The 144,179-nt window shown below is 41.9% G+C and overlaps 1 protein-coding gene across 1 annotated transcript; it reads left to right on the top strand.

The window, feature by feature from the left end:
• The first annotated feature begins 34,948 nt into the window (after positions 1–34,948).
• On the top strand, positions 34,949–117,597 carry LOC126159434 (uncharacterized). Its single transcript, XM_049916545.1, has 4 exons — positions 34,949–35,007; positions 90,211–90,283; positions 107,241–107,817; positions 117,111–117,597. The coding sequence occupies exons 2-4, from the start codon at positions 90,229–90,231 to the stop codon at positions 117,595–117,597; spliced, it is 1,119 nt and encodes a 372-aa protein (XP_049772502.1). The 5' UTR covers positions 34,949–35,007; positions 90,211–90,228.
• The last annotated feature ends 26,582 nt before the right edge of the window (positions 117,598–144,179 follow it).

Below are 144,179 nucleotides of genomic sequence, written 5' to 3'. Positions count from 1 at the left end.
GTCGCCTGGTCGTAGATATTGCTAATTGCTATAATCGCACTATTTCACTCCCATTTACGGAGCTTGTTAGCACTTGATGTTAGGTTGGCGCCATTAAAATGCATTGTGTTGTGGTAATCGCTGCTATTTGCTGGATCGCTGCTGTGTCTCGATGCTGATGCTGGCTCTAAATCTGGTTGTCTAGGGTTAAAAAGATGAGGTCCCGTGTTTTTTATGTGCTTTTGATGATAAAGAACGAGCGAAACCAACAAATATGTAAACTTCAAATATTTATTACTCTGGTGGCCATCTTAATTCCACTTTCCACCAAAGACCATGACTCATCACAAAGTAGTACTTCCGTTACATGTTCTTTGCATTGTTTATCCACCTCAAACAATAACACACAAACACACTTTACCAAAGTGACATTCCGACTGCCTCTCGACCCTTCTTGCTGCTCGTATTTATAACATTGTCAAAGAACTACTAAAAAGAGATATAGTTTATAAGTCACATGTACATCTGTTATCATAATTTGTGCAGAAAAGTTATTAATTTGCATCGAGTGACATAATTTAACATGTTATTAAAATGACAGACAGATTTTTTGACTTGACAGAATAATTCTTTGTTACATACACAATACCTTTTCTATAATCATAAATACTCGTTAAACTGGTTGAATTTGGAGGGTATCGCATACTTCAGTACAGTAAAGCCTTTAATATGTTCCGTTACAAGTGGTTCCCGTAGAGCTGAAGTGAGCCTGCTAGAGAGCGCTGTCGTCGTTGTCTGTCGTAGTGCCAATTTAACAGGAAGCTACGCCGTGGCATCCTAGCTATCGATACCACAAAATATATGAACAGAAAAGGTATATTTAAACGTAAGGGTGATACGCTTAACGCAAAAAATGAAGTAAATATGTAATGCACTGCATACTAGGTAAACATAAAGGCAAGATGTATATAATAGAAGTACAACGACTAAAGTAGGACATTGTCAAACAAAGAAAAGTAGGCATTGGGTACAAAATACTGTGGCCATTGAGTACCACTGCTGGCTCTCGTTTTCTCGCTTCATAAATTTCAAGTTCTTCTATCAAGTCTCAATAGTCCCTACTGTACGATCAGTTTCTGGTCAGTTCAGTTCCAAAGCCGTTTTGTTACATGACTGTGAATGCTCCTTAAACCTCAAATTAAAAGTGTGTCCGGTTTCGCCGACATAATATTTACCGTAATTGAAAAGCCACGATAGCTTCAATCGTTTATTAGATGACCGGTTCCAGCACTCTGAAGGTGCCATCATCAGATCTGTGAAGGTATAACATAACAGGTTTGAGGGAGGGCTTACATGAGTTAGCTATATACATTACAGTTATTACAGAACCACGTACCTGAAACCTGTCTGGTGGCCGGTTGTGAACCGCTGGAGTCACAGCAGGTGAGCCTGCGCGGAATGGGGCGGTGACAATGCCGACCGGTGTTAGGCGAGCAGTGGTAGTCTTATCTGGTGACTTCAGTTTTATATTTTATGGAAAGAACGACCGTGAGAGTAATTTTTTATTATTTTTTATTGGTTGTGACAATTATTTTATCAGATGGTCTGCCTCGTATGCCGTGATGTGCATATGGTTTTACAAGTGTTAATCCACGTTTCAGGTATGTGGTTCTGTAATAATTGTAATGTATATAGCTAACTCATGTAAGCCCTCCCTCAAACCTGTTATGTTATACCTTCACAGATCTGATGATGGTACCTTCAGAGTGCTGGAACCGGTCATCTAATAAACGATTGAAGCGATCGTGGCTTTTCAATTACGATAAATATTATGTCGGCGAAACCGGACACACCTTTAATTTGAGGTTTAAGGAGCATTCACAGTCATGTAACAAAACGGCTTTGGAATTGAACTGACCAGAAACTGATCATACAGTAGGGACTATTGAGACTTGATAGACGAACTTGAAATTTATGAAGCGAGAAAACGAGAGCCAGCAATGGTACTCAATGGGCACAGTATTTTGTACGCAATGCCTACTTTGCTTTGTTTGACAATGATGGCACCTTCAGAGTGCTGAAACCGGTCGGTCATCTAATAAACGATTGAATCGATCGTGGCTTTTCAATTATTTTAAAAACAGAGTAATCGCCCCACGACACACGATGTGTTCACTGCAAATATATATATATATATATATATATATATATATATATGTTTCACGTTAATTATTTGAGATGTTGCTAATTTGAAAGCCACATCCAGCATTAGATTTCCAAACATTTCTCCATTTGCTGGGACATATTTTCACTGGAATGGGATTCATTATTTCTTTATTAGTTCTATTTTGTGAGTGAGTAAGCGTTTGCCTGATGTTTATTTTTTTTGTTTTTTCAGCCCATTGTAAGAGCATATGACATTATTTACAGAAAAGCCATTAGCTATTGGAATTTCGGTTAAAATTCTTAGTTCTTTACATATTTCACTCTTGGTAAAGATAGGCGATAGAGCCAGTGAATCACTCATGTAAAGAAGGCATTTTTATATCGAGAAGGATGGCGTAAACTGGTGTTAATGATACTATCTGTTATGTAGGTTTCCTGAAACTCAAAAATTTGTGTTTGTTGTCCACTTTCTTATCAGGAAGTCAATAAAGTTTCCTTTTTTGGTGCATGTTTCCTATTATTTGGAAAAATGCGTGAATCTCATGGGTGCCGCTCTCTATTAGTAGTGAAATCTTATCAAAATACTGTTTATAATAAGAGATTTTTTCCTTTAGCTGTAGCAACTTTACAAAATTTGTTGTTGTTGAGAACTGAATCGCGTTGTACAGAACGTACACAGTATATGTACTGCCATTAAATTTAGTGCATTGAGTTGCGGCAGTGTCTGGTCAGGAAGTACCAAAGGGCTAGTACATTCTGTGAATGAAACATCAGGCGTTGTTGTCATTAATTATAGAGGCGCAGAAGTACCTTGAGTGTAAACATTGTCAGGCATTGTCAAGGCATATTGTGTGTTCTGGTGTTATCTACATTATTCATAGAATTCGAAAATACTATTTTGTCAACCAACTTGAGTAAAAATTAAAATAATTTTTTGCCTTACATAAAACCAGCAATGACGAGTTGAGTCGCTCACTGACCATACTGCCACAGAAACAGAAGATGACAGACCGGGTCACTGACACAGAAACGGAAGACGACAGACAGAAGGCGAAATATAGGGCAACCATAAATGAACCATTCATTTCCAGAATTCTAAGTTTTCGGAAATATTACATGTACCAATATGATTGGATGGCATTTCGAATTTAGCGCCTTGCCAAAATGCCGACAAGGCAAGGGAAGACTTTTCGTGTGTTGGAACATGCGAGGTATTTGACCAAATGTGGTAGCTGCAACCGTGGAGGAGGGTGAGCGAGAGTCCAAAGATGTCAACAGGCGCGAACTGTAAACATGGCAGCAAAGTGTGTGGAAGACCACGCGTCGGCAGTTACGCTTCGAACCATACTACAGTTAAAAGCGGAAGGTTACGGCTTTCGCCTGCAGATTCGCGCCCCAATGGAGGGACTAGTTGAGGATGGACATTTCGCCTCCATGCGGATATTCAGCGACGAAGCAACTAAGACTTATCTGAAAAAGTTTATCTCCGCAATGTGAGAGTGTGGTGTACTGAAAATCCGCATGAAATGGCCTCATAAACGACATCCGCCGAGGGTTAATGTTTTCTGTGCAATGTCACAGACAAAGCTGAATAGGCCGTTTTCTATTCTGTGAGGGAAGTATGGCAGGTACAGTCGTGGACAAAACGAGCGAGACCCCTCGCCTTTTCGTTATGCTGACCCGCACGGCTTTAAAGTCTGCTACACAGCATAACAGGCAAGGCGACGAAGTGCTACCAACATACTATGCAAGGGCGTGAAATTGACAAACTATCTGAACTTTTTTAGGCTGTTTTCAATAATTTGTAAGACTATATTAATGCTGATTAGTGTGTTGAATACAACACGTAAATATAAGACAGAACTGAAACAAGAAACGCTAATTGGTATGAACCGTATCAATAAAAATGAATTGCAACTTATCGACATAACATAACTGTTTTAGTAAGACAAAGAACCCCAGATTGTTACGAATTAGCAAAATATTATCCGCATTCGACCGCGAAACGGTCTGTGTCAACGTTCAGAGTAGTCATACTGGATTACCGTTGCTGACCTACCATGAAAGTGTGCAAATTTAGCAATTCGTGAAGAGTCATAACGAAATTCAGTTAAAAATCATTCAGTGCCAAACTTAAGTCAATTCCATTATTGACAGAAGCGAAAAAAGTAGGCAGTAACATGTATGAAATTCTACAAGAGTGTCATATTGACATCCACAGGGCGCCAGTACAGAATAAAGGCAGCGATAAAACGTATTGGGGGCGCGAGAATTTCTTAAAATTGCTTTACTGAGATTCTACCTGCCTCCATCAAGATTTAAGCTGAAAACTAACCAGACCTTCCTTTCACTACGCCAGCAGACAACCCAGGCAAACAGCCCTCTATTATTACCCCAGACATGACTAAGCCGGCAATTTCGCAATGAAAATGGCAAAATGATCTGCAGTTTCTGTTGCATAGAGCTTTCTGGACTCAAAAACATGAATTCTCTTCCTTTATGTCACCGCTTATGTGACAATCATTCGGGATGTTTATCGAAATAACAAAATACTGTTAAGAGAGAGTAAATTTAGTAGGATAATTCTGCACAACCCCAGGAAATCAACGGCTATATAGCTGCCAAACGTATTCTACACTGTTTCGAATTCTCCTCTAGACTCGCCACAGCCAGAAAACGTTCATTAGCCGAAGCGTTTCTTAAGCTAGCTAGCAATGGGAATGTTCGCACTTCTAAAACGCGGCGGCATTAATACTGGGATGTGAATTACCACGTGTATAGGCAAATGGATTCTATTTGCATTCCTGTAAACGTGATTTAGATCGAAAGCGTACTACGATTAATATGGTGATGTATCGACTGCAACTAGAACATTTCGAATAAAGAGAAGGGGGTGTTATTTATGCGGCCCTCATCTTCAGTAGCTGTCGTAGCTGTTTTCGTTATTAGGATTTCGTCACCTAAACCGGTAAAAACGGAACCCTACTAGTCTCACTTTCTTGACCGTCTATCGGTCTACCAAACCCTTAAAACCCGTTTACCTCCAGAACGGGTAGACATAATAAGCGGAAATGTATCGCACTTCTTGCGGTAACCCGTCCCTTGGTGGTATAAAAAAGTGAGCTTCTATGTCAACGCAATCTAAAGATACGGCCGTTTATGTAAAGAAAATTTACGCGGAAGGTCAAAAAATGGGTTCAAGAACTATGCGACCAAACCGCTTATGTCATCAGCCCCTAGAACTAGAACTACTTAAACCTAGCTAGCCTAAGGATATCAGAGACATCTATGCCCGAGGTAGGATTCCAACCTGCGACTGAAGCAGCCGTGGGTTCGTGACTGAAGTGCCTGGAACCCCTCGGCCACCGCACCCGGCGAAACCCTATTCAGCTCATGTATAATGATAAAATATACTGTCTAGTGAGGATAAACTGTATTCGCCAGCAACTCAGATCGTTTGATCACGGAAGTTTTACGAAGCTACATTCAAACTTTGTTCGAAGTCGTCTGCAATATCCATTTATAAACACCCTAGGAACGTCGTATGCGATATCCACTTCTGAAGGGGGTGGCAGACACTGCAGTACCATAACAAGTAGGTAAGAATTTATTGTTATTGGTCCATGCTTGACACTTTATTTCAATATCAATTTAACGCGCCTAGGTGTTCGTATATGGCTGAAGCTAATGAACAAAAAGTAAATAAACAGCAAGCAACTTCGATGTTCAAATCAAATGAAAGTCACATGTTGCAATTACAACATAATTTCGTTGTTACATCTACATGACTACATCAACACGATTTCTTTGCAATCCAGACTTACGTGCCTGGCAGAAGGTTCGGACTATTTCTCTACCGTCCCACTCATTAACAGTGCGCGGGAAAAAGGACCACTTAAATCTTTTCTTGCGAGCCTTGTATTAGATTATTACTATGGTTTCTTCCTGTGTAAGTTCCCGAGGAAATAATGTTTTGGCATTCAGGACAGATGTTGGTGATTTAAATTTCGTGAAAAGATCTCGCGACAACGAAAAACGCTTTTGTTTTCATGAACGTTAGCCGATCTCGATTATCAAATCTGGGACCCTCGCTCCCCTATTTCGTGACATTACAAATCGTGCTACCGTTCCTTGGACGTTTTTGCGTGCACAGTAAATCACGTCTGTCAAGGATATTCTAGCAGTGGACGGACAAACGTAGTGTAGGCAGTGTTTTTAGTGGGCCTGTTGCGTATTCTTAGTGTGCGGCCAATAAAACGCAGTCATTCGTTTGCCTTCCCCACAAAAGTGTGTTTTCGATCGTTCCAGTTTAAGTTTTACTGGGTACTGAGATGAACTGACAGTGCTTCGACTTGTGTTTTGTCATGTAACCGAAAGTTAATTACTGTTATTGGACGTAGCTTTCGTGTTTACTGTATTCCTCATTCAACAGAGTACACTCCTCGTACACCATACATAACTGTTTCAAAGTATTAAATTGTTACTGATGTTACCAAGTTGCAGTAGTCATCTTAACTTGCCGTTTTGAAACAAATGAAAATATTATAGCGAAATGTAGCAACTAAGAAGCGGAGTATCCAAATAAACAAACATTTCCGGTTTAAGTAGTTGCAGTAGGTCTACTACACAGTAACGTAAATTAGGAGCAAAGCCCATTAGTAGATGGTTATCAGGAAAACCAGCCCCCATAATGCAAAGTGCCACTACAAGAAAGAAAATTTCCAAACATGTCAATGAGTAGTCGAGGAAAGTGGACGCATTCTATCTACTGAATTCCAACGCACGCCACTTACGAGGGGACACGCCAAATGTCATACCCCGATCTTGCTGAAACTTCGCTCAGTGAAAGAGGGGACAAAATAAGCGAACACGTGTCTCGGCTTATCTGCTTACACTCTACCGCTTCTGAGAAAACGACGGTCAAAGTTTTCAATGCGCTGTTGCTATAGTGTAGATACCTCTTAGCGGATAAGGATTCAACTGAAGCGGTGGCTCTGCGGCTACCATAGCGACTTCGGAACTTTGCGCTGCGAGTTCGAAACCCGGTTTTTCCTTTTTCCCACCTCACTCTCTGAATTATCTACGAATGTTTATTCCAATTGATGTTGAAACACTGTTGTCGTTATTCGTCAGTTAATTTACTGTGTAAAGAAATAAGTTAAAAAGGGAACACACAGTGCGTAGTGGGGCGATCACTCTGTTGTAGAAATAATTCAGAAGCCAAGATCGCTTAAATACTGTTTACCGGATAACCGGTTTCAACACACTAAAGGTGCCATCATCTGATCTGAATGTAGATTAACATTTATAAACCATTTGGATATAACGATACATGAGGCAGACCAGATGATTTTAGATCAGCTTGTCTCATTCGTTTATTATTTTTTAAATTCATTAATTACACATAAGTTAATTGGCGAATAATTACAACATTATTTCAACATAAATTAGAAACAAACCTTCGGAGATAATTCTGATAGAGAGGCAGGAAAAAAGTAATAATAAAAAAAGACCAATATGGTCTCGAACACGGGAATCAAAGTTAAGAAGAAAGGACAGTAGCCACTGAGCCACCGCTTCAATTGCGTTCTCGGCTGCAGAAGGTATCTGCACTATAGCAACAGCGCGTTGATAACTTTGACCGTCGGTTTCTCGGAAACGGTCGAGTGTCTGCAGATAAGCCGAAACACACGTTCGCTTATTTTGTCCTCTCCTTCACTGAGCAAAGTTTCCGGACAATCAGCCTATGACACCTGGTGACTTCCCCTCGTTAGTCGAGTCGCTTCTTACGTCCGGCGAGAGTTATGTATTCCTCTGAGTAAACTGCGCCATTTGGAAACACGGTGAGCGGGGATAAACACGTTTTCCTTCTAATAAGGCAACCTTCTACAGCTAAAATTCACGAAGTGTTCTTCAGGTTGCCTCAGATATTTCAGAAATGTTTCTTGCGTTAGGCTTGCCGCATATACAAAACTTAAACATTTCATTTCATGTAATATTTATTAGGATAAGACATGACAAGAGTGGACCAGTCCCTTCTGAGAAAAATTACAGATTCTAAGTTGCTCCACTACGTAATGACACGGGTACGGGCTTGCGATCTCTCGTTTATGCCATCGATTTCCGTGTTACACATACTTGGCCACTGCGTTGTGGCTGCCATCGTGGAGGAGGCAGTCTATTTCCTGCTAGCGCTGTTTCCGCAGCAGATATTAACCGCGACGAATCATTCAGTCAACGCTAAATGGTCCATCTAGCTGAGGCAGACAAGGGCGCTATAATAGCACTCCATGCAGAGGGATCTGCAAATGGCTATATAGCAAGAACTATGGGTCTTCACAAGTCGACGGTAGCCAGGTGGATCAGACGAAAGGAAGAGAGTGGTATCCTGAATGGGAGGCCTCATGGCCGTCGTCGCAAAACAACAGCAGCTCAGGATCAGCAGATACGCCGTTTCAGTGAGAACCACCCATTTGTCAACGCACGACAAATTCAGCAAACTTTGGGTCTCAATGTTAGCAGTAAGACCGACACTCGTCGTCTAAGGGAAGGTGGACTGAGAGCAAGAAGCGCTGCTGTGAAAGGGACATTGACTGTTTCCCACAGAGAAGCTCGCCTTGCTTTTGCTGCTGAAAATGTCGACAAACCACTCCAGTTTTGGAGGCGAGTGAGTTTCACGGACGAAAAAGTTTTCTCTTCGGCATCAACCGGAAAAGTACTTGTTTACCGGCCTAAAGGTGCTAGGTGTAATCGAAAATATATTTACAGTTGCCGAAGGAGTGGCAGGGAGTCGGTAACGGTATGGGCATGGATATCGGCCGAAGAGTGTGGGCTCCTGTGAGAAGTGGAAGGAAGATTCGATGCGCGCAATTACATATCAATTCTGGAGAACGTGATGTTGCCTTCTGTGACAGCAAGATTTGGCGATGATCAGATCATCTTCCAACAAGATCGCTCGCCTATTCATATGGCACGTGTGGTTAAGAGGAGGTTCGACGATCATACTAATATTACTCTAATGGAATGGCCACCTAAAGGAGCTGACATGAATCCCATAGAGAATATTTGGGCAGAAATGGTCAGAGTAATACGAGAAAAGGGGCAGTCACCGTCGACTCGCCGACAGCTTTCTGATGTGATTCACGACGCTTGGAATGAGTTACTTGAATCTCCTAGTTATGGGGCTCGAGTTGTGGGCTCAATGCCCAACAGACTTCGAGCTGTTGTGGAACCCGAATGAGGCTATAAGCGATACTAAGCAGCATCAGCAGAGGTGTTTTTTTTTCAGCCCTTCACCAATCAGCTGCAACAGCTCTTTCAACCTTTTTTTTTTACGCAGTAAGTGGAATGTGGACAAACAAATTACAAGATATGTAATATTTAATTTGATAAGAGAAGAAATACTCACCTTATATATTCATGCAGTCTCTAAAAAATACATGACACACGTGTATGTGCAAGAAGGGTACAAAACAATTCAGCACAAATGAAAAATATTGAGGAGAAGCTCGCCGATGAAGGCGTAATTGGAGAACAAAGATTGGGCTAGAAGGAGAGGTAAGGAGGCCCGAGAAAGCAGAGGGCGGTTGGTTAATGCAGTTCGGTGCAACAGTAGAAGAATAGTTTTATTTACTGATTTTTGAGGCTTTATTTTGTGACGGCTAAACAGTGGTGCATCATGAGACCCACAATTTGTCCACATGTGGCTAAACATCAGAGGCGTAGAAAATTTTGAGAGGTTGCGAAGTTCTCTGGAAGAGTAACGTGTTTGAGAAAAGAAGATGATTGTTAGTTCATTCCATTTTAACCATTCACACTATGCTTTGACATTCTAATCTTTGATTTCATTTTATTATTATGTATCTCTTCTTCAGTGAAAGTCAACGGTAGTAAGTTGCAAGATATGGAGAATAACTGGAAGTTTTTAATTTGTAGAATAGCGTATTTAACAGTTAATATTTTCAACAAATCTGTAGTTACAGGACATATTAAGAAGCAAGTCAAAAATGGCATTGTGGAAAGATCAGGTTGGTCTCTAAAGGGTAACGACGGTAAAATAGCAAATACGAAACTATGGGTAACAACTATTGTTAATGGTGACGAGCCATAATCGATATGCCACTACTCTGTAATTGTATTTCTGAAGTTTATCTACAATCCTAGGACTGAATCCGATACTCTATTTTACGTAAAGAATATAACCTTCAAAATTTATTTAGCAACGCAGAATATTAAATCATAGTTTATAGATCAGGAACCTAATCCAACTGCCTTTAATTTTATTCTCACGGATGACATTGAGACAGTAAATAACAAGAGAAATAACAAAAGTCTCAGAATCAATATAGAGAATTCAAGTGTTCAGTGGATTCAAAAGTTTACTGTAATAGCGAATAATTGCTTTTACTGACTCCTTCATGCCTACGTTTTCTGTCAGACAATGTCTGAAACTAGGACTAGCAAGGTAAACAATTTTTCCACAAATTGCCAAATTGGAAGTCGGAGAGCCAGTTACATAAATTACGATGACAACAAACGTTTTTCAAGTAAACTGATCACAGGAGCCATCCAACGCATTTATTGTGTGTTACATGCACAGTATGTAAACTGGCAACGCCACCAACACACAATACCACTAACAAGGGAACATACCCATCGCACGCCCCTCAGATTTAGTTATAAGTTGGCACAGTGGATAGGCATTGAAAAACTGAACACAGATAAATCGAGAAAACAGGAAGAAGTTGGGTGGAACTATGATAAAAATAAGCAAATTATACAAACTGAGTAGTCCATGCACAAGATAGGAAACAACAAGGATAGGGTGAGCTCAGAAGCGCCCTAATCCCGTGGTTAGCGTGAGCAGCTGCGGAACGAAAGGTCCTTGGTTCAAGTCTTCCCTCGAGTGAAAAGTTTAATTTTTTATTTTCAGACAACTATTATCTGTCCGTCCGTCCGTCCGATACGAGGTAACTGAGCCTTAGTATGATGACGCTACACCTAAACAAACATCGAAACACATGACGTCAGTCGACTACAGCGCGCGGAAGAGAGAGTATTCCTGCTAACGAGGCTCCCTGGCTGGCTGTTGACTGTTCGCTACTTTGGACGAGAGTGCATTAAATACGTGAGATGCATTCCGTGGGCAATATGAATCCAGCAAATACAGCTCGCGACTTCAATAACAAAGTCAATGAATATTTTCCGAACTGTAAGGCATCGGAGTGTTCCTTAAGAGATCGGACGGTTGTCGAACATTTGTATGATTATTTCCTACATTTGTTGTTAAACAGTACGTGTGGTGATGATTGTCTGAAAATAAAAAATTAAACTCTCCACTCGATGGAAGACTTGAACCAAGGACCCCTCGTTCCGCAGCTGCTCACGCTAACCACGCGACAACGGCGCTACCGAACTCACACTCTCCTTGATGTTGATTATCTTGCACATGGACTACTCCGTTTGTATAGTTTGCCTATTTTTTTTCATAGTTCCACAACCCTGCTTCCTGTTTTCTCGATTGATCTTTCTTCAGTTTTTCAAGCCTATCGACTGTGCCAACTTATAACTCAATCTGAGCAGGGTGCGATGAGGAGGTTCCCTTGTTAGCTATGGACCAACTGTAGCAAAACGGAGCATCCTCGTTATCCATGTAATGGATAAGACGACTAATTCTCAACATAAATGTCAATGTAAGCATCAATTTCTGTTGGAACGTGCTTACTGGACAAATATCATACATTTCCTACGTCTTCAATGCGAATCATGTAGCAAATGTAATTTAAAGGACATAAAAATATCGAGTGAATTTACTAACATAATTATGAACCACTCACGAACATAAATCGATGGTCACATAGTTGTCAAAAGTATTCTACAGTATTGCCATTGTCCATTAGACTAGTAGCAGGAAGAAAACGTTCGCTCAGCTGTGCTGAGATATCTTGCACTGACCGAGCGGGGTGTCGCAGTGGTTAGACACTGGAATCGCATTCGGGACGACGGTTCAATCCCGCGTCCGGCCATCCTGATTTAGGTTTTCCGTGATTTCCCTAAATCACTCCAGGCAAATGCCGGGATGGTTCCTCTGAAAAGCCACGGCCGACTACCTTCCCAATCCTTCCCTAATCCGATGAGACCGATGACCACACTGTCTTGTCTCCTTTCCCAAACCAACCAACCAACCAATCTTGCACTGACGAAGCTCGAGTTTCGAAGACGCTACAGCATCGTCTGCCACCATTTCATGGGAAACGAAATATCTCAAGTAGACAGTCTTAGACATAAAAACTCACCGCCGGCCGCCACAGAGACTAAGTCCGAGTCGTTCACTTAACGTAGTCAATAAAACACAATCTGGCAACACTGTTAGATGCGGAAGTGTTAGGAGGAAGTGTTGTCTACTTCCGAGATGTTCTCGGATTGTGTGAGCCCGTGGTCTAGTGGTGCCGGCACGGTAGCTCAGTGTGTTCGGTCAGAGGGCTAGCTGCCCTCTGTAATTAAAAAAAAAAAATTGAGTTAATGGATCAACAACGAACTGAATCGGGTGTCTTTCGACGTCCGCCTCGAGCAGATACAACGAACGAAAACGAACAAAATGATATAAACTTCTTGCATTCAAAACTTATGGTCGCCTGTTCGCGTCCAACAGTTTTTTTTCTTTTTTTTTTTTTCCACATTTCGATCTAAAGTTATGAGTCTGATTGAGCATCGAAGATAATTCACTTAACATTCTACCTACCAGCAATAGCAAGTATTCCAGAAACAACTCCGCAGGACAGCTCGTGGCTGCGCCGCGATCATAACAGCTCACGCTCGAGCGTTTCCTCGCGCTGCAGCGGCTACCGGCCACCGGCCAGACGCCACCCGCCGCCTGAAATCCGGCGCCGCCCATGCGAACGCGGCGCCACGCTCTCAGTGTATGTATCAACTGTCATTTTCGAATTTGAAGTTCTAGTTATCATCTTGCAGCTAAGCATTGGATTTTGCATACTTGAAAATCATGAACTACAGTTAAGCATTGTAAAATTAAGTCGCAAGTGGAAAAAGGTGTAACATCTGCAACACAACGTTTACTTTTGGTATAACAGAGGGGTGAATGCAGAGGAGGCAGCTAGAAAGATGTGAACTGTGTTTGGAGAAAGTGCTTTTGGGAAAAATACGCCAGAAAAAGATATTCGTGTTTCAACAAAGATCGTTCTGGCATGAATGATTTTCCACATTAAGGAAGTCTCGACTACTGATAAATGTGATAGATTACCATTTTACCATCATGCTACATTTGCATTCAACAGGCAAAGTTCAGAAGTCTGGTGTAGGAGTACTGCATGTTCTAATTCGAAACAACAAAAATCAACGGAGTGACTATTATTAAACGTCATCAGGTCACTCATCGAGCATTCCTATGCAGTACTGTTACTGGTGACGTGTTATGATGCCTTTATCGTTAACTTCCTAAGAAGAAATGAAAGGCTGAGCCCCACCAAAAGACGTAAACTCCAGGAAAGAGTAGTGTTAACATAATATTTAACATCTGATAAATCCAAAAGTGTGTTTTGGGCTACGAATTCTGCCCCCAGGGTGTGTGCAACACAGCTGGAATTTGTTGCCAACATCTGAGACACCTTTCGGTCGCAGTGTAGGAAAATCGAGCAACAAACCTACATCACCTGTGCTACTGCATGATAACGCACTATGTTGATTTGAGAAACAAAACTATCCAGGAGACCGATAGGAAAGTCGTCTCTCAGGCACTTGTATTGATAGGGAAGTCCTCTCTCAAGCACTTGTCCCTCTCGTCATATATTTGTAAAATTTTACCTTTCCCGCTCTTGATCGATCAACCGTCAAGGCAATTCATTTCTAGACGAAAATACTCTTAAAACTACTCTGGTTTAATGACATCGTTAGAACCAGTAGGTTTCTACAGGCGTAGAATTTGTAAACAGCTTCAGCATTGTCAGATAGTTTTAGATATCGTGAAAGAAAATTCTGCTGCTGATTAATTTCACTTTGATAATTACTGTTGCGTTTAGTAAACTAATGGAAAATGCAATTAAAATATTCACTGTACTAATACAAATTAAATTCAGCTTACTACAGAAACACCACGAAGGCAGTCTATCTTAATAATAAAGCATTAGGTGTCTGTGAGACGATTGAGCCTATTTTAACGCGAATTAGTAGGATATTACCGACTTTTGACTTCGAAAAGATCTGTATTTATTTCATTTCCTGTACCATTTGTAAGTATTATGGAAATGTGACATTTCATAGATAAAATTATGTATACACTACAACAAAAAATATGCCGGCAGAAAACAAAAGTGGCATTATTAATTTGGCAGTACAGTAAGGTTTTCGCTCTGACACTAAGGGTTACTGAAAGTAGCAAGACGAATTTTGCTCTAGCGTTGTCTTACGATTCCCTTTACAAAAGAATTAAAAATCTGGCTTTCAGCGAGTCTCGAAAGGCGAACGAAAGCAGCTTGCACCTGGTAGCTAAGCATGTTACCTGGGAACCGGTTTTTTCCTAAAGTGGGAAGACTTCCTTTTGTGGTTGAACTGTTGGCAAATTGTCAGTCAGACGTGTGCCGTTGGTCTAAGCGTTTCGGTGTGTTGAATTTGTACCAATGATTTTTCTACAGGTTTTTTCTGTTCCAAATAGAGAGTTGAAGTCTCCCATTAGTATTTTTACGTCATCTTGGTGAATTTTGCTCATAGTATTTTCGAGTGTGCTCCAGAATTTTTCGACATTTTCGGTGTTTTTCTTATTTTCGATGTTGGTGGGGACACGTGCATAAAGCATAGTCATAAGTCGCTTGTTGATTGGCCGGCCGAGCGGTTCTAGGCGCTTCAGTCCGGAACCGCGCGACTGCTACGGTCGCAGGTCCGAATCCAGCCTCGGGCATGGATGTGTGTGATGTCCTTAGGTTAGTTAGGTTTAAGTAGTTCTAAGTTCTAGGGGACTGATGACCCCCGCTGTTAAGTCCCATAGTGCTCAGACCCATTTGAACCTTTTGATTGTTGATGGGTGTGATTTCTTTGACAGAGTTGATGATAGATCTGTGTTCGAGAAATGCAATGCCGAAGATTGGTATGCCTTTCGCTAGCTTTTGTTGTATTTTGCTGTTGAAGATGCAATGGTTTCCCTAATGCAAGGTTTCATTGTCAGTTAGTCGTGGTTGTTGAAGAGCAAGGATGAGAATTTTTTGTCGGTCGATTTCTTTTGTGAGATTATTTAGTTTTCGTGTTTGGATCAATGTATCGAAGTTTACTTTTAAATGCTTGTTTTTTGCTTGTAGGGTAATTTACCAGAGATCTTTGATATTCTCTGCCGTGCTATCCTGGACTCCCCAGAATCCGAAAATCCAACTGCCGCGTGTCGACAGCCGGGTTGTGTACCACCTGGGGTAAAGTTGACTTTGCTTGCATAGGTCATGTTTGCTTGTGTTTCATTGGTTTGGCTTGGATGATTACAGGACCGGACAGGACCGGAGGGTGTTGAAGCCTTTGAAAGCAAATATTTTCAGCCAAGCTCATTGAGCTAGCAGGCGGTGACCAAAGTAGCGGTGATTTTCACTCAGACGTGTCTGGATTTTGGGTTCAACGGATTGAGTAGCCGTTCAGGATTGTGTTAGTATTTGGTTCACCCCTAGTATTTGTTTCCTCAGTACCACCCATATGGGGGAGGGTTTCACTTATCCACCACACGCGATTGTTATTATTATTATCATTATTGTCATTATGTCATCAGCAAATCCGATATGGTGTATCTTCCCACCACTGAAATAGATGTGTATTGTTCGATTCAGTATTTCCATCACATAAATGTGGGTTATAATTACGTTACATTACTGCTAGTAGACGGATATTTCTCACTTTTTCTTAGACAGTTGCTATCTGTTACTCCATCATAGGAATTTATGTGCACAGCATTGTTGCAATACAGACGTTCAAATTATCCGATTTCTGTAATTTCATTTCGTTACCAGATCGTTCTAATCGGATTCAGCCAGGCAGTCTTAATGTGGATATCCGACTACGACTCTCATCATATGATAGACTGGGTAAACCACATTATTAATCGGACTGTTGAATATAGATCACTTATCTATGCCAGGGCCTGAATTCTTAAACACTGTAGAAAATAGTAATCCAATGTGCTTATTACAAATACGTTATTTAAATATAAATATATGAACTAACTAGATAACAGTTTATTTACAGGAGCAGAGCCCCATCCATCATAGCAGAGCAGTGCGAGATTGGTTTCAGGGCCAAGAGAGGATAAAGTTGTTGCCGTTTGTTCCACGATCACCAAACATTAACCAGATAGACAATATGTGGGCAGAGGTAACAAGGCCATTGCCACGTGGATCTACAAAAGGAAGTTACCTTTGGACTAATATAGAAAACATATGTTGGGAAGTAAACCATCACGCTACACTGTCGACGACTTAATGAAATCAATTCCCCTACGCCTTCGAGAAATCTTACGTAATGGTCGTGGGTGGGTTGGTTACTAAAAGTATAAAAAAGTGTTCAAATGTGTGTGAAATCTTATGGGACTTAACTGCTAAGGTCATCAGTACCTAAGTTTGCACACTACTTAACGTAAATTATCCTAAGGACAAACACACACACCCATGCCCGAGGGGGACTCGAACCTCCGCTGGGGTCAGCCACGCAGCCCATGACTGCAGCGCCCAGACCGCTCGGCTAATCCCGCGCGGCTACTAAACGTACACTCGTCCACAAAACCCATGTGGACAATTATCTGATAATCGGTCAAGCTTTGCTTTGTCGCAGGTCTTTAGCATACAAGTCCATTTGCTTTCAGTCTCCTACTTACACTCCTTGCAATGCAAGGTAATTAAAAAATCTCATCCACTCGACGCCAACTGAGGAATTGACTGGTGCATGTGTTGTTCAACACACAGTAGTTGTCACCCTCACTGGAATCAATGACTGTGTGTGTGTGTGTGTGTGTGTGTGTGTGTGTGTGTGTGTGTTTTCGTGTTCACGCACAATCTGAATCAATACTATTAACATTAGAGAGACAACCAACCATAAATATTGCATCAAATTTGACTGTAAAGTATTTTAATGCGATGGGAAGTTACAAACTGAATTTTTATCCAACCCACGTCTTGCATATTACGTTAAGTAAGATGTATTAACTCCATAGTATCGTTAGCAGAGACAGTGCGCTCTTGTTGTCGAGGCTCGCGACAAGTGCAGCGATCAGCAGTGCCCAATGCCTCCGCGATGTGTTTATGTTGGCTGAGCGTGGACACTGCAGCAGACGCTTCGCCATAAACAGAAAGAAATCACCTTGTCTCTGACTGCAGTGAGCGGATATCACTGCCTGCGTGTTCTTATAGTAACCAACGTGAGACTCTATTCACAGGTGCCATGGAGCAATTGCAACGGGTACCATGTCGTTATCATCAGAATATTAACCAGTGATGAAATGTCCACTCTATTTGAATCCCAAGAAGATAGGGACCTTCTCACAAAGGAATGTGAGGTGATATCAAAATTTATCCAACATACAAAAATTAACTGCAAGGTTTTCATGTATGCAGTAGTAGCACACAAGGAAATATTATGTCTTGGAAGCGTATATTTCATTTCCTCTTCTCATATTAACGCCCTTGTTTTAGAATGAAGGGAGAAAATAAACTCGAAAAACTTAAGTTCCATAGAAGCATATAAGTCATATCCTCTTCTCATATTATAACTTTTGTTTTAGTATGAGGTAAAAAGATAAACAGTTTAGGGTTCTGAAACATAATATGACACCAGATTCTTATCGTAGGCGCTATCAGAAACGCAAAATGCAGGGAGCTGTTCATTCTTTTGTCCAAAAGTCTGTTTCCTTTCATGCATTACTCACGCTAGGAGATTCTTATTTAAGGTCTTGTGGGCATCAAGTTCTTCAACAGAACAAGCCTTATGTTATTGTGCTAATTACGGTATGGAAAAAATGCAACAAAGACGAATTCCCCTAGAGCAGTAAGGATATTTGCACATATCTGTATTCAGCAATGAGTGCCAGCTGCCACAGCACTTCACAGAATCCTTGCGGCAGGCAACACAACTGTGGGTGCACTTCAGACTTCATTCAGTAAGACGTCAGCAGATGGATGGAAACGTCAAATTGACGTTGCTTTCCGAGTCGTATTCAATCCATGATGAGGTGTTATTAAGGTAGTTGAACGTTCTAGCAATTACACTTCTGTAATTCCCATATGAGTATTCCGATAGCCAAAAGAACCCGTTAGTGTGAAACCATCTGGAACTGCATTAACATCAAACTGCAAGAACTTGAGACAATACGTGGACTCTTCTCTTCGCTAGGTAACCTATTACTGATATTTAGGATTCTCTCCGTCCTAGGCGTAATGGAAATGGAACTTCAGAGGCGCTTTCCGCTATTCTTGACCAACATGAGAAACTTGTAATCACTGCGAGTTACAACTCCGTGATGATAATGGTTCAGGTTGTCAGTAGTTGTGGTGGTGTTATGCTGTCAAACTGCTTACAGCAACGTTAATGGTGGCGCACATAATTTAGCGCTGACTACCTACTTAAGTAAAGATAGTGTTGTGGCGTCGTCGCTTGTCTTTATTTGGCCTCAGCTTGAGTAATCCGATTTAACGAACATAGTACTACATTCCGGGGCTGCTAATGATACAGTATGACTACAGAGATCATCGTGCTGGTATTACATTAATTCTGCAATGAATTGCTTAAAAAATAATACCCTCAGCTATGCAGCTGGAATGACTCATTACACAGGTACTCTATGTTGCACTTCGTTAAGTGATCAGTTCGCTGCAATCATGCTTCTACTGTTTGTAAATACTTGAATACTTCAAAAATGGTTCAAATGGTTCTGAGCGATGTGGGACTTAACGTCTGAGGTTGTCAGTCCGCTAGAACTTAGAACTACTTAAACCTAACTAACCTAGGACATCAGACACATCCATGTCGGACTCTGGAGTCGAACCTGAGACCGTAGCTCTCGCGCGGTTCCAGACTGTAGCGCCTAGAACCGCTCGGCCACCCTGGCCGGCATACTTGTATACTGACCATTCGTTATTTGACTAAATATGAACTACAGTCTAATTCGCATGTATATGACATGGGTTAGTTCCGGCACGAAGGTATGACTAAGCATTGGATGCCGTTGGAGTCCCGTTATTTTGATGGCAAGACTAATGTTCGCAAATCACCTCTATTGCCTCAAGAAACAATTGCATCGTTAATATCGAAGGACGGTCGTCCACACTGTCACAGCGCGTTGAAATACAGCAACGACGGCAGATGAAAATTTGTGACCGACTGAGCTTCGAAACTAGACAGACGTGCTGACCACTGCACTATTATTTTTTTAAAAAGTTTGAGAAGACTTTCAGCACCAGGTAGGCGGAGGCAAAGAGGGCAGGGGTCGAAAATCCGAGGCCTGGCCACAATGCCTCCCCCATACCTTTCACTGAGCAGCAGCATTATTCACATGTATTCAATGTTTGCACTCATATATTCCTTTAAATTGTTGAACAAAATTGAAGTAGTAATTAAGGTAAAATAAATTACAGATTGTCGCCTCCAATGGCGTGCGTTCCTTGTGGAACATAACTTATAAAAGTGAACAGGGTGACGGAAAAATAAATAACAACCATTCATTCAGAAATATATTCACAATTTAAGTTATTATGCACTGGATGCATATGAGGTCATATATTTTTCAACAAATGGAAGAAGTTTCGGAGCCGGAGGGGTTTTGCCAAATTAGAACAGTTCTGATTTTAGAACCAACGTAAAAGAATACTCCACGAGTAAAAAAAAGTGAAAGAATAGTATTCTGCTTCTAATCAATAAAACTGTCCACCTCTTTATAGCCCACATAAAGCAATAGAAAAATAAATTTAAACCATTCCTTATATTTGTTATTCTTCTTCAGCTTAAAATGTTCTTCTGCAATATAAAACATGCACTCTTCTAAGTTATAAGTTTTGTTTATTACGACGTAAAACACAAACTGTCCCAGAAACCACGAATAACTGTTATTCTATGCGGACGGGTAACATTTCCAGTCGGGTTGTAAAGCTCCAGTTATCGTTATATGACTTTCTGCGGTTCTGCTGATAGTGATAATTTCTTCCTAGTCCAGTTTCAAATTCTATTTTCACATAAGAAGGTGTGCGCTACAGTTTCTACAAGCCCACATTTGTCGCAGTATGGAGATTGTCTCAATTTGATTTTTCAAAATTGTTCCGCTGAGGGTATGGTTTCGTTTACAACGTCGCACCATACGGCACTGACTCTAGTTGGTATAATTTTATTGTTGATATTTTTCCAGACGCTCCCCAGTTTTTTGTAGGTTAATTTACCGGAATTGGTTTGTGCAGACGATGTCTGGTAATATAATCATAGACGGTTCTAGTGTTGGTTTGTGCTGGTGGAAGTCTTATACAGCTCCAGTCGCCATAGTACTTTCGGACGTAATCTAGGCTGTCGTGCTACATTAACAGGAGCGTTCCTATCCCCAGGATCTAATCAGAGGAACAGAAGTTTCGTGATGCCTGTCTTAGTGGCGTGTATTAGTTTAAAAGTACGTCTTTAATTCCAAGTCCTCTGTTTTGCCTCTGGAAAGTCGCCGTGTGGAAGGATACTTTGAAGATATTTTGTTTCCACACATACCAAGAGGCTACAGCTAATATTTTATGTGCAGTGACATGCAATATCGGTAATACTGCTGCGACATGATAAGTTTTGCTAAGTATGTATTTATAAACTGAACTTTCTGAAGTCAGTCTAACGATCGCAAGTCGTGGTCCTTCAACAAGGTTCCGATGACATTAAGTTTCCGCTCCCAATTGTTCGTGGCCATGCGCCTGGGATTCGGCCTTAATCACAATCCGAGATGGAGACTCTCTTCAGTTACATCTAACCAGTGCGCACCTATTGCACTATTGTAGGAACCGAGATGCAGTATTTTGGATTTCAAATGTTGTAAATTTGTGGTAAGAACTTATGGGACCAAGTTGGTTAGGTCATCGGTCCCTAAGCTTACACACTACTTAATCTAACTTAAACTATGGACAACACACACATCCATGCCGGAGGGAGGACTCGAAGCTCGGACGGTGGGCACTGTCGGGACACAGCAACCAACCTCTCTGCACCACTTATCTACACACGCTCCTCGTCAGACGCGAATTCCCATCTTTGCCGCATACCACATAGGCGGTACCCCCGCTCCCCCCCCCCCCCCCCTTCGGCCATTATTCCACTCGCTCGCCCCCACACTGTATTCCCGCGTGGGTTCGGACGATGTCGTGCGTCTAGCACTGAAAACTTTAGATAAGCCGCCGAGACCCAAATAATTATACAGAATGTTTCAGGAGAAATAGTTAATATTCTAGGAGATGGTAGTATAGACAAATTGCAGAAACAATGACATATAACATGTGTCCCATTTTTATTGAACATACATATAGCTGGGTTGTAGTGTATCTAGAGGTAGCCCTGGATGGAAAAATATTAAGAACAGATCACATAAAGAATGTGTTCCACTGCGAAAGACAATCTTATAAGCAGTAGAAGCTGCTGTAGGGTAAACTGGGGTCTAAACCCAGTACTTACTGGATATACACCTCTGCAAAAAGACCATTGATAATTTATAGGCCTATAGTATGAACAAAGTCGAACAGAAGGCGGCTGCTAGGGAGTCTGGCAAAGTGCAGAGACTGATCTGCGCTTTCACAAACAGATGGAATTAGCAGGACATCCACTCTTGGGATTGATATCACGCTAGACATGCCCGCCTTACACCTGTGGCTTAAAATGGAGGCAGCGGCAGGGACATAGAGGCTAAAAATTGGAAATAGCTGGATATAGTTAGAATATACGGAATCCCAAATCAGTATGCTGATGGCTCGGGAAATGCCGAATAACTATACAATAACTTCTAGCTGTTTCAATAAACCTTGCCATGTAACAGTTGGAGGCGTGGAGCAGTGGAAGAACGAACCACTACACCGTGCAGGAGACATAATATAATGGTTTACTGACAGGTCGAAAACAGATGAAAGTACCGGATCTGGTGTACTGCCTAGAATCTCTTTAGGGAAGATGGCCACAGTATTACATTACATCTTCTGTCAGCATGTGCACGGAGGAGAATTAGAGTAGACCCTAAAAAAAATTGTAGCATCTACTTTTATTCAGACAGCCAAGCAGCTCTGAAATCTCTATCAGCCCATACAACTAGATCGAAGGTCGTTGCAGAATGCCATGAAGCATTTTCTTTTGGACATGTCCGAAAGAACAGACACCACACATATATCCATATACAGGGTGTTTCAGGAGGAATAGTAGATATTTTAGCAGGTGGTAGTACAGACGAATTGTATAAAAAAATTCCATATAAATGTGTCCACATTTTATTGAGGACAGAGATACATCTCTTAGTATGTAACCCTCACAAACTCAAATCAAAGGCAAATGAGGACGTTCAAAGTTTATTTTCAAAAATTCCCCCACCAGTTTCAATGCACATTTGACTTGTCTTGATAAGACCACGTGTAGCTCTTCTGAGGTCGACTTTGCGTTCTTTTATGAGGGCTGCACTATTCATAATCCGAACGGTCAAATCGGCTCTTGGGTTTACTTTTCCTTTGTAGACTTCGCCTTTAACCATCCCCGCAAAAAATCCAAAGAGAGAACGTCCAGGGACCATGAAGGCCAAGAAAATTGCCCATAACTAATGATCCACCTTCCAGAAAATGTGTCACCTGATGACCAGAATTTGTAGGCCCCGTCATGCTGGAGGAACATAGGCATTCCGGTAGCCAAATCAACCTGTTCCAATACCGTTGGAAGTCATTTTCAAGGACGTGTAGACAACTTGGTCATGCAAGGACCAACATATGAAACGGAAATGCATTGACCCCAGCTGTATGTACGAAATAAAAATTGGACACATGTTATATGGCATTTCTTCTGCAATTTGTCTATACTACCACCTGCTACAATATTTACTATTCCTCCTGAAACATCCTGTATAATTATTTGGGTCTCGGCGGCTCATCTTAAGTTTTCAGTGATAGACGCACAACATCGTCCGAACCCACGCGGGAAGACAGTGTGGGGGCGAGCGACTGGAATAATGGCCGGGGGGCTTGGTCTTATAAGTTCTTATCACAAATTTACAAAATTTTAAATCCAAAATACTGCATCTCGGTTCTTACAATAGTGCAATAGGTGGTTAGATGTAGCTGAAGAGAGACTCAAACTCGGATTGTGATTAAGGGGGAATCTCAAGCGCGTGGCCACGAACAATTGGGAGCGGAAACTTAATGTCATCGGAACCTTGCTGAAGGCCCGTTGCAATTGCTCCACGGCACCTGTGAACAGAGTCTCACGTTGGGTACTCTAAGAACACGCAGGCAGTGATATCCGCTCACTGCAGTCAGAGACAAGGTGATTTCTTTCTGTTTATGGCGAAGCGTCTGCTGCAGTGTCCACGCTCAGCCAACATAAACAAATCGCGGCGGCATTGGGCACTGCTAATCGCTGCACTTGTCGCGAGCCTCGACAACAAGAGCGCACTGTCTCTGCTAACGATATTATGGAGTTAATACATCTTAATTAACGTAACGTAATATGCAGGACGTGGGTTGGGTGAAAATTCAGTTTGTAACTTCCCATCGCATTAAAATACTTTACAGTCGTATTTGAGGCAACATTTATTGTTTGTTTTCTCTCTAATATTAATAGTATTGATTCAGATTATGAGTGAACACGAAAGCACAGACAAAAACACACACACACACACACACACACACACACACACACACACACACACACACACACACAGTCATTGATTCCAGTGAGGGTGACAACTACTGTGTGTTGAACAACACATGCACCAGTCAATTCCTCAGTTGGCGTCGAGTGGATGAGATTTTTTAATTACCTTGCATTGCAAGGAGTGTAAGTAGGAGACTGAAAGCAAATGGACTTGTATGCTAAAGACCTGCGACAAAGCAAAGCTTGACCGATTATCAGATAATTGTCCACATGGGTTTTGTGGACGAGTGTACGTTTAGTAGCCGCGCGGGATTAGCCGAGCGGTCTAGGCGCTGCAGTCATGGGCTGCGTGGCTGACCCCAGCGGAGGTTCGAGTCCCCCTCGGGCATGGGTGTGTGTGTTTGTCCTTAGGATAATTTACGTTAAGTAGTGTGCAAACTTAGGTACTGATGACCTTAGCAGTTAAGCCCCATAAGATTTCACACACATTTGAACACTTTTTTATACTTTTAGTAACCAACCCACCCACGACCATTACGTAAGATTTCTCGAAGGCGTAGGGGAATTGATTTCATTAAGTCGTCGACAGTGTAGCGTGATGGTTTACTTCCCAACATATGTTTTCTATATTAGTCCAAAGGTAACTTCCTTTTGTAGATCCACGTGGCAATGGCCTTGTTACCTCTGCCCACATATTGTCTATCTGGTTAATGTTTGGTGATCGTGGAACAAACGGCAACAACTTTATCCTCTCTTGGCCCTGAAACCAATCTCGCACTGCTCTGCTATGATGGATGGGGCTCTGCTCCTGTAAATAAACTGTTATCTAGTTAGTTCATATATTTATATTTAAATAACGTATTTGTAATAAGCACATTGGATTACTATTTTCTACAGTGTTTAAGAATTCAGGCCCTGGCATAGATAAGTGATCTATATTCAACAGTCCGATTAATAATGTGGTTTACCCAGTCTATCATATGATGAGAGTCGTAGTCGGATATCCACATTAAGACTGCCTGGCTGAATCCGATTAGAACGATCTGGTAACGAAATGAAATTACAGAAATCGGATAATTTGAACGTCTGTATTGCAACAATGCTGTGCACATAAATTCCTATGATGGAGTAACAGATAGCAACTGTCTAAGAAAAAGTGAGAAATATCCGTCTACTAGCAGTAATGTAACGTAATTATAACCCACATTTATGTGATGGAAATACTGAATCGAACAATACACATCTATTTCAGTGGTGGGAAGATACACCATATCGGATTTGCTGATGACATAATGACAATAATGATAATAATAATAACAATCGCGTGTGGTGGATAAGTGAAACCCTCCTCCATATGGGTGGTACTGAGGAAACAAATACTAGGGGTGAACCAAATACTAACACAATCCTGAACGGCTACTCAATCCGTTGAACCCAAAATCCAGACACGTCTGAGTGAAAATCACCGCTACTTTGGTCACCGCCTGCTAGCTCAATGAGCTTGGCTGAAAATATTTGCTTTCAAAGGCTTCAACACCCTCCGGTCCTGTCCGGTCCTGTAATCATCCAAGCCAAACCAATGAAACACAAGCAAACATGACCTATGCAAGCAAAGTCAACTTTACCCCAGGTGGTACACAACCCGGCTGTCGACACGCGGCAGTTGGATTTTCGGATTCTGGGGAGTCCAGGATAGCACGGCAGAGAATATCAAAGATCTCTGGTAAATTACCCTACAAGCAAAAAACAAGCATTTAAAAGTAAACTTCGATACATTGATCCAAACACGAAAACTAAATAATCTCACAAAAGAAATCGACCGACAAAAAATTCTCATCCTTGCTCTTCAACAACCACGACTAACTGACAATGAAACCTTGCATTAGGGAAACCATTGCATCTTCAACAGCAAAATACAACAAAAGCTAGCGAAAGGCATACCAATCTTCGGCATTGCATTTCTCGAACACAGATCTATCATCAACTCTGTCAAAGAAATCACACCCATCAACAATCAAAAGGTTCAAATGGGTCTGAGCACTATGGGACTTAACAGCGGGGGTCATCAGTCCCCTAGAACTTAGAACTACTTAAACCTAACTAACCTAAGGACATCACACACATCCATGCCCGAGGCTGGATTCGGACCTGCGACCGTAGCATTCGCGCGGTTCCGGACTGAAGCGCCTAGAACCGCTCGGCCGGCCCATCAACAAGCGACTTATGACTATGCTTTATGCACGTGTCCCCACCAACATCGAAAATAAGAAAAACACCGAAAATGTCGAAAAATTCTGGAGCACACTCGAAAATACTATGAGCAAAATTCACCAAGATGACGTAAAAATACTAATGGGAGACTTCAACTCTCTATTTGGAACAGAAAAAACCTGTAGAAAAATCATTGGTACAAATTCAACACACCGAAACGCTTAGACCAACGGCACACGTCTGACTGACAATTTGCCAACAGTTCAACCACAAAAGGAAGTCTTCCCACTTTAGGAAAAAACCGGTTCCCAGGTAACATGCTTAGCTACCAGGTGCAAGCTGCTTTCGTTCGCCTTTCGAGACTCGCTGAAAGCCAGATTTTTAATTCTTTTGTAAAGGGAATCGTAAGACAACGCTAGAGCAAAATTCGTCTTGCTACTTTCAGTAACCCTTAGTGTCAGAGCGAAAACCTTACTGTACTGCCAAATTAATAATGCCACTTTTGTTTTCTGCCGGCATATTTTTTGTTGTAGTGTATACATAATTTTATCTATGAAATGTCACATTTTCATAATACTTACGAATGGTACAGGAAATGAAATAAATACAGATCTTTTCGAAGTCAAAAGTCGGTAATATCCTACTAATTCGCGTTAAAATAGGCTCAATCGTCTCACAGACACTTAATGCTTTATTAAGATAGACTGCCTTCGTGATGTTTCTGTAATAAGCTGAATTTAATTTGTATTAGTACAGTGAATATTTTAATTGCATTTTCCATTAGTTTACTAAACGCAACAGTAATTATCAAAGAGAAATTAATCAGCAGCAGAATTTTCTTTCACGATATCTAAAACTATCTGACAATGCTGAAGCTGTTTACAAATTCTACGCCTGTAGAAACCTACTGGTTCTAACGATGTCATTAAACCAGAGTAGTTTTAAGAGTATTTTCGTCTAGAAATGAATTGCCTTGACGGTTGATCGATCAAGAGCGGGAAAGGTAAAATTTTACAAATATATGACGAGAGGGACAAGTGCTTGAGAGAGGACTTCCCTATCAATACAAGTGCCTGAGAGACGACTTTCCTATCGGTCTCCTGGATAGTTTTGTTTCTCAAATCAACATAGTGCGTTATCATACAGTAGCACAGGTGATGTAGGTTTGTTGCTCGATTTTCCTACACTGCGACCGAAAGGTGTCTCAGATGTTGGCAACAAATTCCAGCAGTGTTGCACACACCCTGGGGGCAGAATTCGTAGCCCAAAACACACTTTTGGATTTATCAGATGTTAAATATTATGTTAACACTACTCTTTCCTGGAGTTTACGTCTTTCATTTCTTCTTAGGAAGTTAACGATAAAGGCATCATAACACGTCACCAGTAACAGTACTGCATAGGAATGCTCGATGAGTGACCTGATGACGTTCAATAATAGTCACTCCGTTGATTTTTGTTGTTTCGAATTAGAACATGCAGTACTCCTACACCAGACTTCTGAACTTTGCCTGTTGAATGCAAATGTAGCATGATGGTAAAATGGTAATCTATCACATTTATCAGTAGTCGAGACTTCCTTAATGTGGAAAATCATTCATGCCAGAACGATCTTTGTTGAAACACGAATATCTTTTTCTGGCGTATTTTTCCCAAAAGCACTTTCTCCAAACACAGTTCACATCTTTCTAGCTGCCTCCTCTGCATTCACCTCTCTGTTATACCAAAAGTAAACGTTGTGTTGCAGATGTTACACCTTTTTCCACTTGCGACTTAATTTTACAATGCTTAACTGTAGTTCATGATTTTCAAGTATGCAAAATCCAATGCTTAGCTGCAAGATGATAACTAGAACTTCAAATTCGAAAATGACAGTTGATACATACACTGAGAGCGTGGCGCCGCGTTCGCATGGGCGGCGCCGGATTTCAGGCGGCGGGTGGCGTCTGGCCGGTGGCCGGTAGCCGCTGCAGCGCGAGGAAACGCTCGAGCGTGAGCCGTTATGGATGATTGCGACGCAGCCACGAGCTGTCCTGCGGAGTTGTTTCTGGAATACTTGCTATTGCTGGTAGGTAGAATGTTAAGTGAATTATCTTCGATGCTCAATCAGACTCATAACTTTAGATCGAAATGTGGTAAAAAAAAAAAAAAAAGACTGTTGGACGCGAACAGGCGACCATAAGTTTTGAATGCAAGAAGTTTATATCATTTTGTTCGTTTTCGTTCGTTGTATCTGCTCGAGGCGGACGTCGAAAGACACCCGATTCAGTTCGTTGTTGATCCATTAACTCAATTTTTTTTTTTTAATTACAGAGGGCAGCTAGCCCTCTGACCGAACACACTGAGCTACCGTGCCGGCACCACTAGACCACGGGCTCACACAATCCGAGAACATCTCGGAAGTAGACAACACTTCCTCCTAACACTTCCGCATCTAACAGTGTTGCCAGATTGTTTTCAAAAATGGTTCAAATGGTGTCTTATTGGCCACGTTAAGTGAACGACTCGAACTTAGTTTCTGCGGCGGCCGGCCGTCGGTCAGTTTTTATGTCTAAAACTGTACGCCAATGGGTTTGATTCGCATATCTGTGTGGCGCTAAAGTGTGGCTATGGATAATAGGTATGCTCAGATTGCGAATCTAACATCGTATATAAAGAGAGGGAAATGAATTAGGCGTTCTTCGTCTTCCGTATCATCTAATATATTTTATTTATTCTGTCTTAAATGAACTACGCAGAAAATCATTCACCAGAATTAAATAACGTGTTGGCAACATCAGATGATATTAACAGCTTGTCGGCGCGGGTTAGCCGTGCTTTCAACGGCGTCATATCGCGGATCGCTCGGCTATTGCGCCGTCAGTTCGAATCCTTCCCCGGGCATCGATGTGTGTTAGGTTAGGTTAGTTTAAGTAGTTCTATGTCTAGGGGCTGATGACATAATCAGTTTGGTCGCATAGTTCTTGAACCCATTTTTTGACCTTTCGCGTAAATTTTCTTTACATAAACGGCCGTATCTTTAGATTGCGTTGACATAGAAGCTAACTTTTTTACACCACCAAGGGACGGGTTACCGCAAGAAGCGCGATACATTTCCTCTTATTATGTCAACCCGTTCTGGAGGTAAGCGGGTTTTAAGGGTTTGGTAGACCGATAGACGGTCAAGAAAGTGAGACTAGTAGGGTTCCGTTTACCTAACAACGAAAACAGCTACGACAGCTACTGAAGATGAGGGCCGCATAAATAACACCCCCTTCTCTTTATTCGAAATGTTCTAGTTGCAGTCGATACATCACCATATTAATCGTAGCTACGCTTTCGATCTAAATCACGTTTACAGGAATGCAAATAGAATCCATTTGCCTATACACGTGGTAATTCACATTCCAGTATTAATGCCGCCGCGTTTTAGAAGTGCGAACATTCCCATTGCTAGCTAGCTTAAGAAACACTTCGGCTAATGAACGTTTTCTGGCTGTGGCGAGTCTAGTGGAGAATTCGAAACAGTGTAGAATACGTTTGGCAGCTATGTAGCCGTTTATTTCCTGGGATGGTGCAGAATTATCCTACTAAATTTACTCTCTCTTAACAGTATTTTGTTATTTCCATAAACATCCCGAATGATTGCCACATAATCGGTGACATAAAGGAAGAGAATTCATGTTTTTGAGTCCAGAAAGCTCTATGCAACAGAAACTGTAGATCATTTTGCCATTTTCATTGCGAAATTGCCGACCTATTCATGTCTGGGGTAATAATAGAGGGCTGTTTGCCTGGGCTGTCTGCTAGCGTAGTGAAAGGAAGGTCTGGTTGGTTTTCGGTTCTAATCTCGATGGAGGCAGGTAGAATATCAGTAAAGCAATTTTAAGAAATTCTCGCGCCCCCAATACGTTTTATCGCTACCTTTATTCTGTACTGGCGCCCTGTGGATGTCAATATGACACTCTTGTAGAATTTCATACATATTACTGCCTACTTTTTCCGCTTCTATCAATAATGGAATTGACTTAAGTGTGGTACTGAATGATTTTTAACTGAATTTCGTTATGAATCTTCACGCATTGCTAAATTTGCACACTTTCATGGTAGGTCAGCAACGGTAATCCAGTACGACTGCTCTGAACGTTGACACAGACCGTTTCGCGGCCGAATGTGGATAATATTTTGCTAATTCGTAACAATCTGGGGTTCTTTGTCTTACTAAAACAGTTATGTTATGTCGATAAGTTGAAATTCATTTTTATTGATACAGTTCATACCAATTAGCGTTTCTTGTTTCAGTTCTGTCTTATATTTACGTGTTGTATTTAACACACTAATCAGCATTAATATAGTCTTACAAATTATTGAAAACAGTCTGAAAAAGTTCAGATAGTTTGTCAATCTCACGACTGTGCATAGTATGTTGGTAGCACTTCGTCGCCTTGCCTGTTATGCTGTGTAGCAGACTTTAAAGCCGTGCGGGTCAGCATAACGGAAAGGCGAGGGGTCTCGCTCGTTTTGTCCACGACTGTACCTCTTACGTCGATATGTAGCAGTTGCTGTTGTTTGCGCAACTGATTCCGGATTCTAGGAATTTCATCTTCCAACACGACACCCCTCCCTTATGGGTTCATCGATGTCTGTCGCTACCCAAATGACGAACTTTTGCATCGCTGGATTGGCTGTAGGGGTGGAAGATGACGTCGCTCTGTTCCTTTGGACCTCCAGGTCGCCTTCTGACTTTTGTCCTCAGGGGGTTCATCAGTGGACCGTGTTCACGTGTCCCAACTGCCAAGAACACTGCAACAGCTCAGAGAAGCCGTCAACGTTCCTGTGCTGACCGCTGGCAGGATGTCGCTGCTCAAGTTACGGAACGACCTTGACCACCGCTTGGGCGTGTTTCGTGTCACCAGAGGGGCGCTCATGGAACGTTCGTGGAGTGAAAAACGCCATCTTGGTGAATTCACCACTGTGTTCACGCATCGATCGTATTTGTACACGCGATACTTCGCAAAATGTGGCTATCTGAAAACAAATTAATATTTTACTATTTTAAACATAGCTGCGCAACAGCAACGGTTCCACGTAATTAGATTAAAACCAGCCGACCAGTTGCAAAGGATAAAGTAATCTTTACCTAGGTTTCGATAGATTTAAATCTATCTTCTTCAGAAGGCGGCCTGAGGAAATGAACATCGTAATTTATATGAAAGGTATACACATAAGTCAAGATTAGAGTTTAACATATATTATGAGAATCTTGTGTTACAAAATATGAGAAGGATTCATTGTACTTACAGTATTACATTAACATGGAGTGATATGTCATTGCCATTTTTACAAACATCTCCATAGCTCCATTAGTCCAAATAAAATATAGCCCTGAGAATAGGGTTTGTCAGATAAATAAAATTAAGTACATGGAAGTTGGAGAACGCATAAGCAACTGAGTGTTACCACGCAGGCCGACATACAGAGGGCAGCAGGGCAGGCGTGTGTGGGCGTTGCTCTGCTGACTGAGGGAAAGAGGTCTGCGGAGCGGTTACCCTGTCACTGTCTAGTCGCCGTATGTCGTCAGTCCTCTGGAGGAAAGCTCTTTACTATGGTACAGGAAAGCTATGAAGCTCCAGTGAAAAACTAGTCTGTGTCATACTTCGGCAGCTCTAACTATTAAATAAAATGCTGAATACGTAGGCAAATCTAGTTACAGCAAGTACTGTTCTACTTACAGTTTATCAATATATGCCCTCGACCTTCATGCCTTCTTTCTTTTGTCGTGTAAATTTTGCTAACTCCAAACAAACAAGTAAACTGCCAAGTCACATACGTAATTTTAGTCTCCTTATTTATCAATTTCAAATGGCAATTTTTCTTTGTATTTTCCTATTATGAAAATTAGTACTAAATATTTTTATACATATCGCCTGCGCAAATTAATTATTTCCTCTTTCTACTTTCTTACATCATTAAAATATGCAAATGATCATTAGCGACTAGATAAACGTAAGACATGCCAATTGTATCCGTGGACAGTTACTCTCTAATGCGGCTAAAAGAGAATTAGTATCATCTTTGTAATCTCTATTTTCGTAGGTGTCTTTAAACAAATTTTAAATTTTTTTTCTATGGGACCCGAGATTAATTATGAAAAGTCTGTTTACTTGAAATGAGAATGAGAGAGGTGATTTTTAATTTTTTATTCATCAAATCTTCATTTGAGGTTTATTATCTCTATAGCAGTTTATCGTAGGCAGAGTACCAACAATGCTAATTACTCAAACCAACAAGGATAGTGAATAATAATGAAAAACGCAAAGAAACATCCTAGGCGCGTCCTGTTTGGCCACGGCGTAACAGGTGCCGCCACATCCTCACACACCACGGCGAGGCCCGGATTTCTGAGTGGGAGAGGTCCTGCTGGGACGGAACCCACGACCTCTTCCGTGGGTCCAGCAGTCAGGAGTCAGCAGCCGACACGGCGGTCAAACACTGCCGCAACATGTGCAGACGCCGCCCAGGAGGTCTTGAAACAGGTGTGGCAGTGTCTGTTCTCACAGTACGAGATGCAATAGCCAGTCATTACATGACGAATGGCGCAGTTTTTTTATAAGTTGTTGCAAAACTTTATCAACAAAGATTTTTCTCGAATGAAACTTTTCAAGACAGGACTGAGCAAAAGGATTCGACGTCAACAGTTTCGTGTGGTGATCAACAGCGTTAATCTTACTGTAGTTAGTTTGAAGTGGCAGAGATTAAACTTGATATTCGACCCTAACGTAACTGCAGCTTGCATGTATTACGTTATGGTATACCGATATTGTTGCGTTGTAAGTAATCGCGCAGGTAACTTGAGTGTTTGGTGGATTTTTATTTTTCTTCCCTTGGACCTAAGTTTCAATAGAAAGTCAGCAAATGTGGCACCAAACCGAATACGGCGACTACTCGGAGTATTCTGCCTCAGCCAATCACAGCACAGATAACGCCCTCTTGTTACAAAGTTTTATAAGTAACCAGTGCCAAACTGACGCTTACTGCTGCCACAAAATAAACGTTCCGGCCATTTTAGTTGGCACAGCACAAGGGAGCAGACAGAAAAATTTAACCTCTGCTAATTAATTACTGTGTTTACTTGTGACCTATCAGATTCTCTGTAAGACTGAAATCAAAACAACTATGGAAAATAGAAGCGGCGACCATTTCGAGTTAAAAGGACGTGTAATGCTGGAAGTGCGGCTAAAGTGTTTAAGGGGCTCCGGAAAGGCTCAAAATCATGAAAAGTTCAATTTTTACTTTTTTGCGTTTTCTGAATCTGCAGACTATTACCTTTTAATAGATATATAATTTATTCAATTCCGAAGACTACAACTATTTTTAAATTTTTTTTGAAATGTTTTCTACATGGGTGTGACCCACTGTGGCGCTGTTAAACTGCTGTCAAATGGTGTTATTATTAACGTCCGTGTTCATCAGGTACATTTTAGTGATGGGAGATAAAGTATGTGTTGTGGCTAACCTGTGATGGTTCAATATATATCGCTGGTGTGATTGTCGATTGTTTCATGTTTATTTACTCTGTCGTTATCTCGAAAATATTCGTAATTAATTCTGTTTCTTGAGTCTCTGTTTTGTTGAAGTATAATAATGAGTGAAAGTAAAGTTATTAGAATTCCTCTGAAGGCTTTTAAGAAAAGGAGAAATGTTGGAAAGCCAAAGATATGTGTTATTACTGTAAATAATAACATTCTAACATGGTACGAGCGATGCTTGCTTTAGACAAGGAACTCCTTCGGGCTGCAGACAGGGCTGTAAAGAGTCTAGAAATACAAGCAAGAGTAAACAGGAGGAGGAACAAGAGGAAGCTGGAGGAGGAGTTTGCAGAGGATGAAGATAATCCATCCTATGGACCTGGAATGCACTAAAAAGCTAATCCAATCTTTGTCGCTCGATTCGCAAAACTTTTATTTTCTCATACTAATTACATGTTTTCTAAGGATCTTCCTAACATATTTGTTTCAAACTTTCAGTAAATGTTACACAGTACCTTCTGCATAATTTAACACAGCCTTTTTTCCAAAAAACTATATTTTTGAATATATAAATAAAAAATTGCAAAAAAAATGTTGTGAATTTTCATTACAATTGAAAAAAAAATCATCTTTAATAACTGAACTAAAATTTTGTAAAATCCCTGTGTTAACTTGTAGCCCATATTCCAATAAATAATCTGTAAAAAGTTCAACTTCCTACCTCAAATACTTTGTGAGGAAAGATGTAATTTATAAGCGTTATTTTAACATTGCAAGTATAGGGCGTTCCGGAGCCCCTTAAGGATACGTTCTGAACCTATGATTCGTTGGAGGCTTGCGATCGTATGCGGTTTACACACATGGCTCTGTGTAGATAATTTCTGTATTGACCAAAAAGAGAGGTGGATTGTGCAAAGCATCGTTTGCGTTAAAGTGCAAAGCAGGGCCTCAGGCGCTTTCGATCCGTCGTGTTGTTACTGAAGAATGCAGAGCGGACGTAGAGGCAAGCGGAGGACGGAATTATGTATTCGGATTTCAGCGTTCTGTCCCAGGAAGCGTTGCGTGTGTTTGCTTCTTGGAAAAAAAAGAAATAACTACACGAAGCGACGTCAGGGCTTGCAGCGTTCGTTGCGTGCCGTAGGGGTGGGGGGAGGGTTCGAGTCACGTGATGTCAGAGCCGCTGCGCCACCACAGTGGCTGGCGAGGCGGCGGTTACCTGCTTCCCTGCAGCAGGGCACCGGCGCAGTTCTGACGGAGCAGCCAGACGGGAAACAGCGTGCCAAGCAGTCCCGCACCCCGGCGAGGATACCAGAGAGAGGTAAGGCGGGCAGCTGGCCTCTGCTGGATTACTTGTAGGCTGCGGATCCTGTTCGGCACGCTTTACTGCGGTTTGCCGCGTAACTCGCGACAGAGCAACGTCAACGAACTACTCTTGTCTAATACATTGTCTTACTTCAAAAAATTAGGATCAATACGATCAAAGGGATGGCGAATAGTCTGATAAATTAGCGTGTCGAGTTTTTAATAATTTATTAATCGTTATTTATCGCCTTGTTACAGTCGTTTAACCACTGATAACTTGAGCGAGATTAACGTGGAACGAACGGAAGATAGCGCCAAATTCAGTCGGGTAGTGTTTCGATGTGCCAGTGTCGATTCCAAGAGAGTTCTCGTACCCCGAAAGCCACGCGTTCCTAATTACGTCACTGCAACGAAATGACGCAAGTATGGGAAAACCATCAAAGTCAGCACGTGGGAGTGAGTGAGTTTTAGTGCGACGCGGCGTCTTCCGCCGCTGATTCCAGCAGCCGTGGCTGTCTGTGATACTGGACCGCAAGCCGAGGGCAATTGCAGTTTGCCCATCTAGCGGCTTGCATGGCTGACAGAAATTTACTTTTCAAAATTTCGCCTACTTTGGCCGACTTTAAACTTCTAAAATGTCGTCGTAATGTACTCATTCAGCGGTGTAATCTGACTTGAAGGGCTTCACACAGTAAGAAAAGTATCACAGTTGGAAACTCGGCTTGTCACGAGGTAACGTAACGCACTGCGCTGAAATACGCTGACGTCATTCGCCCAGTATTTCACAACAAGAGCAGTCAGCGGCTCGCAACAAACTCCAGACAACATTTCAAATACTTGAGAAAATTTTCGCTGATGTCTCCCCGCCACACACACACACACACACACACACACACACACCCACACACACGTGAACTAGCACATTTTCAAGCAGTCAGCTTAGGCATCAGACATAACGTTGTAATGTATTAGTACAAACTGTATTCGCAACATAGTTTGCAGACGGTATCCCCACACGTCATAGAAAGTATTTGCAAAATTATATGATCGTACGACACACACGCGCCAGGAGATATTACGTCTCAAACATTCAGCCGCGAGAAAAACTTGTTTTTGTTTAAAAATGAGTGCAAACTGGTTTCAGCCTGTGTTTCAGAATGAGAGCACTTGGCGACTTAGAACACACGTTAAGAATAATTCCAAGCCGTTCCTTAACTTCTCGCTTACATGCTCAACGTCGGATATTACACACGTTAACTCATCTGCGAAGTAACCAGTCGTCGGAAGCTGTTTTGTGCGTGGGCGTTCCGAATCCAGTAGTCCACTCGCGAATCAGAACTCGTGGAGCCATGCCGACATACTTCTGGCGATGAAATGCAGCTCTCGCATTCATTTCAGTATTTTACAATTTTATGGAATTACCGTTGTGATGCACGAGCGCTTTCCCCAATATCCTGGTTAGACTGAGGCGAAGATTTGGTTAGTAGTTGGCGAATTCTTGAGAAGTTATCGAAATGATTGTCGTTCGATAATAAAGAGAGTACGAAAGGTTTTCTTTCATGTTCTGTGACGTCACGTCCCGTCTTTTGAGATTTGCTGGTGAAAGGGAAGCGATCACATACCACACTTTTTTTTTTTGCACTATACAACACTTCAGCGCTTTGTTTGGCTGTTCTCGTGTTAATATTCGTGTGATAACAGAGCCTGCCTGGAGTGTCGACAAAGATAGGCATCAGAGATCTTTGAGACGCGTCGTGTTCTGTGCGACTTGTTGTGCAGAAAAGTTGTCGGAATCGTGCTTGCAGTTGTATCTTATGTGACGAAAGAATGAACGCTAGTGTATACGGCACCGTCATTTATCAACTTCTTTATTTGACGTTCAAATGACACGATTAAAGTGCAGTGTAAATTTTTATGTGCAGCCTATAACGACGGTAGAATTTACATTCAATTTGTGCCATTTCCAGTGCAATAATTGGGAGAATCGAGGTAGATTTGTTATTAGTTTCCGACAGAAGACTGAATTACATTTGTGGAGGCATTTGCTAATTATATTTGACTGAAACCTATAGTAAATACTTCGTTTAGCCATGTACTGTTACAGAAGCCTTACACGTAATTGATGATAAGTCACTGACATCACACTTAGACACTTTAGCATGACAAAGTACTGAAAATGTGTATCAGTTACACTGCACATCGTCATAAAACGTAAATTTGAGTTAAAAAGTATAAAATTTTCAATTTTAACTTTGCAAACAGGTAGATCAACACAGCGACTGCCCAGTTCGCTCCCCTCATACAGTCGCAACACAGGACGCTCGATGTCACGGAAAACCGACTGTCCTCACACGTGAGGGACAGGATGATTTGATAAGTTGCACGAATTTTGCTAATAATAGGCAACCCGAAATGTTTTTCACTTCTGTGACACTGAACTGCGTGCAGTGGTTTCAGTTTCCATATCTACATCTACATCCATACTCCGCAAGCCACCTGACGGTGTGTGGCGGAGGGTACCTTGAGTACCTCTATCGGTTCTCCCTTCTATTCCAGTCTCGTACTGTTCGTGGAAAGAAGGATTGTCGGTATACCTCTGTGTGGGCTCTAATCTCTCTGATTTTATCCTCATGGTCTCTTCGCGAGATATACGTAGGAGGGAGCAATATACTGCTTGACTCTTTGGTGAAGGTATGTTCTCGAAGATTTGACAAAAGCCCGTACCCAGCAACTGAACGTCTCTCCTGCAGAGTCTTCCACTGGAGTTTATCCATCATCTCCGTAACGCTTTCGCGATTACTAAATGATCCTGTAACGAAGCGCGCTGCTCTCCGTTGGATTTTCTCTATATCTTCTATCAACCCTATCTGGTACGGATCCCACACTGCTGAGCAGTATTCAAGCAGTGGGCGAACAAGCGTACTGTAACCTACTTCCTTTGTTTTCGGATTGCATTTCCTAAGGATTCTTCCAATGAATCTCAGTCTGGCATCTGCTTTATCGACAATCAACATTATATGATCATTCCATTTTAAATCACTCCTAATGCGTACTCCCAGATAATTTATGGAATTAACTGCTTCCAGTTGCTGACCTGCTATTTTGTAGCTAAATGATAAAGGATCTATCTTTCTGTGTATTCGCAGCACATTACACTTGTCTACATTGAGATTCAATTGCCATTCCCTGCACCATGCGTCAATTCGCTGCAGATCCTCCTGCATTTCAGCACAATTTTCCATTGTTACAACCTCTCGGTATACCACAGCATCATCTGCAAAAAGCCTCAGTGAACTTCCGATGTCATCCACCAGGTCATTTATGTATATTGTGAATAGCAACGGTCCTATGACAATGCCCTGCGGCACACGTGAAATCACTCTTACTTCGGACGACTTCTCTCCATTGAGAATAACATGCTGCGTCCTGTTACCTAGGAACTCTTCAATCTTATCACACAATTGGTCTGATAGTCCATATGCTCTTACTTTGTTCAATAAACGACTGTGGGGAACTGTATCGAACGCCTTGCGGAAGTCAAGAAACACGGCATCTACCTGTGAACCCGTGTCTATGGCCCTCTGAGTCTCGTGGACGAATAGCGTGAGCTGGGTTTCACATGACCATCTTTTTCAAAACCCATGCTGATTCCTACAGAGTAGATTTCTAGTCTCCAGAAAAGTCATTATACTCGAACACAATACGTGTTCCGAAATTCTACAACTGATCGACGTTAGAGATATAGGTCTATAGTTCTGCACATCTGTTCGACGTCCCTTCTTGAAAACGGGGATGACCTGTGCCTTTTTCCAATCCTTTGGAACTCTACGCTCTTCTAGAGACCTACGGTACACCGCTGCAAGAAGGGGGGCAAGTTCATTCGCGTACTCTGTGTTAAATTGAACTGGTATCCATACTCGCATGTCGCTACATATGCAATACAATTGATGCACCGTATTAAAGCCCTGTCCAAAACGTCTCGTGTGTAGCCAGATTAGTTGTGCAGAATTGTCGGATGAACAGTAGCTGCAGCCAAAAGTTTCATAAAGGTATTTAATCGCGAATGTGTGGAATCCGCGCTTTGAGACACATCTCGATTGCCCATAATAATGGAGTAAGATCACTAGTGTGCCTTAGAAAAGTGTAAGTTGTATCTGGATGATTTTAATTCTTTCGGTGTTCTGTTCATTAGCAAAACATTTGACAGTGTGGTGGCTCACATGGTACATGGGCTGGCAGTAGAGGTGACTCACGTGGAGGCGGTGGCGGGGTACCGCCATGGACGCGTGGCTGAGGCCACCCTGCGTGGAAGGTGACACTACTGTGCCACGGGGTGGCCACAGTGTGAGGTCCAGTGTGGACTGCACCTCATGTATGGCAGCGAAACACGGTGTACCAGTGCGCCTATGCGAAACCGATTTACACCGGAAAGAAATTGTTTCCAATGTTGGCGACCAAGTACTGCTATGGATGAATGAAAGACGTATAGAAATTTTTCCATGTGTAACGGATTGGGAACGGAACGTGGGCAGGAAGAGTCAAACAAGTGAGAAAGGCAGAATGTTGAGCTTGTTATTAACCGCCACTTGCTCAATTTGTTCAGAATGACCACCAGAGACTCTTTCCAAAGTTGTTTCACAGAGGAAGATTGCATTGTAGTTCCTTCTCTAGATTGTCGCACAGATGACAAAATGGTAGATATCGAAATAGACGACAGAGGGATAGAGAAACAATTAAAATCGCTCAAAAGAGGAAAGGCCTCTGGACCTGATGGGATACCAGTTCAATTTTACACAGAGTACGCGAAGGAACTCGCCCCCCTTCTTGCAGCGGTGTACCGTAGGTCTCTAGAAGAGCGTAGCGTTCCAAAGGATTGGAAAAGGGCACAGGTCATCCCCGTTTTGAAGAAGGGACGTCGAACAGATGTGCAGAACTATAGACCTATATCTCTAACGTCGATCAGTTGTAGAATTTCGGAACACGTATTGTGTTCGAGTATAATGACTTTTCTGGAGACGAGAAATCTACTCTGTAGGAATCAGCATGGGTTTCGAAAAAGACGGTCATGTGAAACCCAGCTCGCGCTATTCGTCCACGAGACTCAGAGGGCCATATACACGGGTTCACAGGTAGATGCCGTGTTTCTTGACTTCCGCAAGGCGTTCGATACAGTCCCCCACAGTCGTTTATTGAACAAAGTAAGAGCATATGGACTATCAGACCAATTGTGTGATTGGATTGAGGAGTTCCTAGATAACAGGACGCAGCATGTTATTCTCAATGGAGAGAAGTCGTCCGAAGTAACAGTGATTTCACGTGTGCCGCAGGGCATTGTCATAGGACCGTTGCTATTCACAATAAACATAAATGACCTGGTGGATGACATCGGAAGTTCACTGAGGCTTTTTGCAGATGATGCTGTGGTGTATCGAGAGGTTGTAACAATGGAAAATTGTGCTGAAATGCAGGAGGATCTGCAGCGAATTGACGCATGGTGCAAGGAATGGCAACTGAATCTCAATGTAGACAAGTGTAATGTGCTGCGAATACACAGAAAGATAGATCCTTTATCATTTAGCTACAAAATAGCAGGTCAGCAACTGGAAGCAGTTAATTCCATAAATTATCTGGGAGTACGCATTAGGAGTGATTTAAAATGGAATGATCATATAATGTTGATTGTCGGTAAAGCAGATGCCAGACTGAGATTCATTGGAAGAATCCTAAGGAAATGCAATCCGAAAACAAAGGAAGTAGGTTACAGTACGCTTGTTCGCCCACTGCTTGAATACTGCTCAGCAGTGTGGGATCCGTACCAGATAGGGTTGATACAAGACATAGAGAAGATCCAACGGAGAGCAGCGCGCTTCGTTACAGGATCATTTAGTAATCGCGAAAGCGTTACGGAGATGATAGATAAAGTCCAGTGGAAGACTCTGCAGGAGAGACGCTCAGTAGTTCGGTACGGGCTTTTGTCAAATTTTCGAGAACATACCTTCACCGAAGAGTCAAGCAGTATATTGCTCCCTCCTACGTATATCTCGCGAAGAGACCATGAGGATAAAATCAGAGAGATTAGAGCCCACACAGAGGCATACCGACAATCCTTCTTTCCACGAACAATACGAGACTGGAATAGAAGGGAGAACCGATAGAGGAACTCAAGGTACCCTCCGCCACACACCGTCAGGTGGCTTGCGGAGTATGGATGTAGATGTAGGTGTAGATGTAGAGATGTTGCACAGTGACATATTCGCACCTGGTACCCAAAATTGGAACTAACTTTATTTCGGTGCAAACGGGTTTCGCATTAACGCGTTAGCATATCTGCCAAGTTCCGTTGCCATACAACAACTACAGACCACAGTGCACCTCCGCGAGTAGCTGCATTTTACTTACGACCTCCCAGTACTGCCATGTCTTCGTTGAAGCAGAAAGCGATTCGTGAAAATTTCACTGACACCTTTGCGGTCCATTTTGTCATATACCATTTAGTAGCTACTCGGTTAAGAATCTGCAGCTGTCTGAGACTTCCGTCGTATGTTTCATTTTTCTTAAAGTATGACATTCATTGGGTTCTGCAAATACCTGTATTTCGAGTACAGGCGTCTGTCCACACTGGAGCAGGTCGAAGGTACCCATACCGGGCTTCGACGTTGCCCCGTGGCGTAATGATGTGCTGTGTGACGTCATATATGTGCACACGGATACAGGAGAAGACAGTGACGTTAACATGGCTGCTATATTATTTTTTGTTACGTAGAAGATCTGGTTGTCACGACCAGATCTTTAGCTTACGGCAAATAATGGAGAAGTGTTATGAGTGGAACAGGGAGTTGTATCTATGCTTTATAGATCTAGAAAAGGCCGGGTTCCTAGGAGGAAGTTATTGTCTGTTCTATAAGATTATGGAATAGGAGGCAAACTTTTGCAAGCAATTAAAAGTCTTTACATGGATAGTCAGGCAGCAGTTAGAGTTGACGGTAAATTGAGTTCATGGTTCAGAGTAGTTTCAGGGGTAAGACAAGGCTGCAACCTGTCTCCACTGTTGTTCATATTATTTATGGATCATATGTTGAAAACAATAGACTGGCTGGGTGAGATTAAGATATGTGAACACAAAATAAGCAGTCTTGCATATGCGGATGACTTAGTTGTGATGGCAGATTCGATTGAAAGTTTGCAAAGTAATATTTCAGAGCTAGATCAGAAATGTAAGGACTATGGTATGAAGATTAGCATCTCCAAAACGAAAGTAATGTCAGTGGGAAAGAAATATAAACGGATTGAGTGCCAAATAGGAGGATCAAAGTTAGAACAGGTGGACGGTTTCAAGTACTTAGGATGCATATTCTCACAGGATGGCAACATAGTGAAAGAACTGGAAGCGAGGTGTAGCAAAGCTAATGCAGTGAGCGCTCAGCTACGATCTACTCTCTTCTGCAAGAAGGAAGTCAGTACCAAGACTAAGTTATCTGTGCACCGTTCAATCTTTCGACCAACTTTGTTGTATGGGAGCGAAAGCTGGATGGATTCAGGTTACCTTATCAACAAGGTTGAGGTTACGGATATGAAAGTAGCTAGGATGATTGCAGGTACTAGTAGATGGGAACAGTGGCAGGAGGGTGTCCACAATGAGGAAATCAAAGAAAAACTGGGAATGAACTCTATAGATGTAGCAGTCAGGGCGAACAGGCTTAGATGGTGGGGTCATGTTACACGCATGGGAGAAGCAAGGTTACCCAAGAGACTCATGGATTCAGCAGTAGAGGGTAGGAGGAGTCGGGGCAGACCGAGGAGAAGGTACCTGGATTCGGTTAAGAATGATTTTGAAGTAATAGGTTTAACATCAGAAGAGGCACCAATGTTAGCACTGAATAGGGGACCATGGAGGAACTGTATAAGGGGGGCTATGCTCCAGACTGGACGCTGAGAGGCGTAATCAGTCTTAAATGATGATGATGATGATGACGTAGGTTGTAATGCAAAAGTGATCTGTTGCATATCCCGAGGTCTAGGCTAGGTTGACGGGTTACAGTATGGTTGTCAGTTAACGGAGTCAAAGAAATTGAACGTTGTAGTAACAGTAATTCTTGCTGTGGCACGTATTTTATGCATGTTAGATTTCGAAGAGTGTTTTATGTCCGTTTTGATGGCGTCATGGATTGAAATATAGTTGTTATCGGCATGTTCAGTATTGGGCACCGTTCGTCCCTAGTGCAGAGGTACGTTTACACCTGTGTAACTTCCCGCGTGCACGGAGAGCCATCGGTGCAGCCAGCCTCGCACGCCCGTGACCACCATCACCTAAAGAGAAGGCCGGGGCGCGCTCTTATGACGTCACGCAAAGCGGGCCAGGGTTGGCTTGGCGCTGCGCTGACAGAATCGGGACGCACGGCCTGCAAATCTTTGTCAACGGTTTTACAGAACCTATTCCGTAAAAAATAATTAATTTCTGAAATACTTTTAGCTTTATATGGCAGCTTCATGATGAAGTGCCAATCATTTCGATAATGGTCATAACTATTGTGGTATTTCACAGATGAATATCAAATTTGAGAACGTTGCCATCAAAAATAGGGGTCGCTATGAATTTGTGTTTGATGCATATTACACATTCTATTGCTGAGTATGAAATACAGATGAGGTTTTGAAATTTTCGTAAAACTTTGGATCAATATCTGCTTCCAATCTCGAAAAAAATTGAGCATCTGCAGCAACTTCACTTCCGATCGCAACGCGCGGGAATGAAATATTCATAACGCCTGTCATATCTCGTAAACCGCTGGAGATCTTGGCAAATGATACCACGCAAAGAGGAGAGTACTTTGCCGAATGGTTAAAATGAGTAACTTTATCAATCGCGATATAGCAGAAACTATAGTTTAGAATTCTTTTTTACCGGTAATGTAATTGCATAAGACTTATCAATAGCCAGTGAAAAGGTACGAGTGCGGGATGTAAATAATATTGCGATATACATGATAAAACAAGGTACATTTGTGAAAAATGCACTGTGATAAAGTACATTCTTTCTGGACCAGACAACTATTATTTACACTCACTTGAAAAATTCTGCACTAATACAGTGTATAATATTAAATTCCTCTGCCTTTAGTATCCTAAATAAATATTGTGTAGCTGTTTATAGAGCTCCCTCAGGAAAGCTGAGTACATTCCCCAAGCAAACAATCACTTTTAACTCCTCACAAAAACAATTATGCATTGTTATTGTAATGTAAATTTTCTTTCCTGTAAAAATATGGCAGATTTTGAGCATAAGTCAACAGTGAAAATCTACAAACCTTCAGCAGACATTTGCAGCAGTTGGAATGAGACAATGTGTCAAGCTAAACACGTCAATAATAATTTGTTCCATCGTTTGATACATCGACAAATAAAACAGATATGCTTCATACAGAGAGATCGCTTTTTAAACATGAAAACAGCAGTTTCAACATTCGTTAGCACTCATGCTAACTAATGCGAGAGTGAAAAACAACACCCACTCACAAATAGAGAAAAAACGTATCGGTAATGCGTAACAAAATACGAACTGCAGAGAAATTTAAACACGAATAAAAAGTAACACGAGCCACAAATTTATATTTCGTTTTCAAAATCAAAATAAAGCCACTTAATAACGAATACTAGGCCTATTTACTGCGAACTTTTGCTCACAATTTTAGTCAAATGTGTCCAAAATGCAAGATATTCCACCAGAAAAAAATAATTGTACTAGGTATTTAGTTTGTACATACCTTCGTGTGCTCAGTGGGTTGGAAATTGGCCCGATGAATCGCTGAAAGACATTTCCAACGCAGATTTGCATCTTTCGGAAAGGAAAACAACATTACTTTCGGTCGAGTTCCGTAACTCCGACGACACCTTGGCACACAACACTTGTAAACCATGTTCACAGTAGCTTCACTACACGTAAACACTGTAATCGCTAGCTTTAAGCACGAATATAGCACTCGATCCAACAAACGTGTAGATAAACAAACGCTTCGAAACACAACATGGTGGCCCGGTTGGAGTGACGTCACGACCTGCTATGAATTTCGCGCCGCGGCCTTGTACGTGAGCACGGGCCACAGCGGGAGTCCCCACACACGTCCCACACGAATACAGACCGGGCTGCTCCGTCCACGTTTTTCTTTCGTTGGCTCTGTTTTACTGCGTCTCGCGGTTAAGTTCGCGTTTTTTGTGTCCTTTCAAAGTTTCGTTAACCCGCTGGCCGAGTGGGCTAAAAAGGAATAAACGGATCTGAAGAGTATTATCGTGCGTACTTATGACGCGATTTTTCGGTAACATCCGGTATGGCTTCTGAATGATATAATAAATAATCAAGTTGATCTTTTTTACTGCTAATGTCACAACGAAACGTGTTTTCCAATGCAGTGGCAACGCACATCGATTACTAATCGCCTTCTGAATAATATTGACGTTGATTCGACACACACTATAGAGGATGTAATAGTGCACTGAAGCCCACTATTTCTCGCTACATTCTAGACAAATATCATGAGAAACTAGGCTGTAGTAGAATTATAAACATTATAACTTAAGTACAGCAGTCATCCACGAGAATGATACGCACAGTTTATTTACACAAAACCATTACCGGTTTCCGATTTTCAAAAATCCGTTGTCACATGGCTTTCAAAAGCTCATCAGTACTTGCGTTAACCGCCATTTAAAAGAATATTCGTTTCTGCACAAAATATCAAATCTTCATGATCGGTTTTTCTCTGGAGATGTGAAATTATCGAGTAAATTTTCTCATGCCAATTGCTACATCGCAGCTTTGTGTTCGGACACCGCACTACTAAATGAAAGGCAACAGTGAACTCAACTAGAGATTCAGTAAGCTTTCAATGAAAAATAAATAAACGAGAAACAGAATCATTCGTGAGCGGTAACGAAAATTACGTACATTATGTGTACAAGTCAGCGACATGGTCGACGTCTATTTGCCCTTTAAAGAACTGTATATCAGTTATTGTGGCACTTCGTATGTCGTAATCGGAATTTCAGATAAGGGATACTATAAGTAAACTGTCTGTAAGACGTGAATTACAAGCTAGTGAATAGCAACACTGAGAGCAAGTTAATGAATAGCAACACCATACGTGTTAGAAAACACTATGATATTTAAACTACTGAGCATTATTTTGCAGGAAGAATAAAGCCATGGGTGTATTTATTTTTCGTACTTGATTCTGCACAGAATGAAGTTCTAAATTTATTTATACAATTCGAACGCACGCTACCTATTAACGATACATGGGTCTTTGTCTTTTGAGTACGTCAGTCAGGTGCGAAATTTCGTCGGGTTGCACGTACTGGAAAGGAGTAACATAGGTCCGATACAAGCAGGCCTATACTCACCATTTACGTACGTAATCGTTGACTGCTTACAGCAAGATTGCAGATGGTAATGTAGGCAATGTAGATACTAGCCTTGAAGTCACTACATTGTTTTGACACTGTGTGATCAGTTATTACAGAAGTGCTAGTACATTCTGTGAACGAAATATTAAGCGCTCCAGTGATTAACTGGAGAAGCACAGGAGTACTTTGATTGTTAACATTGTCAGGAGTATCCTTGGAGGCAGGCTGTTTGTGCGGATATTATCTATATTATTTGAAGAATTTGTAAATACAGTACTGTCAACCTGTTTGACTAATAATTAAAAGAGCTTTTGGCCTTACATAAAATCGGCAAGCTGAATACTTAGGCAAATCTAGTGATAGCAAATACTGCACAACCTACACTTTAATCAGAATATGCCCTCGACTTCACGCCCTCAGCCGTTGTGGCCGAGCGGTTCTAGGCGCTTCAGTCGGGAACCACGCGGCTGCCTCGGGCAAGGATGTATGTGATGTCCTTAGGTTAGTTAGATTTAGGTAGTTCTAAAGTCTAGGGGACTCATGGCCTCAGATGTTAAGCCCCATAGTGCTTAGAGCCTTTTGAACCATTTTCTTTAGTCGAGTAAATTTTTCCAACTCCTAGCATTAAAGTTAACTACCAAGTCAGAGATATACTTTTAGTCTCCTAATTTATCAGCTTCAAACAGCTAGTTCTGTATTTTTTCCTAGTATGTAAATTGTTGTTGTTGTTGTGGTCTTCAGTCCTGAGACTGGTTTGATGCAGCTCTAAATGTTACTCTATCCTGTGCAAGCTTCTTCATCTCCCAGTACCTACTGCAACCTACATCCTTCTGAATCTGCTTAGTGTATTCATCTCTTGGTCTCCCCCTACGATTTTTACCCTCCACGCTGCCCTCCAATACTAAATTGGTGATCCCTTGATGCCTCAGAACATGTCCTACCAACCAATCCCGTCTTCTGGTCGAGTTGTGCCACAAACTTCTCTTCTCCCCAATCCTATTCAATACTTCCTCATTAGTTATGTGATCTACCCATCTAATCTTCAGCATTCTTCTGTAGCACCACATTTCGAAAGCTTCTATTCTCTTCTTGTCCAAACTATTTACCGTCCATGTTTCACTTCCATACATAAATGACTCCCTGACCCTTAAATCTATACTCGATGTTAACAAATTTCTCTTCTTCAGAAACGCTTTCCTTGCCATTGCCAGTCTACATTTTATATCCTCTCTGCTTCGACCATCATCAGTTATTTTGCCCCCCAAATAGCAAAACTCCTTTACTACTTTAAGTGTCTCATTTCCTAATCCAATACCCTCAACATCACCCGACTTAATTCGACTACATTCCATTATCCTCGTTTTGCTTTTGTTGATGTTCATCTTATATCCTGCTTTCAAGACACCATCCATTCCGTTCAACTGCTCTTCCAAGTCCTTTGCTGTCTCTGACAGAATTACAATGTCATCGGCGAACCTCAAAGTTTTCATTTCTTCTCCATGGATTTTAATACCTACTCCGAATTTTTATTTTGTTTCCTTTACTGCTTGCTCTAGATAAAGATTGAATAACATCGGGGAGAGGCTACAACCCTGTCTTACTCCCTTCCCAACCGCTGCTTCCCTTTCATGCCCCTCTACTCTTATAACTGCCATCTGGTTTCTGTACAAATTGTAAATAGCCTTTCGCTCCCTGTATTTTACCCCTGTCACCTTTACAATTTGAAAGAGAGTATTCCAGTCAGCATTGTCGAAAGCTTTCTCTAAGTCTACAAATGCTAGAAACGTAGGTTTGCCTTTCCTTAATCTTTCTTCTAAGATAAGTCGTAAGGTCAGTATTGCCTCACGTGTTGCAGTATTTCTACGGAATCCAAAGTGATCTTCCCCGAGGTCGGCTTCTACTGGTTTTTCCATTCGTCTGTAAAGAATTCGTGTTAGTATTTTGCAGCTGTGGCTTATTAAACTGATTGTTCGGTAATTTTCACATCTGTCAACACCTGCTTTCTTTGGGATTGGAATTATTATATTCTTCTTGAAGGCTGAGGGTATTTCGCCTGCTTCATACATCTTGCTCACCAGATGGTAGAGTTTTGTCAGGGCTGGCTCTCCCAGGGCCGTCGGTAGTTCCAATGGAATGTTATGTAAATTAGTATTGAATATTTCTTTATACCTATCGCCTGTAGAAATTATTTCCTGTTTTTATTTGTTCACATCAAAAAATATGCAAATGATCATTAGCATGTAGATAGACGTAAAACATGCAAATTGTATCTGTGGTCGGTGACTCTGTGATGCGGCTGAAAGAGAATTACTCTCATCTTTGTAATCTCTTTCGTGTACGGGTCTTCCGAAATATTTTTCTTTGAGACCCAAAATTAATTAGGAGAAATTCTTATTTGAAACGATAATGAGGGAGCCGATTTTTCATTTCTTTGTTAATGAAGTCTTTGATGTTTATTATCTTTACAGCAGTTTATCGTCGGCTGTGAACGAGTGGCGGCAAAGCTAAAACAATGATAGTGAATAATAATTAAAAATCCAGGCGCGTTCTGTGTGGCCGTGGCGTGACAGATACCTCCACATTCTCACACACCGCGGCGAGGCGCTGATTTCTGAACAGGAGAGGAACTGCTGGGAGAGAACCCACGACCCCTTGCGTCGGTCCAGTACAGTCAGGATAGAGGAGCCGACACGGCGGTCAAATACTGTCCCAACATGTGTAGACACCACCCAGGAGGTCTTGAAAAAAGTGTAATAACAGGTGTAGCAGTATCCATTCTCACAGTATGAGATGCAATACCCAGTCTTCACATGAGAAATGGTGCAGTTTTTATAACTTCATGCAAAATTTGATTAACGTGGCTTTTCTCGAACGAAATATTTGCGACAGGACTAAACAAAGCTACTACGGTGTCAAGTCTATTCATAGTTTTGTGTGGTGATCCACGGTGCTGACCTTACTGTAGATAGTTTCTTACTGTAGTTAGTTTTTTTACTGTAGTTCGGTTTGCTTCTTACTGTAGTTCGGTTGGCTTCTTACTACAGTTGGTTTGAAGCAGCAGAAATTAAACTAAGTATTTGACCTTAAAGCAAGTGCAGTTTGCGGGGATGAATTTGTCACATAGCGATATTTTGCGCTGTTATATTGTGAGAATTAGTACCCGTAAATACGAGCTTTCGAGGGATTTGTTTTCCCTTGCACTTTTCAGTACAAAGCCACTAAGTGTGGCACCAGTGGTCCGGTAGTGTAAAACTGAATACGGGTGTGGTCAGCCTCTTCTGCATCAACGAATCACAGCACAGATGACAGCCGCTTACTGGGAACTGTTAAAACTGACTGGCGCAGAAACGACGTTCACCGTAGGCACTCACTGCTGCCACAAAGTAACAACTCCGGCCGTCGTGCTCGGCGCGACACAAGGGAACAGGCGGTAAAATGTTAAGTTCCTGGATGGATACAATTCAGCCAACAGTAAACTGAATCGGTGAAATGTTCTGAATGGCCAGCTGATACGAATTAATTATGTTGTGTACTCACAACCTATCAGCTTCTCTGTAGTACTGAAATCGAAATAAAACTATGGAAAATTCAAGCGGCGACCATTTCGAGTTAAAGGTACTTGTAGTGCTATATGCGAAAATAGTCTTTAGGGATACGTTCTGAACGTAAGATTTGCTTAAGACTAGGGTGACCATATTTTCTTTGGGCAAAAGTGCGACTTTCATACATTTTCTTGGCCAAAAAGTGGGACAATTTTTATTTCTCGTTAAATATCACTTTTAATGCTACCATTTCTTCTTCCTCTGCAAATATAGCCTTCACTGATATTTGTGTGTGTGTGTACAAAACCAAACAAAGAATTGAAAGACTGGAAAGAAGTACATTTCAAGTTTTCAGAAATTTACTTATTAAGAAAGGTAACATTTATAACACACAATGTAGAAAGACATACAGTGACATTCACTTCAAAAAAGTTCTTAGTGAACACAAGGAATTTATGCTTTTGTGGATTCCACACTGCAATCATATTTCTTCGAAGATGAAATTTCATTCAGCAACTCAGGTTTGCCTAATAGGTATGAATAGAAGTCAGTGCAACTGTATTTACTCAAGTTTAAACAGGTCAGTAAAATACACTTAACGCTAATCACCGTAAATCTATTCCTCTCATCTGTCCACTGTGTTGATAGTAAGCTGAAAACTCTTCCAACATTTGCATTGTGGGCAGCGAGTGAAAAGAAGTACTGCGCTATATTAAGCGATTCTCTGAACTGTTCATTACACTGGCAAAATCTGAAAAACCTACACCATTTTTCATGTGCCATCAACTGATTCCATTGTTCACTGTCTGTTTCCAATTGTTGTTTTACAAATGACCGTATATGAACTATTTCATCAAATAAGAGGTTGTCATTTACTAGAATGCCCTTTTCGTTTAGCAACATTAAAGTATTTTCAACTACTGACCATTCTGGTGGTTCTGTGAGCATCATCCATGAGAGTACAGAAAACTCAGCTATTCCCTGTAACCATGAGGATAAATAGTCTGCTGAAGCATCATAAAACGTTGATACTGCTATGTCAAATTTCTTAACAGACTGGTCATCACAATAATCCAGCTGTTTTTTTACACTTTGTGGTACAAAATGCTCATGTTTCCTTGAATTTAGACAAAGCATTATGTAAGACTGCTAATACCTCACATATGGAATTATTCTGTTTCTAAATGCTCAGAATGGATTGTTGGAAAACACTCATTTGTGAATTTACAAAGAGTAAATAACATTCATTTATAGGATCACTGAAAAAACTCTTTAAGATTGCAGGGCACTTTGAGTTAGACTGTGACAAAAAGTAAGATTTCAAAGCTTCATACATTTTCAAGATCCTTTCTATGGCTGGCAACAATGAAAGCCACCTTGTTTTGCAAAAGGAAAGTAAATTTTTGTAAGCGTCACCAACAAATTCACAGAATTCAGTGAGTTCTGCAACAGGAATAGAAAAAATATGAAAATAGTTGTACAACTCCATGACAATGCAGTCAAATGTCAACAGGTAAAACATCACAAGCACTTTGAAGTGTGTTATGAACAACATGTGCTGGACAACCTATGCCAACAATGTTAGAGTTTTTTTAATTTTTCTTTCAGATGTGTCAAAACATTATTACCCTCTTTCTTCATTAACCCCCCAAAATTACAGTTAGTATTGTCTGCACCAAATGCAACACACTTTGAGATGATAGTGAATGACTGTATAACATGGGAAAGATAATTGGAAATTGTTTCGGACTTTTCGTTCTGCACTTCATCAAGATCAAGCAATTTCGTCTGCAGTCCACCCTCACTTACAGAAAAATACTGAACTATCAGGGGAAAAATTTTCTGATGCCCATGGTTGCTAGCATCAGCAGATATTGAAAAGTGTTTTGCCCTGTTTACAGCAGCTATTACCAGTTTCTGGGTATGCGGAGCTATAACATTGTTGATAATTGCTTCACACTTTGTTCTTCCACACGAAACATTTTCTGCAATCTTAGAATCAGGAAAAATAGTTTTGTTTAGTTGAACACTGCAGTCATTAGAACGATAGCTTTGGTGGTGTTTAACAACATGGAATGAGAGGGTTCCTTCTGCTGCAGCTACGTTTTTCTGTTCCTGCGCATTTGAAGTTACAAAATGTCTCGTCATTTTTTGCGACGAACCTGCCGATCTAAGATTCTTCCTGTGTTTCTCTGGTTCCATGTGATGCTTGAGATCTGCAGCACCACCACGAGGCACTCATACAGCGCAGTTACACACGTTACATTTTGCTGAACACTTATTGTCTGTAGCAGTGAAGCAAGGAAATTTCCTCTGAAGCTCTTCCGAAAACTTTGATTTTCGTTTCGGCATCGCCACGACGTGGTAGCACTTCACGAAACTGGTACTGAGTTGTGGCGATTCGTGAATGAGTCGTTCATTTGAACGACTCTAAATAAAGAATCGTAAGAATCGAATCGTGGTAAGGACGAATCGTCGTTCAAAAGAATCGTAAGAACGATTGCGTGTTTCCGAGTCGTGACGATTCCAAGTTCCAACGATTCATCGATTCCTAGTACGCTATGCTTCGAATCATGCCGAGTCGTGCCGAATGATAACGACCACCACATGGCGGTGAAGTGGAGGATGCGTGTGAACAAAGGAATTTTGAACCACCTTTTGCAAAAATCGACTCCTCTTTCCTGGCATACTGAAATAAAACAATAGATGCAATCAAATCAAACGAGACCTTTCATTACACGTATAAATCGCGAATCACACTTGTAACGTCATATGCATGTTTACTCATAAATAAACTATTTCTGGCAATCTTATAATGACACAATTCGTTTCTAACCCCATTGACAATTTCAGACATGTCCTGCCATCTGTGAGTAAGATGTAGAACTTTTTGCATTCCGTAAGAATCGTGCCATCGCAGACTATAATGAATCGTGAGAGAATCGTGAACGAATCCTAGGAATCGGTTCGCAGTGTGTGATTGAATCGTAGGAATCGAATCGGAAAAAAGAATCGTGTTGCCCAACTCTAATTCTCAGTGCTGACAACAATGGCAAGCAAAAGCAAAGAAAATAAGAGTACGCAACAACTATAGTGCTTAAGCTGTACATTATCACGGGTTACCAACATACGGAATGTCAGTTTCAATCGATAGTTTATAAAATCGACACTCAGAAAATATTTTAACCACTTTGCAAATGTCTGAAAGTAATCCTTGAAAATCGGGACAAATTGCTTGTTTAAGAAAAAAGTCGGGACAAATTTTTGAGCCTCAAAAAACGGGACAATACTTGAGACTGGACGATCGTATCCGATTTGCACATACGACATTGTGTAGGTAATTTCCGTATTCGTCAAAAGTGGAGGTCTATTGTGCCAAGCCTCGTTAGCGCTGCACCGCAAAGCAGGGATTCGTGTCAAAACGTTGGACTAGGGTCTTCCCTGTCGCTGGTGAAAGAGACTGAGCGGACTTAGCGAGGCAACTGGAGGACGGAACGGCTTATTCGGGATGTGACAGGAGGCGTTGACTGTGCTAGTGTGCTCGCTTCTTGGAGGATTAAAAAAGAAAAAGCCGGCCGAAGCCCGAGGGTCGTGGCTTGCAGCGTTCGTTGCTGGTGGCTGGGTGAGGGGAAGGAAGGGGGGGGGGGGGGGGCATCAGGGATCACGTGAGATCAGAGCCGCTGCCCCGCCACTCCTGGAACAGTCGCTCGTGAAGCGGCGCTCAGTTGCTTTCCTCCAGCCGGGAGCGTGTGTGCGTTTGTGTGTGTGTGTGTGTGTGTGTGTGTGTGTGTGTGTGTGTGTCGTCTGCAGAAGCGTAGTTTCTTAAGTGATAAAAAAATGTTATGCTGTGTGTCACAGTCCCGCTTTGCTATTTGACAGTGACAGTTATCTTCCACTTATTTTTCTTAGTTGTTATCCTTGGAATTTACGTAATACACGCAATGTAAGAGAATAGAAGCTTTCGAAATGTGGTGCTACAGAAGAATGCTGAAGATTAGATGGGTAGATCACATAACTAATGAGGAAGTATTGAATAGGATTGGTGAGAAGAGAAGTTTGTGGCACAACTTGACCAGAAGAAGGGATCGGTTGGTAGGACATGTTCTGAGGCATCAAGGGATCACCAATTTAGTATTGGAGGGCAGCGTGGAGGGTAAAAATCGTAGAGGGAGACCAAGAGATGAATACACTAAGCAGATTCAGAAGGATGTAGGTTGCAGTAGGTACTGGGAGATGAAGAAGCTTGCACAGGATAGAGTAGCATGGAGAGCTGCATCAAACCAGTCTCAGGACTGAAGACCATAACAACAACATGCAATCTAATTCGTAGCATTTCGGTCGAAGAATGTAGACGCTGTCTGGTTTGCGACCCGAGGCCGTAAAATGCGTAATGTGTGGCTGACCTGTCTAAATCCTTTCTAAAGCTGAAGACAGCGTCGTGTTGTACTTCCAGTCTCGTCTGAACGTGCTCGTGACTGCAGACACCGAACACCGCACTTCCAGTGACGTACTTACTTACGTGTATGACACGTATCACGTCCTGCTCTCTCAAGTGTGGAACCTTGGCATACAAAAAAATGTTGCAACTATTGCCGGTAGTAATATCTTGAATTCAGTGTAATGAGCGGCGGAATACAGACTGCTATTGTAACTGAATAGCCTCCCAAAACAAGGTTCTAACAGACAAAAGTAATTTTTTTCCAGGAAAAAGAAAAACATTATATTGCATAAATGTTTATACTTCTAAAGCCAAAATTGTAATGAAACAATTGTACTGACTTCGTCATTTGACTGACAAGCACTTGTAAAGGCCACACATAAATTAAAAAAGAAATGCTGCTGCTGCTGTGGTCTTCAGTCCTGAGACTGGTTTGATGCAGCTCTCCATGCTACTCTATCCCGTGCAAGCTTCTTCATCTTCCAGTACCTACTGCAACCTACATCCTTCTGAATCTGCTTAGTGTATTCATCTCTTGGTCTCCCTCTACGATTTTTACCCTCCACGCTGCCTTCCAATATTAAATTGGTGATCCCTTGATGCCTCAGAACATGTCCTACCAACCGATCCCTTCTTCGGGTCAAGTTGTGCCACAACCTTCTCTTCTCCCCAATCCTATTCAATACTTCCTCATTAGTTATGTGATCTACCCATCTAATCTTCAGCATTCTTCTGTAGCACCACATTTCGAAAGCTTCTATTCTCTTCTTGTCCAAACTATTTATCGTCCACGTTTCACTTCCATACATGGCTACACTCCATACAAATACTTTCAGAAATGACTTCCTGACACTTAAATCTATACTCGATGTTAACAAAGTTCTCTTCTTCAGAAACGCTTTCATTGCCATTGCCAGTCTACACTTTATATCCTCTCTACTTCGACCATCATCAGTTATTTTGCTCCCCAAATAGCAAAACTCCTTTACTACTTTAAGTGTCTCATTTCCTAATTCCCTCAGCATCACCCGACTTAATTCGACTACATTCCTTTATCCTCGTTTTGCTTTTGTTGATGTTCATCTTATATCCTCCTTTCAAGACACTGTCCATTCCATTCAACTGCTCTTCCAAGTCCTTTGGTTTCTCTGACAGAATTACAATGTCATCGGCGAACCTCAAAGTTTTTATTTCTTCTCCTTGGATTTTAATACCTACTCCGAATTTTTCTTTTGTTTCCTCTACTGCTTGTTCAATATACAGATTGAATAACATCGGGGAGAGGCTGCAACCCTGTCTTACTCCCTTCCCAACCACTGCTTCCCTTTCATGTCCCTCGACTCTTATAACTGCCGTCTGGTTTCTGTACAAATTGTAAATAGCCTTTCGCTCCCTGTATTTTACCCCTGCCACCTTTAGAATTTGAAAGAGAGTATTCCAGTCAACATTGTCGAAAGCTTTCTCTAAGTCTACAAATGCTAGAAACGTAGGTTTGCCTTTCCTTAATCTTTCTTCTAAGATAAGTCGTAGTGTCAGTATTGCCTCACGTGTTCCAGTATTTCTACGGAATCCAAAGTGATCTTCCCCGAGGTCGGCTTCTACTGGTTTTTCCATTCGTCTGTAAAGAATTCGTGTTAGTATTTTGCAGCTGTGGCTTATTAAACTGATTGTTCGGTAATTTTCACATCTGTCAACACCTGCTTTCTTTGGGATTGGAATTATTATATTCTTCTAGAAGTCTGAGGGTATTTCGCCTGCTTCATACATCTTGCTCACCAGATGGTAGAGTTTTGTCAGGACTGGCTCTCCCAAGGCCATCAGTAGTTCTACTGGAATGTTGGCTACTCCGGGGGCCTTGTTTCGACTCAGGTCTTTCAGTGCTCTGTCAAACTCTTCACGCAGTATCGTATCTCCCACTTCATCTTCATGTACATCCTCTTCCATTTCCATAATATTGTCCTCAAGTACATCGCCCTTGTATAGACCCTCTATATACTCCTTCCACCTTTCTGCTTTCCCTTCTTTGCTTAGAACTGGGTTTCCATCTGAGCTCTTGATGTTCATACAAGTGGTTCTCTTATCTCCAAGGGTCTCCTTAATTTTCCTGTAGGCAGTATCTATCTTAACCCTAGTGCGATAAGCCTCTACATCCTTACAATTGTCCTCTAGCCATCCCTGCTTAGCCATTTTGCACTTCCTGTCGATCTCATTTTTGAGACGTTTGTATTCCTTTTTGCCTGTTTCATTTACTGCATTTTTATATTTTCTCCTTTCATCAATTAAATTCAATATTTCTTCTGTTACCCAAGAAAAAGAAATAACGGAAAAAATAACATCTTTACAAAGAACAAGGTTTTAAACTTACGCGTAAGGACAAGGTTGTAAACAACAACAATATATAAAAGATTGTATTTAACCACAGTATTCAACAAAATCTTCATATGAAATATTGTGAATACTAAATTACTATTGATCTACCAATATTTTATGTGTAGCGCAGAGCAAATTGTCATGGAAGTTATTTCTTATAGTATGCATTATCCTTAGTTCATTTACAAAGAAATCTGTACACAAAAATGTTACTCAACCTTCACTTCTTCATCAAACTGTTTCAGTTCCACTGGAATATAGTTATACATATCCATTACGTTAACTTTCCTGTTTATATTGGCAACCGCTGAGACTAGAGAAAAGGAATTTCAGTTAGTGGCACACTATGGGGCTTACACAGTATGTATTGCGAACCCCTCGTGATTTCTTTAAGGTGGAATATGCATGCAACGGTTGTAATACATTGTGGCTGATTCTCATGCGAACTCTTCCTGGATCATCTGCAGATATCAGCATACAATGTGGTGAAGTTATTTTGAGTACCTTCTCAGCGAATGTTGCAGGTCACTCAAATCTCAAAAGCCCTCAGGCTGCACATCACGTACGAGGAAAGGTTTCATCGCCTTGCTGAAGTGATAACCTCTACCCAGTGTTCGGGGACATGCACAGTATGTTTGTTTTGACGCCCTATCAGGAAATGTAGAAAACTCTCACCCAATACCAAGAACTTTTGATTGACTCTCGTAAAATATCCCAGAGTTATTAAGCATTGCCAAAGTGACAACATATGCCTGTTATTGTTTCGCCCCATGCATCTGTCAGACAAAATGACTAAAGTCTTTTCCTCTCCCCGAGCAAGGAGCTGATAGTTTGAGCTGATGTTCTTCAATACACGCGAAGAAATTTCGGCTGATCCGCGCCTGGCCACACTTTCACACCAAAAGCACATTGTTCCGTCACTAGTTCCAGCATTGTGTGTGGCTTCATTACAACAGGAATAGTGCCGTTGATAGAATACGGAGGAGTGGGACAATACAGGACAGAAAAATACTTGCTGTATATCAACGTGAAGTACAATGTAGATAGGATTGTTTTCGTCTTCCTTCATTGCTTTATAAGACCCTTCAGCGTTGGAATGATGTAATCTTCCTTGAATTTCAATAGCTTGTCTTTCATCTGTCTCTGCTGACATAATACCCAAATAAAACCTGTCACAGTATGAGCAAGAATGTGCTCTAGGCAGACGAAATCGCAGATTGAAACACGAGTGTTCGAAAGTTAAAATGGCTGTGAGCGCCATGGGACTTAACATCTGAGGTCATCAGTCCTCTACTGAAACCTAACTAACCTAACGACATCACACACATCCATGCCCGAGGCAGGATTCGAACCTGCGACCCTACCAGTCGCGCGGTTCCGGACTGAAGCGCCTAGAACCGCTCGGCCACCACGGCCGGCGAAACACGAGTGCAAAATCGCTTTATTTGTGCATACATTGCACTTATATTCAGAATGTTGTTTTCTAAAAATATCAATGTCTTTTTTAAATTTACAGCAGCGGACAAGCAACTCTTTCCGGATTTGTGGCGACTATAACGACTTACCTGTTTTGACAATGATCGAATATGATTTCGGATAGCTTCTCATGATCAAGTAAAGTGTAATGTAGATTTTTATGCTTGCCCTTCTTGGCACAGAACGACTCTCAAGTTTATATCTTCTCTTGCAGTTTCTATATTCTACGAAGTGTTGTGTTATAAACATGAGACAGCGTCCTTTGACAAACCGGGTGTCACCTGACGGTACTGTTAACAAACAAGGAGAATTGCAGGGTCTACGACAAAGATGTTCAACCTCTCTTCTTTTAATGTGTTCAACACAGTTTCGTACTAACAATGGCGACTGTTGATTGTAATTCAAAGTACAGAAGCCTTTAACCAGTGTGTGTTTTATATCCAATGTAATTTGTTTACATTGCTAGGTGCGCAAATAAACGATAATCACGTTTTGAAACAGTGTTTAAATAAATACCTACTGTACTTACATTAACTCAGGCTAACACGTTATTTATCCAGTCGAAGACAACGATTAAAGAATAATACCTAAAGGTGTAAGTCATGTGTTCTGTTCGGTTACTCTATTACGCATTGCTACATAACCTTTTCATTGCAATATGACGTGGACTACTTGGTGATAATTCACAATAAAGGCTAGAGAGAAATTAGCTTCGCTAGTCACAAACTAGGCTAGTTATTTAAGGTTATGGTATCATAAAATTACAATGAAAAAATGGGTTGCAACCTTGTACTATGTACCTGATCTGGTGGAGATTTTGCCACTATTACCTTCCCCCTCTTTGATACGTATAGTTTTGCAGCATCCCTGAGTTCCTTACGTTTCACGTCACGCCGGTCACTCACAGGTTGTTTACGCTTTTCGGCCCTGCTCGTGTGTTTCTGACAGTGATCTCTGGTTTTTGAGCACTGACTGTAAGAGGTATACTTGATGTGACCGCCATCTTTCTTACAGATACAACCTTGCTCTGCGCAACGCAAACTTGTCAGTCTGTCGCCTACAACACATTGTGTAGAGCAGTTCCAGCATCGCTACCTTGTGCCAAGTACTGTTAACCTTCCTCTGGGTAAAAGCCAGCTTTTGTAAAAATGAGGGCTACAAGCTTGTTCCGGGCGACTACTCAACTGTCAGTATGTGCTCAGTTTAATCTCAAAACAAACGAGTTTTCTCATTGTTCTAGTGATCTCAAAAGGCAGCAACATGCAGCTTACGATTTTCTTCAGGTCTTGTAGGTATAATTGATTCAGTTTGCAATTAAGTGGCGGAATAGATGAATGAAAATTACGGGTTCCCTCATAAATACTTTCTTACGAAGCAGATGTTATTTTATGGCAAGAAGTGAAACTAAGACAGAAAGTGTTCCCAAAGAATTTGGTAGTATACTTCGGAATACATCTTGTCTGAATACAATTCCCTCGTATTTCTGGTGCATCCGTGCCCTGGAATACAACCGATGTAATACAGTAAACTCCCGTTTATACCAAATGATCCGGACGGCGACCTGTTCGGATAACGAAAATTTCGGAAAACCCGAAGTTCCCCTATTTTCACGTTTGAAACACCCCGAATTGCGTCAATACCGAAAAATATGATCGTAAAACGTGTGTAGGGTATGTAGAATGTAATTGATATGTGTGTGAATAAGCCTGTATGTTTTTGACTGAACAAATTGTGTTGACATGGTGAAAAGCCGCCAAAGTATGACTGAAAACTGTTTTTTAATGCTCAATAACAAAGCTTGTTTATTTTGCGTTCTTACAGGAAAATCCAGCCTTGTTTGGCAGCAGGAAAAAAACAGGAGTTTTAATTTTATAACCTACTATTTTGAATAAAAAATAATCTACTTTACAAAATTATGAAACAAATCTAGAGATTACTGAGAGAAACGAAAAATTTGTCTAGAGGATCTTATGGACGTTGAAGTTCTACGATGCTCGATTAGAATTTATTTTTAGCTAAAAAAGTCTAATGGTTTTTTGTTTTTCTCCTTGAGAAACCTTTGTTGCAGGAATGTATCTCCAACTCTGGAAACAAACGATTTCGGGATAAGTCGCGGTTTCGATCACTTCGTAAGCGACTGTGTGAGGAATCTTTATCTCTGCTTCGTCATCAGAGACATATTCTTCTGACGCTTTCTGATTGGTCACAATTTGGGCGATTTCTTCCTTAGTCAAATTAAAAAAAAGTCGTTTTCCATCCACTCTTCAACGTCTTCGAAGTTCTCGTCTTCACAGCCCTATAGCCTCTCCAGTAAATTCACAAAAATTACGTCATTTTCATTTGTTTCTGGCACGTCAGCCTGAGTTTTGGTGTTGCCACCTCCTGCCCACCATTGACGAGTAGCCTTATGATCTAAGAGTGTTTTCCAAAACCTAACGAGAGAAATTGGAGCAATTAGATCCAAGCTTCAGCAATCCAACGATTTAACCATCGATTTTTCATGGAGCTTGCACAAAACATTCTTCAACATCAATCGCACCGATTAAGTATTCCAACAGCTTGCGTCTGTAATGTTGTTTCGTCGCCTCATAAACACCTCGGTCCATCGGTTGACATAGAGACGTGACGTTTGATGGGAGAAACACAACTCTGATATCCCCGTCTTGTAGGTCATCAAGGTGAGAAGAAGCGTCGCGCTTTTCGAGGAAGTCCATCTCCCTCCATGTATTTTTCTTCAGGTCGAACAAACCCTGCGTGGAACGGCTCTTTGAAGGTGGCACCGTTCGTCCATGCCTTTGATTGATTCGTGTAGCACAACGGCTAAAGCTTATCAGCTGGTTGCCGTCTAAATACTCTTGGTTTTTTGGATTTGCCTATTAATGTAAGGCTCAGTTTATGGTTGCCAGTGGCATTACTGCAGGCAACGGCAGTAACCCTTTCTTTGTTTTTTTTTTTAATCCGGATTCCGTTTTTCCGTGTTTAGTGGGAAGGATTTTTGTTGGCAGCATTTTGTAATTAACCGAGTTTAATGACAGTTGTAAAGTTGATCGCTAGTATAACCTCCTTTGTCGATGATTGTGTGCAATTTCTTCATAAAATCAGCAATAGCTGCTTTATCCCCGGATGGCAATTTCACGAATAGCATGCCGCTCCTCGAACCGATCCAGCCAGCCATCACTTCCGACGAATTGTTGCTCCCTTCCTTCAGTCAGCTCCTAAAAAGTCATCGCTTCTTGACGAAGTAGAGGACCTGAAACAGGCACACCTTTGGCTCTTACCTGCTCGTGCCACAAAAATAAGGCCTCTTCTGAGGATGTGCGCCTTTTCTCATTGTTTTCCGGGATTTCACTGCGCTGCCTGACGCTTGGATGTAAAAAATTTTTCTGTTTCAGGTCGATTTGTCTTCCAGTCAGTAACCGTACTCCTACCGACGTTCAAATCCGCAGCAATTTTCGCGGGTGGCTCACCAACATAAATTCTCTGCAAAGCGCGAAGCTTTTGTTCCAGCAATGAGATCACATTCTCTTCTCTTTTCGCGCCCGTAGTCATGTACAGCGTTTTTTTACCGACACTCGACTGATTATTTTGGTTTTTGGCCACTTTTATCCCCGGACATTTTAAAACGTGCAGTGCGAGCACGAAACGTTAAATCGGAAGCAACCGACGCACGGCTTGACACTGGAGACCCACTAGACGAAGGTTTTGACTTTTAAAACCTCGCTGTGGCAGCCATCGCATGAGAACGTTCGATACACCTATCCCGTCTCCTACCCACGCCCACGCGGCAACGCGTCAGTGCGTTGTTATGTTCACCGTTACATTGTTAAACGCTCGGCTTAGTCTGGTGTACCTACCAACAGGCGCAAAGTGTTTGGGAGTTCCAATAGACGGTAATGGCACGAAGCCACGCAATACCGACAAGAAACACGCTAAAACTTCAGCCAGCACACACACGGATTGGCGACGCTCGGGGTTTTGGCGCGCGCCACTGCACTGACTACCAGTAGACTGCCGAAAAGAACAGCAGCGCATGCGTGGCTCCAGGCGCAGACAAGTTGAAACCTGTCAAGTGTCAGTCTAGCTGCGCGATGAGTCAGACAGAGCCAATGTGAGCCGCGACATTCGGAAAAAAATTGTTCGGATAAAGCGGATTTCGGATAAACGGGAGTCTATGGTACTATAATAATTACCGACAGAGCAGGGATGCTGTCCGTTTCGGATGGTACCACAGAGGGCATTAGTAGCGACTAATACTGTTATCAACCAGATTTCTCTTAATGTTTTCCGTTCAGGCCTTTTCCGCTCGCGGATGGCGCGTGGGTAGAGAGACCGTCGGTAAGCTCTCGTTACTGGCTGCAATTTCTCGGTTTTTGTCGTCATGGTCATTTTCGCTGCAAGTCTGAAGCTTCGAGGAGACGCGTCGGCACTGCGAAAGAGCGGTTTGTGTGTGTTGGGGGGGGGGGGGGGGAAGAAGCGGGCGTCCGCGCAGTGCACACAACTGCATATCTCCAGCTCAGGGTCAGCTGGTGACGTCACGCGGCCACGCTAGTCGAAGCCGACTGTTCGTAGCGGTATTGGTTGGCGAGGAGTGGGGGGGAGGGGGGCGGGAGGGAGGGAGGGAAGGAAGTAAGCTGGCAGCAGCGAGGCTGAGGTGACGGCGCAGCGTAGAATGTCCTCAGTGCACAAAGTATCCTCCTCCACATACCGTAAAATGGTGTGAGGTGTGGAGATGTAGGTGGTACGTCATTTTTCCTACGTGCTCCATCAAACTATTAATTCTATAGTACTTCATCTTTAGATAGGATTGTTACATGGGGCATGGAAAAGAGCAATATAACGAATTGCAGTTATGGAGATGACAGCATACAGTTACATTCACAACGGGGCATTTCGGATACTCCATATCGTTTGAAAGCGTCGCTTCATATCGATGGAAAACACTGGGGCCACATAATTTTTCGCGTGCAAGAACGTTTGCTTCAGCTTTTGTAAATGATATAACAGTTTATATGTCGGCATAGTTTGAAAACACAAATTGTACGATTTTTCGTTCCGGTATAGGTATAGTAAAAGTGGTTTGTAGATTGGCGTTTAGTCTTCCCTTTCCTGTTGCACGCTTCTGTAAGTGCGTTTGAGAGAAACTGAGTTCACGGCACTCCCATAGAAGTCTCTGCTGCCTTCCGATTCCTGAGGAAAGGCCGTCTCAACGCTAGACACATATTGAGACGCATATAGCGCGTGTGGCATTCACATTCTCTGGAGTCAGCATTCACATGCGCAGAACAGATTTTGTGTTGTCAACATACATTGCCGGCCTAGTCACGAGTTCTCGGGACGTCGTGTGTTTGTCCGTATAGCGCCCTTACATTTCGAATGTCAGTACATCCTTAGTACAGAGGGATTCTTTTCGTACGTGTCTTGGATTATTTATATATGCTGCGCAGACATTTTAACAGTATCCATTTGATAACGGGAATAAACCAGCTACGTAACTTTTAAGGGCATTCTGCTTCTTTGCGATAGGTGTCACAGTTCAGATGCACTCGATTTTTGGTAGTTTTCAGTATGATACGCCACTCTATAGTATTACAGAGCCTGACGTACCTTTTTTGCAGTGATAGTCCTGCAAAACGACTTGACAGGGCGCTAGTACTTTTGTAAGTGTCCGAAAAACACCGAATTTACCACACATTAGCGATTATATCCCTGCTAATTCGTCCTTTCTGCTATTTCTGCGTATTTATTTCCTCGTTTTGCGACCGAAAGCACAAATTTTCTTACTTCTGACACTTTGAAGTGTTTATTTAACGCATTTTACGTACTTGCTCCCAGTTTATTAAATAAACAGTGGACTGAGTAAGAAGCAGGAAAAAAAGGCGATCGGAGAATAAATGTACTGTAAAGCAAATACAGTTGGTCATGTAACAGTCAACCCGTATAACAACATTAAAGGAAGTGGAAAGTGACACAAATGAAAGAGTTTGGGGACATGTTTAATAATATTTTACGCTTCTTAATCAAATGGTTGTTGTTGTTGTTGTGGTCTTCAGTCCTGAGACTGGTTTGATGCAGCTCTCCATGCTACTCTATCCTGTGCAAGATTCTTCATCTCCCAGTATCTACTGCAACCTACATCTTTCTGAATCTGCTTAGTGTATTCATCTCTTGGTCTCCCTCTACGATTTTTACCCTCCACACTGCCCTCCAATGCTAAATTTGTGATCCCTTGATGCCTCAAAACATGTCCTACCAACCGATCCCTTCTTCTAGTCAAGTTGTGCCACAAACTTCTCTTCTCCCCAATCCTATTCAATACCTCCTCATTAGTTATGTGATCTACCCACCTTATCTTCAGCATTCTTCTGTAGCACCACATTTCGAAAGCTTCTATTCTCTTCTTGTCCAAACTAGTTATCGTCCATGTTTCACTTCCATACATGGCTACACTCCATACAAATACTTTCAGAAACGACTTCCTGACACTTAAATCTATACTCGATGTTAACAAATTCCTCTTCTTGAGAAACGCTTTCCTTGCCATTGCCAGTCTACATTTTATATCCTCTCTACTTCGACCATCATCGGTTATTTTACTCCCTAAATAGCAAAACTCCTTTACTACTTTAAGTGTCTCATTTCCTAATCTAATTCCCTCAGCATCACCCGACTTAATTCGACTACATTCCATTATCCTCGTTTTGCTTTTGTTGATGTTCATCTTATATCCTCCTTTCAAGACACTGTCCATTCCGTTCAACTGCTCTTCCAAGTCCTTTGCTGTCTCTGACAGAATTACAATGTCATCGGCGAACCTCAAAGTTTTTACTTCTTCTCCATGAATTTTAATACCTACTCCGAATTTTTCTTTTGTTTCCTTCACTGCTTGCTCAATATACAGATTGAATAACATCGGGGAGAGGCTACAACCCTGTCTTACTCCTTTCCCAACCACTGCTTCCCTTTCATGCCCCTCGACTCTTATAACTGCCATCTGGTTTCTGTACAAACTGTAAATAGCCTTTCGCTCCCTGTATTTTACCCCTGCCACCTTCAGAATTTGAAAGAGAGTATTCCAGTTAACATTGTCAAAAGCTTTCTCTAAGTCTACAAATGCTAGAAACGTAGGTTTGCCTTTTCTTAATCTTTCTTCTAAGATAAGTCGTAAGGTCAGTATTGCCTCACGTGTTCCAACATTTCTACGGAATCCAAACTGATCTTCCCCGAGGTCGGCTTCTACCAGTTTTTCCAATCGTCTGTAAAGAATTCGCGTTAGTATTTTGCAGCTGTGACTTATTAAACTGATAGTTCGGTAATTTTCACATCTGTCAACACCTGCTTTCTTTGGGATTGGAATTATTATATTCTTCTTGAAGTCTGAGGGTATTTCGCCTGTCTCATACATCGTGCTCACCAGATGGTAGAGTTTTGTCATGACTGGCTCTCCCGAGGCCATCAGTAGTTCAAATGGAATGTTGTCTACTCCCGGGGCCTTGTTTCGACTCAGGTCTTTCAGTGCTCTGTCAAACTCTTCACGCAGTATCTTATCTCCCATTTCGTCTTCATCTACATCCTCTTCCATTTCCATAATATTGTCCTCAAGTACATCACCCTTGTATAAACCCTCTATATACTCCTTCCACCTTTCTGCCTTCCCTTCTTTGCTTAGAACTGGGTTGCCATCTGAGCTCTTGATATTCATACAAGTGGTTCTCTTCTCTCCAAAGGTCTCTTTAATTTTCCTGTAGGCAGTATCTATCTTACCCCTAGTGAGATAAGCCTCTACATCCTTACATTTGTCCTCTAGCCATCCCTGCTTAGCCATTTTGCACTTCCTGTCGATCTCATTTTTGAGACGTCTGTATTCCTTTTTGCCTGCTTCATTTACTGCATTTTTGTATTTTCTCCTTTCATCAATTAAATTCAATATTTCTTCTGTTACCCAAGGATTTCTATTAGCCCTCGTCTTTTTACCTACTTGATCCTCTGCTGCCTTCACTACTTCATCCCTCAGAGCTACCCATTCTTCTTCTACTGTATTTCTTTCCCCCATTCCTGTCAATTGTTCCCTTATGCTCTCCCTGAAACTCTCTACAACCTCTGGTTCTTTTAGTTTATCAAATGGTGAAGAAAATAAATTGAAGGCAAAATACACCAAAGAAGATGAATGTGTCCTTTGATTAGCTACACTACTGTGTTTTTTATTTGATTTGTGCAGAACATGTATTTAAGCTGAATGCAGAATTTGGTAGTAGGTGCTGTGAAAAATTAAAAATAGTTGGTATAGCATCTACCTTCAGCCACACACATCCAAATTTTTCTCTGTCTAAACATTCCTCTTCAAAGTGTTTTGGACATACTTCTGAATATTATATAGCCATAAAGTCGTAGAAAAATAGGTCTACAGAATGAAGCCTTAACTATAATGCGTCTCGAAATTTTTAAACATAGTACCCATGAAAAGTTACTACCCCTCCTTTCACATATTTTTCTTTGCCTCCGTAGCAGCAACAGTAATTCACCATACCTATTACACTATCAACAAACGGTGAAAACACAAGAAAAACGGCCGTGCGGTTCTAGGCGCTGCAGTCTGGAGCCGAGCGATCGCTAAGGACGCAGGTTCGAATCCTGCCTCGGGCATGGATGTGTGTGATGTCCCTAGGTTAGTTAGGTTTAATTAGTTCTAAGTTCTAGGCGACTGATGACCTCAGAAGTTAAGTCGCATAGTGCTCAGAGCCATTTGAACCACAACAAAAACTCTTGGTATTATAAACTTCAAACTCTGCGGAAAGCACACGCGCACAGCGAAGTCGCGAAAACACGTGACAATCCTGGTTTAATGTTGACAACATGCGCAGAACGCAATGCTCACTCCAGAGATATTTACTCTATGGTTCAAATGCTTCGACCATAGATACTAGTAGACTGGCCTTGCTGTGCAGAAGCTATAGGGCTGGTGTGGCTCCAACATAAACCACGTGACTGTTGGCAAAACGTGGCGGGATTTCAAACCAGCGGTCTGCCACCCTATGTTTGTATCGTATCTTACCCACATTTCTCAGTTGACTGCCAAACGCTTCCAACAAAAATCACATTTTTATTTGCGAAAAATTATGTTAGAACTACATTTGACCTGGATTTGTTCACAGTACCATTTATAAAATCTAATAAATACATCGAACGCTCCTCTGGTGGGCAGTGGGGCGAAATTACTATAAACTATCAATTAAAGTAAAATGTCGTTAGAATTCTTTTAAACAGTAAGAGTGGGCTCGTGTCAAAACTTTAAACATTGGATTCGCCGCGTTTTGTGCTCTAGTCACTTATAAAAGAAAATGGGTTATGGCAATTATTTCAACTATAGGTGCGAAAATTGGGAGCAGGTCCATTTTAGCGTATCAATTTTAGGTGCACTTCAAAGGTTCAGTTCCTATTATTTTTAGAAAAGTTTAAACTATCAGTTTAAAGAAATGCTATTTTAGATGAAAGGTGAGACTTTGAAGTTTCAGAAAATAATTTTGGAACCTACGTTTATTTAATAGTATTAGAAGGTAGAAAAAAAAATTCTCTTCATGTGTCGACTATAGGTGCTATTACCTTCTTATAATTTCACTTGTATGTACAAAAAGGCGCGTATGTGCAGATGGCATAAAGTTTTTCCGTTTCAGGGCCTGTATCCAAAGCTGCCTTCGATTTTCATCCTTAGGGAACCTACGAGTAGGAACAAGAAACAGCTATACTTACTTCTGTAACCGAATTATCACAGATACTTTCCAAAATGTAATATGAGTCTTACTTTACAGGCATCACTTTCAACACTTTAATTTACGTGATACTCTATTTCAAGTGTGAAAAACATATAAAAATCACGTCAGCAGATTTCAATAAACGCATCTGCAGTGTCATAGGAACACACGTGAAATGTAATGCCATTTCCCCGACAAAACACTGAGTACAGCCATAAGCGCAACACGAAACAACCATGTTTTGCCAACATTCACGTGACTTTAGCCCAGAGATGTTGGAGCCACGAAAATGACGTCAGGGCCAGTCTATTATATTTATGGTCGAAGTTCAAATGGGAACGCGCAAACTGCGACGCGACGCGACGCGACGCGACTGGGACGCGACACTCGCCTGCGCCTGCACCAGGTCGCGCGGCGTTGTGGTTGCGGCATAGTTTCTCGCGCCGTGAGAGCACTGGGGGGGGGGGGGGAGGCGGTTAGCGGGAAGGCGGTCCTGCCGTATGCTCACTCCGGCATGGCGCATATGGCCAGTGGAAGTATTGCCCATATAAAGTTTGTCTGTAAACTCAAGAGCGAGCAGCGCTTTTGGTGGGGGAAGGAAGTGGCCTTTCCCGGAAGAACGCTGCCACCGGCCTAGAAGGGGACCCAAAATCTGCTGCCCGTTATGTCTGGCAGTCGGCGTGCAGTGATACACGTCGTTTCTGTTCGTGGGACCTTAGTTGCCAACGTCAGTGAGTTCACTTGGTATACTTTCTGATGTACTTCGATATCCGGAAGTGTGGATAATCGTCTAGCATTGCGAAGAAAGTGTGCAGAATACGAGGAAGAGGAGGTATTTGCGGAGTAACGAGCGTTCGATCGTCTCTAATGTTATCACAGCGTGTATTAAAGAGGCGGCCCAAAAGGAACTGTTGGCTAACATTACCAGTTCCAATTAAAGGGCTGCAATCTATGCAAATGTCAGCCTCACCTAGTAGGACACATAAGTTAGTTTGGTTTACTGGAATCGCCACGAAGGAAAACTAATAATTTTGGGAGGAAAGCCATCGTTATAGACAGTTTCAAAATCACACAAAACCTTTGATGCTTATTGAACACTAAATCTGTACCTCGGTCACTATTCGCCTGATTTTAAGACATACTACTTAAAACACGTGCGCAATAGCTATTCTAAACCCTGCTGAAATTTCATTCGAAACATGTACACCGATTCTGGACTTCTGGGCAAAAATCTTGACATTCGAGGTGCGTTCACACATTCATTTTTATTTTTTGGTAAGAACTTCATTTGTTAATCTACAGCAATGTTATCCTCTTCAAAACATTTCCCAATAGATGCTATACAGTTATGCCAGTGCTTTTTCAAATTTCCAAAACACTTCAGGAGCTGTTTCTTCGGGACAGTTTATACGTCTCTTAACTGTGCATTTTTATTCTCATCTGTACTTGTAAAACCGCTGTCCTTTAAGGCCTGCTTTGAAACGTTTATACCACTTGTCTGCCCTTGGTTTACTCATAACAGTCTCACCAACAGCAATATTTACCATTTCCAAAAGTTTCGTACACTTTATTCCATTCTTATAACCAAATTTAATACAGATTCTCTAATTTATTTTTATACAAAACAAATAATGGTTGATGCTACCGAAACACATGTAATTTTTCTGACAGCTGACAACACAGTAAATACCCAGTATGCTTAACATTGTACACATACTTTTGAGGCATGTTTACAAAGACAGTGACAAAAAAGTAGTGCAAGTCGGACTAATATAACACACATAATTATAAATTTCTGCTTACTTTTTAAACACTCTTGGTGTTGCAAGAGTTGTTAAGTTTCAATGCAGCCCTTCAAAGAAAACTTCTACCTTTTAGTACAAACACAAAATAAGAACAAGCCTTAAATTCTACAGATTGATTGCATTATATGGGGTTAGTTTTACGAATAGCAATAGCGGAACATACATTCACATGAACAGCCATTCGGTTCTATGTTTGTAGTCTAATACTGACTTCCGTTCTTATGTTAATAATATTTACTATATAATGTTGTGTTTCGGAAGAAGCTATCGTTTTTTGTATTCCTTATGGTCTTAATGTATTTGTATAAAAATGAACGCAGCCGAGACGTAATTCTGTACACGGCGTCGCCACGGCCGGTACTACGTTGTGAAACAGCGTGTAGAAGCCGCCTGTGACGTAGCTCGGTTGGCAGAGTGGGGACTCGCTCGCTCGCTCTTCAGTTTACCGACAGACTACGAAAGTCTCTTTCCGGTAGTACATAATAGTTTTCAGTTACATATATCTGTGCAGTTCATTTGTTTTCTTTATCCTTTTTTCAAGAACAATGAAGAGTTCAGTAACTGATGTGCCATAAGCCACTGGGACTATATCTTCTGCCTCCACAATGTTTTCAGGGCGTGAGAAGGGACCGATGATTCATCGTGAGGGTACTGAATAAGTAAGTAAGGAATACTACAAAATCATGTGATCTAGAAGCAAGGCAAGAAACTAAAATAATGTTATCTACTTGCTGCCTTTTATGATTATGTATCCCTACGATCTGTTACAAAAAGTCGAAAGGCCTTAATTTCCACAAGTATGACCCCTTTGTGCTCCTGGCAAAAAGCGTCCAAAATACGAAGTACAGTTTCGTTACTTGCATATGGAGGTAATAAGACACATTATACTACATACATGTGGTCGTCACATTTCCAATCCATCAGCATTAATAAACTAATTATCCAACGGTCTACACAAATGAAGTAGTGACCGGTGTTATTCCGAATGTATGACTATCCCATAGGAGTATGGTGATTTTAGATATTTAATATGTTGAATATGCTGACAAAGGCAGATCTTCTTTCATTACAGTGCTTTTCGAATGACGTGAACCCTTCCTTTCACAAAGCACACTTGGCTAACTTCTGCATTCCTGTCGCGCACATTATTCTCTGCTGCTGACGATACATTGACCATTGCGTTGTGCTAAGTATTAATTTTATTCTGTTTTCAATGACCGCTATTTTATTCGTAGTTTACACATTGTCAGTTTGGCAAGCCGTAGGTGAGTAACCAGCATCTGGCATCTGCGTGTCATTCGGCCTGAAGGGTACGCCCGTCAATATATTAATACTATTCAGATGAAGAAAAGGAATTAAATCCTTTGGTAAGTCTCCATTCCGGTCCTCCAGTCTTAAAAATACGATGGGTTATGAGGATTCAACCAAAATTCCAGCAGAATTGGCCATTTGTTTTTGTGTGAATTGCTAACCTTTTCTCATTCAAAGAAGCATCACCATTTATGAGTAATGGCCACATTTCTCTTCTTGACAGGTTCAACTGTACTTCTTTTGGTATAACACAGTATAATTTGCACAAACTCATTTTTGCAGCAGCTATTGTGACAGAATTCTGAAACAGAGTACCTCATTAAACAGGTAATTGGCGACCAGAGAGCTCAATAGCTTACGAAAAACCTCTTTGTTCTGTTTGTGGTAATATAAGAGAAGAAATTTCATGTTTATTTTCATTCTTGGAAAGTATTGTTTCACTAGCTGTCGATAACTCATAAAAAATTAGTCACTGGAGCGAAAAAAATAAAATAGAAAGTACACCTTCTGATATATCGTCATAGATAAGAAAGTTCAGAGTCTTTACGAACTGGCAAAGTACCCTCCTCCTCGTGTGCCATCAATGGCAAAAATCTCGTTTCGATGTCTCGTGCAGTATGAGATATGAGGGATGTTGTGAATATTTCATTCTCGTGGGCGTGATATCAGGAGTGAACCCACTACATAGGATCCATTTTGTCGGAAGTCAGATATAGAACTCCTCCCCAAGTCGAAAGAAAAATTCAATATGTTGCCTAAATTTCATAGGCAGCAACATATGGTGTAATATGCACCAAACGCAAAAACATAGTGACCTCTATTTTTCATTACAAACTTTCCGAATTTTCCGTAGTGTCTTACAAAATTGTGTATATCACAATAACTACGATGATTAGCAGGATTATGAGCACTTCCGCACGAAGCTGACATATAACTCTACAAGTAAGGCGAAAATCAATTATTTCTACTGAATAGTTTCTGTAAAATCATTCGAGAAAGATTCAGAGTGTGCGTGCTTCAGTACTGTCAGCGAAGAGCGTCGCCAGTCGGCGCGTGCGCAGTACGGTGTATGCGTCTCGATTTGCGCCTAACCTTAACAGTCGGGCACAAAAACACACACACACACACACGCACACACACACACACACACACACACACAGAGTGGCCCTACAAGGGTTCCGTTTTCACCGACAGAGCTGCGGAATCCTGAAAATGAACTGAAGTGACGGCCTGGGGTTATAGGCCAGGAGATAACGTTAGGGGTCCCTCGGCCCTAAGGAGAAAGCCATCCTGTTTCACGCAACGTGGGCGGTGAAGGCGAGCTGAAGTGATGGGGGCCGCACAAACAGCCACAAATCGAGAGAAGGAAATTACCGATTCGGCCGGGAATCGAACCTGGGACGCTAACCACGGACTGCGGACACTGCTGCACAGACCGTGAATGCGAGTCGCTGTATGATACGCCCTGTCGCGTGATGTGTGTGGTTCACCTCGGCTCTTCTCTGCTAGACGTAGTAATGCTTTCGAAACTCTTCCGTCCATTACCGCTTTAACGATGTCGCACTTTGTGTGTGTGTAGTGTGTGTGTGTGTGTGTGTGTGTGTGCGTGTGTGTTTGGGGGAGGGGCGGATGTTGCAGAAAACGGTGTATCAACTAACGTTGATACTTAACAACAAAACACGTTATTCTGCTGCTATTACTGGTGCAGCGTCCCACTCAACATGCGTTATCTGGTTCGAAACCTTTCCTGCTAGTAACTAGTAATGAAATAAGAAATAAAACCTGTGTAGCCAACGTCGAATTTTCTTCGCCAGTTGAAGGTTACTAAAAGTGCTTCCATGTTCATAAAAAATTCTGTTCATGTCGTCTCTGACTGAAATAAATGCAGTCTGTAAGGCCGGTATTACACTATCAAATTTCTTTGTCAAAGAAGTGATCAAATATTCCGTCAAATATATTTGACAAAGATCTTTGACGTAGCGCTGGAAGGGGTATTACACTGTCATCAAATTTTTCGTCAAAGTTCAATATGGCTGGCAACAACTTGTTATTAATCTCAGCAGTTGCACGTACCACAATTGCATTGTGTGCACATGCGGAAAAGAAGTGGGGGAAAAAAAAGGAACCATACATACGAGGTTGACAGTCTTAAATTCCTGGGATTGCAACTTGATAATAAATTGAGTTGGGAGGAGCACACCACAGAACTGCAGAAACGCTTTAACACATCTGTATTTGCAATTCGAGTGTTGGCAGACATAGGCAACATAAAAATGAAAAAGCTTGCATACTTTGTCTACTTTCATTCCATAATGTCATATGGTATAATATTTTGGGGTAACTCTTTGAGTCAAACAAAAGTTTTCAGAGTCCAAGTGTGTAATACGTATTATTTGTGGAGTAAATTCACGGATGTCCTACAGAAACCTCTTCAAAGAACTGGGTATACTAACTACTGCCTCTCAGTATATTTACTCCTTAATGAAATTTGTTCTAAATAACATATCTCTTTTTCCAACAAACAACTCAGTTCATACATACAACACCACGAACAAAAATGATCTGCACAAGGACTCAAAGGCACTTACTTTAGTTCAAAAAGGGGTCCACTACTCAGGAACATTCATCTTCAATAATTTGCCAGCAAACATAAAAATTTTAGTTATAAATAAAGATCAGTTTAAAAAGAGCCTGAAAGACTTACTAGTGGCCAACTCCTTCTACTCCACTGACGAAATTTTTAATATAAACAAATGATGTATTTATTCATACTATCAGTATTGTTATTTCCGCTTGAAAAAAATTGACATGTTCCACATCCACGAGGATCTCCTCAGCACGGATCTATGGAACGAAAAACTAATCTAATCTGGGTGAAGCCGTGGGTTTTACGACGACACGATAAAAGCATTCAACAAAACTTGTTACGTGAGCTTACAGTGGATGGCGTCAAGTCGTACATCAGTTACTTAAGAATGGATGAGCATATATTTCTGTATGTGCTCAGTGAAGTGTATCCTCATATCACAAAGCACAATATTCACTTAAGAACTGCTACATCTGCAGAAGACAGGCTCACTGTAACACTCCGATTCCTTGCTACAGGAGAGGGTTGGGTTAGGTTAGGTTAGGTCAGGTCAGATCACCAATCTTCTTAATCTATTTTTGTATTCAGGGTGCCTCACGTTGTAAAGCGCCCCATCAGCTTCATTCATCTCTATTAATTTTGTAGTTGTCGGCACATACCAATTGTATTCACCGCCAATGTTTATAAAAACACTACAGACGACAGAACGCTGCAGCGATGCTAGCGCTCCATGTGGTAACATGTCACATTGCAGTGAACAGAAGACAAGCGATTTCTTTGATCAAATCTACAGCGAGATTTGATCAAATATTGGACGACATTTGACAAAGTTCCTATTACACCATCAAATATCTTTGACAAAGATTTTTGACAAAGAAATTTGATAGTGTAATACCCTCCGTCTGAGACCACTGGAACACCACAACACAGCACTGCAGCGACCTTTTGGAGATCATTAATCAGTCACTTCCTGAATGTTCTCTGCACAAATGCTTGAAAGATAGCTTATCTGCTCCAGATGTCACATATATTTCGTGGACGGTTCTTTAACCAGTCGTACAACTGTCGCATGTCACCAAAAATATACGCAGAATGACTAAATATACATCGCGGTGCAGCTTTTGCTAAAATTTAGCGAACTGTTCAAAAAAATTTCCCGACTGTGCGAGTTATAACGAACCTACTCTTCACGTTACATAGAATTTTTTAAATGACACGTACGCCTAATGTTCCTTCTTTGGGAAAGGCGTCGGTTCCGAAGAAGAATGAAAATCGGGGTATGTGTAGAGACAGTTGCCATTGCGCGACGACTTTTGCACGGTAATGATCGAACGAAAGGTAACAAAAAAGAGTTAGTGAAATTTGGAATAAATGAATATATATATAATTTATATATTAAAAAAAATGTATGTCCAAAAACATTAAACTCAGACACTACCAGACTGTCATTAGACCGCAGATACTATATGCATCAGAAACACTGGCAAATTTTACATACGCAGAACAGATAGAAAATCGTGAAAGAAGAATTGTGAGGACAATTCTTGGACACAGGAAAATAACAGATGATCAAGGCAAGCCTGTATACAGACTAAAAAGAAACAAAGAAGTGTATACGAAGTGCAGCGAAATTACAGACGAAATTAGAAAAAGAAGATGCTCCTTTTATGCTCACATCATTAGGATGAACCCGAATAGGCTTACAAAACAAATATTTTCGTACATCGCAAATCTAAAAAATAAAAATTTATGGTTTATCAACACAGAAAGAGATACAAAAGAAATGGACATAGATCAGGAAACAATATTTAACAGAAACCTTTGTAGAAAAAAACTGAATTCATTCACGGGTTTCGGTGTGAAAATTAAGAAGACTTGTGGAACTAAATGGTCTGAAGAGAGAAAAGCCGCCTTCAGCGCAAGAATGAAAGAAGTGTGGACTGAGAGAAAGAAGACTTCCCAGAAGCGCAAGAAATAACTGTTTTCACGGTCTTTAACGGCCAAATTTGTATTATATATATATATATATATATATATATATATATATATATATATATAATATATAATGTGTGTGTGTAATGTGCTGACTATCACCCAGCCCAAACTGCGACGGATACAAGGATACAAAATTGACATTTTGGAAAAGATGTGGATTGGATGTTATACTGTAGCAGTCGTTTAAGAAGGAATTGTCCGGAGTCTCAACCGTAAGGGGATGAAACGGGGATGACGGATTCTTTAAAAAGTCTCTATTAAGGCAGTTTTGAAGCTAGAACTGCGAAACCTGGAATTTGGTTTCTGTCAGAAAATAAAGAAATATATGTTTAAGTGTTTCTGAAAATTCAGTCCCTAAAGCAGTCCATTAGCGGATGAAAATTTTTGAGAAAATATTTTCTTACATTAAAGTTTCAAAGCTAAATTTATGAAAAATGGTATTTCACTTCTCGGTTAGATATAAAGAAATATTTGTTGTGGGATGAAAATTACTGTGTAAATATCTGCATAAGAACGCAAAAGGCGTGATTAAGAAAAACTCCGAACTCCAGGATCGCTGTTTGGTCAGATTTACATTCGCAAAAGTCCACGCTTACACCGCCTTAATTAGCGTGAAAAGCTTAGATGGTGTTCCAGTGTGTGAGCAACATAAAAATTCGATTAAATAAGAAAAGAAAAAAGTCTGCGCAGGCCGTACAGTCGGCGCAGTTGTTTCCGGACTGCAGTTACCAGCCAACCATCGGACTGCAGTCAGTTCTCTCCGACTGCGGATTCTAGCTCAGACGTCGAAACACGGTTAATGCCGTCAGAGATGAAGTCAGCCAGAAAACCAGCAGAACAGTTTGTACTGAACATATGGCATGTAAAAGCCGGCAGTTTGCAAAACAATTCGCCGAATGAACAACTTTGCGTTACTCACTGTAATAAGTGGTACCGACTTGAGAAATGCAAATGTTCAGAAATAATAGTTCTCTATTCGTGGGAAGGTCGTAATGTTTAATGTAACGAAGAAATCAGTAGTTTTACCGGATCGGACTTCCTTCACTCTTGTGCAGTAAGCTGTGCAGTATACTGTTGCGCCTGTTTTCAATAAGGTAGCACAAGAACTAAAATATCTTAGCAGTAATGCACGCGCTTTTAAATCGAAACTGATGAGATTCCTCGTGGCTCACTCTTCCTGCTCTGTCGAGGAGTTCCTCGAGATATTAAACTGGTTCCTGTGTTGTGTTATTGACTGTGTTTATATAAATCTGTTGTTGTTGTTGTGGTCTTCAGTCCTGAGACTGGTTTGATGCAGCTCTCCATGCTACTCTATCCTGTGCAAGCTTCTTCATCTCCCAGTACCTACTGCAACCTACATCCTTCTGAATCTGCTTAGTGTATTCATCTCTTGGTCTCCCCCTACGATTTTTACCCTCCACGCTGCCCTCCAATACTAAATTGGTGATTCCTTGATGTCTCAGAACATGTCCTACCAGCCGATCCCTTCTTCTGGTCAAGTTGTGCCACAAACTTCTCTTCTCCCCAATCCTATTCAATACTTCCTCATTAGTTATGTGATATACCCATCTAATCTTCAGCATTCTTCTGTACCACCACATTTCGAAAGCTTCTATTCTCTTCTTGTCCAAACTATTTACCGTCCACGTTTCACTTCCACACATGGCTACACTCCATACAAATACTTTCAGAAACGACTTCCTGACACTTAAATCTATACTCGATGTTAATAAATTTCTCTTCTTCAGAAACGCTTTCCTTGCCATTGCCAGTCTACATTTTATATCCTCTCTACTTCGACCATCATCAGTTATTTTGCTCCCCAAATAGCAAAACTCCTTTACTACTTTAAGTGTCTCATTTCCTAATCTAATACCCTCAACATCACCCGACTTAATTCGACTACATTCCATTATCCTCGTTTTGCTTTTGTTGATGTTCATCTTATATCCTCCCTTCAAGACACCATCCATTCCGTTCAACTGCTCTTCCAAGTCCTTTGCTGTCTCTGACAGAATTACAATGTCATCGGCGAACCTCAAAGTTTTTATTTCTTCTCCATGGATTTTAATACCTACTCCGAATTTTTCTTTTGTATCCTTTACTGCTTGCTCAATATAAAGACTGAATAACATCGGGGAGAGGCTACAACCCTGTCTTACTCCCTTCCCAACCACTGCTTCCCTTTCATGTCCCTCGACTCTTATAACTGCCATCTGGTTTCTGTACAAATTGTAAATAGCCTTTCGCTCCTGTATTTTACCCCTGCCACCTTTAGAATTTGAAAGAGAGTATTCCAGTATTATCTTGGTTACTGAAATTAAATAAGGAATCACTTCCAATATTTTAGTATAGTTTCACTGGTGTTGTTCTCGTGGTCAGTAATGGTGAAAGGATACGACTCTGTTAGCTAAATGATCGAGGTAAAGTACATTAGTCTATAACAGTTGCTGCACTGAACCCTCTTCATTCAGTTAAGAAAAACTCCTGCGCCGGCAACCTTCGTACAGCCTAAAGATGAAACTGGTCGGATCTTACTTCTATGAGTTGCTGCTGGTGGGACGTCGGCACACGGACCGTGCTGTCGAACGTTAACGTTGAGCGTGCCGAGTTCAACGTGCTGCTGAACGCTCAGGAACGATGCGACTTGTGCATACGGTACGTGGGCCCCAACGTGGTATACGCGATCGCAACGCACTCCAGCGGCAGTTTGAGGGATGTTTCTACTTCGTAAATAACACTGTTTACTCAACGGGCGCGCGTAAAATTCCCACGTTAGCTCTATTAAAACGCACATTTCCTCCATCATCCACGAAAAGGAAAGTACCATATCGAATCAATAAGGACACAGGCCTGTGAAAGTTCCATTACAAACAGTGCGGTACAAATTTGGAATACTTCTCCACATAAGATAAACATTATTTCATCATTCCCACACTTTAGTAAAACCCCAAGGTGAGTCTTACTTGATCACTGTTCTTACCCAGTAGCAGAATCTTTGCAACATGTGAATTACGAAGCGTAAAAGAAAAAGGAGCAAAATATCTTTATACAAGTACCGCAAGCTGTCCTGTAATTAAGCCAATCGAACAATTTTGTTCGCTTTTGTTCGTTGCATCTCCTCGGGGCGGACGTCGAAAGACATCCAGTAAAGTTCGTTGTTGATCGATGAACTCAGTTTTTTTTTATTGCAGAGGGCACGTGACCCTCTGATCGAACACGCTGAGCTACCGTGCCGGCGGCAAAACCAACAACCACTTCCTCTTTCTAAAAAATATTGTTACGCCTTGCTAAAAACGTTAATCGTAGATAATTATGTTATTAATTGAAATTTAATTATAACAAATTGTACAAAGAACAATGCGTTTTGGGTGGATCTTCAGTGTGTCGCCGCCTTCAAATACCCTACTCTCATAATACGCTCATTACAATAATTCTTTTGCCATGAATAAGATGTTTGTCATTATTTTACTGGAACGAATCACACAACTAACAACGGATTTTCCAGTGATTCTCATTTTGATGGTGCTCAGAAACGGCATATATGCATGTACGCTTGAAATGAATGCCAATATGGCGCCTCACAACTCTATACTGAAGGGAGACGGCGTGCGTGTGACGTAGGTGGCGTTGTGCCGTCTCATTGGTCAACGCACAGACGCACGCTCACAATATCTGACATGCCAGATATTGCTCTGCACGTTCGGAAAGACTCCGAACGTGCTATTCCACGCTATGACGTCAGAAACTGCGTACACTCAACGTTCGGATGCACAGTCCCTGTGCCGACGGCTTAAAGGCATTGCTCGTCGGCAGCTTGTGGCAACAGCTGTTCCTAACGTCGCTCCACATGACAAGTTTGGGCCCACAGGACTGTCGTGGAATATCCGTCTCCGCCGACGTCACCGCACTGTCGCCACTCACGACCACACAGTAGTGATGGGGAGCTCGTGAATGAGTCGTTCAAATGAACGCTTCACTCCTGTGAAGTGTGAACTAACCATTCAATTTCAATGAACTGGTACTTCAAACTCTTCACAGATAGCACACTCCACACTTTTTTCTAGTTCACTCACTCTCTTCCCCTCTTCCTCACCCACGTCACTCCTCCTCCCATCACTTCACTTCTCCCTGTCCTGCCTGTCGACGAATCACGCGGTGTTAGTGGGGAACGATAGGTTTAGGACGCGTGGAGGAGGTGAGGGGTGAGGAGAAGGCAGCGTCAGTTGCTACCTGCAGTGCTGACATCATTACCCGTGACGATTTGTGCAGTTAAACTTCGCGTCTACGGGTAGCCTACCGTTGGCAGCGCTTGAAGACAAATGAATATTAAAGATAGAAACGAAGTGGCTATCTGCGTGAGCACGCACAGCAAACATGAAAATAAAAGGTTTGTTAATAACACTGAAAGAGGGATTTTACCTGAAATCGTACCAGTGACTACAGGTGACAGTTTACGTTTTGAATCTAGAGGGTTATCATTGTCAACAAAAATAAAATCTACAGCAAAACTTCTGAATAATTACTTAACGTAGGTATATAGACTTTGTGACAGTGTTAAACATACTCATTCTATTTTGGATTAAATTTTAAAAGGAACATAAAATTGGACTGCATTTCGTTGGTAGCCCTATTTTTCAGTTCATGAATACAACAAATAATGTTTCATTTGGCAGATAAAGACTTTTTTGGGCGCTTCATGAGAAAATGTCGAGCAAGATTAAATGTAGTACCTTCTTTATATGTGACCGCCTTCTCTGTTTATCTTTCCTTTGTCCCCCTTTTTTTTTTCTTTATTGTCATTTTGAAACCTGTACACAGGCAGGCCTGCAGCAGCATACTACGCCGCTCTTTGGCCGCAGAGAAACACAAAAGATGGAAATGAAGACAATTAGAGAAAAAAGATGGTGGACATATAAACGGAGCCAAACACTTTTTAAAATACAAGGTGCCGTTCACGGGCGTAAAGTCCAAGATAAAATTGTTCAGAAACTTGGACAAAGACAGAAACGCCCTTTGTCCCCTTCGACCATGCTGTATTTAAGATAACTCAGACGCTGTAAGAGCGTAAAACGTTGCGTGCACGTTTCTCCATAGTTCCGCCATCTGTTGGTAAAATTGTGAAGTATTACGAAGCTTTATTGTACGAGCGAGGCGAAGCGAAGCGAGCGTAGCAGCGGCTGAGCGGCGAACTGGGCAACTTCGCCAGGCTTCCGAATGAACTACTTCATTTGAACGCTTCACGGCAAAGAGTGAAATGAATGAAGTAGTTTACGGGAATGAACGAGTTCGACCCACTTCTACCACACAGTACTGTCCCGAAATACCGCAGACCTCGCTGCGCACCGCGCCTGCCCCCACCACCTGTCGGCCGCCGGCAGCTCTCCCCTCCCCTCCCCTTCCCCCCTCTTCTACTTCTGCCCCTCCTACGCGCCCATCGACAACACTTCTTACTAGTGGTGGGCCAAACGGTTATTCTGGAGTAATCGTTATCACGGTTCCAGTTATTCTTTGGTAACCATTATTTTTAACGGTTATCAATAACTCTCAAGTTATTTTTCACTACCAAGTACTCCGACGGGGTTAAGTGAAATAACGAGACGGTTGGAATCCATCATTTTAGTTATCAGTATAATTGCGAGTAGTGCGAAATGGCAGGAATGTCGTATGAATCGTGTCGTAAGTTTAGCAAATTAACTCCGGGTACACTTGAGTTGATTTTAGAAGGATTATTAGTGTTTCATATTTTATGTGTGTAGGTTATCGGTCGCTATTAGAAATATTATCCTCGCAGCTGCAACAGAAAGTAGGCGGAACTTCGCCACAGCACTGTTTAAAAATGGTTCAGATGGCTCTGAGCACTATGGGACTTAACATCTGAGGTCATCAGTCCACTAGAACTTAGAACTACTTAAACCTAACTTACCTAAGGACAACACACACATCGTTGCCCGAGGTAGGATTCGAACCCGCGACTATAGCGGTCATGCGGTTCCAGACTGAAGCGGCTAGAACTGCTCGGCCACACTGGTCGGCCAGCACTGTTTAAGTAAAATGTTAACAACGTGCGTTTTTAAGTACGAAGTAGTATGTAAACTGAATACTGTAGATTAAATTCAGAGCTTAATTTCTTGTGCTGCTCACTTAATGGAATAAGTGTAGAACCTCGTAATACAACAAAAAAAATACAGATTCGTTTACTCCTGTTGGGGAAAGTATGAGTATGCTAATGTATAACATATAGTATGAAGACATGCAGATCGAAAAGGTTGACAGTGTTACATTTCTGGGACTAAATTCAGTTGGGAAGGGCATGCCACAGAATTGATGAAGCGCTTAAAGAAGTCGGTCTTTGCAGTGAGAATGATGTCAGATGTAGGAGACATTACCGATTTCATGCTTAGTGTCACTTTTAGGATCTACATTACCTCCACTAGTTACATTAACTGAGATACTTAAAGTAGATTATACTCCACTTTCCGTAAATAACAAACATCGTCAAAAACCTCCTCTTTTACTTTAACATCTACTCCTTCTCTCTGTTCAGGCGTGCTAGTCTGCGAAGCACTTACACTGAATGAAAGTCCTTCCTCTTTTTTCGTATTTACAAAATCTTTATCACCTTCCGTGTTATTCAGTCTCTCAGCACACACCCACAACAAATGTAACAACAAACTTTCGTTGAATGATGCAGCCTCGGCGACCCCCTCCGTCTGCCGTGCCAGTTTCAGGGTCCCCGCCCGTCGTGTAAGTTGGCATCGCGGCCCTGCCCTACTGCTGGTCGCTGATACCGCTCTGACGCCGTCTGCTGCTTCGATGTGCCCTCGTTATTATTGTGACTGTTTAACATCTTCTACGTATGTCTGGCGACTCGAAACGGGTTCCGTTCAAACTTCAGCGTGTACCGATTTACTAAATTTTTCATTATCATTCACTACCAGGTCTCTCACAAAATTTATCTCAGCGACGGATTCAATGTACTACGGCTTTTTAAATGTTTTCCCGGCCTGTGCGGCAGTGCGGTTCCTTCTGTCCTGCAGCTGCCTCTGAACTCGTCGCAGCAGATCGCCGGTAGGAAAGCCGAGCAGAAACCTGCCGCACTGCGACCCGCCCTATGCTGCTGCACACAACGTAACTATTCCAAGAATTGGGAAAAGGTCTTGATTTTGAGTGAAAGGTAGAAGTACTCAAAAAACTTTGGTATAGTCTGAAGTTTAGAATTACAAGTTCGCTGCCAAGCCCGTGCTAATCCTAACACAGTCATGCACTCACCTTTTCATTCACGTTAGCAAGTCTATGGTGACGTATGTCCCAAAATCTGAACAGCTACTAAGCAAGAATTGCTCTTAAACGATAATGCTCGCCACACTATTAAGTTCATCGGTGTCTAATAGAATCAAGTTTTTGGCCACCAATCTGCTCAATATGCCACGCGGAATTTGTCTTTTTTCATACACACACACACACACACACACACACACACACACACACACAAAAGAAAAAACCAGAATAAATGTGCCATCGCTTTAAAGCACTTTTGAGTCATGTAGCACAACTAAAACTGGTAAATTATAACTTCCTTTGGAGCTCATACTACACACAACCGTAGCATTGAAAGGCTGGGCTCCGACTCCTATAGACTGGCGTAAGCATTATCTGTCTCCAACACAAAAAACACTCCTTTCTGATTGGTCAGTTTTCTTTAAGGCCAATAGAAATATATTATCCTCGCGTGTTAGCCCGGGCTTTTCATGACTAACCAATCTGCAAATTACACACTTTCGAATTGTACTTTTCCCGAAATAAATATTTAACATTCTGTTATTTTATTTATACTTTAGGTTATTAACTGTTTTCATTTGCACTAAAATTATCTTCCCTTTTACAATAAACTTATTTAACATTATTTGATACTGTAGGATGGTAACGGTCTTTGCTCCTTACATGAGTCAATTTAACGTGACTATAACCACTTTGCGAGTACTTTAGGTCAATAAAAACGACTGAGAGCGGCGCAGTCGCTTTGTAGATAAGTAGTTTGTAAATACTCTAAAATACGGTGTAGGAAATCTATGAGGAAACACATCGGCGCGCAGGCTAGGTAAGACAGTGAGAATTAGGCGATTTTCTAATCATAAAATTTTGCAGAAATGCAGTACGCGAGACAGAGCTCGGCTACTTCCCAGGCCAGCCGCCGAAGGCCGCAGCCTGACGGCATAAATGGTGAACTGGGGAAGTTCTGTGATCCGTTTAGGGAGGCCGCAGCTGCCGCCAGCCTCTGAGGCTGCAGGTGCTCAGGTGTTTACCAGGTCAGAGCAGTGGGTAGCTGGACGGGCTTTCCTGCGCGTGCCCTCGCCATGTCCCACTAACTTTCCGCTTTCGAGTGACTCAAGTGGGGTAGGCCAGGAGTTCCGAATAAGGAAACTTTCAACGCAAGAGTCTGTGTTCGCAACGACGGGGAATTTTGTCGGGAAAATCTCGAGTGGTATCTTACGAGAAAAATTCCAGTTAAATTTTTGTTGCCTGCACGTGTGGTTCTTCCCCGTCGGTTTGGGCGGAGTTTACTCGTGTAATTTTGTAGAAAGGGAAGAACTCTGGAAAGGAGTTAATTTCCCAGGCCGTACATTAGTCGGCACTTGCAAACTGGGTATTTTGAGCGCGTCTCACGATGTGTTTCAGTCGGTAAAAGTTGAGGTGGGACAACAGAGGTGAAGAGCGATCTTGCTCGACTCTGAGAGTTCGCGTTTTGGACTGATTTTAACTAGAGATGGGCAAAACTGTTCTTTTCAGAGATCGGATCAGAACTGTTCACTCCCTGAAATGAATTAGCTCTTTTTCATGACTCACCACTCATTTACAATAGAACATAAATGGAAGGTACATTGCCCTTTAAACTTGGTTTATTCCAGTACTATACCTGTATTTTGATCGTATTTGATCCTATTTTGAAGTAACACAGATAATGAGTAAGAATTTTGTATTGTTTATTGAAATTTCCACGATATGACAAAGTTTTTGATTATTGATTTATTTTGCACTATCATGGTTTTTTGGGTGATCGGAAAATGTTGTAACTTGAGATTTACATTAACAATATATTTGGCTATAATGTATTAAAATTTCATTAACCTCATACAAATACATCGGAAGCCATATATTTTTAAAGTGAACGTTTCCTTCCGAAGACGCCTAAAATCGCAAAATCCGTACCAGAATAAGAAAAAAAATATAAATTTGACTGTAAAACGAAAGTGCTGCATATAGCCTTACGCAGAATAAAACAAGGAAAATATTGGTGTATCACATTTTGCGATACGTTTATCGGTTCGCTCGTAATTAAAGCGTAAATTCGAGTGTCCGTAATAAAAATCCTATAGTAAGAGGACTCGTCAGGAACCTAATCTGATCAGTTTAAACAAATAAAAATAAAATAAAAACAAATGATGTATACATAACATAATAATGTAATATACATAGCGGTATTACTACGAAGAACAATATCCAGTAGAGACGAACTCCGATGCAGAAGCACTGAGTCGAGCAGGTCGAGCCGCGAGCTGTATTACTGCGTGAGCTAAGACCGCAGAGACCGGAGTGACACCTGAGTTGCTTTGCTCAATGCTCTGGCTAGAGTCGAGAACGGTGGGGTGAGCATTGAGCGGGCGAGTTCCGAGGGTGGGGGGAGCAGTGAATGGCCACCTCTCACCCGCTCCGAGACAAATCGTCCGTTCCCTTGCGAGCAGGTTGTTGCAAGTAGTTCCTATGTTATCCGCTAGGTGGCTGTCTGTCCTGTTGCTCGCATCAACTGCCCAGAGGGCCGGACGTCCGACTGAAACGATCGCCGACAGAGTGCGATCCGAAGTTAAGCTGCGCCAGACACTGCACGTGGCAGACGACGCACAGAGACGGCACGGCATATGTGAAACACAAAATCCAATGGGGCACTGCACAATGCAGGCAGCCAAGGTAGAAGCAGGGCAGAGGCTGGCGCTGGCTGTGTTGTGTGGCGTGCACTGTGCTCTGACCAGCAGAGGCGCCACTGACATGCTCCGTATCTCTCTCTCTCTCTCTCTCTCTCTCTCTGCCGTGGGAAACGTTTGGAGCTACCGTTCTTTTCTTCTGAATCACTGATTGTTCACTCCTTTCAAAGATTCAACTCTATGAATCAGTTCAAGAGCGGATCCCCCATCTCTAATTTTAACACAGTTCACTGGTAATGCAAGTTGGGAGGGTGATTTGTAAGTTATTCATTGTGTTTTACTCACCATTGATCTGAAAGTTGTAATAAAATTATTGTGGTTCAGTAGAGCCTTTACTCTCAGTAGTCGACCCTGAATTCACCCTTTCCCTTTATTTTATTTTTGTGTGTGTGTTTGATGTCATTGAACACCCTTAGTGTTCGTGATCATTCATGTTTGGAAGTAGAAACAGTTGTGATTTGTCGTCAACACTACCACTGCAGATTAATTAGCGGTGACAGGGCCACATTTAAATCTAGCGTTATCCATTTTCGCGTACAGTTCCACATGCCCCATTTCTCTGTAAGTTGTTTGTCGCGGGCGAACACACGCAAAATCCGGACAAGTAACGGGTGGGGTGTTCCATATGGCTGACCCATCACTAGGATTCATAATTTTGAGATCTGCCTGAGATGCAGTTAGGAGAAACCTCTGTTTTTGTTGTCTTTGTGATCCAACTTGTCTGATCATTTTAATAGTAGAATCACAGATAGAAAAATTAGCATAAGTTGTGTTTTTTGTTGTTGTTGTGTTTGTTGTTTCTATGCTCCAAGCGGGTTGTTGGTTTTGTTGCGTGTGCTAATGTTAGTTGTACTCATAAAATGCTGAACAGTAAGTGCACAACCATTTGTGGAGCTGTCCTACTAGGAAGTATAAGTTGGTGGCATTTGTGTTCACTGCTCACACCTAGTTTAGTCTTTTGTTGTGTGATTGGTGTTTTGTTTTCTTTAATTGTTGACGGTAGGGTATATTGTGTACTTGAGTGTACGATTAGCATTAAATTGCACATGCTGACTAGAGCAAAAGCCAGGGCCACAGGAGAGCAGAATCTCGTCTGTAATAGTGATAAAGTGGGTGACAGTCCGAGAAGGTACTGCAAGCGGAAGTGACGAGTATGGATTGCAGATGCCGGAAGCTGATGATAACAATAGCTTCAGCCCAGTGGGCAGCAGAATCTAAGAGTCCAACAGCGGCACTGAGGAACCGAGGCACGTGTTGGCGGATGCCACAGTCCATAAGTATGGAAGGTTCAGCCCACGGAGCCGTAGTGCCGCAGAAATGAATGACTTCCGACCCCAGTCGAGTGGTTCAATCCAGAGCGACCTGTCTGGTGCATGGAAACTTTTCGTTTTCAAGCACAGAAGGGTTAGCAGGAACATGGGAAACGGTGCCCAATGCAGGTCACAGTAGATGGAGAGTCAAACTGTTGCAGGTATAAATAACATTATAGATGTTTTGAAAGCGATGCAGACAAAAATTGAGAAATCTAACTCAAATATCAGTTCAAAATTATCGAACGTTTAGAAATATAACTCCGATCTTAATGTACAATTTGAAAAATCTGACTCAGAACTCAGTTCAAAATTATCGAACGTTGAGAAATCTAATTCAGATGTCAGTTCAAAATTATCGAACGACGAAAAGGCGAGTGCAAAAATGATGGGTGAAATGAAAGAGGAGGTAAAGATCCTAAGTGTAAAATTAGAAAAGGAGAAAGTTCTAATTAAAAGAACAACCAATGAAGCAAAGCTGATAGTAAAGGGGGCAAAGAAAATTGCGAAGGAAACTCGTGACCTGACACAGAGTACCGTGAAAGTAGGGAAGGCTGTCTTATCCAAATTGCAGAGTCGCATTAAGCGAGCTGCAGATAAGCAACAACAACAACCGGACGTGGGGTCTACGACGCACTAAGACATGAAGTCTCCGAATTAAAACGAAACCTGGAGAATGAAGTTATACACTGTTGTGAACATAGTTCCACGTAGTCAGCGCGTACACAACTTTCCCACTAGAGCGCGCCCCGCTAAGCACAACAGCGCAGGCGCAGCGCTCGTCCGTCTCCGCACTACGAGATGGCGCTGCCTTAGAGACGGACCAAATTCTGCTTCCATCGATGTGTGTATTAATATGTAACGCAGCCAATGAGATTGTTGCTAACATAGATCCTTTTTCTCCTTGCGGATCACACTCGCGCAGTGATACACGAACGCGCGACATATTATAATGAGTGTACAGATCTCCGATTAGTCAGTCTGCATTTGTATGTACCAGTCTGCATTAGTCTGTACCAGTCTGTACGAGTTCTACATTTGTCTGTACCAGTCTATAGTCAAGTTTCAGTCTGCGCCTAATAAGATTACCATATTCCTGTACATAGCCATGAAGATAAATGTATAGACACTTTTGTCAAGTATCAGAGATATATGTGAGAATAAGATTAACGTATCAACAGCAAAGGAACTTCAGGTTGCTTGCTTGCTTCTTATTATTGCCTGTTATTATTTTGATAAATGTGTGTGAAAATTAATCAAGCTCTGTTTAAAGTTAGTGTCCGTGAATCTGCTACCCTAAGCGTGCAAGTGGCATTTCTATCGTCTGACCTAACGGCAGAAGATAAACACGCCACGATAAGACCACGAGACATATTGCTGACACTCGCCTACTTCGTTAGAGCGACAAGTCAAATAATCTGATGGTGCGTGTACCGAAGGTCTTACAGTACGCGCGCCACATACACATTATCGGGAAAACCACAATACCAATTCAAGGTAGCCATCCTGGCGAAATAGCTGGCAACGATAGCGACAGGGACGTAGTGAGTGCTAAACAAATAGTTCTATCAGCTGTTAAACCGACTTCTCTGTCCGAACGGCTCGAGTAATACGGCGGAAGCCGGTAGCAGCGGAGTATACCGTAGCGCCGCGCCGACGCCCTTAGAAAACTCGGTGGGCACGCATACGTCGACGGGGCACAACTGCTGTCTGCTAGTACGTAGTACGCAACATTTATCGAGTACCCACATTGACAGAGAGGAAGACAGAGTTTCTGAACAGGGAAGTTTGCACCCGGAGATACAGATTCAACAAAATGTAGGGAGAAATGAAACCTATCATGCCGAAGGTAGATTTGATTTTAAACACTTCATCTCGGTGAGGAAGTTTCAACATTATAGAGATGAAGGCAATAGTCTTCATCCCAAAACATTTATAGGCCAATTTGACCTGTCTCTGGCTCCCCACTGGCCACTCATGTGTACTCACATGTGGAGGGAGCCACAGCGGAATATATGAGGAAATTTGCCAGGACTTGCAACTCCGAAATGCCTTCTTGGGCGAATTCGGGTCAAAAGAAACACAGGAACGCGTTAAGCAAGAATGAATGATGTCTAGAGATATGGAAGGCGCAGGTTACCGAAGTCCTGTAAAATTCTTCGAGAATATGACAAAGAGGAACCAGTATCTCGACAATCCTTGTAGTGGAGCTGAAATTGTACGCCTGTGTTATATGAAGCTCCCGGTAGCCTACCAGCAAACGTTTGCCGTGAGGTGTTGGAGCGACACAGAAGTAATCAAAGGAATATTGAGGGAACTCGAGTTCGCATTTAACGAGGAGCAAGGCCGTGAGAAACGGCGAAACGGTCGACGAAATAACGACTCACAGTGGGAAAACAAACTGGTGCAGCAGCACAACGGATTTGTTCAGGCCGAGAGCGACAGCAAGCCTGGGAAGAGACACTGACGACGGCAGGCGCTCTCCCGATAACAAGCCGAACAGGTCGTGGGGAAGTGGCCACCAGGAGAGCAAGGTGGTTTCTGGAACAGTGCTACAGAAGAAGTAGAAATTCTACCACCAAAACCTGGGCCATCTCACGTGAGTGGACAGGAACTATACCCCACATCAAACCATTCGTGGAATAACCCAGACAATATGTAAATAATGGAAAATAGTTGAACTGGAATTTTAAAAGGATACTTATAGTTAGGAAATTAGGTTTGATCTGTCTAGTTTTGTGTAGGGTATGCAAGGTTATATGTCCATGTTTTGCTTAAACGTGTGTTATAGAGACTAAGAGCGCAAGCTAAAAAAAATCAGTAATCGACAAGTATTCTTTGCATACACTTTTTAGTCGAGAAGTAGACTTACGCTCTGAGGTAGTTCCACCAATACATGGCTCTCTGTGAAAGGCCTAAGAGAGATCGCAGAATTCATATCTCCGTCTGAGGAGACAGCAAAAATTTAAGTTAGCCTGTCCTGCATGCCGTTGTGAGGGCGCACCGTTGGATTTACTAATGCCAAAGTGTGCAAGTGGTTTTGAGGTGGTCAGCTATGCGCAGTGGGGTACCTAGCGCACCTTAGTACACATAGTTCTGTGAGAATAGCGTGTTGAAGTAGCGGAAAGAGCGGACGTTAATAACGGTGTTTAAGAATACTCGTCGAGAATTTTAACTTTTCTGGACAACTGCGTGTGTGAGCAGTGGGTTGCGTTTGCTTCTTTATGTGGTTGCATTACAGTAATAAAATTCCTGTCAATAGGTATAATGAGACCATAATATGGGCAATGAGAATTCAAAAGGAGTAACTATACCGAACAAGTCTGGATCATGGGGTAAGATAAGAAACTTTGTTTTATCTGCTTGATACACAGTTACTGCTGCAGGGACATCAGACCTGGTGTAAAACCCTGGAATGCATCGACTAATAACGTGTAAGAGGTTCATGATTAAGGAATTTGTTGCTAGCATATGGAATTTCGATGGATTGCTCGCGCGTTGCCTGCGATATGAGGAAAGCTATAAGAGAATCTCAGACCAAAGAGCGGTGTTGTATGCAGTAGGAACTGTGTAGCAGTAGGAGTAAATAGTTGCTAGCAGTCTAGTGTATCGAGTTGGCTGGGCCGGTCGTGTGGAGTGATGGCGGTGCCTGAGCGTTGTAGAATCAGGTAAAAGCAGCCTCGTGCATATATACTATTGTTATATCAAGTCCCATGTAAATGTTTTTAAAAAGAAATCTCTTAATAACAATCTTTCTTACAAAAATTAACTTTTGACAATCATTCATCCCAATTTAAAGAATTTACTAATTTCTCCAATCCATGGTGATCCCGATTATTGTAAAGAAAAATCAGTTGTTTCTTTTTATACATGACAAAACTATCGGCCAGCGTTGCACAGGGCTGTGCCAGAAAAATTTCTTGTAGGAGCAGATATATATGCGTTATCCGGCGACCTTATCGAGGTAAGAATTTTCAATTTATTCAGTATGATCTTTCAGGGCCATGACGCAGCACTGCTGACGTCCAAAATTTAAGTTTAAATTCACAGTCAATTATTGAAAGGTTATAGGTGAGCCACAATTCAATTAGGAGGTTAGTCCCATTTTTAATATTGGTAGGTTACGGAATTTATCTGTTGGGTAGTTACACTGAATGTGAATTATATAACTATATTTTTTTACTGTTGGGAGGTTATTATATAATTATCTTTGGGAGGTTACACTAAATGTGAATGTTGTATACGTATAATTAACTGTTGGGTGGTTACACTTGACGATAACCGGCCAGGATCGCATTTTTGTGAATTTCTGAGCAGTAGTCAGTTATATATCTGCTCTTATTTACCTAATGCTAAATGTAGCTTGCATCTGGCGCAACGCATTTACTAATTTGTCACTCCTTCTTTCACAGATCATAGGCAATTTTTTGCTCTTTGTTGATATCGTATTTGTTCCATTTTTGCTTTGTCTTTGTTTGATTTTGTGCTTAACTTTGATTTGTGAAAATGCCGCGAAAAACTGCTAACAGTACATCGTGATGTGCAATGGGTGAAAAAGCCGAGTCGAATAATTTGACCGATAATACTAGCGACATTCAGTGTCATAATGATAATCCCCCAAATACAGGTAATCAGTGCGTGCCGACCACCAGTAATGATTCTAATCTAAATGATGAGCAAACAAATTCAATCATGTCCACACTTAATTTAACGACAATTGATGATGCGGCACGTTCCGATACAATGAACGCTGGCCAGTTTGACACACCTGATTTGCAAAATTTGCATAGTGAACAGATAAATTTTTCTCACGAAGTTCAACAATGTAGTCAAAATACGTCAGATTTATTTGATTCCGATGTAGTGACCCACAGTGCACATCCAATTAGCAAACCTTTTCGTGAATCAGACAATGACCAAATGGTTTCACAAAACGTGACAAATGCAGATACACCATCACACAGTAGAGAGAATAGAGTCGGTAATTTTGGCATGGATCAAGTTGTAGCATTATTGCTACAATTCAATGAAAAACAAGACAACAATTACAAACAACGCAATGAAAATCTCATACAGTCGCATGAAAGACAAGACAACAATTTCAAACAACTTAATGAACAGAACAAACAGCCGTTGCCGTGCAATGTCATGATACTAAAGAACAATTACGTGAGGAAATTAAGGCTTGTGCTAGGAACAGTATTGAAGAAATTAGATCTGTTGCACGTGAATTAAGTAATACACATGCAGCCACAACGAAATTACTTAAAGATAAAATTAATGCAGTTGCTAAACAGCGTTCTGAAAACGCAACACAGTTATGCGACGAGTTTAAATTAATGTCAGCAGAACTTTCACGCACACTGGATGCGAAAGTCGATAAGAAATTTGAACAACAAAACAGCCGAATTGACGAACGTTTTAATCACCACTTACAAAACAGTGAAACGCTTTACCGTCAATTCATACAGCAACAGAACAAAGTAAAGAAACAAGTCATGGAAACAATTACTGCACAGAGACAGGAAGATAAGCGTAAGTTATTTACGAAAGCAAAAACATACGTAGTCACTAACATTGCGACAGTATCAGACGAAATTAATACTATCAAATAGTTGAATACCGAATTGCATAATGAAATCTCCGCTCTTAAAATAAAAACAGACACACACACAGTAGACTTTCAACACACAGTAGACTTTCAGACAATGACCAGCAGACTAGAACAATTGGAATTAGTATAGGATCCCAATGCTATTAAAGCAGACGTTAAGAAATTAAACAAAACCACACGTAAAATGCAAAAACAAATTAATACCTGTGACACTAAAAATGACGATCAGGTTAAAGCACTGACTGAAAAATTTGATAAATTGGCCAATCGTATTGACGTTATCGAAAATAACAATGAGACTAAATCAACCGATACGTCACCAATTTCGTTCAATCAAACGCCCGAATTCCAAAACTTGCAGGAGACAATCAGTGAGATAGGTTCGTCCTGTAATACATTGCGTAGAAAAGTGTCATCTTTACAGCAAGAAGTGACAGAAATGAAAAATGTTTCAGCCTCTAACACTTCGCAGCATATGACACATTCTGAGCATTTGTCACACTCACACAGCCAGTATAACTTAGGTAATATACAGAGAGTACGTGACTTAGATTCCGAACATTCACAGACAAACAAATTATCACACAATCTTGAGCCTGCTCAGACATTCAGACGATAATTTTGGTTACAAGCATTTTCTAACCGTGAGAAAGTTTAAAGTGTTTAAGAATGACGGAACACAGATTCACCCTTTGGACTGGATACAACAATTTGCTTTCGCATTTACACCAGCTTGGGCTGTAATACAGAAACTAAAATTTATTTGCAGCGCGTAAGAGACCTCAGGGGATTCATTACACTTCGATGAATGTGTGCCGTAGCATGCACATGGCCTTGAGCCGTAGTAGTGCTATTTCTTCTTTAGTTTTCGCACTTCTGCCTACTCTTGACTATCCTTTATATCTATCAAAACAGTTCTTCAACTATCGATCTATCTAGAATTAAGAATGAGTAAAGAAAACCTGATATGACAAGGTTTACCGAAAGTGACAATTTTCGTTCGACACTTCCGAACTACCAGTATAATTTTAATAAGTAACAAAATTTTAATCATCAGTATGTACAAAATTTTCAGCAATCGCAGACACATTTTTGGCAACAATAGAGGGTTTTCACCACAACAGCAACAAAACCAGCCGGTTAGCATATCTAACCAACAATGTAATGTACAAGGTCAACCAAGCTTTAATGTTTCGCCGCCTACACGTATAGCGTCGGCTCCACCAAATAGTAACGCACCACAACAAGGAAATCAGTATGTACGGAAAACACATCATTTCAATTCATATCACAACGCGCCGTATAGCAATGACTATCATGACAGACGTAAAAGTAATGAACACAGTTTTCAGCGGAACAGTCGGTCGTACCAGCAGCAGAATCATCCGCAACAACTGATCATGAATGAACCAGACAGTCTGTGTATCAAAAGAAGGAATAACAGAACAGCATCATCCTGCAAATAACAGCACGTCAGAAAGAATTTGACTAGATACAGTACAGGTTGCATCTTCAAGCAAAGTAAGCAATACTTTTGATACACACAATCATGTTCACGAAAATGTTATTACTTTTAACGACATCCGAGACACACTTTTGCATGAATAACCAGTAGTCTGAATTTATTAATCTGAAACATGCCTTGTTGAATGCACCACTTTTATCACACCCAGATCCTACCAGAAATTTTTCCATTTCCACCGACGGTTCTAACACCGCTTTAGGCGTACAAATTTTTCAGGAAATTGAAGAAGACGGTATTACAGTAATTAAAAACATCGCTTTGCAAGCCGAGTTCTGTCACCTACTGAATGCAATTATTCTGTTACAGAACTTGAAACATTATGTGTTGTATGGGCATTTACCAGATTTAGGCATTTTCTTTATGGAAGATATACTACCGTTTGCACAGATCATAGAGCTATACAGTTTTTACTTTCCGCTAAATTTTCACATGACAGACTAAGCAGATGGAAACTTTATTTACAAGAATTTATTTTACAGTTGTTCACATTCCCGGTACACAAACTATTGTAGCAGACGCACTACCCCGTTCTCTCAGCAACAATCAGCAAGACATCGCAACTAACTTCTACCAAGCAAATTCTAGCGTCATGTATATTCAACGAGTTGCATTTGAAAATTTAATTTTGTCTTCATTACGAGACATGGCACAAGAGTAAAACAAAGACAACGTATGGACAGAAATTAAACACCTTTGGCAAGATAGGAATAACGTTACCATTAGAAACCATTACACTGTGCGCAAGAACATTTTGTTTCGACGCTCTCACCCTGACAGCAACAACTGGTTATTATGTACTCCTGACGAGCTTGTTAACAAATTAATTTGGTACACTCATTTAAGTTACGCACATTATGGAGCCAGAAAATGGTTTCTTATACTTAGACAGAACTGTTATTTTGCCAACATGGAGAAATGTATTCGACGAGTTTTAGTGTCATGTAAAATCAGCCAGAAAGCTAAATCAGACACGACTTCACATATTCCTCCGTTACATCCCATTGTACCCGTTAAATTGAGACACATGGCCGCTGTAGACATTTTTGGACCGATCCCCAGAACTAATAGAGGTTTTTGTTACGTCTTTGTCGCTGTTGAACTCACTTCGAAATTTGTTACCTTCACTCCATTACGCAAAGCTACAGCTACACTCCTGGGAATTGAAATAAGAACACCGTGAATTCACTGTCCCAGGAAGGGGAAACTTTATTGACACATTCCTGGGGTCAGATACATCACATGATCACACTGACAGAACCACAGGCACATAGACAAAGGCAACAGAGCATGCACAATGTCGGCACTAGTACAGTGTATATCCACCTTTTGCAGCAATGCAGGCTGCTATTCTCCCATGGAGACGATCGTAGAGATGCTGGATGTAGTCCTGTGGAACGGCTTGCCATGCCATTTCCACCTGGCGCCTCAGTTGGACCAGCGTTCGTGCTGGACGTGCAGACCGCGTGAGACGACGCTTCATCCAGTCCCAAACATGCTCAATGGGGGACAGATCCGGAGATCTTGCTGGCCAGGGTAGTTGACTTACACCTTCTAGAGCACGTTGGGTGGCACGGGATACATGCGGACGTGCATTGTCCTGTTGGAACAGCAAGTTCCCTTGCCGGTCTAGGAATGGTAGAACGATGGGTTCGATGACGGTTTGGATGTACCGTGCACTATTCAGTGTCCCCTCGACGATCACCAGTGGTGTACGGCCAGTGTAGGAGATCGCTCCCCACACCATGATGCCGGGTGTTGGCCCTGTGTGCCTCGGTCGTATGCAGTCCTGATTGTGGCGCTCACCTGCACGGCGCCAAACATGCATACGACCATCATTGGCACCAAGGCAGAAGCGACTCTCATCGCTGAAGACGACACGTCTCCATTCGTCCCTCCATTCACGCCTGTCGCGACACCACTGGAGGCGGGCTGCACGATGTTGGGGCGTGAGCGGAAGACGGCCTAACGGTGTGCGGGACCGTAGCCCAGCTTCATGGAGACGGTTGCGAATGGTCCTCGCTGATACCCCAGGAGCAACAGTGTCCCTAATTTGCTGGGAAGTGGCGGTGCGGCCCCCTACGGCACTGTGTAGGATCCTACGGTCTTGGCGTGCATCCATGCGTCGCTGCGGTCCGGTCCCAGGTCGACGGGCACGTGCACCTTCCGCCGACCACTGGCGACAACATCGATGTACTGTGGAGACCTCACGCCCCACGTGTTGAGCAATTCGGCGGTACGTCCACCCGGCCTCCCGCATGCCCACTATACGCCCTCGCTCAAAGTCCGTCAACTGCACATACGGTTCACGTCCACACTGTCGCGGCATGCTACCAGTGTTAAAGACTGCGATGGAGCTCCGTATGCCACGGCAAACTGGCTGACACTGACGGCGGCGGTGCACAAATGCTGCGCAGCTAGCGCCATTCGACGGCCAACACCGCGGTTCCTGGTGTGTCCGCTGTGCCGTGCGTGTGATCATTGCTTGTACAGCCCTCTCGCAGTGTCCGGAGCAAGTATGGTGGGTCTGACACACCGGTGTCAATGTGTTCTTTTTTCCATTTCCAGGAGTGTATATCGGTTTCGAATGCATTTGTAAAACATTTTCTGCTTCTTGTAGGACATGTATTGAAAGTAATTTCTGATAATGGACCACAATTTAGATCTGCAATATGGACACGTATGTTACGAGCTAGAAACATTTCTCCGATCTATATATCCAGGACTAATGACCTCAGAAATTGAGTCCCATAGTGCTCAGAGCCATATATATCCAGGTATCACGCTTCTTCGAACCCTTCTGAACGACTGATGAAAGAAATTGCAAAACTATGTAGAATATACTGCCATAAAAGACATATTGATTGGGATACACACATACTCTCTTTCCAGGATGTAATTAACTCTATACCAAATGAATCTACTATGCTATCTCCGACTGTTATACTGAAAAATGTTGAACCACCTAACAAAATTAAAGAATTAGTATCTTTTCCTACATCTCGTCGACTACACTACCATGAAATAATTGACATTGCGCTCAACAACATCAAAGGTGCCGTAGAGTGCTGGAGAAGACAGAAAAACAGGTTTGTACACGCCGTGAATTTCACATTGGATAGAAGATATTAGTACGCACATATTATCTATCCAACAGAGGAAAGAGTAGATGCAGTAAATCTGAGCTTCTATACGCAGGTCCATATAGAATTCGCGAAACTTTGAGAACCAGAAAAAGCAAGGGCAATCACCATATTTCCAATATTAAACCATTTATTGAATGAACATACTTTATGATTCATCACACTGTAATGCCATTTCCAGATATTTATATGACCACTTACTAATGATGATTATATTTTTTCTTGGCAAGTGCCCAGCAAGGTAGGGTTAGCAGGTCGCTTTTCTTGTCGTTACACATCAGACCGTGCACATTTTCCATTTTTTATGTATATATGATTGTTTTCCTATTGAAAGTAGAATTTTCTCTGTATGTACTATGAAATCTTTGAGATATAACAAAGACCAGTTGACTTTGAGACTTTTCCTTATGATATCTCAATATCTTGACTATTCTACATTTTTTTGCTACTACATCTGATATTGTGTGTTCATTTTTTGCACTTGAAAACTGTCTGTTTCGACCTAATACGTTTTCTGTCATGCTATGATGTATGCTTAGTTACGTCACTAGAAGCAAGTTTTCATTTATGGGTGTATGATTTAAATGCAAGATATTAATCCATATTCATCATTTTCAGCAAGCTATACCATGTAAAAGAAATAAATTAAACAGCGACAGTGGTTTACTATGAAATGGAAATTTCACCATCGGAATGAACGAAAGAAAATGCAGTACCTTGTCACGAAGAGTAAATGGATCAGAATTAACAAGCATTAACAATATACTATAGACACTGTATCATTGCAGTATTAACTTATTATTTTTCTTTCAGAATATGAGGCGACTGATGCAGGCTGTCAGACAGAACTACACATGTTAATTTTAGTGATGAACTAAGCTAGAAGTAAGAAACTCTGTAATACATGAAGTAATGAATGATAATGAATAGTTGTATGAGGAGAATGGTAATATAAATATGAATAATGAAGTGTCTGTTTTTTGCAGATGATAATGAATAGTTGTATGAAGAATATGGTAATATGAATGATGAAGTTTTTGTTTGCAGATGATGATAATGATGAAGTTTATATATTTTCTATTGGTATGTAGTTATTTAAGTATTTGTTGCAGTTCCTTTTAACAGTATGTCTTAAGTCGCATAGTATGACTGAATGTTTTGGGACAGACAGCTAGAGTACATGCATATTAAGTACACGTTTCATTACCTGTTAATTCGAAGTTTACTACTTTCCAGCATAATATACATTTGTTCTTTCAGCTCAATAATCCACTTTGTATTTTTTCCAGGAGAAACTTTTCATGATATTAATATGCTATAAGCAGTTAGTTATTAAACCTGTTCTAGTACCTGCATTTTTTTTTATCCAGCTATGTCTATCATTTATGAATGTGATCACATATACAGGGCTATTACAAATGATTGAAGCGATTTCATAAATTCACTGTAGCTCCATTCATTGACATATGGTCACGACACACTACAGATACGTAGAAAAACTTATAAAGTTTTGTTCGGCTGAAGCCGCACTTCAGGTTTCTGCCGCCAGAGCGCTCGAGAGCGCAGTGAGACAAAATGGCGACAGGAGCCGAGAAAACGTATGTCGTGCTTGAAATGCACTCACATCAGTCAGTCATAACAGTGCAAGGACACTTCAGGACGAAGTTCAACGAAGATCCACCAACTGCTAACTCCATTAGGCGATGGTATGCGCAGTTTAAAGCTTCTGGATGCCTCTGTAAGGGGAAATCAACGGGTCGGCCTGCAGTGAGCGCCGAGTGTGGGAGGAACTTGATTATCGGCTTGATGTCTGCCGAATCACTAAAGGGGCACATATCGAACATTTGTGAATGCCTAAAAAAACTTTTTGAGTTTTTGTATGTGTGTGCAAAGCATTGTGAAAATATCTCAAATAATAAAGTTATTGTAGAGCTGTGAAATCGCTTCAGTCATCTGTAATAACCCTGTACTCTACATGTTTCATAACCTTGCTACAGCTGACTCACAACGAATGATGTTATTAATCTTTATTTCCAGCAATAAGTCAAAAGCAAATATTTTCATGCCCCAGCAATTAATTATCGATTTCAACACAATGCATCACTAGCACTAAAAGTGTTATTACCAGTCCCAACTATTACCATTATACAACTAAATAATGCTGCCAGTTTAAGATATATTTCTAGTCCTAAATATAATGAAAATTTCTCTGATATATTGATTCCCCTATGTCTATGTATTATTGGACTACAGACCTTGAGTAATAGTTACAATGTCTTACATTTTAAATATGTCTTATGTCACTTACATGATATCATATATAGTCACTAGCAGCTTGTTGCTACATGCAATAACTCCTGTTTTGAATGATGACTTATGAGTAATATTGAATGATGTTTTATAATTATACATAAATGCTATGCCAATAATTACTGTAATGAGATGACTTATGCATAAATGAGTGCCAATGATTACAAGATGACTTATGCATAAATGCAGTGCCAATGATTACTATAATGAGGTGACTTATGCATAAATGCTACACCAATAATTACTGTAATTAGATTACTTATGAATAATGTTTTGTAATACTCCATACATACCACATAAACGTTTAGTAACTAGCCAATGAGTGAAAATAATTATTCAAATCGGTTGATACACTAGTGTAATTCTGAATGATAACTAGCATAAGACTTTATGTATCCTTCACCTTCTGACCTAATTACCACCAATTACTGCAATATCCGTATGTCCTGTCCATCCTTATGATCGCAGAGCAATATATGTGGTTCTTGCACTAATTCTACATTGATGTAAGATCATGGATTCTACAAGAATGTGGTGTTGATTCGTCAAGCTGTCCACCACTCTGACCGAAGGAGACGTTATTATGGTCCTACTGTTTGGTGTACCTAATGTACTACCCAAATGATAACATACAATGTTAAAACAACATTTCAGTGTCTTGGCTACACTGATAAATACTTCAGGGAAGAGAACTCCAGATTGTCTCACTTGTTCTTCTGTATAAAGATATGGACTTTCAGTGCAGCTATGTGCAACCCACTGTGCTACAACCATGATGCTATCCTTCCCATTCCTTTCCTAGTTCTTGTAAATATGCTAAGGATATTACAGTGTGCACTTTATTTCACTCCTTGATGTATTTCATTCATGCAAAAATGCTAAAGACTTTTACAGTGCATGTGCACTTTATGTCATTTGTTAATATATTTTGTACTCATTGCATATACATTTTGTCATTTCTTAATATGTTCTGAACTCAATGTGTGTGCACTCTATTTCATTTCTTAATATATTCTGCACTTTTTCTCTGCCTCGTGATGACTGGGTGTTGTGTGTTGACCTTAGGTTAGTTAGCTTTAAGTAGTTCTAAGTTCTAGGGGACTGATGACCATAGATGTTAAGTCCCATAGTGCTCAGAGCCATTTTTTGTTCTGCACTTACCAATAATGTATATATTCTGTGACTGTAGACTTAGTAACTAAATTGATTAAAGAAAAATTTGTTGCTCATGGCAAGTCAAATTGACTCACCATCGCTGCCAAATTTTTGCCCCCCCCCCCCCCCCCCCCCCCAGTGGAGGGATATGTAAGACGTCTATGATTAAGGAATTTGTTGTTAGCGCACTCGAGCAGATGTAATTTCGATGGATTGCTCGTGTGCTGCCTGCGATATGTAAGCTATAAGAGAATCTCAGACCAAAGAGCAGTGTTGTATGTAGCTGGAACTGTGTAGCAGCAGGAGTAAGTAGTTGCTAGCAGTCTGGTGTATAGAGTTGGCTGTGCCGGGCATATGGAGCAATGGTGGTGCCTGAGCGTTGTAGTATAAAGTAAAAGCAGCCTCGCGCATATGTTGTTGTTGTTGTGGTCTTCAGTCCTGAGACTGATTTGATACAGCTCTCCATGCTACTCTATCCTGTGCAAGCTTCTTCATCTCCAAGTACATACTGCAGCCTACATCCTTCTGAATCTGCTCAGTGTATTCATCTCTTGCTCTCTCTCTAAGATTTTTACCCCCCACGCTGCCCTCCAGTACTAAAATGGTGATCCCGTGATGCATGCCTCAGAACATGTCCTAACAACCAATCCCTTTTTCTAGTCAAGTTGTGCCCCAAACTCCTCTTCCGCCCAATTCTATTCAATACCTCCTCATTAGTTATGTGATCTGCCCATCTAATATTCAGCATTCTTCTGTAGCACCACATTTCGAAAGCTTCTATTCTCTTCTTGTGTAAACTATTTATCGTCCATGTTTCACTTCCATACATGGCTACACTCCATACAAATACTTTCAGAAACGACTTCCTGACACTTAAATCAATACTCGTTGTTAACAAATTTCTCTTCTTTAGAAACACTTTTCTATGCCATTGAAAGTCTACATTTTATATCCTCTCTACTTCTACCATCATCAGTTATTTTGCTCCCCAAATAGCAAAACCCCTTTACTACTTTAAGTGTCTCATTTCCTAATCTAATTCCCCCAGCATCACCCGATTCAATTCGACTACATTCCAATATCCTCGTTTTGCTTTTGTTAATGTTCATCTTATACCCTCCTTTCAAGACACTGTCTATTCTGTTCAACTGTGCATATATACTACACTATTGTTATATCAAGTCCCATGTATGTTTTTAAAAAATCTCTTAATATTAATCTTTCTTACAAAAATTAACTTTTGACAATCATTCATCTCAATTTAAAGAATTTACTAATTTCTCCAATCCATGATGATCCCAATTGCTGTAAAGAAAAATCGGTTGTTTCTTTTTATACATGACAAATCTATCGGCCAGCATTGCATTGCACTGTACCAGAAAAATTTCTAATAGGAGCAGATATATATGCGTTATCCGGTGACCTTTTCAATTTATTCAGTATGATCTTTCAGGGCCATGATGCAGCACTGCTGATGTCCAAAATTTACCAGTTTAAATGCACAGTCAATTATTGAAAGGTTATAGGTGAGCACAGTTTAATCAGGAGATTAGTCACATTTTTATTATTGGTTGGTTACGAAATTTATCTGTTGGGTAGTTAAACTGAATGTGAATTATATAATTATATTTTTTCACTGTTGGGAGGTTATTATATAATTATCTTTGGGAGGTTACACTAAATGTCAATGTTATGGTTATATTTTTTACTGTTTGGATGTTATTATGAATATTATTTATCTTTGGGAGGTTACAACAGGGTGGTATATAAAACACTTTTTTTTTTTAATTTCATAGTTTGTAGAGATGGCCATCTCTATGTGGTAGTTGGAAACGAGATGGAATCCTGATCCCCTCAATCCAGAGATTCCCTTTCCACTCAAGTCTGATAAAAAATTGATACTAAATTAAGATTTCTTATTAGAAGGTTTCGTCTATTCTAATGTGAGATCAAGGAAAAGTGTAAGATATATACCCGGTTTTTCTGTGTGGATGTTTTACCTAAAAAGTTATTTTGTATTTAGTTACATTGGAAGATAATTAATGTATGCAAAATTTTTGTACATGACCAATATGTATTTCTTGTCAGCCATTATTGTAGAAAAATATGATCCTTATGTAATGTCATTATGTTAAAGTGTTCAGCATAATTCGGAAGAGGTGAAATGAGGCGACACGAAAATTGGCGCACCACACTTTGGATGGCATGGGAATGAGGATGGTGGAAATCAAGAGATGAGAGAACAGCTGTAGGATGGGATGCAGACCAACTCCTGGGTCAACGGAGCCTGTGGTACATCTGCCACTCACTAAAAGGTGATACGCAGAGGTCTGTGACGTGCAGATGGGATAAACCTGGTCCCAGTGTGTACACAGTGGATGGGAGGCCAGTTGGAAGAAGCATCATCGGTGAAACTCGCTGTGTTTGGCAGTGCAACATTACTGCAGAATCTCTTTGTGTCTTACGGCACCTTCACTTAGGACCTGAGCTAGACAGTGGCTCACATCTTATGGGATATCCTCCCTACCCACCACTAGCCAAAAGAGTAGTTGTGTCTTGTGGCCAGTCTGTATAAGGTCTCTGCTGATGAGAACAAATCACACATGCTGGTATCTCGTGTGAGGGACATCGACGCCGACCCCTAATGAGACAGAGGTCCTTCCAGTGGTCGGGCTGGAAAGTACCTCACTACATGCAGCAGTACTGTGGTCCACACAGTTGGTACTGTTGGCTCCGCATCAAGAAGATATTGGTCGCCAAGGTGACATCTCGCTACCATTGTTGGTCTCGCTTGGCTCTCATGTACTCCTGATCGTACTCACCAGTTTCACTCTTCCTCCCATTCCTGCCATGTAAACATAACCAACAGGTGTGTGTGTGTAGCTACAAACAATGAGACACCAATGTGGTGAAGCTGTCCCTCATAAACACGATACAAAATAAATAAATAAATAAACCTCCGACACTCAGCCAATCCTAAAATCAATTATATTGTTTACAACTCTGATGTTTGATAATCTGAGACAATCTAGGTCTTATAAGTGCGATTTTGCCGACAGGGGGTGGCCGAGCGGTTCTAGGTGCTATAGTCTGGAACCGCGCGACCACTACGGTCGCAGGTTCGAATCCTGCCTCGGGCATGGATGTGTGTGATGTACTTAGGTTAGCTAGGTTTAAGTAGTTCTAAGTTCTAGGGGACTGATGACCTCAGCAGTTAAGTCCCATAGTGCTCAGTGCCATTTGAACCATTTTTAAGTGTGATTTTATTTGTCATTTTAATTAACTTGTACATTTTATCCACATTTCCATGTTTTGAGTGTATATGTTAGGTTAATACACAAAGTATTACGTTCATTATTAGATAAATATCGATCGAACTTTGCCAATTTTGCTTGTATGTGGGTTTACACGAATGTACACCAGCCAAGCGCTGGACTTGGGCAGACATTAGCAGGATTGTGTAATTAAGACATTTATGTCACAAACAAATAAATGTCCAGCAACAGTGACACGTAGTGTGTTTACAAACTATAGTAATGGCTATTTGCCTCACTTTAGTTGCAGAAGAACGACCAAGACATTACTGTCACTCAGATTTACATTTAGATAATAAAAAAGTTTATTTATTTCAAATTGTATAGGGATGGATGTGTGAGTTTTCATTGGACCTTCAGTCAAAATCATGGGTTTGCCATTCAGATGAAAAGCACAAAAGTGCATACCTATGTAGATTGATCTTGCGACGTGAGACCTTGTATTTTACATTTCCCTCTTTTACTCTGGTCATGAACTGTCCATAATTGGCAGAGAAAATACAATAATCAATAAGAAAAATTAATGACCACGTCAGTAAATGTAAATTCCATCATCGAAGGCATTATCCCAGTAATGAGTGAAACAATGATTGAGAAAGGGCAGCTGGCAGGCAGTTGTCCGTGGATAACACTCTCGAAACGGTTTTGAATAGTTAAAATGATTATCATACTAATTTTGTAATACAGGAGGATCACCTGTACTCCAAAATTGTCTTGAAGTAGGGGGCTATGTAAGGTGGCATCGGTCTTGCACCTTACATGAGTCCATTTAACTTGACTATAATCACTTTGCGAGCGCTTTAGGTCAATAAAAACTACTGACATCGGCGCAGTCGCTTTGTAGATAAGTAGTTGGTAAATACTCTAAATTACGGTGTAGGAAATCTATGTGGAAACACATCGGCAAGCAGGCTAGGTAAGACAGTGAGAATTAGGCGATTTTCTAATCATAAAATTTTGCAGAAATGCAGTACGCGAGACAGAGCTCGGCTACCTCCCCGGCCAGCCGCCGAAGGCCGCAGCCTGACGGCATAAATGGTGAACTGGGGAAGTTCTGTGATCCGTTTAGGGAGGCCGCAGCTGCCGCCAGCCTCTGAGGCTGCAGGTGCTCAGGTGTTTACCAGGTCAGAGCAGTGGGTAGCTGGACGGGCTTTCCTGCGCGTGCCCTCGCCTATGTCCCACTAATTTTACGCTTTCGAGTGACTCAAGTGGGGTAGGCCAGGAGTTGCGAATAAGGAAACTTTCAATGCAAGAGTCTGTGTTCGCAACCACGGGGAATTTTGTCGGGAAAATCTCGAGTGGTATCTTACGAGAAAAATTCCAGTTAAATTTTTGTTGCCTGCACGTGTGGTTCTTCCCAGCCGGTTTGGGCGGAGTTTCGTGTAATTTTGTAGAAAGGGAAGAACTCTGGAAAAGAGTTAGATTCCCTGGCCGTACATTGGTCGGCACCTGCAAACTGGGTATTTTGAGCGTGTCTCGCGATGTGTTTCAGTCGGTAAAGTTGAGGTGGGACAACAGAGGTGAAGAGCGATCTTGCTCGACTCTCTGTCGAGGTCTCCTGTTCTGGGCTTTCGTACTGAGAAGACGTTAGCCAAGTCGTTTCCCGTTTTGGTCTCTCGTTCTGAGACGACGTTAGCCGGACCAGCTCTTTGGTGCGGGGAAGACTGTCGTAATTAGAGAAGTTTACGGACAGCGGTCTGTTGTTCGAGTATTGTAAGAGTGTACTTTCCGAGACGCCACACGCCGATCGCACGGCCGCACCGTCGGCGTCGGAGACCGCCGCTGCAACAGGAATATTACGGTGAGATCGCTCCTGCTTCGGCCTGTCTTAGGAGTAGTGATAAATAGTTGGATCACGTGCAATTGCTGTTTCCACAGAGGCTTCACGATACTTTGGGGTGTAGGAGTTCTTCGTATTTTGCGTTTTGTGTCGGTCGGTCGATCAGCCAAATTATGAGAGATCGCATTTGGTCCGATTAACACAGCTCACTGCCAATGCTAGTTAGGAGGGTAATTTGTAAATTGTTCAGTGTGTTTTATTCAGCATTGATCTGAAGGTTAGAATAAAATTACTGTGATTCAGTAGAGCCTTTCCTTTCAGTAGTTGATCCTGAATTCACTCTTTCGCTTTATTTTATTTTTGTGTACGTGTCTGATGTCATTGAACACCCTAAGTGTCCGTGATCATTCGTATTTGCAAGTAAAAATACTTGTGATTTGTCGCCAACACTACCACCGCAGATTAATTAGGGGTGACAGGGCCACATTTAAATCTAGCGTTATCCATTTTGCGTACAGTTCCACGCCCAATTTCTCTGTAAGTTGTTTGTCAGGGTCGAACACACGCAAAATCCGGCCAGCAACGGGTGGGGTGTTACAATACAAAATTTTCCCTCGTCTGCATTCACAGTGTCTTAAACATTTGTCACGCTAGTTCGTATGGTGTTTGTCAGTATAGCAATGATCTATATATTTACTTTAGAGCACATTGACGCATCATTCACACTGCTAAAAACGTATACAAAACAGTAAAAACATAAATGAACAAAAATGTCTTCAAGAAATAAACAGAACTCAGAAAAACATTCTGTTCACCTGTTTGTTGAATGTGTCTGTCCACTGCTGCACTCTGGTGGATGAGGATCAAGACTACATTCTCAACTGAACCTGCTTCAGACCACCTGTCACTGTACATGCATAAGTCGTTCTCCCAATACACAAGCTTCAGATAGGAGCGATATAAAGGCGGCATGCCCCCCTCATTCGTTGATCCCTTGTGTGAAACAACTCCTGCAAGGGTACATGAATGACTGCTCGTTAAATGTTGTTTTCTTGAATAAAAGGAGACATAAAGAGGATATTTCGTTGAATAAAGTACTACCATAGTTGTTAACAACCTATTTAGTCTTTTGGTAGATGTCCATTTCGAACCATTTCCAGACCAAGCACCATTGCACTGTAGAAAGAATTGTGGAAATAACGTCTTTGCCGCTTATGGAGCTTGTTCTCCTAATAAAATGAGCTGAAAGAAAACTCTTGAAAACGGTATTATTAAAGAATTGCAGTTATTCACCAATGGCATCAGTCTGACAGAAAGGGTGTGATAGTGCTAGAACTCACTGATGACAGACCATATTTATCAACTGTCGCTGGAGACAGGTGTGTCTGTTTCCGGTAGAAGTATCGACAGTCACCTGTAAGCTGAAAGGGCTGCTCGATGATGTCGTGTTTCAGAACCGTCAGCAATGGAAGCAGTTAAGGACGTCACGGAGAAGGTGGCCGTGGACCTGGGTGCCCTCCTAGACGCCGGGGACGACGCCATGGTGACGCTCGTGGCAGGCGACACGCGGCTGGTGGCGCACAGGGCCGTCCTGGTGGACAGGAGCCCCGTGTTCGCCGCCATGTTCGCCCACGACACCCTCGAGGCGAGCACTGGCGTGGTGAGCATCGCCGACGTGGGGGGCCCCGTGCTGAGGCAGCTGGTCTCCTACCTGTACACCCTGCGGGCCCCCCAGCTGCCCGCGATGGCCGCCCAGCTGCTGGCCGCAGCGGACAAGTACGGCGTGTCAGGGCTGAAGGCGGAGTGCGAGCGGCAGGTGGCCGCCCAGCTGACCGTGGAGACCGCGGCGGCCGCAGCCGCCCTCGCAGTCCGCCACTCTTGCAGCGACCTCAGGCGGGCCGCCGTCGAATTTATGAAGACACGAACCCGTGAGGTGATGGCCACTCAGGGGTGGGCGGATGCCATGTGGAAGCAGCCGCAAGACTTGATCGAAGTGAGCCCGCTGCTGTACGATCCACCACCAAAAATCAGGTAAGTGTGAGGCAACTCACTCACTCTTGTCTCTCAGTTCTGGATGTGTGTGTGCTTATTTCCAAGTCTATAATGTTTGCCACTGAGTTTCTTTAGATGTGTCTCTGCCGGAAAATACGCCATCATAGACAGTCGTTTAATGATAGCTCACAATGCTATCACTGCCCTTCTGTACCAGAGCTTGATAATACATAATGGCCGACCGGAGTGGCCGAGCGCTAAAGTCTGGACCCGCGCGACCGCTACGGTCCCTGAACTGAACCCAGTTCATTACCGTGTACGTTAGCTTACAAAAATCACCAAAGAGCCCGTTTGTAGACATTATTCTGTTAAACTACATGTATACAAAAAGTGGTTGTTTAGGTTTTGGCATCAACTGTCAGGACAAACGTTACACTCAGTGTGCGAGTAGAGCATGGCCCATTCTGCTGTGAACACAAAGCTGTATTGCCCAGCAAGGGCTCAGACACTGTGATATGTGTAGTTTGCAGCTGGCAGCCTGTACAGGTTGCTGTAAGCCGGTTCACATAAAGTAGCGTTTAATGTTGTCCAGTGCCTCTGTGGCAGATGACAATGAGACACATTTGAGTAGTGTCACATTGCATAAAGATGAGACCGAGTAAGTCACTTACAGCCGACACCTCGAGCAAGGTATTGTACTGCAGAATTATTATAGGAGGTCGGCAACATATTTACAATTTTAGATTGCTGATGTTTACCTCTATATTTTCTTCGTGTAGTAAAGCATACTATCACAGTAATCACAATTCACACCGCAGTACTGTCTGCCCCCGGTAGCTGAGTGGTCAGTGCAAGAAGTGTCAGTCCTAAGGGCACGGGTTCGATTCCTGGCTGGGTCGAGGATCTTCTCCGCTCAGGGACTGGCTGTTGTGTTGTCCTCATCATGATCCCCATCAATGCGCAAGTTGCCAAAGTGGCGTCAAATCGAAAGACTTGAACCCGGCTAACGGTTTACCCTAGGGGAGTCCCTAGTCACATGACCTCAGTACTACAGCTTTGTCTGCTGCATAGTTGTCTGTCACTTTTTTCTACGTGCAAGCCATATATCAGTAACCATCCCAACATATTTCTTCGTTCTCTCCTAATCCAAACACTACATGAAAGATTCTAATTGCTCACGTTACTCAAAATAATAATAATCTGCTGTCAGGGCTTATATGGAAGATGTTCAGAAAACCAGGTGAAGTAAGCATCAGTGCTCCAGTGTATGGCTACTCACACCTCTCGCAGCCTGAGGCCACCTCACGAGACTACAAGCCAATCCTCATGGCGGTTCCAGCTGGCCCCATAAAACTGAGTCTTCCCATCTCATATTGTTCTCTTCTCTATTCAGCCATTACATGAAGTCCACGCAGTAGTTCGATACGTTCCTTTCTGCGACACACAGGATACCGTGCTTTACTGTGTCTTCCATGAAGAAGTATCGCTGCCCTGTCTGCCTGTCTCCATTGCTCTATGGCTTTACTATAGCCACCCAGTGAACACTTTCATTCTACTGTGGCACTCACTATGACATTACATATATCCCATCTCTTGTTGTTGCTATTCCACCTCTGATAGTCTGTGAGCATTAAAGAATTCTGGGACCAGAGTTTCCTTTTTTTCTGCACCATCTTAACAATAACATATGTCCATACAAGTCTAATAGCCTTTCACACTGATAAATTATCATTTATTTTTCATTTAGATTTCAATACTTACATAGCATTTTATGTGCTATTTGACATATTGGAAATCTTGTGTTTGACATGACACTACATGCATTCCTTGAACCAATTTTAATGAACTTGTAGCCAGTATTGTAAATCATTCAGTGTTTTTGTCTTTTATTCAGTAAAGACTAACATGAAAATTCATGTTTGAAACAATCAACATATTAGAATTGTTATTTATATTCTTGAAGAAGCTTAAAACATCACACTTAAATACATTTCTCTACATCACTCCAAACTCGTTCTGTACGCTGTGGGAAATGACACAGGCTCTTAAGTTTGAAAACCTTTTATGAACGGTAATCTTTTAAAGAACAGTAATCGTTATGTATATTTTACAAGTTCTCTTGATGATGTGTATTAGACCCATGCTGTAATTAGTGATCTTAACCTAATTCACTGCCTCATACTTCCCACACTATTGTGGGAAGTATTGTGATTGTCAGTTGCAGACACATATACAATATTCGGTTCTGGAGCTGCCTCGGTCTTTCACTGATTTCACTCCCCTTCCCCCTGAAAAATTATACTTAGTTTCACACTAAAATTCTTAGAATTTTAATAATAATTAAAATAAGATGGATACAACCGAATGCAAGCAGAATTATTTTTTACTTCATACAGTGAAGTGATACAGTGCTTTCCTATTCTTCAGGGAGGATGTCTCATGATCCCATGTTCATCCTCCTCCCATTGTGTCCGTGCCAGGCCTTCTAGACATCAATTCTCATGGAATTTACCATCCGCATCTACTGTATGTGGAAGACAAACTTAATTTTATTTCAGTAGCAAGTTCACAGGACAACTTACTACATCATCAATCACAAACATTGCTCATAGCCCCTCCACTCTACACACACACACACACACACACACACACACACACACACACACACACACAATCAGTACATCAGTGTTTGTTTTTCCGTGACTGGGCTATGAGACAGCTTACTTTAACTGCCTCATGGTTTCATGTGTGCCTACAAAGGGAGGACCCTTGTTCGAAAAATACTTAAATTTCTGTCAGCCATATTATTTAGATTTATGTTGTAATACTTTTATGACGAGTAACTGTTGCACTGCCACAGCCTCTTTCTGTTGTCAACTCACTAGTTCCACCTTGCTGCACTGCCTGCTGTACTGAATTCCTTCTCCTTTGAAACGCGCTGTCAACCATTTCGTTATCTGTACCTTTCAAAGGCCCGGTTTTAAAACACGCTGTGAATGCTGTCTGATGATCGAAGTATCACATTATTAACATTAATTTTTTTTTTCACAACCAGATGAGTGTCGTGCCTGTCCAATTTATATGCATGTGTTATCATGCTCAGAAGAAGCCAAATGTCCTGAACTGTGTTCCACCTGGTTTGTATGCAGCCACATAACCTAAGGGTCTTGCAGTTTGTCTGCTCTCTTTCTGATACAGTCGTTTCACTACACAAAATTATTACTACAACAGACCACCAGAGAAAACTGCCCTTTACGGTTATCGTCCATATGAAAACCAATTCCACAATAACGTAAATATCAGAAAATCTGTTACCAGAGGTGACCGTCCTCAGTGCTTGTAAGTTCAAGTTCATTAAAATAAATGACATTTCCAAAGGCAAGATTAAATTTCAGACTACATAGTTTTGTATTGGACTGGGACCCAGGACTCCAATCCACTCACTACTGTCTCAGCTAATGAAGCATGAGAGATTTTAACTATCATTTTAACCACATGTAACAGCATTAAAACTTGGTATGATGGGGCATAAAGTTTTGTTTTGGGGAGATATTGTGAATGAAGCAAAATAAAATTTTATGCATCGAAATTTTTCACCACTAGAGGGATGATGAAACTTAAATGATTATACAACAAAGTATTCACGTGCTGCGTTTCGAACGCAGCACATATCACACTGTTTTCTAGCCACATATAGAAGTACAATGTCAGTTTATTTCATCACTAGCAAGATATGGTCGTATCTGAACTAGAAATTATCAGAGAAATAGTTAATTCTCCAAAGTGTTGCAAACTGCAATGCATACACCCACAACAACGTATAAAATGGTGATCAGTGCTATTCTGTGACTAAAAGCCAGACACTTAAATTAATCCCCAGTCGCCAGGCTGAAACGTAACAGTGCATGTACTGCTGTTTTATAAGTGATCTAGGTTGGTATGATCACAAAACATACAAATATATGATTTAATTCTTACTTTCGAGAAGGTGAGATAGGCTCCCTCATGACTGTATTGCACTTGCTAGTTCCATCTTCTGTTATAGACAGCAGATTCTCGAAATAGGCCATACCCATCCTCACAAGACTTGATTTGAACCACAGTTGTGCAGAGTCCCAAAAGGAAACCGCTGGGGCCTGAGGGCCTCCCGGCAGACTTATACCAGGTTGTGGAGGCCAAAATGAAAAACTAAACTGCTCGTAGTGTGTAATGAGCCAATGAATTCTGACGGAAAAATTTCAAAGGAATTTTTTGAAGGAATCGTGGTGCTAGTTCCGAAGCACCCACACAGTGCTCAGTAAAAAACGTAAGACCGGTTACTCTCCTGAATAGTGATTACAAAATTGTGGTGCGCGTTCTTGACTGCAGAGTAAAAATGTCAATGCATGAGGTAACTGGCCCATATCAAACTAGTGCAGGTCGACACAGATCAATTATTCAAATTGTCTGTGAATATAGACACGTTCTAGCTACGACACATGTTCCCAGGCATCAGTGTGCTGTACCCAGCTGGAGTGGCCGAATGGTTCCAGCCACTACAGTCTGGAACCGCGTGACCACTACGGTCGCAGGTTCGAATCCTGCCTCGGGCATGGATGTGTGTGATATCCTTGGGTTAGTTAGGTTTAGGTAGTTCTAAGTTCTAGGGGACTGATGACCTCAGAAGTTAAGTGCCATAGTGCTCAGAGCCATTTTTTCCAGTGCGCTGTAATATCGCTCGACTTTGAGAATGCTTTCGATAGGTGAGCCATTAGTGTGTTCTTGAAACAATGACCATACTGGACTTTCACAAGTGTTTTGCCGACATCACTGGTAGAATTTTGAAAAACAGCACCTCCATGAACAGCCCCTCAAAAATCACGATTAATGGTCAGCTAACCTGACAACTTGGGTTCACAAGTTGGGTGCGACAAGGTTGTCCTGTGTCGACGGCCTTGTTTGCCATCGCCACTGGACCCCTGCTAGCCACTCTGCAGAAACCGCTACGAGGGCTGCACGTACACGGCCAGAGTATCATTTGCGGGTCTCGTGATCACCGGCGAAAGTGACTGGGAGAAGGCATTGCACGTAATCAGCAAACACGAACTTGCATCAGGTGCGAAGCTGAGCAACACTAAATCACGTGTGGAATATCTTCGTAAAACACGGGAGACCTCAATGTGGTCATCCAAATGCAAATCTTGGGTATCGGCTACAGGTATAATATAAATCGGACTACATCTGCGAACTAGGAAAATCCTTGCCAGCGTGCCAGCTAGCGTCAATGAACATAGCGCGAGAAGACTTGACGATATCCAAAAGGCCAGCTTTGCAAGTATGTACGTGGTTTCTGAAGTCAACTGCGTGGCATAGGTTGTACCCATTTCACGTGAAACAGCGGCAAGATTTCTCCCAGCTTCGAGTCATTTTGTAACTCGTGGTAACATTTTGAAGGTAAAGTTTGATATGTTAACTCCACAGCTGAAAATGTGTGGGGGGGGGGGGGGGGGGGACTAAATCTCACATACGTATGGAGAAAGTCACAAGTTCTATTCGTGTGTTCCACATATGAGCTATGGAAGAAGACACCCATGAACCTCACGTCCCACTTACCAGACGAAATTACTTCCACTGTCTTGCACCCACCCATAGAAGTAGAGCATGTCCCCAATCGTTTTTTTATCATTTTGAACAACTTTAATTCGAACTCAGTTATACCCAAACCAGAGATCGCCCGTCAAATATGGTAAAAGTTAGAAAGATATACGTGGAATTAACGGAAAACGAAAGCAGAAATGTGACTGCACAAAAGTAGTCGCACTACAGCTGGACGATCATTTGAATAAACAACAGCACTCCTCACCTACCAACAAATGTGGAAACTATTAGCTACAGGGCAGTAAACAGGAAAGTAGCAACCAAAGCGAAACTTCAGGCAATCCATCTGGGTGATTCGCCAACACGTGAGAATTGCGACCTGTTAGACACCGAAGAACACAGGTTTGTGCGCACTCAGGTGAAGGATATCCAGTGAGTTATCAGACAAATGTTTGCCACGATAACACGAACACTACCCCCAATACCACGCCCGCCAATTTTTTGAATCATATAAATGTGTGATGTCCATCTACAATGAAGGAATGGTGTAAACTGGCCACACGGACAAACAACGTATTACCTGGTAACAGAAGGAAACAATTCGAGCAGACGTTGGGTGAGGCGCCGCACGCACGCCGGGCGCAAGCGGACGTGGCGCGGAAACTTCGCAATTCTTTTTAGTTAATATAGTTACGTGAAACAGTCTGCAAAGTGAATAGGAAAAGACGTAAAAACAAGAATAACATAACGAATCGTCCTAGAGCTCTTTTCTTCTTATACAGTATTTTTTTATTTATTTATTTTTAAGGAAACAGAAATCTACTCTAAAATATGTAGGTCAGAAGTACCTTATTTTATGTTGAAGGAATCTCGGAGGACAATTTTGTCCTCAAGAGAAAAGATTTCGTACATTTTAATAAATGTTATTTACCTAATTCTGTACTCCAAAACTTGTTTTAGCCAGAAGAAGGGACTGTCCTGATTTCTACTATTATGCATTTCATTCAGAAATCGCAGCATGGAGCTTCCAGCGAGTGGAAGATAACAGAAGACCAACTTGGCAAACATACCTCAGGAACTGATGCACTGGGCGACTTACAAGATACTGCGAAATAAATCGAAAACAAACAACCGTGAACACGTAACTTACAAGTCGTCGCTCACAGCTGAGATAGTTTCTGTGCAGACATCGTCTTCTGGATGAAGTATTAAAAATAAAGAAAATAAAAAATGATCCACGAAATGCCCGCATCTCGTGGTCGTGCGGTAGCGTTCTCGCTTCCCACGCCCGGGTTCCCGGGTTCGATTCCCGGCGGGGTCAGGGATTTTCTCTGCCTCGTGATGGCTGGGTGTTGTGTGACGTCCTTAGGTTAGTTAGGTTTAAGTAGTTCTAAGTTCTAGGGGACTGATGACCATAGATGTTAAGTCCCATAGTGCTCATAGCCATTTTTTGATCCACGAAAATACTGGAGCACCTCGGTGACAGGGACGGGGGATGCATCGCGGGCAGGCCTCGGAGTCCTCAACTGCTGGTCTCCTTGGCCCCGCCTGCCTGGTGCTGACCAGCGACTCCCGGAAAAAGAATGTCGGTACATCACAGAGAGAGCGGACAGCTGAGACAGGTATAGGGGCGGCACGGCAGACAGGTCTGTGGATTCTTGGCCCCTGCCCTCTTTGTCGCCACCTTCCTGGCACTGACACCCTAAAAAAAAAAGTAAACCTTTGTAATGGAAGATATCGTGTAGAGAAAAGGATGCTGTAGTGGTTAAAAAATGAAATTGAAAAAAGTTGTTAAGGCGGCCAGTTTCTAGTATGCACGTAGTGGCTTTGAATCCCATCACTTCCATGAAGTTATTAGCTAAAGAAGCTGAGATGATTCGAGCTACCTAGGCTCAACATCTGGGTTCGTTTCTGACACCAGGCAATCATTTTTAACAAGCAGAAGCAGCATCTCTCCCACCTCTGGTAACCTGGAGGAGAGTCAGTAAGGACGCGGAAGTCATGCCAGGTCGGAACTCTGTCACCAGTTACCTTTCTTACACGATATTTTCTTTTTTTTTAATCAATGAGCCAATCGACGTGCAAGGTCAGAGGGTACTTGACTCTTATTGCATTTGAGCTTGAGATGTGGAAAATATTGGCGCTGCACTCAAATCTCCGTTTTCGTCACGTTTGATCCCTTTGAGATGATACATTTCCGCCCTTTCATTGTTTCTGCATGACTGCAAAGTCCTCAAGACCTTCACAAAAGACACGTGTCTGTGTTCGAATCCTGGCCTGTCATTTCAAGGTCACACGCACACACAAAACAACATGTGACAAATTACTATGGTTTTTAACAACTCTCCGGACTTTGTCAACAATAATTATGGGTACTGGTTTCGACTCGCAAGTCAAACATGGAACTTTTCGTCATATCATGTCAGTTTCAGCTAGGAGCTCCCGGTTGAAAGGAATTCGATAATCAACGTCTCTTTGTATGTAGCCAACAACGATGTGTGTAATGTTAGATTCATAGTCAGCACAGATATTTTCGTCATATGCGCATTTCGCTGCTGTTTAAGTAAACCGATATGTGACTTCTACACGTGACTGGAAGTGAACGTAGAGGGGTGCAGGGTTCGAAGCCTGGTAAGGTAAAACATTTTAATCTCGTCATTTCAGTTTATCATCGCGCTACTGGTTAAAAGTGACGATTTCTAATGTTTGATTGTGCTTACTTAAGTGTCAGATTAAGTCCGGGGTTGAAATCCCGGTCAACAGACAACTTTGTCATGTCATTTCAAGTTTACACATGGGCACTCTTCCTCACTTGTGACTGAAACCATATTTATCATATTTCATGTTACTGTTAACAGGAGTAATATCTGCTGGATTGTATTCAGAGAGTGTAATGCAGAAACAAAATTTTTGTTGTACAATTTAAAGGTGAAACTCGCTTTTTGAAATGTTGGCTGTGTAATAAATTCGTGGGTACAATCGTAATGGCTGTGTAATCTCTAATACCATGTTTTCTGATATTTGCATTATCGTAGTACTAATTTGCATCTAAACTGGTAGTCACACAAAGCAGTTGTCTCTTGTGGTCTCTTGGAGTACCATTTCGTATACTGAAACGACTTTACTGAAAAGAGAGTAGAGGACGTGTGTTATGTGGATTGCATACAAATCAGGTAAAACAAAATTCTGATCATTCAGGTAGTTTTGTGCATGATAGTACATGTTAAATACGTTTGCATATGCTATCAGACGCACAAAATCTCTCTCTCTCTCTCTCTCTCTCTCTCTCACACACACACACACACACACACAGACACACAAATTTTTATGGGTGTAGAGTTGCCAGTTTGGTGCTATTTATATCTGACATGTATTAAACAATTCGGTGTGTCTGTGTGTCAGAAACTTTCAGTATCTCAGAGCCTGTGTCAAGAAATGGACCGATAATTGGATTGAATTTTTTTGGCTTTGTATGAGGGAACTGCCTCTTTGAAAATCTTGAGATGGAATGTGATATGTGGTAGTTAAGCTGCAGACAGAGTAGTAGTATTACCTGTAACAAGCCTGTTCTGCAGTTGAGGTGAGTCACTCATTAGCTACAGCATAGTGAGATCAAAGGAGCTGACTTCCAGGAATGAGTGAGACAAAATGTGACAACTTAATTCATTCATTGAACCTTTTTTTTTGCAGTTTTCTTCATCGTGTTGTTTGTATGTGTTTGTAGCAAAGTGTGGCAGTTTCTGTGTTCTGTGCAGGAGGCTCTCTGCAAAGGAGAGATGCAGCAGACTGATCCAGGTGGCCGAGCAGGGGGCAGTGGGGGAGCTGAGGGCGCTGCTCGCCCAGGGGGCCGACGTGGAGGCGAGGGGTGGGGTGTGGGGGTGGACTGCCCTGCACTGTGCAGCACAAAGGGGAGACGTCGAGATGGCGTGGCTGCTGGTGGAGGCGGGGGCGGCGGTGGACGCCAGAGACAGCTGGTGGCAGAGGACGCCTCTGCACGTGGCTGCAATGTGGGGTGGCACTGCTGTGGCGAGGCTGCTTCTGTGGGCGACTGCCGATCCCAACGCCAGGGATGGCAGAGGGTGGACGCCGCTGCACTGGGCAGCAGCCAATCGCCACGCAGAAGTTGCGGCTGTGCTGCTCGAGGCGGGGGCTGACAGGGGGGCCACAGCTAGTGATGGTCGGACAGCACTGGACCTCGCCAGTGATGAAAATGAGTGGAGGCTGATGGAGTTGCTGTCATGAGGCAGCCATTCCAACGGACTGTCTTGCAAAAAAAAAAAAAAAAAGGACTGAAACAACTTCTTCAGTAACAATTAGCATTCTTCTTCAATAAACAATTCAAAAATTCAATCCTACTGTCACTCACTAATTTTACTCCTCCTCGAGTAGCATACTGCACACAAATAGTCTAAGGAACGCTGTGGCAAAACTGACACAGCACTAGGTAACAGTAAAGTAAATCAGGTAACAACAGGCAACCTTTCTCTCAAGGAAAATGCCTCGAGTACAGTTCTGCACTAAACTTTGCAAAAGTCAACAGTTAAATATGAATAAACACTGTTGCTCTATAATATCTGATCGCTGAAAACTGTTTCACATCGGCCATTGCAATTTGCATCATATCGAAATCACTGCTATATGAGTTCTATCACCAGAATTTTCACTTCCGATATCACACTCAATTTACTTCTGCATATTCAACAAACATTGTAAAGTACTGTACTCCCCGTGTCTAATTACAATGAGATATTAGTGGTAATATGCACACTATATTATGCTCCTATCATCTGGATCTATATGGTCAATCCACATTTAACTAAACACGATTGGAGTACAACCTCCCACCTCACAGTTCCCACACAGCTGTTACGCTGCTCTTGCAAAACGCGCCACAACCTACCGGACCACGTGCACCTTTATTCCCACGTTACAGGATAACACAATAAACTTCCCTGCTCTCTCTTTCACATTCCCCTCCCGTCGGTCTACACTACACTTCCCTCAACCAGACACCACTGCCAGCAGCTACCTCACTGCCCCCAGGTGGCGGTCTGCAGAATTACAGCTCTCACCTGCTCTGCAACTGGCACAGGAATGTCACACCTGTTCCACTACCAAAGCACCGAAACCAATGATGCTACTAATATTATGTGAAACAACTATGCACACAGAGAAAACTTTTCAGTTTTCGAAAATAAATTAGAAAACAATATCATCAGCAGTGCCAATAGTTAAACATTGAATTACAGCTCAGAACCAAACAGCACCTACATTGTACCTCACTCTCTCATATAGCGGCAATTTAATATAAACCTGCTAGGAACTTGGAGAACTTAGCTGTAAAATGTATGGATGGTTCATCGTAGACCACTTGGTTTATCAAGACACAAAATACCCTTTTTGATTCTAATGAAAAGCAGTTACCAGTCGCAGTAAAATAGTTGTAAAGTAACGATACCACATACAAAATGTAGAGGAAATCCTGTCCTTCTAGTACTGTTGTCTGTAATTGATGTAAAGGATTGCAGCAACCAAAATAATTATAGTTCTATTTGATACAGAACGCTGAGGCTCAAATTTCAGCACATGCAAGCAAAACAAATTTCACAACGATACACACGAATCTCGACACTCATCAGTCACAATGGCACAGCTGAGACGGTAACACAAGTCGTGGAACTACAGGTAATAAAATTATATTTACATCACGTATATAAGTGTAGTGAATGTCAATTACTATTATGTTACTTAATTCCCTTACTTCTGATGGCACAGTTTCTTTGACCTTAAATAGAATTGAAGTTGGAGTAATTCGTTTGTATTGTTATGAAAGAGCAGCTATTCCATATTGATACAGATAACAACAGGCAGGGCTGGCACTAGACTCTCCGGGCCCCCGCTAAATGTTTTTGGGCATCGTCCAAATTTTCCTATTTTAAACTATGTTAATTCGGATAACGCCAGATAAAGGTAATAAAAATAATCAATCAATGGCTTTTTTAAACAAACTTTGATTCTCGCAGTTTGCATAAATTCGACACTTTACTAAACTGTACTTTAGCTTTTTTTTTTTGGAAGCTTGTTGTTTTTGTGGTCTTCAGTCCTGAGACTGGTTTGATGCAGCTCTCCGTGCTACTCTATCCTGTGCAAGCTGCTTCATCTCCCAGTGCATACTGCAGCCTACATCCTTCTGAATCTGTTTAGTGTATTCATCTCTTGGCCTCCCTCTACGATTATTACCCTCCGCCCGGCACTCCAATACTAAATTGGTGATCCCTTAATGCCTCAGAACATGTCCTGATAACCGATCCCTTCTTCTAGTCAAGTTGTGCCACAAACTCCTCTTCTCCCCAATTCTATTCAATACCTCCTCATTAGTTATGTGATCTACCCATCTAATCTTCAGCATTCTTCTGTACCACCATATATCGAAAGCTGCTATTCTCTTCTTGTCCAAACTATTTATCGTCCATGATTCACTTCCATACATGGCTACACTCCATACAAATACTCTCAGAAACGACTTCCTGACACTTAAATCTATACTTGATGTTAACAAATTTCTCTTCTTCAGAAACGCTTTCCTTGCCATTGCCAGTAAACGTTTTATATCCTATCTACTTCGACCATCATCAGTTATTTTGCACCCCAAATAGCAAAACTCCTTTACTACTTTAAGTGTGTCATTCCCTAATCTAATTCCCTCAGCATTACCCGAGTTGACTACATTCCATTATCCTCGTTTTGCTTTTGTTGATGTCATCTTATATCCTCCTTTGAAGACACTGTCCGTTCCGTTCAACTGCTCTTTGCTGCCTCTGACAGAATTACAATGTCATTGGTGAACCTTAAAGTTTTTATTTCTTCTCCATGGATTTTAATACCTACTCCGAATTTTTCTTTTGTTTCCTTAATTGCTTGCTTAATATACAGATTGAATAGCATCGGGTAGAGGCTACAACCCTGTCTCACTCCCTTCCCAACCACTGCTTCCCTTTCATGTCCCTCTACCCTTATAACTGCCATATGGTTTCTGTGCAAATTGTAAATGACCTTCCGCTCCCTGTGTTTTACCCCTGCCACCTTCAGAATTTGAAAGAGAGTATTCCAGTCAACATTGTCAAAAGCTTTCTCTAAGTCTACAAATGCTAGAAACGTAGGTTTGCTTTTTCTTAATCTTTCTTCTAAGGTAAGTCGTAAGGTCAGTATTGCCTCATGTGTTCCAGTATTACAACAGAATCCAAACTGATCATCCCGAGGTCAGCTTCTACCAGTTTCTCCATTTGTCTGTAAAGAATTCGTGTTAGTATTTTGCAGCCATGACTTATTAAACTGATAGATCGGTAATTTTCAGATCTGTCAGCACCTGCTTTCTTTGGGATCGGAATTTTTATATTCTTCTTGAAGTCTGAGGGAATTTCGCCTGTCTCATACATCTTGCTCACCAGATGGTAGAGTTTTGTCAAAACTGGCTCTCCCAAGGCTGTCAGTAGTTCTAATGGAATGTTGTCTACTCCCAGGGCCTTGCTTCGACTCAGGTCTTTCAGTGCTCTGTCAAACTCTTCACACAGTATCATATCTCCCATTTCATCTTCATCTACATCCTCTTCTACTTCCATAATATTGTCCTCAAGTACATCGCCCTTGTATAGACCCTGTACATACTCCTTCCACCTTTCTGCTTTCCCTTCTTTGCTTAGAACTGGGTTTCAATCTGAGCTCTTGATATTCATACAAGTGGTTCTCTAAGATAAGTTGTAGAGTCAGTATTTCCTCAGGTGTTCCAATATTTCTACGGAATCCAAACTGATCTTCTGCTTCTACCAGTTCCTGTAGGCAGTATCTGTCTTACCCCTAGTGAGATAATCCTCTACATCCTTAAATTTGTCCTCTAGCCATCCCTGCTTAGCCATTTTGCACTTCCTGTCGATTTCATTTTTGAGACATTTGTATTCCTTTCTGCCTGCTTCATATTTTCATATTTTCTCCTTTCATCAATTAAATTCAATATTTTTTCTGTCACCCAAGGATTTCTACTAGCCCTCGTCTTTTTACCTACTTGATCCTCAGCTGCCTTCACTATTTAATCCCTCAAAGCTACCCATTCTTCTTCTACTGTATTTCTTTCCCCCATTCTTGTCAATTGTTCCCTTATACTCTCCCTGAAACCCTGTACAACCTCTGGTTCTTTCAGTTTATCCAGGTCCCATCTCCTTAAATTCCCACCTTTTTGCAGTTTCTTTAGTTTTAATCTACAGTTCATAACCAATACATCGTGGTCAGAGTCCACATCTGCCCCTGGAAATGTCTTACAATTTAAAACCTGGTTCCTAAATCTCTGTCTTACCATTATTTAATCTATCTGAAACCTGTCAGTATCTCCAGGCTTCTTCCATGCATACAGCCTTCTTTTATGATTCTTGAACCAGGTGTTAGCTATGATTAAGTTGTGCTCTGTGCAAAATTCTACCAGACGCTTCCTCTTTCATTTCTTACTTCCAATCCATATTCACCTACTGCGTTTCCTTCTCCTCCTTTTCCTACTATCGAATTCCAGTCACCCATAACTATTAAATTTTCGTCTCCCTTCACTATCTTAATAATTTCTTTTATCTCATCATACATTTCTTCAATTTCTTCGTCATCTGCAGAGCTAGTTGGCATTTAAACTTGTACTACTGTAGTAGGTGTGGGCTTCATGTCTATATTGGCCACAATAATGTATTCACTATGCTGTTTGTAGTAGCTTACCCGCACTCTTATTTTTTTATTCATTATTAAACCTACTCCTGCATTACCCATATTTGATTTTGTATTTATAACCCTGTATTCACCTGACCAAAAGTCTTGTTCCTCCTGCCAACGAACTTCGCTAATTCCCACTACATCTAACTTTAACCTATCCATTTCCCTTTTTAAATTTTCTAACCTATCTGGCTGATTAAGGGATCTGACATTCCACGCTCTGATCCATAGAACGCCAGTTTTCTTTCTCCTGATAACGACATCCTCCTGAGTAGCCCCCGCCCGGAGATCCGAATGGGGGACTATTTTACCTCCGGAATATTTTACCCAAGAGGACGCCATCATCATTTAACCATACAGTAAAGCAGCATGCCCTCGGGAAAAATTACGGCTGTAGTTTCCCCTGGCTTTCAGCCGTTCGCAGTACCAGCACAGCAAGGTCGTTTTGGTTAGTGTACAAGGACAGGTCAGTCAATCATCCAGACTGTTGCCCCTGCAACTACTGAAAAGGCTGCTGCCCCTCTTCAGGAACCACACGTTTGTAAGCTTAATTTTCTGTAATCCGAATATAGTGTAACGACTGGATAAACTGTGACCCATAGCTATCGAAGCTGATCCAACATGCCGCTCTTGCCCCATTGCTGTTCTGTAACAGTTCGTAACTCTGGCAAGAACACTCAGTGGCCACTCTGCTTGCGCGATGCTAACAGGCAAAGTAAAGTGCAGAACAATCCGTAAGGCCATCATTGTATTCTGCAGTACGTCATTAAAATTGGACTTACGAAGAGCTTTGAGAAGGCGCAGAAGAAGTGGCTTCATGGATCTTTTTAAAAGCAAAATTTCTTCTTTCAGGCCGTGTTTATTAACATCTACACTGCTGAAAGATTTGAAGTTTTCCACATGATCTGCTACTGGAGAATCTTGTTCGCTTATGTAGTTCCACAAGAAACAGAATGTGTCTGTGTTGTCTGTGGTAGCACACCCTACACTTAAGTTTCCCACAGCTGTGTAATAACGTGGTAAACATTTAGTTAAAATCTGTCCTTCATGCTCTGTTTTAAATCGTCTTCTGATGCTTCACCAACAAAGCGATTTCTTCTGTCTTTCTGTTTCTCTCTGTCATGAATCATTACATTCAGTTCAGGTGATATTCCAATATTTTCTGCTACTTCCCAAATTCCTGCGTAAATAGTATAACAACATTTGTCAGTTGATTTAATTCTTTCTCGACACTCTTAGTAGTACTACTTAAAACATCTGTCATTGTTTCTGTCGTTGGAAGTATAACTTTACGTATATTTATTGCAGGTAATAATTTTTAAAACATTTGTAATACATACTGGAATAATTTCAAATACTTCTGAAAGCCCTTCAGTTCAGTGTGTGGCTCCGAAGTCCAAGTTATTTGCAAGTTCAATCACCCTTTGTAATTCTGACAAATCCTCTGCAAATGGAGGCATGGGACCTACCAGCACAGACCATCTCGTTGCCGACATTTTTTTAAAAAACTTTCCATTGGTGTCACATTCATTTTAGATGAATTTCTTAAAAACATCAGCTGCCCTGAAAACAGAGGATGAACGTCATCAGGAAATATCGCAGTCAACATGAGTGCTTCTTTCTTCCAGATCTTCCCCAGAGGTGGCAGATACAAACTGAGGTTTCACTGCTCCGTGGTCATCAGTAACTTCCGTGTCACACACAATCTTACACACCTCCGCCGTGATATTAAACACTCTTTGCGTAGCTAACACAGTGCAATGTTATGCCCCTCGCCGAAAATTCGGAATGCGCCTGACGCCCTTCATATGGTGTTGTCTGCTGTTACTGCACACTGGAGCGGTACAGCGCGCTTCAGTAGAGGGGAAACAGCCCAGAACTCCATCTCCTTTCCCCGTATCGTCAAACACACCTGTGTTCACCGCTGGTATCTGCTCAGTAAGGGAACGTCATATATTCTGAAACGTGTTCCTGTTTATTTAAACTCGTGTTTGTAAATGTCTGGTTGGTATCTGAGAAACTGGTAAAATGTATTTTGATATATAAACACGTAAATCTCAGTGCAAGGCAGCAGTACTGTGTTAAAATTGAATTTTGAGCGGGAGTGCGTGCAGCAGACGCTACACAATGCAGAATCCAGGCTACCCAGTAAATCAAACAATACGCCTGCGAGAGAGCAGTCCTTTTTTTAAAAATGCTATTTGACTGCAAAACAAATGACAGGTTGAAATGACTGCCCTGAATACTGTTAATCTTTATCTTTAGAGTTGCAAACAATCACAATATCAGAAGTGTTACTCTAATTATGGAGCAAATGATCATAAAATTTTACACATTTGACCTTGTGCTAAAAGTGCATGAAAATTCACAAGATAACATCTTTCTGAATTCATTTACCTATTTGAAACCTGTAAAATGATATGATATTTTTCGCAGATACATTCTGACAGTCACTGTACCTTACAATGGACATGAACTTCGCTGGCAATTACATTTGTTGGCCTACCTGTGCGAACGGAAGCCTCATCTGTTCTGCAACCTGTTACAACTAAGATAATGAAAAAAGTGTCATAAACCAAAGTTCATTTACCGTAATTGGGAGCGGTATGCAATGCAAGCGGTATCTTATCAGTTTCCATAAAAATGTTTCTGTAGTACGCAACTCGCGATGAGCAGTTCGAATATGCAAACACACTCATAAAGTTGAAGAATGAAAAATAAGGAACTAAAGTTAACGACTGATGAACGAGAACAAAGATTCCAAGTATAACTATCCTTCATTAATCCTTAAGAACTAAACACCCTTTCATGAAGTTCTCACAACTAGGGAGGTTGGCAAAGTAATTCTTAATGAATTTCCTATGTACAATCACTTCCTTTAACACATGTTTTAGTTATAAGACAAAACCATTCAATGCAAAACCGTAAACAAGAACATTTTAGAAGCCGTTTGTGCGTACAGACGAGTGATACCACACAGAGCAAGATCACATGTGCTGCCGGCAATTCTTTCGCTCGACTCCCACATGTTTTTCGGTTGTCAGCCACAAATAGCTACGGTAACTGCTGCACAAACGGGGAATTGGCATTCGTTTTCCAAACTTACTGCAAAATCTACTAAGCAATGCAAGTACTACAATGGTCGAGAAACAGGTGCCGTGACAATGTGTCGGTCTGTCAGGCAAGGCTGTCCGCTTTCAGTGCTTCTGTATGTCTCAGGCTTGTGTCGTTTCCTACAGAGTGGTCCACAAATCAATAAATAGCAATAGAGAGCTTTAATATGTTTCAGCTCAAAGTATCGGTTCACATTGCGGCTAGGAGAAGTGCCGAGGGCGTCTTTTGAACACTCATTGCGATCTCCTTTTCCAAAAATCTGCCTCACGACTGTAGCGGACAAATCCTTTCGCATACTGGACTTACTGTAACTGGGCCACCAATTAAGAAATGAGCTCATATATTGCCTTGTGTATTGACATGCTTTCCAGATATCAATGATTTCGGAACGGAGTACTTTAGAAAATCTTGTAAGTAAAAGGCTGTCTCAGGTTAGCCCTCACTGATGATGCGAGAAATATCTTTGGACTACTCGCCGATTAAGGGGCACCGGAAAGGCTCAAAATCATGAAAAGTTCAATTTTTACTTTTTTACGTTTTCTGAATCTGCAGACTATTACCTTTAATAGATATATAATTTATTCAATTCCGAAGACTACAACTATTTTTAAATTTTTTTTTGAAACGTGTTCTGCATGGGCGTGACCCACTGTGGCGCTGTTAAACTGCTGTCAAATGGTGTTATTATTAACGTCCGTGTTCATCAGGTACATTTTAGTGATGTGAGATAAAGTATGTGTTGTGGCTAACCTATTTTCAGAGACTTAGCAGCACCTGAACTGTTGAAAAAGTGTATTCACGGAAAAACTCAAAACCCCAATGAAAGTGTAAATAGTGTTACATGGTCGAGAATCCCCAAGACTGTATTTGTTGGAATAGAAACACTTCACTTTGGTGTGTATGATGCTGTTGCGACTTTCAATGATGGTAACATTGTAAGGTGCAAGGTATTTAGAAATATGGGAATGAAGATAGGTTCTAACACGGTACGAGCGATGCTTGCTTTAGACAAGGAACGCCCTCGGGCTGCAGACAGGGCTGTAAAGAGTGTAGAAATACAAGCAAGAGTAAACAGGAGGAGGAACAAGAGGAAGCTGGAGGAGGAGTTTGCAGAGGATGAAGATAATCCATCCTATGGACCTGGAATGCACTAAAAAGTTAATCCAATCTTTGTCGCTCGATTCCCAAAACTTTTATTTTCTCATACTAATTACATGTTTTCTAAGGGTCTTCCGAACATATTTGTTTCAAACTTTCAGTAAATGTTACACAGTACCTTCTGCATAATTTAACACAGCCTTTTTTCCAAAAAACTATATTTTTGAATATATAAATAAAAAATTGCAAAAAAATGTGAATTTTCATTACAATTGAAAAAAAATCATCTTTAATAACTGAACTAAAATTTTGTAAAATCCCTGTGTTAAGTTGTAGCCCATATTGCAATAAATAATCTGTAAAAAGTTCAACTTCCTACCTCAAATACTTTGTGAGGAAAGATGTAATTTATAAGCGTTATTTCAACATTGCAAGTATAGGGCGTTCCGGAGCCCCTTAAGACCTCTGGCTACAGACCTCTGGCTGCAGACTGACTTTGGGCAGCCATTGCTCCCAGAATCCGCGCAACTCGTGACGCGTTTATTACCGCCGATCCAGCGCCGTCACACACGCAGCACGCTATAATCCAGAGAACTTGGCCTTCAACTGTTCTCTCTAAGCCCACGTGCTATTAGTTAACTGCAAGAGTGTCTACGGAAAGGTCGCAGAGCTAATCTCGGTCATAAACAGTAACAATTGCCACAAAGCACGAGGGACAGAAAGCTGGGCGAAACCCGAAAACAGTGGCAATGAGATTCTAAATTCCGGTCAGAATGTATGTTATAAAGAGAGGTTGTACGCCGGTGTTTAAAGCAGTAAAAAATACGATCACATTAGTGAGATTAGTGCACATGCCGAATGTAAAATAATTTGCGTCAAGTCTAGCATTAGAGGTGAATCAAACACGGTAATGGGATGCTTCTATTGATCCCCGCTTCAGCAGCAACAGTGGCGGAACAGTCTTAGGGGAAACCTGGATAATGTTTCTCGTGACTTCCCGGCCGCATTATAGTTTTAGGTGGGAACCTTAACCGGCCGTCTACACAGCAGGAGATTTAGGTGGCTAATGCTGGGTTTACACTAGCAAGTCGCTTGCAGAAGTTATTGCTGCAAGTTATTGCTAGCCTCTTGCAGCTGTGTTTACACAGCAGCGCAAGAATTAAGCAAGATTGTTCCACAAGTTCTTTGGCAAGAAACTTGCGTCAACATCTTGCTGATACTGTTTACATATGCTTCCAGTACCACTACAAGTGTGAGCCGAAGTGTAAAATGACAAGTAGGCGGGTGAGATATGCTGCAGCTCTTGTAATTGTAATGCAAAACGTGAAAAAGAAAAAGAGAAGTATTTGGGTTAGAGAGTAGATAATGAGAACATCGCAGATTGGTGCCTTTTGCAAGAACTTAGTATCGAGAGCATGGATACTTTTGAAAACTTTTGCAGAATGTCCTCAAATGATCTGGAATATTTGTTGATGTTAACAGCGCCCGTCATATCAAAACGAGACACAAACTTCGGTACTGCTATTTCAGCAAAAGAACGTTTGCTAGTCACTCTGATTTATAGCTACCGGTGAGCTAGGAATAAAATAGGCATTTCATTTATTTATGTGAAACATACAACCAAAAAAAGTTTGAATTTTGAAATCTTTTCTTTGTAGGAGACTCATACAAGTCCCTAATGTATTTCTTTCATATTCCCGTCAGCACGATTTCTCTGATCGTACCCGATGTATGTAGAGCCATTTTTAACGTCTTGAAAAGGGAAAATTATTTGAAGGTATGTGAAAACACAACAATAAAATTAAATTTGTATTGAAATAAACTGCATTTTACAGAATGATATGCTTATAAAAATGTTTTTTTTATTCTAATGCTCATAAAATGTAAAGTGACAAGCTAAGTAAATAGAACATGTAATAATTACACATCGTCTTTTTCTAGACTCCTAAAACAACAAGCGAGTGGATGCAGGTGGCAAAGGGGTTGTGTCTTCAAGTTATGCTACTTTCTATGTACTTCTTTCATAGATGTGTCGAAATCGACGAGATTTCATTTAATGCGCTCATCTTGTTCACTCTATCCTTAAAGTCTCGGTTATGCACGTTCCGTATTTCGGTGTAGCTCTCCACGGCTTCAATAAAATGTTCTGTATCCTGCTTCATCCATTCCCGTTTCTTCCCCATTTCTGAAATTTGTTTGCATATAATACATAAGATGGTTGCATAAAATTAAGTCATCACATTAAGTAAAATGTTAAATATGAGTGTTATGAAGACGACATGCTTACTATAACTTGCGCTTCCTACTTGCAGGAAATAGAAATAAATCCTAAAAGCTGCAAGTTACTTGCAGATACTTCTTGCGTGGTGTTTACACTGGAAGCGGAAAACGTGTGCAAGTCACTTACGCAATAAATTGCTACGGTCGCAAGTCGTCTTGGCGATATGTTTACACTCGCAACTCGCGCGGCAAGTTCCTCCGCGAATGTAAATTGCTGCAATAACTTGCTAGTATAAACCGAGCATAAGACTGGTGGTAGGGCCAGAGAATCACGAGAAACTGGTCCAAGAGCTTCACCCAAAAACTACCTCGAGCCATTAATCTGAGAACCGACTCCTGAAGAAGATAACATCTTAGGCCTGCCAGTAACAAACAGACCCGAACTTTTGGAATCTGTTAGGGCAGAACAGGGAATCAGCGATCACAAAACCGTTACAGTGTCACTGAATCAGACCGCAAGCACGAATACAAAGAAAGTTAGGAATATTGTTCTGCTTAGCAAGAGCTCAGACTACCTGAGCGGTCAGCACAAAAATATAATCTCTGCAGCACTAACAATGTAGGTGTCAGTGGAAGAAGTTCAAGAGTATTGTACAGTACACTTTAGACAGGTGTGTCCCCGGCAAATGCGTTTGAGGCCTGTTTATACAGCGCTGACTTTGTGGGACTGATTTTCAGATAACAGCACGTCGGCGCACACCAGAACAGGAGAAAACAATAAAAAAAAATTCCCGAGATCCGAATGTCATCAATGAAACTGAAGACCGAGAAAGAGTTCTTCCTGGAAAGAGCAGTACATCTGTAACATGTTACGTTACTGTCTAAGCAACGAAATCCTGTCTAAACATTCGGTCTTGTGTTTTAGGCAAAAACGTATTCAGCACTTTTACTGGCATATGGACAGCAATAGCGGGTGACTTTCACGCTTCGCATTTCCTGTCATCAGACTGCCTGCGAAGACGGCCAGTGCAGTCGCCAAGGGGAAAACTCGTAGGTGGGGGCGCGAAGCCGAATGTGGACAACGAATGCTGCTGAGGGCCGCGCATTCGCAGAACCAGCGGGCGGGGCGGGAACAGGCGGTAGGGGCGCTGCGAGCAGAGTGGCGGTCCGACCACGGCGGCGGAACACACCAGCTGAGAGAGAGAGAGAGAGAGAGAGAGAGAGAGAGAGAAAAGACCGACCACACGACGAGACGACAGAAACTAAGTCACGAGGATCTCTTCTCAGATAAAACTTGCAAAACTGTTTAGCGATTCGAGCTCCTGTTCTACTCAACAATTTAAAATCCAGCCTTGATTGCAGACTCCAGCATCCAGCTGCCAGTTAATGTCACAATATTACAAAGATTTTTCTCCCGCTCTACCAGTAATTTCGCAGGTGCATCACAGCACGTTACATCTATCTAAAGTGCGCGTCATTTATGTTGGCGGCCGAGTTTAGGTTCGTTCTGCGCATCTGACGTCACAAAACACAGTCAGCCAATGAACAGAGAACGACGTTGCCACATCTCGACTGTAGTGCAGAGCATGGACAAGTGTCTTCAGTTTTAGAAACGTTCAGTCATAAATAAAGTAATAGAACAAAAGCAATGTCTTGATAGCAGACTTTCTTTTATAGAAAGTTTGGAAAAAGCATTCTTTATACCAATTGCTTCATATTCTATTAATTAATTAAACCAAACAAGCAATAAGACTCCTAATTCAAGCGATAGCAAGGAAAGGTGTATGTATCACTCTCACGAACTGCTTTTTTGCAATAAAGAACAGCGGTAATTGTTTATTTCCTATTGTACTTCGACGAAGCGTGAGTAATTCATAGTCATACCAACAGTGTTTGTCAGTATTTTGCGTGACGTGTTATAGTCCTCATGAGGATATGTACTCACGCGAGGTGCGTTAGCGTAGCGGGTAGGATGTTGGGCTGCTTCGCGAAAGGTTATGAGTTCAAACCTTGTGTGGTACTTAATATTTTCGTTATTTGAAAACAATATCGAAGTGCCTTACTTCGCGAATTTTTTGAAATTTCTGGTGATTTGTCTCTTCATTAACCCTTTCGCTGCTGCAGACACGTGCTCCCCGCATTCCGCGCTGTGCGCGATTTTGTCATCACTGCACTGCTCGCCTGTGCAGACACATGGTGTTCCCACTGCTTTGACACGCTGCAGCATTAAATGTAGTCAACCATTGCACGAAATTTTGAAGAGTTTGCAGAGGTAGAAGTCCATAGCGTATACTTTCCGTATGGTCGATTTTAGTTGCCACAATGTTGAGAATGAAATGTGGACAAGATACCTAAATTTCATATAAAATTTACTGTATAACAATATCTCATTTAATTTAAGTACGACATAGGTGTCGTACGTAATATTGAGAAATAATCCGTCTTTCGCGACTGTAATAAAAGTTTTATTTACACCGGACGCATTTGGCTTTATTTTAAAGCACTTCAATCAATGAAAGGTGTGGCACATACACAATGGTACTCATGTTCTCTTTCTTGTTTTTGTTCCACAGTCGCAGTTTTACCAATGGTACTGAAATATATTCCTCTTCTGCAACTGTAATAAGGGGCTTATTTAGTGGACAGTATTTTGTCTCCTCCATTGCCAAGTCACCTTTCGTAGTTTTGTGCTGCGGTAACACAATATTCAACGTTTGTGTTGGCAGATCAGTGTCTTAGCAAATAAATGATGTTTGTGTGTACCACACACAAAAATTATATTTGACATAGCTCAGAGCACTTCACTGATAGACGGTATATTCAAGTCCTAATGTTTTTGTAAGTCCACAGTTTTGTTTAATGTATTTTGTCTACTTCCTTTTGATTGATTGAAGTGCTTTAAAATAAAGCCAAACGTGCTCAGTGTAAATAAAACTTCTGTTACAGTCGCGAAAAACGGAATATTTCTCAATATTACATACGACACCTATGTGGTACGTAAATGAGCTATTGTTATACAGTAAATTTTATATGAAATTTATGTATCTTGTCCACATTTCCTTCTCAACATTGTGGCAACTAAAATCGACCATACGGAAAGTATACTCTATGGGCTATTACCTCTGCAAACTCTTCAAAATTTCGTGCAATGGTTTACTATATTTAATGCTGCAAAATAACTGCGTTAAACATCGAAACAAAATTAAGTCATTTATGGGGGGAAGGTATCAGTCAAGAAGATGTGTAAAAATCTAATTTTTGGGCCAAATAGTTTTTGTGGAATCGATTTATAAGAGTGTCAAAGCAGTGGGAACACCATGTGTCTGCACAGGCGAGCAGTGCAGTGACAAAATCGCGCACAGCGCGGAATGCAGGGAACACGCCTCTGTAGCAGCGAAAGGGTTAATGCAGCCGTGGTGGCTTACTTCATGAACTGCGCGCTCCCCCCTAACGTAAGCTTGCGAACTATGCTATACTATGGCGCTGCTTCTATTGGCGCGTGCGTCGTGTGCAACTGGCAACACAGCAATCTCCCGCGTCTGGGCGGGCATGCGCGAGCCGCCAAGATAAAGGAATTGAACTATAATGGCAGTCCACAGTATACTGACACTAAATACTATTTTGATAACAACCTCTGTCACAATTAGTGCACTAGATGATTCAATACATGTCATGTTTGATGTAATATTTTTGCAACAAGTCTCAACGTCAGCTATGGGAACATCCCCTGCCTTTCAAACTGTCATTACTATCGATCGGGAAATCAGTTGCGGAACGGCAGTTCTTTTAAGCGAGCGATATGATTGTTACGAGTCCGGGCGTGACGGCCATCGAGAATAAACATCGCTGCGTCTTCAGGTGTGGGTTTCCCGTTGTTCACAAAGTGTTGTAAGCAGTCAGTCAAAAGTGAAAGCTGCCTCCGACCAGACTGCTGACACTTCATCGCAGAGCCGACAGGAGTTGCACATAGACGATTCAGTTCTCTCCTGCTGCGCCGAAATGGAATGGATGGGGGCAGGAAACGGCATGTTGGATTCATACCGGTAACAAAAGTAATGAGAGCAATTGTCCCTGCCTAAGACTTGTTTGAGACACTTTTTGCCTTTGAAACTTGCAACCCTAGTAGATCAGTCCTGGACAAGAGATTCCAGTCTCGTGACAATAGAAAATTAAGTGAGCGCCAGATAGCGGGGCTTTTGCGTTATCTTTCAATAGTTGAAAGGTTTGCGAAGCTTTTCGTTCTGGCTACAGAAAGCTTTTCACGTGTCTGAAATCCCAGTACAAGTTCTCGTTTCGGAAACCCTCTCAGTCCTTTTTTCCCACAGAAGACATCACTTGCCAAAAATATTTGGTAATTCTTCTGTGCTCTCCAAGTCGAAATGCTGGAGACCTGAAATCTCTAGCTCCAAGTCCATGCTACCTGTGGTCCATAGTGCTGCAATGCCGCTGTAACATTATATTCTGTTCGTGCTGGAAGTACGGGTTTTTTGCCAATGCTCCAAGTACTAGATTCATTTCTTGTTTGTTGTGAATACCTGATGCAGTGTTCTAAAGTTGACAGAGGTTAACTGAATCTTTCGGCTGCTTTGATGTGGCCTGGTTCCTTCTTCTGGACAACTTCCACAGCTTTCTGTGTAGCTTCCCGCTGCACAGACATGGGAATTAAATTCAGAAGATCTGTCTCTATAAACCGGTGCCAAATTTCGTCTGTCATAAGTAGAGCAGCCCATTACTACCCGCTGCTGTGAACCGTGCCTTAGTTTCATTTCGGCATGGCCTGACCCTACAGTGAATTGGGGTCGACTGGTTTTACCACTTAGTTAAGTAAGAGGATACTTGAGACTATTCTAATGTACGAAATACTTTGAAGATGCGTCTTGATTGTCTTGAGGAATGACTTCACAACTGACCTGCGCAGAAAATTTTTATCTTGATCTCAATACAAAATTAGCTGTGCAGAATGAAACGTTACTAAACTCACAGTGGCTCAGAATGTCTTTCGGTACTGCAACCAGTCACCTTTTAATAATCTTCGATTTTTTTTTTTTTTTTTTACCGTGATCGATTTCGATTCGCCTAGTGATTCATCATCAGATGATCGTAGACGCCTGTTGCCTAGCACGGATGGTGTAACTGTCGCAAAACATAAAAATGAAACGTGTAAACACTGAGATTGGCGTGAATTATTTCCGACATGAAATCGACTTAATGTCATTACTTACACTTATCAGTGAGCGGTGGTTTATTCCAGCTTTACGTAATATACTGGAAAATGCGATGTAATTCTTCCAGTAACGTTAATTCTACCGCTCTTCACAACCTTTGTTACAGGTAGCAACGACCTTGGCGCAGTGGATACACTGGCTCCCGTGAGATCACCGAAGTGAAGCGCTGTCGGGCGTGACCGGCACTTGGATGGGTGACCATCCAGGCCGCCATGCGTTGTCGCCATTTTTCGGGGTGCACTCAGCCTCATGATGCCAATTGAGGAGCTACTCGACCGAAGACTCGGTCAAGACTACCATCATAACGACCGGCAGAGCGGTGTTTTGACCCCACGCCCCTCCTATCCGCATCCTCCACTGAGGATGACACGGCGGTAGGATGGTCCCGGTAGGCCACTCGTGGCCCGAAGACGGCGTGCTTTTTTATGTTACTTTTGGCTAATAAACAATGCTTAGAGATTAAAGATTAGATCTTAGCTTTTGGGTTCTTTTAACGAAATGTTAAGGTTTTTAGGCATTAGGGTGGGTGGTATACAGGGTAGGAGGGAGAGGTTGTGTGTGTGTGTGTGTGTGTGTGTGTGTGTGTGTGTGTGTGTGTGTGTGTGTGCGGGTTTGACTGTAAAGTGTAAAGGTCGCAACTACCTCCAGGGCAAAGAATATTTCATCAGCCTCGAATGGAATTCGGGTCTCCTCTGTGGCAAGTGGTCATTGCGTCACTTCACCACAGGTGTTGATGCCTGATGTGAGGCTGCAGACGAGTAACTGTGACAGCCGTCCTGAGACAAGAAGGGCCTGAGTCTCACACAACCAGCAGACGCATTCAGTACAAGCGCAAGTCCGCGCATGTGGAGAAGCGGGTACTCCAGTATCCGTTCTGCTGATTGCCTCATGGTCACCAGCCAACTGATTATTTCACAGTAAATACGTGTATATCTTTACACACGTTTTACATTTGTACGCCCATAGCACCTCGGTAGACCAATGCACAAATTTGATTTGATCGCATCTTTCCACTGCAGACATCCACAATAACATCTGGTGTGGTGGCTTGTGAAATGGTCAAAGTGCGTGAATTCGATCCCCCGCCGTCCCCCTCCCCTTAATCTTCCTTGTGGTGACAGGCAGATCTGTAGCACACCCCGAGGTCTAGGTTAGGTTGAAAGAAGTAATTTTACTGTGTGTTGGCGAATCCAACGGGAGTGAATGTCAGATAAAGGTTGTCGTAACAAACTGACCGGTTGAGCACTGTAACTCTTCACGTTTGCGCCATACTAGAAAATGCAAGTGGGGGTGCAATACGTGATTACGATTCTGCTTGTGTGAACAGCGGCCGAATGGCGACTTTGGGCCGCCATTTCGTTACACTTGCCTGTAAAATACACCGATTCCTGTCCGATGACCAAAGCTGAGGAATTTTTGGACAGCTGTAGCCCTGTTTTATGTAGCCTTCTCTTACGTGTTCCGTGCTGTTCTCTTAGCTAAATTATCATTACTTACACACGAATCAGCGTCTGCACATATATCTTAGTACCGTTTCCACGAAATTTATTGTTAGAGTAGAGCGATGCACGGCCGATGCGGCTCTGCTATTGAAGTAGCATAAGTGACGGTGCAGTGTCCGTCGTGATAAATGCGTCGCGAGTGTCAGTGTTGTGATGGCTCTGAGCACTATGGGACTTAACATCTCAGGTCATCAGTCCCTACTTAAACCTAACTAACCTAAGGACATCACATACATCCATGCCCGAGGCAGGACTCGAACCTGCGTCCGTAGTAGTCCCGCGGTTCCGGACTGAAGAGCCTAGAACCGCACGGCCACCGCGGCCGGCAAAATGTGAAGGGGGGCCAACAGCACCCGGTGTTGTGATGTAACGGTAGTGTGTTACAGTGTTAAGCCTGCACAGAGTAGTATTATATCATCATCATCATCATCATCATTTAAGACTGATTATGCCTTTCAGCGTTCAGTCTGAGGCATAGCCCCCCTTGTACAGTTCCTCCATGATTCCCTATTCAGTGCTAACTTTGGTGCCTCTTCTGATGTTAAACCTATTACTTCAAAATCATTCTTAACCGAATCCAGGTACCTTCTCCTCGGTCTGCCCCGACTCCTCCTACCCTCTACTGCTGAATCCATGAGTCTCTTGGGTAACCTTGCTTCTCCCATGCGTGTAACATGACCCCACCATCTAAGCCTGTTCGCCCTGACTGCTACATCTATAGAGTTCATTCCCAGTTTTTCTTTGATTTCCTCATTGTGCACACCCTCCTGCCATTGTTCCCATCTACTAGTACCTGCAATCATCCTAGCTACTTTCATATCCGCAACCTCAACCTTGTTGATAAGGTAACCTGAATCCACCCAGCTTTCGCTCCCATACAACAAAGTTGGTCGAAAGATTGAACGGTGCACAGATAACTTAGTCTTGGTACTGACTTCCTTCTTGCAGAAGAGAGTAGATCGTAGCTGAGCGCTCACTGCATTAGCTTTGCTACACCTCGCTTCCAGTTCTTTCACTATGTTGCCATCCTGTGAGAATATGCATCCTAAGTACTTGAAACCGTCCACCTGTTCTAACTTTGTTCCTCCTATTTGGCACTCAATCCGTTTATATTTCTTTCCCACTGACATTACTTTCGTTTTGGAGATGCTAATCTTCAAACCATAGTCCTTACATTTCTGATCTAGCTCTGAAATATTACTTTGCAAACTTTCAATCGAATCTGCCATCACAACTAAGTCATCCGCATATGCAAGACTGCTTATTTTGTGTTCACATACCTTAATCTCACCCCGCCAGTCTATTGTTTTCAACATATGATCCATAAAAAATATGAACAACAGTGGAGACAGGTTGCAGCCTTGTCTTACCCCTGAAACTACTCTGAACCATGAACTCAATTTACCGTCAACTCTAACTGCTGCCTGCTTATCCATGTAAAGAACTTTAATTGCTTGCAAAAGTTTGGCTCCTATTCCATAATCTTGTAGAACAGACAATAACTTCCTCCTAGGAACTCGGTCATATGCCTTTTCTAGGTCTATAAAGCATAGATACAATTCCCTGTTCCACTCATAACACTTCTCCATTATTTGCCGTAAGCTAAAGATCTGGTCCTGACAACCTCTAAGAGGCCTAAACCCACACTGATTTTCATCCAATTGGTCCACAACTAATACTCGCACTTTCCTTTCAACAATACCTGCGAAGATTTTACCCACAACGCTGATTAAAGAGATACCTCTGTAGTTGTTACAATCTTTTCTGTTTCCATGTTTAAAGATTGGTGTGATTACTGCTTTTGTCCAGTCTGATGGAACCTGTCCCGACTCCCAGGCCATTTCAATTATCCTGGTTAGCCATTTAAGACCTGACATTCCACTGTATTTGATGAGTTCCGACTTAATTTCATCCACCCCAGCCGCTTTATTGCACTGCAATCTATTGACCATTTTTTCCACTTCCTCAAATGTGATCCTATTTCCATTATCATTCCTATCCCATTCTACCTCGAAATCTGAAACATTACTGATCGCATTTTCACCTACATTGAGCAACTCTTCAAAATATTCCCTCCATCTGCCCAAGGCATCCACAGGATTCACCAGCAGTTTTCCCGACCTGTCCAAAATACTTGTCATTTCCTTCTTACCTCCCTTTCGAAGACTGCTAATTACACTCCAGAATGGTTTTCCAGCAGCTTGGCCCATAGTCTCCAACCTGTTTCCAAAGTCTTCTCAAACGCATTTGCATACGGAAAAAAGAACTGTATTTTTAAAAATAGCTATATATATATAATACTATATACATATAGTAATTTTTAAAAATACAGTTCTTTTTTCCCTGTGCAAATGCGTTTGAGACCTCGTTTCACACACTGGAATTTACGGCACTGATTTTCATAAAACAGTGCGCTGGCGCGGGCTAGAACATGAGAACACCGTAAAGGAAGTCCCCAGATGCGAGTGCTGTCGATAAAACTGAAAAAAAAAAAGAACAGTTCTGTCTGGGAAGAGCAGCATACCTGTAAAATATGTTATGTTACTGTCTACTTAATGAAAAGCTGTGTAAACATTCGGTCTCGTGTTTTATGTAAAAACGTTTACACCACTTTTATTCACGCAGCCGCCGAGAGCGAGACAGGGGAAAAGACCGGCGACGTGACAGGGAGGCCGAAACTCAAGTCAGGAGGATTCGTTCTCACATAAAACTTGCAACACTGTTTAGCGATTCGAGCTCCAGTTCTGCTCAACAGTTTAAAATCCAGCCTTAATCGCAGACTCCAGCGTCCAGCTGCCAGTTAATGTCACAATATTACAAACATTTTTCCCCTGCTCTACCAGTTACTTCGCACCTGTATCACGGCACATCACATCTGTCTAATGGCAGTCCACGATCTACTAGCACCAAACACCATTTCGATAACACCGCTGTTACGATTAGCGGACTTGATGATTTAACAGAACATGTCTCAACGACAACAGTAGCAACATTGCCTGACCTTTCAAGTTGTCATTACTACCGATCCAGAAATCAATTCCGGAACAACACTTCTCTTAAGGGGTAGGTTTACAGCCGAAAATGTCCAACTTTATCCCAGCGGACGTGCAATTGCGTATTCTGCGGACGAGACATTCCGCTCAGACATGTACGCTTCATCAGGCACTGACGTTACACGTGCACGATCAGACAATTTTTTAATCACGACGTCGTAAGTCTTTTGGCAAATACAGATTGTAGCAGAATATGAGGTAAGGATTTTAATTGTGTGCTGGCTGCGGCATAAGAAATACAACAAATAATAAAATGTGCAGATTTACTACAACTAATCAGCTGTTTTTGCACAACTGATAGATGGCGTATTGTTCATCAAGATCAAACACATTTTACACATTTTTATTCCAAGCTGTCGAGCAGATAAGAACGAATGTACGTTTCACGAAGCCTGACCGGTCATCTAATTCAAATTGAAGTTTTGCCTGCTTGCTTCACGGACCACTGTGGCTTCGAATGCAGTCTAAAATTACGGGATGCCTGTGCAAATAACAGTACTTCTCTTTAGTAATTTAATACCAGGTATCTTCTTCCTCACGACCTTCGTTCTGAAGTCATTCATAACTGGGCAGCGTGTCAACGCAAACAGCCAAATTCACACCCAGCCATAGATTGGCGGGAGAGTCAGGCCAAGCCTGCTACACGAAAGCACCTTATGCGCTACTGACCTCAGGCAACTTCTGCAAGAAAAACTTCAATCGAACGTCACAGTCCGCATTTGAAAGGTGCACTCGGCCCTACTGCTAGTTGTCACGGGAACCGACACTTTCAGCCTACAACATATCAAAGCATAATTAATACGCTTGAAAACAAAGCAGATGAGAGGGTCAGTTGTTCGGGCAAGGTCTGCAGGGAATTTTCCAGATGAAAATCTCAGATGAAACTACTTTCAAAACGTAAAACGCCTCATGCAGAAGAGCTTCCTTCCATGTATTCAGCATGAGAGTGGCGATCGTTTAACAAGGGTAACCGCTGTAACTAAACATATCCACCCAAGTTCCGTATTTTTTTTTTTTCGCCCATAGTGCGACTGACGCTTCTGCAATGTCTTCCCCGTTACTCCACGTTCAGACCTCACTCACCTCGAAACAAAACGAACGCCCACAGTGCCCACTTGACAGTCATGCCATTAGACAGATTCTCAAACATTACGCAAATAACAAACCAACAGGCATCGATGGGTTCCCCATCGAATTCTATCAGACGTGTTTGCACGTTACTGGAACCACATTTTCAAAGTATGTGAATGATGTTATTGCTCGTATCCAAATCCAGAATTTCTGTGAGGGGGTAATTATACTCCTACGAAAGGAAACATGTACTCGTTGAGCGGTCCACAAATCAAAAAATGGCAATTCAATAGAAACAACGGAAGTAACGTGCGCAGCGTATGCTGATGATGTGGGTCTCTTTCTGAAAGACGAATCTAACTTCCATCTAGTACGGCCCTTACTGTGTCTTTTGCATCAGGTAACAGGCACAACGATAAACTGCAGCAGAATGTTTCTATTGCCCACTAGGTCTTGTACTCCACACCACCAGCTATCCTGCAGCTGCGCCGCTAGGACATTCAAAGTGGTCGTTGTGCAGATAATATCCAGCCCCAAGAAGATGATAACATTGAACTGGCCTAAGATACTGATCACCGTCAGGACTCTAAAGGCCATACACGGTAAACGTATCCTGAAGGGCATCAGAAAGCTGAGCCATTCAACATCTTCCTGCTATCAAGGCCTGGTATGTGGACCAGATTACGAACGTGCCCACTCAAATGGACAAGGCGGTCAACCTGGCTGTAAAAGGGCTTTTGTGGGGGGGGGGGGGGGGCAGCATTTCGGCACTGTTCGCCATTTTACTTCATTCAGTTCACATCCCGCCAAGATCTGCCCAGGTGCGACACCACGACTGTCTCACAACGCCGTAAAATGCAAAAAATTATACCACGATTTTAGTACTAAAATACTGCCAGCTACTCATGTATCATAAATAAAAACTTACTTGCTAACGTTTCTCAGGATACTAAATATTCACGAATACGAGTCAGGCGTCATTAAGTATAGTGATGTGAAGAACCTTTCCTTTACGGTTTCTGTATACACCTACGTCATAAGGCAACGCTATATGGGTGGCGCGGGGGTGGATCTACATCTACATCTACATCTACATCCATACTCCGCAAGCCACCTGACGGTGTGTGGCGGAGGGTACCTTCAGTACCTCTATCGGTTCTCCCTTCTATTCCAGTCTCGTATTGTTCGTGGAAAGAAGGATTGTCGGTATGCCTCTGTGTGGGCTCTAATCTCTCTGATTTTATCCTCATGGTCTCTTCGCGAGATATACGTAGGAGGGACCAATATACTGCTTGACTCTTCGGTGAAGGTATGTTCTCGAAACTTTGACAAAAGCCCGTACTGAGCTACTGAGCGTCTCTCCTGCAGAGTCTTCCACTGGAGTTTATCTATCATCTCCGTAACGCTTTCGCGATTACTAAATGATCCTGTAACGGAGCGCGCTGCTCTCCGTTCGATCTTCTCTATGTCTTGTATCAACCCTATCTGGTACGGATCCCACACTGCTGAGCAGTATTCAAGCAGTGGGCGAACAAGCGTACTGTAACCTACTTGCTTTGTTTTCGGATTGCATTTCCTTAGGATTCTTCCAATGAATCTCAGTCTGGCATCTGCTTTACCGACAATCAACATTATATGATCATTCCATTTTAAATCACTCCTAATGCGTACTCCCAGATAATTTATGGTATTAACTGCTTTCAGTTGCTGACCTGCTATTTTGTAGCTAAATGATAAGGGATCTATCTTTCTATGTATTCGCAGCACATTACACTTGTCTACATTGAGATTCAATTGCCACTCCCTGCATCATGCGTCAATTCGCTGCAGATCCTCCTGCATTTCAGTACAATTTTCCATTGTTACAACCTCTCGATACACCACAGCATCATCTGCAAAAAGCCTCAGTGAACTTCCGATGTCATCCACCAGGTGATTTATGTATATTGTGAATAGCAACGGTCCTATGACACTCCCCTGCGGCACACCTGAAATCACTCTTACTTCGGAAGACTTCTCTCCATTGAGAATGACATGCTGCGTCCTGTTATCTAGGAAGGATGTGGAGCGTGTGCTGAACACAGTGTGTTGCAACAAACGGTTGCTATCAATTTCTTCTCACTAGAACGCAACTTATTTTCATGTGTTACCAGTATCGCCTAAGCGTAAAGACGCTAGATATTGTCTCCAGAACCGTACAAGGATAAGGTCCAAAAATTTAATCTTGGCTGGACGTTTAGATGTTTATGTCGAAGCACCAGTGTGGGCAAAACAAAAAGTCGTTCCTTAGTATGCGTCACTCATAGAAATGGTCGGAGTGACAGGCGCGATTTCTTATAAAAATTTAGTGTATTAATGACAAAACACACAGTAATTCCGCCGTAGCATATGTGTTTGCGCTAGGTGGGACATGTTTTTGTAAGATTAAATATGTTTACGATTCGCGCCCATTCCTAATACACTCTGGTAGTATGTTCTGCAGGGTGTCCCAAAAGGTACGGTACAGAATCAAAGTGCTGTAAGTAGACTTGCAGTTAACTTGCAGAGAAAAAGTAAAGTTTGTCTGACGAGCCAATTGTTTCATCGTTAAAATTTGTTCCTCATGGATTCGTCAGTGTAAGAGACATTTAAGTGAGGAATGTGTCCTGTAGTTTGTGGAAATGTTTCTGGGACAGTGTCCACAGGAACTGCAGACAGAGGCTGACGTCGGGAGGGTGGGGGGCGGGGGAGTGGGGGAGGGGGGGGGGCGTCAGACTGCGGATTCTGGAGCGGTACTGATGTCGTATAATGTGACCCAAGTGAAGTTCAAATTTTGTTTATTTGTGGAACTGAAAACACCTGCGTTTACGACTGTTTATGAGGAGAGTAGTTACTGTATTCGAAGGGATCCGAGAGAGCACACTGTTCGCACGGATATTTGTCGCACTTACCTGCAAGATTCTGCATAAACAGACAGCTCTCTGAACAGTTGGGCAGAGCGACAAGAGCCCAGCGTTACGACCACTTCCTTCTGAAGTTTGTTATCAACAATCAGTCACAGTTTAAAAACAGGAATTCTGACTGGCGTCCGAGGATAGAGCTAACTGTTGAGGTGCCGTCCTTTCTCACAACAGTTGCTGATGAAAAGGTCCACACAGCACACGATTAAAAACAAAACTGTGGCACATTCACTTGATTTTAGTTCTGCCTGTTAAAGTTTTGCTACGAGGGCAGTTCAATAAGTAATGCAACACATTTTTTTTCTGAAACAGGGGTTGTTTTATTCAGCATTGAAATACACCAGGTTATTCCCCAATCTTTTAGCTACACAACACTATTTTTCAACGTAATCTCCATTCAATGCTACGGCCTTACGCCACCTTGAAATGAGGGCCTGTATGCCTGCACGGTACCTTTCCACTGGTCGATGTCGGAGCCAACGTCGTACTGCATCAATAACTTCTTCATCATCCGCGTAGTGCCTCCCACGGATTGCGTCCTTCATTGGGCCAAACATATGGAAATCCGACGGTGCGAGATCGGGGCTGTAGGGTGCATGAGGAAGAACAGTCCACTGAAGTTTTGTGAGCTCCTCTCAGGTGCGAAGACTTGTGTGAGGGCTTGCGTTGTCATGAAGAAGGAGAAGTTCGTTCAGATTTTTGTGCCTACGAACACGCTGAAGTCGTTTCTTCAATTTCTGAAGAGTATCACAATACACTTCAGAGTTGATCGTTTGACCATGGGGAAGGACATCAAACAGAATAACCCCTTCAGCGTCCCAGAAGACTGTAACCGTGACTTTACCGGCTGAGGGTATGGCTTTAAACTTTTTCTTGGTAGGGGAGTGGGTGTGGCGCCACTCCATTGATTGCCGTTTTATTTCAGGTTCGAAGTGATGAACCCATGTTTCATCGCCTGTAACAATCTTTGACAAGAAATTGTCACCCTCAGCCATATGACGAGCAAGCAATTCCGCACAGATGGTTCTCCTTTGCTCTTTATGGTGTTCGGTTAGATAACGAGGGACCCAGCGGGAACAAACCTTTGAATATCCCATCTGGTGAACAATTGTGACAGCACTACCAACATTGATGTCAAGTTGAGCACTGAGTTGTTTGATGGTGATCCGTCCATCATCTCGAACGAGTGTGTTCGCACGCTCCGCCATTGCAGGAGTCACAGCTGTGCACGGCTGGCCCGCACGCGGGAGATCAGACAGTCTTGCTCGACCTTGCGGCGATGATGACACACGCTTTGCCCAACGACTCACCGTGCTTTTGTCCACTGCCAGATCACCGTAGACATTCTGCAAGCGCCTACGAATATCTGAGATGCCCTGGTTTTCCGCCGAAAGAAACTCTATCACTGCGCGTTGATTGCAACGCACATCCGTTACAGACGCCATTTTAACAGCTCCGTACAGCGCTGCCACCTGTCGGAAGTCAATGAAACTATACGAGACGAAGCGGGAATGTTTGAAAATATTCCACAAGAAATTTCCGGTTTTTTCAACCAAAATTGGCCGAGAAAAAAATGTGTTGCATTACTTATTGAACTGCCTTCGTAATAACAAGTGAGGAGAGTTGTTCTTTGAGGGAAACCACAGGCCCTGCGGCTCTGTATCTGCATCTCAAGTACATTCCGCGAGCCACGTAACGGTGTGTGGCGGAGGGTGGTTTGTAGACCGGTGTCGCTTCCCTCTTTTCCTGTTCCAGTCGCGTGTGGTTCGCAGGAAGAGCGATTGCTGGTAAGCCTCTATAGTTTTATCTTCGCGGACCTTTCGCGATAGACACCTAGGAGGAGGTGATGTACTGGCC

Source organism: Schistocerca cancellata, unplaced genomic scaffold (assembly GCF_023864275.1).
Source record: "Schistocerca cancellata isolate TAMUIC-IGC-003103 unplaced genomic scaffold, iqSchCanc2.1 HiC_scaffold_1143, whole genome shotgun sequence".
In the NCBI taxonomy this organism is placed as follows: domain Eukaryota; kingdom Metazoa; phylum Arthropoda; class Insecta; order Orthoptera; family Acrididae; genus Schistocerca; species Schistocerca cancellata.
The sequence above is the reverse complement of the archived record's forward strand: the minus strand, read 5'-3'. Positions and strand labels throughout refer to the sequence as shown.

Coding starts and splice junctions, on each gene's coding strand:
- LOC126159434 (XM_049916545.1), top strand. CDS start 90,229: ATGGGCAATGAGAATTCAAAAGGAGTAACTATACCGAACAAGTCTGGA. Junction 90,284..107,240: donor GAACAAGTCTGGATCATGGG/GTAAGATAAGAA, acceptor GTCGTGTTTCAG/AACCGTCAGCAATGGAAGCA. Junction 107,818..117,110: donor GATCCACCACCAAAAATCAG/GTAAGTGTGAGG, acceptor TGTTCTGTGCAG/GAGGCTCTCTGCAAAGGAGA.